This window comes from Centroberyx gerrardi, chromosome 5, assembly GCF_048128805.1.
Source record: "Centroberyx gerrardi isolate f3 chromosome 5, fCenGer3.hap1.cur.20231027, whole genome shotgun sequence".
NCBI lineage: Eukaryota > Metazoa > Chordata > Actinopteri > Beryciformes > Berycidae > Centroberyx > Centroberyx gerrardi.
The window spans coordinates 33188992-33298991 of NC_136001.1; the positions used below are offsets into that span (position 1 = coordinate 33188992).

At 41.8% G+C, this 110000-nt stretch overlaps 1 protein-coding gene and 1 long non-coding RNA gene across 2 annotated transcripts; one reads left to right on the top strand and one right to left on the bottom strand.

Annotated features, from left to right (window-relative positions):
- Nucleotides 1-19149: 19149 nt before the first annotated feature.
- On the bottom strand, nucleotides 19150-62831 carry LOC139911783 (sodium- and chloride-dependent taurine transporter-like). Its single transcript, XM_071899401.2, has 15 exons — nucleotides 62620-62831; nucleotides 44815-45044; nucleotides 44075-44209; nucleotides 38613-38701; nucleotides 36753-36898; nucleotides 35178-35310; nucleotides 32295-32429; nucleotides 31493-31596; nucleotides 31239-31363; nucleotides 27699-27811; nucleotides 27066-27203; nucleotides 24266-24368; nucleotides 23233-23333; nucleotides 22671-22841; nucleotides 19150-21918 (listed from the first exon to the last, which is right to left on the bottom strand). Exons 2-15 carry the CDS (start codon nucleotides 45041-45043, stop codon nucleotides 21760-21762), a joined length of 1881 nt encoding a protein of 626 aa, XP_071755502.1. The 5' UTR covers nucleotide 45044; nucleotides 62620-62831; the 3' UTR covers nucleotides 19150-21759.
- Nucleotides 62832-72511: 9680 nt separating this feature from the next.
- LOC144539340 (uncharacterized) lies at nucleotides 72512-81751 on the top strand. The gene is made up of 5 exons (XR_013504871.1): nucleotides 72512-72609; nucleotides 73118-73518; nucleotides 74673-74739; nucleotides 79670-80698; nucleotides 80804-81751. It is a non-coding gene; the product is annotated as an uncharacterized LOC144539340 (long non-coding RNA).
- The last annotated feature ends 28249 nt before the right edge of the window (nucleotides 81752-110000 follow it).

A 110000-nucleotide genomic window follows, 5' to 3' on the forward strand; every position in this document is an offset into this window, starting at 1 on the left:
TTTAAGAAAGGTTCAAATTTTTAGACTCAGTACAAGAGTAAACTACTGTGTTGATATGGAGACTCTTTTTTTTTTTAAGTTGTGTGTCTGCCAAGGTCTATACAGAGGTAGCCATTGTAAAATTCCCAATTTTTACTGCATGTTTGCTGAACTACTGCTGCACTTTGGCTCCATCCCCAAGAGGAATTTTCTGGAAAAATCAGGTTTAGCTCTTTTTCCAGCTGTGAGTGAAGGACCGGTCCGGTGAAAAGTCTTCTGAGAGACAAAACACGAAACTGTGTCACTGTGTTACAATGTACTGACTCGTTTAACTGTATATAATTGTCTGTAGTATCAATGCAGGATAAATGCATGAAGAGGGACTTCTACAATGGCTACCACTGTACATGATGAGGTCAGTGCTGTGATGTCATCGAAATGTAAATTCATCACGACGCCAAGACAATGATGTCATCGCAACTGCCGAACTGTTTTTGTTTTATCCAATCGTCAGAGGAAAAAGAAGAGAAAGAAAGAAAGACTGTTTTCTTGCGCTTACCTCCATCTTAAAGGAAGTGCAACACAAGAGCAACTTTTGTTGCAACACAAATGGGCAACTGTGCCTGCGGCGTTGCCCCAGAGACCGTTGCTCTAACCACAGAGGAACATGTTGCTGCCGGGACACTTTGTTAGATTTTTGACCCCTTTGTCTCACTTTGTTGCCAATTGCTGGGAGAGTTGCCCGTTCTAAATTGCCCAAACAATTGCCCAGTCTGTCACTCCCGCCCTCACAGAGCGCTGGTCTCACCTCAGCTCATTTCTGGCCTACAGAGTCAAAGAGCAACAACTGCTTTTTATGAAGTTATAAATTAGAAAAATCACTTCCAACATCCTCTTCAGGGAGGGGGAGGGGGAGCAGGAAGCAACCGGGCTGATGGGAATGTAGTCTTAATGTGGAGAAACACTAACAATACTACTGGTGTGAGATATAGAGCGCGACCGATCGTCTCCACCATGGTCTCATTTGTTCACCGTAATTATACCAAGGTTTCACTATTAATTTTATGATGTTTTAAAATGCTACACATCGCCCCTTTAAATGATCTGTGTGTTTGCAGTCAGATCGCTCTGTAGGTCAGACTGACCTCTGCAGCAGACGACCTTCAGCTAATGGCACCGGGAGATTTAATTTGTGGACGGACGGTCAGGACGCTGACGAAGAGGACGGGCAAACTGGACAGCTCTCTCACACACACTCACACACACCACACACACGCACACACAGAACAGGAGCAACACGCACAGAGGACAAAAGGACGCGGAAAGATGCTGTTTGTGTGTCTGTGTGTAGGTGTGTGTCTTTGTGTGTCGTGTTTATGATTTTGTGTGTGTGTGTGTGTGTGTGTGTGTGTGTGTGTATCCGTACATTTTTTGTTTTTGAGGTTGCATATGCAAGTCTTTGTGTGTGTGTGTGTGTGTGTGTGTGTGTGTGTGTGTGTGTGTGTGAACATGGAAGTGTGTGTGATTATAGAAGACTTGACAAACGGTTTTCAGTGTTTAATCACTCCTCTCTCATTTCCTCTCTTCCTCTTCCTTTCTTCTCCTCGCCTGTCTTTTCCTTTCCTCTCCTCTCATTTCCTCTCCTCTCTCCCTCCTTTCCTATCCTATCTTACTTTCCTTACCTTTCCTCCTTTCCTTTCCTCTCTTCTCCTCCTTTCTTCTCTGCTCTGCTCTCCTTTCCTTTCCTCTTTCCTTCCCTCTTACTTTCTTCCTCCTCTCCTCTCTCTCCTCTCCTCTCCTCTCCTCCTCTATTTTTAGTGTGTGTTGAGGAGCAGCAGAAATTCCTTCCACCTCCTTCACCTCCTGTTTTCACATGATTTCCTCTCTTTCCCTGCCAGAGTTTTTTATTCCTGCCAAAACCTTCTGTGCCCCCAATTATCTGTGGATTAACAGGAATGAGACTGGCCGTCGCTCCTCTCCCGTGTGTGTGTGTGTGTGTGTGTGTGTGTGTGTGTGTGTGAGTGTGTGTGTAAGAGTGTGTATATGTATGAGAGCGAGTCGATAAGAAAGAGCATGTGCGCATTTAGGTGTATGGGTGTGTTGTGTGTGTGAGAGAGAGAGAGAGATGGATGGAGCAGGTAAGTGTGTGTGAGTGTGCCTGATTATGTGTGTGTGTGTGTGTGTGAGAGAGAGAGACAGGGTACATATTACACACACAACATACACACACATACACACACACACACAGGAGCAATGCTTGGGAGGACACTGAAAGATACCAGTATGTGTGCGGGGGTGGCAAGTGTGCAAGCATATCTGTGTGTGTGTGTGTCGTGCACGTGTGTGTGTGTGTGTGTGTGTGTGTGTGAGCGAGAGAGAGGAAGGACAGAGAGCAGTCTTTGTTCACCGAAGGGATTGGAAAACATTTCGACAGGAACAATCACAACCTCTGTTCTCTCTCTCTCTCTCTCTCTCTCTCTCTCTCTCTCTCTCTCTCTCTCTCTCTCTCTCTCTCTCCTCCCCCCATCTCTCTCTCTCTCTCTCTTCTCTCTCTCTCTCTCTCTCTCTCTCTCTCTCTCCCCCCATCTCTCTCTCTCTCTCTCTCTCTCTCTCCCCCCCATCTCTCTCTCTCTCTCTCTCTCTCTCTCTCTCTCTCTCTCTCCCCCCCATCTCTCTCTCTCTCGCTCGCTCTCTCTCTCTCTCTCTCTCCCCCCATGTCTCTTGCTCTTTCCTCATGTTGTTACATAACACAGTCCGAGTCCAGCTACCCCCTTTGAGAACACCGGACTGCCATGAGTGTGTGTGTGTGTGTGTGTGTGTGTGTGTGTGTGTGTGTGTGTTAGTATGTTTGCAACGTTTTCCATGTGTAAACGTTTGTATGCCTGTGTGCTTGCCTCTCTATGGATGTTTCTTATTAGTTTGGGAGCATGTAGGCCTATGTCTGTTTTCGTGTGTGTGTGTGTGTGTGTGTGTGTGTGTGTGTGACATGGTGTACATTTCAATGTACAGTCGTGATATTTTTCCAGCGCTCTGGGCCGAACATTCTCCCCCGCAAAACCCCTCCGAGACCGAAAACAATAAACTCTGTTTTTCTGAGCGAGCCGGAGAAAGACATCTGTTTTCAAAAATACAAAAAAACCGGGACGCTCATTTCTCCCGAAGCACTTAACAAAAAAAACAAAAAAAGCACACTGTTGAATACCATGCACTGTAAGTATTTTCATGTACGTTGGAACAAACTTGTCTGAGTGTTTTCTACGCAATATCAAGAGGCCAAAAAAAGAGAAATGTTTTGTAAAGCAACAAAAAAAAAGACAAAATACTGATATAAGCCTTCCAAATCGTTCTGTTGGTTTGTATGTATGTATGTATGTATGTGTGTGTGGTCATCCATACCCCTATGCATTTCCGGGTCAAAGGTCAGTATAAAGCCCAATCCGGAACCGTGACAAAAGTCCCACGGTCGTGTGAAGGTGATGTGAAAATAGGAGAAAAACTGCATCCATGCCGTTAAGTCAAAATGTAACAAAATGTCCATTGAAGTGGTTGAAAATGTAATAAACAAACACTGGGTTAATGTAGGACTGATGCTGTAATAATTTTAAAAGAAAATGAATTACTACATATTCAATTAAGTAATGTGTTACATAAACGGGGAAAAAAATATTACAATACCAATCTGAAGATGTTAATATATTACACTGCAATTTGTTACACTGACATTTGATTACATTTTCGACCCATTTAGAGGGACATTTTATTATATGTTGACAAGTTAGTACATTATCTAACATTATCAGTTGCTACAAAGCACTTTCACAAGCCAATTTCATCTATCGAGGTGGGTGGGAACCTAAAGTTGGAAGGTTGCCGGTTCAAATCCCAAGCCCACCTGGGAAGATCAGGGTTGGGAATTGAATGAGTGACGCTCCGCAGAACTGTGAGATCGTGAAACAAGTGAATACAAAAGTGTATTCATATTCAGTCCACGTTCCCTGGATAATAAAAAGGTGAGAAAAATAATCTAGATCTCATCTAATCTAGAAATAATCTAGATCTCACTGCATTAGCTCTGTGTCTCTCTACCCGGTTCCTCTTGGGGGCGGAGCAACAGCAGCAGTGCAGCATGTTGAGAGTCAATCAGCCACTCTTATATTTAATTTTGGAGACACTCTTATGTCAATCAAATCCCATTTCCCATGTTTTCTTGTTTATAGATACAGTCAATAGAGACCTTTCATGTCACATTAGGTGGCGGCCACACTGATCCATCAGAAGACAGATAGAATTATTGACAGATGTATTTCTGTCCGTTGGACTGTTGGAGCGTCAACATGGCGGCGAGGCAGAAGAACAGGAAGGCTTTGCTCATAATGGTGCTACTTTATAGAAAACACAAATACAGTAAAAATTAAATAGGAAACTGACCTGCAAATAGGAAACCTACAAGCATCCCAATGTTAACCCAGCTTTCTCCGATTTATCTTTGTTGTGGTCTGACCATCGCCTCCGTGTTCGCCGCTATTTTTTCCTAAACAAACATAGGAATGTCTCTGATTGGCTGAACGGACGGTGACGAATCCGTACGCCAGAGAAAGTAAAACTGGGTTGAACGTTCTGTCCGTCAAAACAGATGGAAATCTGACAGACGGAGCGTCATCAGCGCTGTCCGGACAACAGGCAGCTCTCAGTGAATATGAAGTGAAATTAAGGACGGACAGACACAGCGGATCAGTGTGGCCGCCACCTAACACCCCGACTGGCGGCCATGTTGGAGGTCCACAGGGCAACAGTGGCTCTGAACAGCAGACTGCTTTTCTAAACGTACAAGTTGCCTGTCTCAACAAAGTTCAGTAGACATGGATCATTTCTGTAGAATACTCTTTTTGACTGGAAACTGATCATTTCGCCACATCTGATAAATTTTGTGTTCACATAATGTCGGCTTGTTAGCTAGCTAACCATATTACCCATCTGGTTGGCTAACCATCACTGTTGTAAACGCAACTGATTTGCACTCTGGCTAACGTATCTAGTAGAAGCTAGTGTTAGCAGTGGCTAGTAGTCACATGTTAGCATTAACATCAGTTAAATTAACCTGCTGGCTAGTTAGCTAGCTAACAGTTTGTTCAGGTTAACTGAGCTGACTCTTCTCAAGCTACAACTCAGAGTGTTTTGGAGTAGAGACTAGGGCTAAAGACAAGACAGTTTACTGTGTCACAGTAACCAAATCCACCTTATCACAAGGTTCACTTTTACTTAACCTTTACTTTAATCGTTATTTACGCACAGCTAATTCACCACTGGACGTCCATGATGGCAGCAGTTCTTGTTGTCAGCGAAGCCTCCTGTAGAAAACATAATTTGTTGTTGCAATCACGTACATTTGAGTGCAAACTAACGGATCATTTTTCAACAATTGACAGTTAAAGTTGCTAACAGCATGCTGCTGGTGTCCTTATCTGTAGCGAGTGTCTCCAGTTTTTGTTTAAATTTCAGAAAGTCACACAAGGACTTTCTTTGCGTTTGAGTCATATGTTGCAACATCTCTTTGAGAGTCTTCACCACTTTATTTTAACATGAAGCCATTTTAAAGGGTGGCATCGAGACTTTCCGATTCCGGATTGGGCCCTTAATAACATATGCGTTGATATCGTGTATTTTTTTCAGATTGTGTAAAGTTCTATTCTATGTAATATAGTATTTTTCTATGACAATATTTCTCTCCCAAAATACGGGATGGAAAAACACAAAACAGAAATTATAAAAGGGAAAATAAAATGTATAACTTTGTTGTTGTTGGTTGTTTTGTTTTTTTTTATGATTCAAAGAGTGTACTGCTATACTTCTCTTTTGGAGAAGAACAAGAGAAAAGATGAAAACATGAAAAATAAAAGCAAATGTCTAATTTTATGCCGGGTGGCTGGGTGTGTGGTTATTTGGGACGTCTTGGTGAACATTAATATGACCCAAAAACGTTTTAATCGATGCTAAGTCTGTGTGTATATATGTAGGTATCAGTGTCTTAGTGTGTGTGTGACTTTCTGCATGTGTGCTTGTGTGTGTATGCATGAGTTTGTGTGTGGATCTGTGTGTGTTTCAGTGTGTGTATGTGTCTGCCTGTGTATGCATATTTGTGTGTAAACGTGTGTGCACACGTGACTGAGATATTTTCCTGCCCTGTTGAATAAACGTGATACAGTCCCAAAAGGTTGGTGTGTGTGTGTGTATGTGTGTGTGTGTGTGCAGGGATTAGTCCTTAATATATACATGCTGTTGCCGCTGATTTCATTGTCCTCGAGAGTCTGGGCACTTACATAATACCTCAGATGCACACACACACACACGCAAACACACACACACACACACAAACACACACACAAACTGTACAAAAATGCCACAACAGCATTACTGTATGTGCAGCTTGAAGACACACACCTACACATCTACACATCAGTTAGCATGGCATACACAAAGGCACGTAGTTTAACACACACACACACACACACACACACACAACTACACGTCAGTTAGCATAACATTAACACACAGGCAGGTGATATGATATGATATGATATGATATGATATGATATGATATGATGTGATGTGATATGATATGATCATAAGACAGGTTTAACACACACAGGAAAACACACACACACACACACACACAGAGGAGAACCTTGGCATAATAAATCCTGGCTTCACATTATCATGGGTCTCTGAGCTGATTATCCATCATGGCTTTCTGAACAGTCTGAACAAGTCTTACAAGTCTGAACAAGTCTTACCAGTTTGAACAAATCTTAGCAGTCTGAACTAGTCTTAACAGTCTGAACAAGTCTTAGCAGTCTGAACTAGTCTTATAAGTCTGAACAAGTCTTACCAGTCTGCACCAGTCTCACCAGTCTGAACCAGTCTTAACAGTCTGAACCAGTCTTACCAGTTTGAACAAATCTTAGCAGTCTGAACTAGTCTTACCAGTCTGAACAAATCTTAGCAGTCTGAACTAGTCTTATAAGTTTGAACAAGTCTTATGGGTCTAAACCAGTCTTACCAGTCTGAACAAGTCTTACAGCTCTGAACCAGTCTGAACTAGTTGAACAAGTTTGAACCAGTCTTAACAGTCTGAACAAGTCTTACAATTCTGAACTAGTGTTGCCAGTCTGAAACAGTCTTACCAGTCTGAATCAGTTTTACAATTCTGAACTATTGTTACCAGTCTGAACAAGTCTTATAGGTCTGATCCAGTCTGAACTAGTCTTAACAAGTCTGAAACAGAACAGTCTTACAAGTCTAAACCAGTCTTACCAGTCTGAACAAGTCTTAGCAGTCTGAACTAGTCTTATAAGTCTGAACAAGTCTTACCAGTCTGCACCAGTCTCACCAGTCTGAACCAGTCTTAACAGTCTGAACCAGTCTTACCAGTTTGAACAAATCTTAGCAGTCTGAACTAGTCTTACCAGTCTGAACAAATCTTAGCAGTCTGAACTAGTCTTATAAGTTTGAACAAGTCTTATGGGTCTAAACCAGTCTTACCAGTCTGAACAAGTCTTACAATTCTGAACTAGTGTTGCCAGTCTGAAACAGTCTTACCAGTCTGAATCAGTTTTACAATTCTGAACTATTGTTACCAGTCTGAACAAGTCTTATAGGTCTGATCCAGTCTGAACTAGTCTTAACAAGTCTGAAACAGAACAGTCTTACAAGTCTAAACCAGTCTTACCAGTCTGAACAAGTCTTACAGCTCTGAACCAGTCTGAACTAGTCGCACAAGTCTGAACCAGTCTTAGCAGTCTGAACAAGTCTTACCTTTCTGAAAACTGTTTGATAACCAACTTGATTCTACATTCCTCTATCTCAGGTCAAAGGGGAAACACACAACCTCAACAATTACTGCCGAGATGCCTTTGAGCAAGGCACACAGCCAACTCCATTGCTCTAGTGTAGATACTCAGAGGCCAGTGGTGGAAAACTGTGTTTTTACTGGGAGTGAATGTGTGTAACTGTGTGAATGTTGCTGAAAAAAACAGCTGAAGTGTGTTCAGTCAACTTTCCCTGGATAAATAAAGGTAAAGAACACACACTAAACAGCCAAATTGGTGATAAATAATTTCATAATGATGGTTTTTTGATAGATACATTCAAAATTGCTTATATCAGGAGTAGTGAGTTTAATTTCACACAACATTGCAATCTGCAGATTGTAATGGTTGCATGGTAAGGTAAGGTGTAACAACAGACGCTGCATCCCATAACCAGACACAGGTTACAGGTCACAGGTTCAATCCCTGCAGCAGTCCATCGATAGCCATGTAACCTGCTGAAATGTCTTTGAGCAAGGCACTGATCCCCCACTCGCTCTCCTAATACAAGTCACTCTGGATAAGAGTGTCGATTGAATGCATAACATGTAAATGTACAGGTTGTGTGTAGCCATAGCATTCTCCGAGACAAGAAAACCTCAAAGTAACACAGGCACAACTGATTATGTGAGCTGCAAGCAGCGAAGAACAAAAAGAACACAAACACACACATCTGTTTTTGCTTTCTGCTCTGTACGGATCGTACATGCCAAAAAACTGTCTTGGAAATGAAATGGAAAAAGAGAAATTCTCGGTAGTGAAGTCTATTCTTGGAGAGGAGCTGGCAGGCGGAGAATGGGAATGTCAAGTGTTGTCTTTGTTTCTCTGGAGCGCCGGCTATTTAAAGCTCAGCTGGATGAGCTCCCCGCGGACTGCAGAGAAACAACAAGCAACATTAAGATTCATCTCATTCATCAGCAGCAGGTTTTAGCCACCGACATCGTCTCCGTTACTGCTGAACAAGTTTTTAAGTCACATGAGAGCAACAATGATAATAAATACAGCTAAAAACAGACATTAGCAAGGCCCAAGCCTATCGGGCAAATTATTTGACAGTGACAATATAAGCTTGATTCATCATTTTGAAAAAGTTCAACATCTCAAAGATAGAACGTTTTGGTGAAAGTCCTGCAACTGCAAGTGACATGGGGCCCCGTGCAATCAGGTAGGCCTATGTTAAGTTTAGCATTAAGCATTTTGGAAGAATCCCGTCCTTCCTGTTTGTGCATCTTTGCTGTCAACTTCTTTTCTGCGTCAACACCAAACAGTTACAAGTGTCAAAAATCTGTGATCCAAACATGATGAAGGCAGTTGAAATATTCTGTGAGTAAAATTTGGTGGCGATTACGGCAACTTTGCTGGAGAAATGTAAAAAAAACAGTTGCTATTGCAACATTGCATTATGAAACGCAAACCAAATGTGGGCGGTCACACTTTGGGGTCTGGCCCAAATATGTATCTGATGTTTGGTTGTTCTAGCATGAAACTTTGAGTAGATATGCCTTAATTATTTGTGAGTCTTTGCTGTCAACTTCACTTGTGCAACATAAAAAATCTGATCTATGAAGTCTATATGCTGTGTGCAAGATTGGATGAACTTGAGAAATAACAAAAAAATTGGGGGAAAAAAAAACAACTCTTACAGTTTAAGAGTTATTGGCCAAAATGCAAAGTTGCTTGTTATAGCGCCACCGTTTGGCCGATTGGTGTAATTTTTGTTGCCTGAGTAGTGGGAGAGATTTGAAACTTATCCACCAAATTTGGCCGCTCTAGGACTTACTGCAGTCTCTGAGGTACAGATTGTTGAATGTCTGCGAGTAGATTTTCATGTCAACGTTGGGACATTTATTACATGAACAAACAGCACTGAGTCTGGTAATCCTCACTGGAAGCCTCACAGGAAGAGATGAATATGCGGCTTGTCCATCTGAACAGAGCAAATGGCAGTTCTCAAATGTTTTGGCTAAAACAAGAGGATTAAAAATATTCGCCAACCCACTCTTCTCTGTGTGATGTAATGTGTTTACAGGCTCAGTCAGAGTCTGGGAAAGTTCAGTGTCCTCTCAGACTCTCTCTATTAATCACCAGCCAGACCGAGGCATCGTGTTCACTGTCCTGTTTGCAAGTGTTTCACAACAGAGGCCCGTCTCAGAGCAGAAGGTATGTGGTTACCAACGGTTACGAGGGACATGCCACCATGTTGGAGGAGTGACACCGAGCAAAGACTGTAACATTATCCACTTTGATAGGGTTAGTGTTTGGAAACGTTGTATCCAACTGTTCTGGAGAACTGAGCCTTTGTTGAGGAGAGATATTATAAATATTATTATTAGTTGTAGTAGTAACATTAGTAGTATTAACAGTAGCAGTAGTAGTAGTATTAGCAGTAGTAGTTGTAGTAGTAGCTTCAGTAGAAGTAGCAGTAGCAGTAGTAGTAGCACTAGTAGCATTAATAGTAGTAGTAGCAGCAGCAGTAAGTTTATTGTTTATTGATAAGGATCTCCATTAGCTGTACACACAGGTGCCAGCTATTCTTCCTGGGGTCCTAAAGTAGTAACAGTAGTAGTAGCAGAAGTAGTAGTAGCAGTAATAGTAGTAGCAGTAGCAGTAGTAGTAGTAGTAGTAGTAGTAGTAGTGGTAGTAGTAGTAGTAGTAGTGGTAGTAGTAGTAGTAGTAGTAGTGGTAGTAGTAGTAGTGGTAGTAGCAGCAGCAGCAGCAGCAGTAGTAAGTAGTAACAATAGTAGCAGTAGTAGTAGTATCAGTAGTAGTAGTAGTAGTAGTAGTAGTAGTATCAGTAGTAGTAGTAGTAGCAGAAGTAGTAGTATCAGTAGTAGTAGTAGCAGAAGTAGTAGTATCAGTAGTAGTAGTAGTATCAGTAGTAGTAGTAGCAGCAGAAGTAGTAGTATCAGTAGTAGTAGTAGTAGTAGTAGTAGTAGTAGTAGTAGTAGCAGAAGTAGTAGTAGCATTAGTAGTGGTAGTAGCAGCAGCAGCAGTAGTAAGTAGTAACAACAGTAGCAGTAGTAAGTAGTAACAACAGTAGCAGTAGTAGTAGTATCAGTAGTAGTAGTAGTAGTATCAGTAGTAGTAGTAGTAGTAGTAGTAGTAGTAGTATCAGTAGTAGTAGTATCAGTAGTAGTAGTAGTAGCAGAAGTAGTAGTATCAGTAGTAGTAGTAGTAGTAGTAGTAGTAGTAGTATTAGTAGTGGTAGTAGCAGCAGCAGCAGTAGTAAGTAGTAACAACAGTAGCAGTAGTAGTAGTAGCAGTAGTAGTAGTAGCAGCAGCAGCAGCAGTAGTAAGTAGTAACAACAGTAGCAGTAGTAGTAGTAGTAGTAGTAGTAGTAGTAGTTGTAGTAGTAGTATCAGTAGTAGTAGTAGTAGTAGTAGTATCAGTAGTAGTAATATTAGTATTCATCATACACATGCACACACATAATACTTTTATTTATGTCCACATATCAACAATGCATCACAGGACATAAACAATAAGGACACAAAACAATGATGACTTGGTTTGATCACAGACTCTAGTGATGTTAACACGGCCCACAACACTTTCTCCACATGACGACTGCCTGTAATTGCTGACATGGAGAAATAGCTTGTTTACAACTCAACAGAGGGATCCTGAGGCAGGAGAGAGAAACGTTAACAGCTATGAGTAGAATGAAGGACACGGTTTGGAAACCTGCCGAGGGTGGTGGCCTAGTTCTTATTAATAAAAAGTGCTATGATGACGAGATACATTCTCAACTTTCGGATGCCTCTTACTATACCAAATTGGATAGGGATCCTACAGTGACATTTAAACAAGAAATTGATTCTTTTCTTTCTGATTCCTTCACAGAGGGCTACATCTCTCAGTCTGAGCTTAAGTTCTTGACTAAGGACTATCCCGCTACATCCATCCATCATGTATGCTCTCCCAAAGGTACACAAGTCCTTGGAAAAACCTCCTGGTCGCCCCATACTAGCCTGTAATGATAGCTTGTTAGAACCTTTATCTATCTATCTTGACAGATGCTTGCGCCCCCTTGTGGTGCAACTTCCATCTTATTTGAAAGACACAGGGGATTTTATTAAGTGTTTAACCAACACTAATATTCAAGCCACTTCATCTGAAGTATATCTTGTCACTATGGATGTCGTCTCACCAATATACCCCATGTAGAGGTCCTTGAGGCCCTTAGGCGCTTCTTAGATCTTAGGCCTTCCCATGACCCACCTACAGAATTTCTGGTATCCATGGCTGATCTTGTCCTGACTAAAAACTTTTTTCTTTTTGGTGAACAGTTCTATCTGCAGTCTCATGGCGTCTCTATGGGTTCTAGTTTTGGTGCTGATTTTGCTAATTTGGAACATCATTTTGTTCGACACAATAACCCTTTTTCTGTAGCCTGGTAAGACCATCCTGATCACGTGACCTCACATTCTGTTTCGCTCCACGGATCAGTCTGGACTTTCGGCCGCCCACATCGATTTCCTGAAATTAAAATGTAACCGGGCCAATCAGGGACCGCGTCGTAGTTGATGACGTGAAATACAGGCCGCCGCTGGCAAAACAGTAACGGCGTCTCCCGAAGCAACGAGCGTTAACGTTAACGTTAATGTTAATGTTAGTAGAGTAAACACAGCCATAAGTGCAGTTATTGCAGAAATAGACTCAATAACAACAATTAAACAAGAACAAGAGTACGCACTAGCGGAGTTTCTCTGCGGAAAAGACGTTTTCGCCGTTCTTCCGTGTGGATTTCAATTTGGATTCGCTGATTGGCTGAAGGAGTTTGTCTGTCAAGGCGAGTACTCCCGCCCACTGAAATCGATGTGGGCGGCTGGAAGTCCAGACTGATCCGTGGATCCGCCATGATGGTCTGAGGACTGAAACGTTCACCTTTTTTCTCACTTAGTCACTTTTTTTCACTATGTAAATAAATCATCTATTTTTGCATCCAATGAGCCTCAGTAGTTTTTGTCAGTGTTTTGGGCTTTTTCTGATTACAATGGAGAAATACGTTGCCAGCTCCTCCGCCCGTCTCTTTGGTTTTCCTGCCTGTTGCCGGCCTGTGAACGCTGTCTGAGATACCAAATACAAACACCAGCAGCCGACATGTTCAGCTGAGCTGTGAGATCGCTGCCACCAGGGGTTGGTACATAAACATCTTTGTAAAGAACGACATCCAAAACATCGAAAACATCCAAATCTCTTTTTTTCTGAAGCAGCAGTGAAGTAGCAGTTGAATATGAGAATATGTTTGCATCATTATTGCAAAGGTGGAACATGGTGGGTGTGACACGGGAATGTTTGTGTTATATTTCTATGGTTTGTACATTCTCACAGATGATGGTAAAAATGGTAACATGTCCTTAACTCACCCACACACACACACACGCACACACACACACACACACACACACACACGTAACATTGAGAGAAAAGTACAATCCAGTCTGGGAAAATTAGCTGAGTTCACTGCCCTCTCAGCCTCTATTAATCACCGGCATTTCTGAGGGATTTGCCTTTTCCTCCCTATTTTGAAACTAATGTTTGGGTTATTGCTAGGAAAATATTCCATAAACTGAAGCTGAATCCAGCAGCTTCACAGAGCTCTGCCTTTATTTCAACTGTTTCAGAGCAAGCAGCTGAAGCTCAGTAATGTGTCCATGGTTTATTATGAGTGTCCTTACACTGATACTCACACATTAATTCATATAAGGTAGGACACTTGCATGTACTGGAGCATGTGTTTATGAATAATTGGTTTATTCAAAGCTTAACCCTGCAGTTGAGGACATTCCTAATGTCTTCGACCTTAATTTCCTAATGAAATGATGAAGCATCAAAAGAACTCGTGTTTCAAATAAAACAAATTAGATTTAGACTGAGATTTAAAAAGAGTGAAAAAATGCAACTGGTCTTGAACTTAGAGGAAGGCCGTCCTGAGTCTGTCTGCCATGGCAGCAAAAGGCTGGGAGCACTCTAAAAGGTAGAAGGACCTCAAGCGGACTCTTCATATTGAAACCACAGGGGAACCCCAGAAGGTTCCTTGAAGAACCCCCGTCACAAAAGGTCATAAACCCTTGCGGCACTTCCACAAACGTCACAAACTATTGATTCAATTCAGGGATACTTTTCCTCATGTGGAACCCCATAGTACTCATTGGTTAGAACTTAGATGTCCATCTTAAGTCATTTAGTCTCATACTCAACCTTCAGATTTTATTTTTCTTAAACCAAGAGAAACATTCTGCAGTGAGGAGAGATAACTCCACTTGTTTCCAACGCAGTTTCACTTGTTTCAGGAATCTTTCTAGAAATGAGTGTCAGTCTGTTGAAACCAGTCAGAATAAAGATCACTGCACTCTATCAAAAAAATGACACTTGATTCTGCAAAAGTCTTGAAACAAGTTGATTTGCATTGGAAACAAGTGAAATTATCTAACAACATTGGGAGATTTTTTCACTTATTTTAAGAAAATTACGATTTTAAGACGCAATAAATGACTAAATAACTTGTTAAGATGGAGATTTCTTGCAGGGTGGACTATGGAACAGTCAATGTTTCTCAGTTGGAGGATTATGGATTATGCTAAACACACAGCAACAGCAACATAAGCTGTGCTAGACAATATAAATCCTTATATTACAGATAGGATGTAGTTACATTGTCATAGTTATGCTATAGGTGCTGGTTGGAGCGGTTTTTAAACCCGTTCCATTACTTTCTTATCTTTACTTTCTATTCAAAGCAGGAGCAAATACACCGGAGCGCAGTATGCAGTGTTTACTTGAATACTTGAAACCTTGTATTACAAGCTTTGTAGGATTAGAGTTTGTTATGTCGTTGTGGGGGTTGAGATAAGTCCCAGGAGTTGGGAAATAAGTTGAATGGAATGTTCTGTGTGTGTGTGTGTGTGTGTGTGTGTGTGTGTGTGTGTGTGTGTGTGTGTGTGTGTGTGTGTGTGTGTGTGTGTCCAGAGGGTGCTGTGGCAGTAGTGTGGGTCCACGTATTATTTTAACATCCGCTGACAATGCTGAACCAGAGAAGAAACAGAGACTTCATCTTCCGAAGACAAATTTTTTATTAAGAAATAAAAAAAGTTTTACATCTTTGTAAAACCTGTTTAAATACACATCATCATTTTTTTTTTGTAGCTTACAGGTTAGCCATAGAAATAAAAAATAAAACCTTTCAAATTCTTTTAAAAATGTTTTTTTTCTTCTCCAAGAATTAAAAACATTTCCCCTTGTACATTCTCAAAAAGGAAGGGCTGGTATGCGGTATAATGCAGGACAGAGAGATGCGTTGTCATTGGAGACCATGATTAGAATGAGTCTATCAACATGAGGATGGGGAGGATGAGCAGGATTCCGATTCCCAGAAGCCTTAGCGCTGAGATCATCAATCGGTTGTGGGCGCAGATTAACTGGAAGCAATGATTCATTCAATTACTGATCATCGCTGCGTTTCCCAAGGAAGGATGGAGCCAAAATGTTCTTAGTTTCAAGATGCCTTTGGGCTACTGACCTGTTTAATTTGGATGTTTAAAACGGCACAATAGCATATAACTGTATATCACAATTTTAGTTTTCACAATTAATAATCGGAAAACTTGATAATATTGAGACATTTAATTTCGTTTAATTTCTTTGGTAACGCCTGCTGTCGTTGAAACTAGTCAAGATGCTGATAAAACATGGGAAAAGTGCAATAAAATCTAAAATTTTGAGGCTATTTCTCCAAAACCCCACTATGAAAACTGCTAGCCGCGGGTTAGCAGGCTAGCGAAACGTTAGGTTACGGTGTAACGCCGGTTCTCTGAGTGAGGAGAACTCAAAACGGAGATGATCTTTGCGCTAAGGAAGTTTTTGGGCAACGGGAGTCCCGGTTCTCTGCCTTCACAGCCAGGCTAACGGCGACTTCAGTGATAAAACCCATGTTGCGTCACCTCTGTGTAGCCTGTAAGTCACATCTGAGTGCTCTAATGTCGCCTCTAGAGCTGCACTTACATAGGAACAGACAGTCCGAGTCTGAATCACGCAGATATATGATGGTTTCTACATGTCAAACAGCCATGAAAAGAAGTTATAAATCAGGGTTTCTGTTCCTGTGCAGATGCAGTTTGTCATTTGGTTTTCAGTTTCTTTGATAAAGCACTAGGATTACAAACTTAAGGTTGCAGGGTTGGGCGGGGCGGGGTCATAGTTCCCATACACAGAAATGCCTGAATACGTGGAGCATAGAAATTGCATACAAGATTTCAAAAGAAGGCCCACATTTGATATGGTGTAATCTGGTAGATTATAATTCTACTGCTTCTGTTGTTCAGGGGGAGGCTTCCCAAAAGCAGCCTGGATTATTGCGAGGTGTTTGCTCCATCACAAGCGAATGGAGAAAGGTGAATTCAGTCTCGTCTTAAGACTTAAAAAGCCTTATTGATTAGACACCGCAGATTTTATTTATGGGTTGGAAATTGCAAATCGATAACTCTGGTGGTGACGTGCTTTTGGAAAACTGGCCCCCGGCTGATTTTAGCAACACAGCAGTAGACAGATAGGTAGTTAGGGGCGGATAGGTAGACAGATGGTGGGCGTAGTGGCAGTGTTACTATGTCCCAAACCCCTCACAAACTAACAACTTAGCAGTCTATCACAAAAAAAAAAAACATCTATTTACTTAGCAATGAAATTCAGTAAGTTTTATGACAATGTTCAATCATTGTTTTATTCTCAGTGCATTTCAAATCACAAGCTCTTCGATGGAATAGCGGTGTCTGAACAGAATAGCTCGGTCCGGTTTGGTTTGGTTTGGAACTGCAGAGCGTTTTGCGGCGGGTTTTAATTGAATTGGCCCCTGAAATATTCAAATTTTCTTTTTCAAGAATTCACAGGCTATTCTCTTACTTCCGAAGTTAGTACCACCTCTTGGAAAAACAGCATGAAAAAAATACTTATCTTTCTACAAAGTATTGCACGTTACAAATCGCAGCTTTTTTTGATTGACAGTTGTACATGATACTCCAATGACAGAGGTTCAAATACACTATATTTGGAATACAAAAGGCAAATGTGATTGACAAACAATCAAAAATAAAATAAAACAGGAAACTGTTGAATTTAATAAAACATCAAGAACAATAAAAATAAAAAGAGACTAATTCTGTTTTTTTCCACTAAAAAATAAATCTTCAGAAACTTTTGCATTCACCCTCGGGCGACTTTCACATTTTCGACATTCCGTGGTAAAAACTCGCGTTGTGCATTGTTAATGCTCCGATTTACTCGCAAATTCATCGTCTCTGAGAAAAAACTTCTACGTTTTCTTAAAAAGCTCAGGCTAACGGATTTGAACAGGAAGCTTTAAGTAGGCTGACTTGATGGGGAGTGTGAGAAGGCAGAGGGAGTGGATCACCGATACATAGATATACATAGATAGGAAGAATAAATCAACACACGACTGAATCAGTTATTATCTCTGGCCGGCGTTTCCCCACCGAAAAAACAAAAGCATCTTTGCGAGAAGGAAGAATTTTTATTTCCGCTGCGAGCGAATGGAATCTGTGTTTCATCCCGTTGTGACGGAGATTTAACTTTACGTGGCTGCTAACAGTTTTTCCTCCTGGGGTTCACATTAAAACACTTTACAGTCACTAATCAGAAGCAACACATTATTCCCCCAAGCACCTAAATAATGTGGTTTCCGAAAAACCTGTGCAAACAGAACGCCAAAATAAAAGTTGAGAAGACGTCCGTAGTCGTCCATAAATACTATCTGCATCGTTTTTTAAAATAGGGACCTATATATCTTTTTGATATCAGATCAAAACAAAATCGAATTTTTACCTTGCCATAATATCATATTTTTCAAATTTGTGCTTGTTAGATTTTTGTACGTTGAACTTGGCTAACGTCCGCCAAAGTCCGATCTTTCCTGCCGGTCCGAGGTTTTTTCCTTCGCGCAAAGATGCTTCCGGGGAGTCGAGGGTCAGATCTGTACAAAAGTTAAAGAACGAATGAAGCGGTATATTCGTATTAAAATGGGGAGAGTGTGCGACGGGAGCTTAGCTGTACGAAGACTAGTTACCTATGAATAGTTTGTTACTGTATGAAAATATATGTCTGGTCTGGATCCGGTTTTTCCCGAACCCATTTTACTGATATGATCATCTTTATTCTACTGGAAGCAATGCAATGAACTGGAAAAATATAGACGCTAGATAAAGATAATTCAAAACATGAGGCCCTGGTCTGATGAGGATTTTTTTTGTAAACATGAATTTGCAATGTAGTATATACGTAATGACTTCATGAAAACCGGAAATTGTGTGTTAACATAATATGAGTGGACAAATTCCTGCATTATACGTGTTTATAGTTTGGGTGACGACTTGCATGTATGGCTTGATGACGCCGCGATCGATTTTAATATGTCTGCTGTCGGGGAGAATAGATGCACTTAAGAGTTGAAACCCTTAGTGTGTTTTCACAGGGTTTACTATGGAGGCCAGTGAAGACCCAGAATCAAAAGCTGGCAGTGTTTTTGTTTTTTTTGCCTGATCTATTGATGTGAAGTGAGTCAAGTGCAAAAAAAAAGACTCACAAACTCACTCTCTCTATACTTATGCTTTTGACTGGGGATAAAACAGGCAGAAGAGGTGCGATTTTCACTCTCTGTGGCGAAGATCTGATCACTAACGGCTGAAAACGCATCAATTTTGATTTTTTTCCCCGTCCAGACAGCCTTTAAAGATCAGCTCTTTGTCACGCAGGGTTAAAAATCAGATGTTTTGTGTGCTGTGGTAATGCAGCTTTAGATAAAACCGCGATAGAGAAGGTCCTGAGTGGATGGTCGCTGGTGACACACACATGAGAAAACCCTAGTTACACAGACATATTAAAATGATTGTAGTAAGTTAGCGTTATAATCGTCATAACTCGGAAAAAAAAACGTCTGATGCTTTTAGTCGTTATTGGTTTACGTCGTCGTTATTCTGGCCCTTTGTTACCGTGAAGAATGTAAAGTAGTTGTGTTTTTTGTGTTTGCTTGTTAAAGGCCCGTCCGAGTCGAAGGGACCGAGGCCTTCCGTGTGCTGTGGGGCGAGTTTCAGATCGGATTCGACGAGCCGGTGATTGAAAGAGTTTGGACCTGGATGTTTTTCAGTGGCAGCCATGTTAGCATCTCACCATTCAGAGTTTTATTCCAAAACAATATATATATATATATTGATTTGGGGGAACAAATCTTTAACTGAAGTTTCGTATTCAGTTAAGTCTAAAAAAAAACGAGATCCAGCATGCAAAAGGACTTATTTTACTTAATTTGATTTCAGGGCTTCTGCAGGTCATTAAAAGTCTGGAAAAACTCCAGTTAGCTATATTAAAGGCCTTAAAACGTATAAAAATGTCATAAATACAGGTATTAGTGGTCTAGAGTTTCACAACTTTTGTTAGCTATGTTCACTCAGAAATAAGCTGGTTTGTGGTTTTTAGTTGAGGCCTAAATTCAATTCCATGCAGCTTTAATAAAGTCTTAAAAAGTCTTAAACATGGCTGAAATGTCTGGATCCAAAGCTGAAACCTGCAGATTCCCCGGATTTAAAAAAACACTGTAATTTGTTTTAATTTTGTGCTATGAGTCATTTTTTTTAGGAAAGAAGGGGCCACTTGTTTTAAAAAGTTGGACATGTAATTTTTTGGAATGAAACTCTTCAGTTCTGGTGAAGCAACACGGAGCCGAACTCTTTCCACCAGCGGCTCTGGTTTTCTCTGCGGCCGGCTGCCAGACTTCACAGTGCCCGGAGAGGAGTTTGACCCTGAGGCCAATCGATTGTACGATCTATCGGTCTGACGTCCGGCCGCTCGGCTGACTGAAGTGTCGCCCGACCGTCGGTCTCCTGAGCCCCGGGTGACGAGGTGTCACTCAACCGTTGGCCGCGCCGCCCCGCCCGGCTGCGTGTTCTGCCAATCAGAATACGGTCCCCGCGGTATTTACAGAGGAGGAGAAGCTAAAAACCCAGACACCTACGAACCTACAGATGAAACCATTGTAGAAGTCCCACTTTTTTTTACTTTTAGCACGCTTGCTGAAATGCTGCTGCACTTTTGCTCCATAACCAAGAGGAAATATTTGAAAAAAATCAAGTTGCACCCTCTTTTTTAGCTGTTTTCAGTTACATGGAATGGACTAGTTTGTTGAGAGACAATTTACTACTTTGGCTCTCCTGTATGATGGTAAAGAAAGAATTGTCGGCAGTACTGATGCTGGATAATTGCATGATGAAGGACTTCTACAATGGCCGCCGCTGTAAATATATGATTTCATGAATGTATAACAGCCTAGTATTTTCACCAGATGAAAAAAGTCGTTTTTCTTCTATGTAAAACTACAGCAATTATCGTCAATAGTGAATACCAATAACAATATAGTCTTAATAAAAAACATTATAAACATTGACAGAGAAAAAAAAAACAATAATAACAATGTAACTTCCTCTGTAGAAAATAAAACAAATCAAATCCAAAACGGTAAGCCAAGAGCGCCTAGTGCAGTCACTAATGTACTGTAAACTGGTCTAGGACAGAGAAAGATAGATAGATAGAGAGATAGATAGACTGATTAGCTACTACTGTACAGTACGCCACAGACGACAGACCTCAAGGGTTCAACTCCACACTTCAAATCCTTTCAGGAACATCTCTCTCTCTCTCTGAGCAGGGACGGGTTTCCCCACTGCAGCCCCAGTGCTAGTATTGTCTTTGTCCCATAGTTAGTCTATAGAGGACGGTGTTATTTGTGCTAAGGTGCTTTTAAGAAGCTGGATCCTGGTTTGATGAGGGTCGAGGGGTAGTGGCCACTTACTGAATGTTTTATTTAAAGCTTCACTAGGCAATTTCGCGCAGTAGCGGCCCCAAATGGCAGCGAGAGGTCATTGTTTTCAAATTTTGAGGACATCATTACCCAGAAATCCTGTCAGGTGACGTCAGTAAATTGACTGCGATGCTTTATGCCAAAGGAAACCAAAGAGACGAGAGAGGAGAAGATCTAACGTTGGTGAGTCCCAGCTTTATCTGCTGCTGTTTAGGAGACAGTCTGGATTTTGCTCTTTCATACCCAACATCACAGTTTAATTTGGGTAAACGGGACGAATCTACAGCGTCTCAATTAGTGGGGATGGGACGGTCTTCTTTGTTGCAGCCATATTTCTCAATTTAGGCTGACAAGACGGGCGTTTTTTTTACCTAAACCTCTTGCCTAGTGCAGCTTTAATAACATGCAGATGCGTTTCAGATCTCCTGCTGGCCACGCCCCCCCCCCCCCCCCATGGTTTAAGGTTACTAAAGCTGTGGCTCGGTCGTCCAGGTCTTCTACTGAACGCAGTGGAACAGAGTCACAGAGCCACATTAAGGAAGTGTTTGTTGTCATCCATGATCGGCGTAGGAAACTTAGGCTGATTGATTCCAAGATTCAACACCCACTTTTATTATTTTACCAGTGTTTTTCAGAATAGGACGATGGCTGGTTACCTGCCAAAGTGGCTGGTGGGGCAGACAAACTCACTTTAAATAAAATCTACCAGCATTTTGGCCAGCGGCAAGTGCTAATTTCCCACTTCGTCTTGAATCAAGACATCGGTGGGACATGTAGAATATTACAAACAGGCAGAAACAGATCTGAAACGTGACTGCTAACCTCGTCAGAAAACTACCACCGACTAACAACTTCCTTCCAAAGTATTCCTAAAAGATTTGAAATGGGAACTTTTTTTTTTTTTTCTTCTCTAAAACCCTTATCGGTCCACCAGACAGACAGATAAACAGATAGACAGAAAGCTAGCTAGCTTGTAGAAGCGTTTTGTGAGGAGAGCGGAGGAGAGGAGAGGAGAGGAAAGCGATCTCACGGAGAGCCTCCACCTCCTTCCTTTACATCATGGTTTCTACGATGGTGTGGGTGGGGCCCTTCATCAGCAGGCCCTTGTTCCCGTTGGGGTCCAGAGGGTAGGCGAGCTCCTTGGGGCCGCGGTGGTCCGCCGGCCGGGAGCTGGCGCCGCCGCGGACCGGGGCCGCCACCGCCTTGATCCTCTGGAGGAGAGGAAGGAAGGAAGGAAGGAAGGAGAGAGAGGAGGGGAAGAGGGAGGCAGGTTGAAAGAGGTGATGGGGAAAAGAGAGAGCAGGGAAGAGATATACGGAACAAAGGAGAGAATGAGAGAACAAGAGGGAAGAGGGAGGAGAGAGAGAAGAGAAGGGAGGTGGAAAGAGAGATGAGAGAGGGATCAAAGAAGAGAAAGGGAAGAAAGGGCGAGGTAACGAGAGAGAGAAGAAATAATTTAAATGAATTGAGAGAGGAGAAAATAGGGATGAAAGAGGGAGCAAGGAAGAGAGGAAGGGAACGAGGAAGAAAGAGACAGGGAGAAAGGGAAGAGGGAGGGAACAAGGTTAGATTCATGATTTAAAAAATGGGCAAAAATCAAAAACAATTCCATAAAAACAAGCCTATAGAAATACGTTCTACAAATTCATTTAAAAGATGACACTGGATTAGCTAACCTAAATTCCTCAGCAACTTTACCACCAACTAAGAGTAAGCAGCAAAAACTTAAGTAATAAATATTCCTGTGTCTCTAGAATATGTATTTTAGAGAAGTAATTGGTTAGAGAGCCAGTCTTAATGTATTTACAAGATGAGTAACTACAAGATAGCTACTTTATATGTAGCTAGGCTAAACCTGCATTCAAGTGGTGTTGGATTTACGGTCTAAAGCACGTGAACATGAACTACTCGCACGGCCGAGTTGTGATGAAAAGTACGACCCGACATCGCCGGCCCCACCCACCTCAATGAGCGGTCCGTCGGATTGGATGATCTTGATGACGACCACCATGGGGATGCAGATCATGGAGGTCAGGGCCAGGGTCCAGCCCACTCCGATGGACCAATCAGGATACTCGTAGACCTTGTTGTACGTCAACGGCTTGTATTTGACCAACGAGAAAATAAAGCAGCCCTGGACAGAGGAAGACATGCGTGGGTGTGAGTTCCCATCAACCATTGCTTTGATATACTTTTGATATACTTGGGATACTTTGATATTGGCATCTGTTGTACGTTTTGTTTTTACAGCTGTTAAATATTAAATTTTACCCATAATATGACAAGTAAAAAGACCAAAACAATTCAGAATGCTAGAATATCCCTTTAACAGACATGTGAAGGGCACTGAGAGATTTTCACAACGCTACTGTAAGTTTCAGGAAGCAGAAGAACAGCTCAAAAAGAAAAAGAGGAAGTAGAGGCCCGGCTCTAATCTCAGTCCGTCATCTGCGGACATTTTGCTGGTGGAAAACAAAAGCAGTTGCTGATGGGTTTATATCCACACTGTACAAGTGAGTTCTTACCATGCACAGAAAAGGAGTGATAATAGTCCAGCTCCATTTCATCCAGGGGTTTGGTCTGTAGCCGATCATGTCCTCAATCGCATCATAGAAATTATCAGCGCCTGCAAGGACGGTAAAATACCTTCTGATTACCTGCTGTTACACAGTAAAAACATCACTCTGCTGTACAATGCACCACCACTGATTGTTTCACAGTCATATATTAACCACTGATCAAAAATGTTATCCGATCTTGGTGATCCTGGGTCATAAAAAGCTCATATAAAAAAAATATGTTTAAGCTTGAATACCCTGAACGGCTGGGGACTTCTAAACTAGTTACTCTACTTCTGAAATCCATTCAAATTGTACTGTTATTTCCACTTGCCATATGTCTCTACTTATTGTATCTTACCTATTTAATCAATGTTTAGACTGAGGGAATAAATGTCTTAGGACCATTTAGTTTAGTACTTTTTAGGGTCTTAGGTGAGTCTTAGGTGAAAAGTAAATTAAAGAAAAACATATGGGTTCACTCACAATGTGCATCTAAAAGTGGGAGTATTTGTTGTGTTCTTCTATCTTTCTATTTTACTTGATTTGATTCTTTTAATGCAATACATCTTGCTTGTTCTTTTATATGAATTTTATCTTTTTATCTGTCTTTTATCTGCCTTTTATTGATGTAAAGCACTTTGAGCTGCATGTTGTGTATGAAAGGTGCTATACAAATAAAGGTTATTATTATTATTATTATTTTGTAGGTTGTAAGTGTTACTGTATAATACATGCACTTTTTCAAATCTAGACGTGTTAGTAAACATATATTTTAAATACTATCTGCTTAGTGTCTGGGCCCCTATTCTCAAGCTTTAGATAGCTTATCAGGGTGTCCCATTTCACATATCTCCATTATGTCTCATATATGATTGTACTTGTATTTTAACTGATTTGTGAATAAAACTGAACTGAACATATTGCGGTGCCTATCGACTCGCTGCTTTTTAACTGTCTATCCTACAGGCAGCATCTTGTGTTTCCGGCTGGTACTCACCATAAACCCAGGCTACAGCTATACATTCAAAGAATGCCACCCACAGAAGGCACACACCGCTGGCTGCATAGTAATCAAACAGCTGGAAAACATACATGCCACCCTGCAGAGAGAGAGAGAGAGAGAGAGGGAGAGAGAGATAAGTATGAATGTATAATCCACGAAAAGCTCTGTTTTTAATGGATAATATATTTTGCCGATTTGTTTTTCCTCACAAACAAGAGTTACATAAACGCAAAAATACACAGCTACACATACACACATTGATACATGGGAGGGGATAGGATTCATTTTCTGAAATGTTGGTTTATTGATTATTAATTTCTTGTTGAACTGAATTGAGAGAGCGATAGAGAGAGAGAGAGAGAGAGAGAGAGAGAGAGATACAAAGAGAGATACAGAGAGAGAGGGACAGACAGACAGAGAGAGGGAGGGAGAGAGAGAGAAAGACAGACAGACAGACAGAGAGAGAGAGAAAGACAGACAGAAAGACAGACAGAGAGAGAGAGAGAGAGAGAGAGAGAGAGAGAGAGAAAGAGAGAGAGAGAGAGAGAGAGAGGCTTAGAATAGATCACAGTCTTCTTTCAGTGAGATTTCAGGCAATACTTCCATTTTTCATCATACTTTAGACAGTTTTTTTTATCTAAACATTAGGCTGAACTTCCCCTATGGTAGAGGGAGAGAGGGTATTTTAAGACTGAATATTACCATATGTGAACGGCGGATGTGTTTGCACGTGAGCATGCCATTGTGTGTTCATGTATGCATGTGCCTCTGTGTGTGTGTGTGTGTGTGTGTGTGTGTGTGTGTGTGTGTGTGTGCGCGCGCACGTCCAGTGTGAGAACCCTTTAAGATCTCTGGGAATCCTAAACTCGAACCAGGCCACCGCAGCCATAAAAAGGTGTTGTCATGGGAACAACGGAGGAAGAGAGAGGAGGAGACGAGGGGGAGAGAAAAATAGAATGACAGTGAGAAGGACGAATGTTAAAATTAAAGGTGGAGTAGAGGAACAGGGAGGGAACGGTGTGAGAACGGAAAGAGAGGAGGAGGAGGAGGAGGAGGAGGAGGGGAGCGAGTTAGTGATTTGAGAGGAAGGAGAGGAGCAAGAGAATGAGGATGGAGGAAGAAAAGAGTGAGAATGACAGCAGAGAAAAGAGAAACTCAAACTGCATCAACAGAAAATCCAAGCTCCGCCCACACTGTTTGATTGACAGGTGGGAAGTGCAGTGCAGAAACACCACAGTGAGGCTGAGGGACAAGGATGGAGACTGAATGATTTGTGGAGGACGACACGTTTCACTTTTAGGACAATTAGGACAACACAATTTAGGAGATGGAGAGAAGAGGGAGGAAGACGTAGGGAGGAGGAAGGGATGAGAAACAGAGAGAGAGACAGGAGAAAGAAGAAAGGAGGAAGAAGAGGGTAAAAAGGAAAGATACCAGAAAGAGACAGGAGAAAGACAGAGGAGGGAGACGAGCAACATAGGAGCAAGTGAATGAAAGGGATGGGAGGAGGGAGGAGAGGAGAGAATCAGGGGAACGAATAGACAAGAAGAAAAAAAGAGAGGAAGAAGAGGAGTGGGATTTGGCGAAGCTAAGTCAGTCTTTCTATTAATACGAGCGGAGGGAAGGGAAGTTCTCATGACTTGACAGTATAAATAGACCCTTCATTTCCCCAGGGAATGACACTAATAGCTATCTGCAAACTGTCTGAACCGCACGCTGCTGCTGTGTTACACTGGGGGCCAGGGCTCCAAATCAGGCCAGAGGCTCACCATGTACACATACAGTGTAATTATCAGTATGTATTGTGTGTGTATATTGGATATATTATCATGAAAAGCAGTCTGTTGAAGTGCTATCATCTTGTCAAGCAAGGAAAAGAACCATAATTCTTCTATTTTGTGCTTTCAGCTGAAGTTTATCATTCTATTTTTCTAAAATATAGAGAGTGCAATCTGTGAATGTGTTAGTATTTTGTAAATTGAGGACTAAAGCGAGTCTATTATCCTTTAAAAACTACAACATGTGCTCCAAATCTTTTTGAACTCTACCCTTGCTGACCAAAAAAAAATCATCAAACAAAATCATCCATAAAATGTTCCTTCTCTGTGTTTTATGCTCTGTGTATCTATGTTATGTGAGGCCATCTTTATTAATGCTTCTTTCCAGCGCCAAGCAAGACATATACTGCTGTGGATGGAGTAATATATTTTACATGTGCCTGGTGGGTCCCTGCATAACAGGAGCAGTAATATAATTTAATGACTGGACAGTAAAAATGGAGTCTTGTCTTCCCTAATAGCCCCTTGGGTCCGACATGGATCCACTGTTTGTGTTCCTTTTTTTTTGCTTGTGTTCCTTTTTTTTCTCCATATTTAGCTATCAACGATGGGATAAGATCTAGGAAACATACAGCCGTGGTCAAAAATAAACCCTGCTTCATGTTTTCCTCCCACATGTATCCTGTATTAGTACTGTGTGCAGTGGTAGCTGCTGTAGACGCTCCTGTTTGTGCCTTTATCCTGCATTTACCCTACATTACTGCTGCTGACAGTTATTTCTTGAACGTTATACAGTAGTAAATCCATCAGATTCCAACTATTGGGGAATCCCAGCAAGGAACCCTTCAGGGATTTTTTTTTGCTAGTGAGGAACCGAAAGGCTCCCTGTAGATCGCAGAAGAACCCTTGATGCACCCCTAGTTTTAAGAGTTTATTGATGTTGCGTGTTCCTACCGATGATGTGGTCATTATTATCGCCGTTGTCATTTTTACTTCAGTGTTTATGGTGTCGTTACCTTGGTAACCATGGTGAGGCCCAGCAGGTAGCTGATGCAGCAGACGACAGCGATGAAGACCTCCCTGCGGTAACCCTTCCTTAGGAAGGACGGATACAGATCCACCAGCGACGTGATCTGCCCTTCCACCTCCACAAACTGCACAGGGAGAGAGAGACCCAGGCTTCACTAAGTATATTTATGAATACTAATATCACAATATTCTAAATACAATAAAATAAGAACAATAGCAGCAACATCAATCAAACATTAAAAAAAAGAATGGGAGGGGGAGACTGTCGTATCCTTAAATGGTGGTAAATACATGGCAAGTCCACATTAACTGGACACTAGGGTTTGTAAATTATTTAAATAAATTATAAAGGGTTGCCACTTTTCAGAGAACCCATCTGCTGAGCCTCTGAGAGAACATTTAATGTCATGAAAGTTTATGAAAAAATTAAAAAAATCTTTGAGCCATAATGAAACAGAAGATTTCCAAGTCAACAGGATACTACGACCTGCTATAAGAGATGTCAAAGCTACTAATTCTGGCTTCATGTTAGGAGAAAGAGGTTATTTGGGACAACACAAGTTGCTGTTCTCATGCACTTTCTAGCAGCTGAACATGTGCGGACGTTCAGCTTCACCGACCTGACTGTCGAGGCCAAGCAGCAGCAGCATAATGAAGAAGAGGACTGCCCAGAAGGTAGGAAGAGGCATCATGCTCACAGCCTTGGGGTAGGCAATGAACGCCAGGCCTGGACCTATAGGAGGGGGGCGGGTGGGGGGGGTGGAGGGGTGAGAGCAGAGAGAGAGGTGGAGGGGGGAGAGAGACATTAGTATCGTACAGTTGGTTCATCTGATCTGCATCCCTGCGGGAAAAACAAAGGCCCCAACCACTGGAGACGCAGAAGCAGATTTGAATGCATGAACAAACCTGAGCTGCTCTACTAGGAATGGATGTGTGTGTGTGTGTGTGTGTGTGTGTGTGTGTGTGTGTGTGTGTGTGTGTGTGTGTGTGTGTGTGTGATTGTTGTGTGTTTGTACAAAGCTAGATGTTGTCCTCCTCTAGAATTCAGATGCAGTACGTCTAATATACATCATTACTTACTCGTTATTTCCTCACAGCTAGTTGTCTAACACATTACTTACTCATGTCTAACTGTAAACATTTATAAATGCTACTATGGCATACTACTATTTTCATAAACAGGTATGTATATGAAGTGGATCCTAACTAGTGAATGTGTTGTTCTGAGATAAGTTACCGTGAGACAGTTGGACCACGGTGAACATTAAAGCCCTGGGCAAAAATACATTTGGAAATTATTTCAAACATTTAACCTGCTTAAGGTGCGCTTGATTCACTTTGCCAGGCAGCTGAAAAGCCTCAAACATGGGGACAATCAACTGCAAGGTAAGGTAAATCAAGCGCATCTTGGTTTTTCAAATGAATTCAAATATGTCAATATCTATTTTGCTTTCACTCAAGCCATTTTGCATCCCTGATTGAATTAAACATGGTCCGCACTAAGAAGGGATGCAAAATGACCACTGCAAAACAGCAGCAGGTGCAAACCGGGAGTTCAAGTAAAAGCAAAGGATTTTTTCCAAGATCCAATTTGACGTTACTGCTAGATTGTAACCTGTACAACAGAAGTCAAGGAACAAGGAAACAGTCAAAACAGCAAAACAGCATTGCGGCTGATAGCTAGATAGATAGATTCAGTTTATGTTGTGAATTATGACAAGGCATCCAACCAAACACCGCGTTGACTCGGAAAATAAACCTGGGAAAATACAATCTCCCATTCCCTGAGAGGAGAGATGCTAGCAAAAAGTTAAATGCTAACTGGACTCAAACAACAAGTCTAACTCAACTTATTAAACAAAACCCACATGATATGATATTCCAGGTGCACAATTTGATTTTTTGTGACCTGTCTGTACAAAACATAAAATATTACATTGCATACACTTCAGTTTTCATAGCAAATTGTTGACTCATTAGAAGCCATAGCATTGCTACTTACTGTGAAGAACGCACAATACGCTTTCTGAGAATCCACTTAAGAGTAAACTCTCATGCAGAATACATTCATTTATCTGTTGGGTAAATTAGAATCAAGCAGTTGCAGTTAAGGCAGACTAACTTGCGTTTTCTTCCTTAAAGTTTTCTTAACTTGCATCTCCTCTCCGCTCACCTGGCAGGACTTTGACTGACCAGGTGCGTAAAAATGGTCCAAAGCTTGATGACCTAGGTGGAGCATGAACATCTATCCTGCTCTGTTCTTCAGGTCATGACACATGGGCACACCTTTTGAAGATTGGCAAATGCCTCTTTATCAGGCTCAGGAAATAGTAAATAGGACAAAATCAATATGCATGGGAACAAAAGCAGGAAGTGAAGTGCTTTTAGCGACTGTGTCGGCCATCTTCACTACCTCAAAAAGTTGTCCATGTGTCTCTGAGGCTCAGTCTGGCTCCACTCAAGCATTCTTCCGATCTACACTTCTCTTCTGTGATAACCTGAGCAGCTTGGACAGTAGCCTACCTGAAGCTAGTTTAGCTAACTTTACTTCCCTGAATCTGTCTGATCCTGGGGCGTAAGATGAAGCCTGGGTTTCACAAAAGCATGTAATGCTAAGAGCATCTTTGTTCCATTGTAAGCAAAAGGGACATCTAAAGTTTCTGTCCCATTTGATTTCAGACCAGATGCACTGTGACTGCATCTACACAGGGCTATGAGCTTCATTTATATACAGGCAGAAATATTTCCCAGAAAGAGGATAATCTAATTTTCCAAACTCCACCTACAGGTAGCTCTGGAAAATCAGCTTTCAGTTGTCAGTTGGTGTTTTAACACCTTTGTTTGAATGTAACTCGGAGCCCAATATAGAAACAGTCTGGATTCATCTTTCATCTGCCGTGGGATTTGAATAACAGGCATAAATGAAATCCTTTTGGGAAACCAGGCATGACATCAACCTGAACTTGTTCTGACTGGGTCTCCTCACAAAGAACAACATTGATTCTGCTGCCTCACAGAATGACTGTACACTGTAGCAAAGAGCCAATGATATACATTAAATCACATTATAAAATACAGTAAATCAATTTGGAGTGCCACATTAAGGCACTCTCATGAGCATGAAGGATTTTGTCAAAACACATCAGCCTGATGTGGCCATCAATAAAAAAAATATAAAACTGAGGTTAAGTCTTGCCTTGCTTTTTCAACATTTTTGGGAGTGCCACCATTCCCATGTTTTCCATGGAGTTTTGTGATTTAGTTACAGTTTCTTGGCTGTGTACCCTGCCAGATAACAAAGGGGTACACCTGCCAAATAGTCTTCACCAATATAATATACATCTCTGAGGTGACAAGAAACAAAATGCTCCAATTATATCATAACTAATATGTGCCAGAACTGAGAAAAAAATCTCTTCTAGAGACGACCAATGACCCAAAACAAAACATGTGCATCACCTGGAACTGTGTTTAATATACAGTTTCAATATGTCACTGCTGTACAAATAGATAGGAACCACAACAACGGTGGAGGTCTACACGAGTAGATAAGACCTCATGTTGACACAACTCAGGACCGAAGCACTGACAGCTTTTACATCATGCACCTTGTGTTTGTTTTTGAGCTGGCACAAGATGTCCTGCTCAACTGATGTATAGCTCCACAAGTTCAGCTAAACTCTTACATAACTAGCTCTGGCTGTAAATTCTGGCTTGACTTTCCAACTCTCGATCTCTCTAATCCTTGTTCTTCAAAGAAAAAAATCATTTTCTCCAACGTCTCTTGCTGTGCAATCTCTTAATCTTGATCAATCCATCCTGCCTTGCTCGTAAAATGCGCTAGCAAACTGAGCAAATGCGTTCTCTCTGAATGGTCTCACTTCATATTCTACTTTTGTCAAGGAGTGTTTGATTGCGGAAACTTCCATATTTCGATGCCATCTTTTTATGAATTAATCAGGGAATCCGTTTAGTTGCAAATCAGAATTCAATTCCAAAATCAATTGGCCAATTGTCTTTTGGATTTCGTTGCTTTACTCATTCCATACAATTATTGCTCATTCAAACTCTTGCTGTTTTTCTTTGCAGTTACTGTTGTTTAATTTGTTAACCAGGAAGCAGCGCCCACCATCGCTGCCGCCTTTTCAGAACCCTCGTACCTGACTCTGCCACATCGGCAATGTCCACCCCTTGCTCTTGTGCCATGAAGCCCAGGACGGAAAATATTGCGAAGCCAGACACAAAACTGGTACCACTGTTGAGGGCTCCCAGCAGCATACAGTCCCTATGTCACACATACGTCATGAGGAGGATTTGTTAATGAACACACAAGGATCCCGTCATCCCCCTCCCCGTTACAACCCACCCCGCTCTCCCCTACCGCTAACCCCCTCCCCGAAAACTGACGCCTCACCTGTAGCAGTTGTATTTGTACTTGTTGTAGCTCCCCAAGGACGTCATGGCGCCCAGGCAGATGGCGTAGGAGAAGAAGATCTGGGTGCCGGCATCGATCCACACCTGCCGAGTAGGGGGAGAGAGCGGGGACAAAGAGGCTGAGGCCTACTGGTGAGGGGAAGCACGGGGAAATGTGCAACACATAGGGGAGGATGGGGTCGTGTGTGACAGAGAGATAAACTAGGGAAGTCAGGGTTTGTGTAACAAAGACAAACTAGGGGAGAATAGGGTTTGTGTACCAAACAAATAAACTAGGGGAGAATGGGGTTTGTCTAGCAGAGATAAACTAGGGGAGAATGGGGTTTGTGTACCAAACAAACTAGGGGAAGACGGGGTCTGTATAACACAGAGAGGACTTCCTGTAGGGGTGTTGGGGTAACTTGAGAGGGTGAAACCACCAACTGGACTGTCATACGGTCTTATGATATTATATGCCCAATGTTATATTGTCAGAATCCCTTGCTGCACTGCTGCATATTAGGAGAACACGGGAGTATATGAAGAGTTTATTTACAAAATGCATGTATCTAATTTGGGGAAAAAGATTATCTAAGTTCATTAATCAATATCTCTAAAATATAGAAGACCCAGTGCAATCATTTTGTCATGACTAAATGGCTCATTTGTTTTAATTTTATGCTACCAATAAATTGTTGGAGTAGGTGTCACCGTCTTCAAAATGGTGGAGATCTAATTGTGAAACAAACTCTTCATATGCAGCCAGATGACAGACTTTCCCAGGCAGTACCAGGGTCACCTACCTCAGGGTCCTTGAGGCGTGCCAAGTCGGGGTACAGGTAGAACTTGATTCCCTCAGAGGCGCCCGGCAGCGTCACGCCACGAACCAACAGAACGATGAGCATGATGAAGGGGAACGTGGCTGTGATGTAAACCACCTGAGGGGGGGGGAAACAGAGAGAGAGGAGAACTGTCAGAGATCAACATTCAGGTTTAATTTGCAGTAACTAGCATGTATACAGTATGCAAGCCTACATGTACGTTCAATGTCAGGGGAAAGTAAGTGTGAGGCGAGGAATCTATAAAAATAACAAAAGTCAGATATATCGAGAGCGTTAATTGGAGACAAACTTTAAATTCTGTAGCATAATTTGTATTGTAGCGGATGGAAAGTCCATATCTTAGTTTTTGAAGCCTGAGTTTCAATTACGTTCTAGTTTGGCAATAACACCGACATTAAGTTGTTATTTGCTTTGCTAGCTATTGTTTCAGGTGTTTTCAAAGAGAATTTTGTTTGATAAATGTGTCAACTCGTAAAGACCCCATGCATGAAATGGCATCTTTACTCACTAGAGCTAATTCTGTCGAGTAGCTGCAGGCTTTAGAGTCTTCGATGCATCTGACTTTTCCTTCTTTATATCCCTTGGTTTGAGGTAAGAATATAGAAAGGGGAGGAGCTGGTAAACCAGAATTTACTGTTGAGACTTCTGGAAGAGTTGTGGGTCTCATAACCCCCGTCTCACTCTCTCTGTCTCTGTTTATCTCTGTCTCACTCTCTTTCTTTCTCAGGTTGAGGTGCTTGACTAGTGTTCAACAGTCTCCCAGACAGACCCATGTAAAGACCCACAGAAAGAGTTCTGTTGTTGATTTAGTATTGAATTGTTTATTGGCCTACACTGTCCATAACAGTGGTGAGAGTGAATCCTATGATTACAACAGTCATTCTTGTACCATCTCTAGTATACTAGAGGACTGGATAATTTTCTAGTGAATTATAGTGAAATTAAACTGAACCTTATTTTCCTATAGGGACCTTTGTATCTCTTCCAAAGATGCCTGGGGATCCCCAGACCCCAGTTTGAGAAACTCTAGTTTAGGGTAATGTGCCATATTCGTAGAAAATGCTTGCAATATTATGGGAACACTAAAGATAGAATGACCTGAGGAGCAAATTGTGAGATTTGTGTAGCTGTGAAGTACACAACCTGTGGACAGAGAGACTCATGGAAAATGTTCACATCCAATTAAGCTGAAAATTGAATGATCCCACGGGGAAACTGGGTAATTATGTGGTGTAAAATAAATATAATGCCTCGTAGCGTAAAGCGAGAACAAAATGTTTTGCATGCATAGCTCCCATGGGTCCTGAGTGTGGATCTAGGCTGTTTGACAGGATTTTACTCACACGCACTCACACACACATTCGGTACACACACACATAAACAGTCAGAGGTCAGTAGTCAATATCAGCATTTGGAGAGCAGCGACCACACTTGGCCTTGTAGGAGCGACTTTATTCCCAGAGTTACAGCCTGGAGCAGCCAGAAAGCATAAATCAAGCCAAAGCAATCGATGAACAGAGTTCAGGCTATAAAAAGAGGCGTCTGGGATTGATTGAGCCGCCTGTGGTCTCGGGGAGCTGTTGTTGCCGTTGTTGTTGTTGTTGTCGGACACGGTCTGGCTGCTGAGCCCAGACACTGGGCTTTTATGGCCGTAGCTACTGTGGAAGTCCCCCTCATGCATTTACCCCTCATCCGTCCTGCATTACGTTCCCCTTCATGCATTCATCCTGTATTTGTCATTCATTAGTAAAGCAGATATTTGTTTCTTGAATGCTATACAGCCAAACCAAGAGAGTATACTGTAACACAAAACTCTAATGTTTCTTAAACCCATAACTTCCTTGTAGATTTTGACAGGTGGAAATAGATCTAAACTTTTCTCTAACAGTTCCTGTCTGGGCTGGAGCCAAAGTGCAGCAGCAGCTCAGCAGACCTGCAGTAAAAAGTGAGCTGTATACAGATGTATATTGATTGTTACTGCAGTTGGGATTTACAACACCGTCAAACCAAAGAACAGAAAGAAGTTGAGGCTTTATAACGTTCCAGATGTTTCTATTCATCCAGCATACATAAAACATGAACAGTGCAGATGTTGAGGATTTTGTTTTCATTCACTCATGATTTAAAGTTTTAGTTTTGCGCGCCCCTACACTCTTGAAAAACAAGTTCAACCCATCCATGAGTCTATTGTTTAACTTCTTTGGCTCCGCCCACTGAGGTTTAACTCAACCAATCAGATTATTTCTGCCTCCAGAGCAGCTCTGCCTCTGAGAAATGTTTGTAGAACTAAAACTCCAATCCAATGCTATAGCTGCAACAACCATAATATACTGTATAATAATGTTTATTTTTTTTGTCTGGCTGGCTTTTTGCTTGTTTGGAGACATACAACTGCAGATGACAGAAATCTAAACTCAAGAAAGGAATATTTTCTGTTATTTCTGCTTTATTAAACTGTGTTGTTTGGCAAGAAAATGACTAGAAGAATGTGTGTGTAGGTCTGTGAGCGACGGATAAATAAATGTGCGACTCAGACCCGCAACGCTGCAACCAAACATCTCGTGCCGCTGAGAAAGCCCCAGATTTTCACGGCACTCAGTGTGAACATAGCCTGCTATTCTTCCCCCGGTCGGAGCTCAGCGGAAACATCATATGAGGATCACACTGCAGGAGGGAGACGCTTGATTCTCTCACGCAGCATGAAAACAGTCTGATGCGGGATGCTTCTGTCACGGTCTGAAGCTCTCATTATGATTGTGGCTATGATTAAAGCGGACAAATCAATTCTTGAACATTACACTAATACACTAATACACACACAAACAGAGACACACACGTATTTACCTTGCCGGTGGACTTGACTCCCTTCCAGATGCAGAAGAAGCAGATGACCCAGACGGCCAGCAGACACAGAGCCAGGTCCCATTTAATAGGACCGATATCCTCGATACCGCTAGAGATACCCAGCACATTATGTCTGCAACGGGAAGGACAGAGGCTGTTAGTGTGTGTGTGTGTGTGTGTGTGTGTGTGTGTGTGTGTGTGTGTGTGTAAGTAAGGGACCAAACTTGTGACATTTAAGTACTACCTGTGTGCTTTTGAGGATTGAACAGGTTGTGGATAAATCAATAACAGTCACCCGCCACACTTTTTGAGACGATTAATTGTAACATTTGAAAGCCTCAGTTCTGTGCAATCTTTGATCTTTGTCCCTGCTGGCCACCGTACACGCTCTCTGACCGTGAGCCAATCAAATCAAAGCAAAACAATGGCTCTGTATCCAACAGGCTGAACTTCTAATTTTAAACCTAAGCTTAACCAAAATTGTTTTACTTGCCTTAACTTGCCTTTCACCTGACAAACAGGTGAAAATGTTGTGTCCAATTCATTTCTATCGTCATACTCTACCAGTCAAAAGTCTGGACCCACCTGACTGAATGTTCTGTGTTTCTCATTCTCCTAAAAGCCATTTTGATCTAAAGGCTTCTGCTTGAATGCTCGAAATTAGTTTCTTAGACAAATATAAATACCGTATTTCCTCTAATATTGGCCCGGGCCTTTATTTACCTCAACTGCAGAGGGTACCAGGCCTTTATTGGAAGCAGGCTTATATTAGAGACAGGCCTTTATTTCTAATTCCCTCTGTTTGATAAGTATATTTGCTCATATTTTAGTACGAAGCCTCCTTGTTTTCTGATCTGCTTCTGTTGGGGTTCGTTAGGTAGACGTTTTTTTGTTACTGCAATGCATTACGATAATTACGGTAATCGGCGACGGCACGCTCCAGAGACTTCCGCCGGCCGAGCCATCTTGTGGCACTTGTACGTTACTACAAACTACAGTTACATTATATAACAGGCAGCAGGAGGTTACCGGTATCCACCGTTGTTTTTTCCTTTGTTTTTTTTCCCGGCCTGTATTTGAGGCCGGCCTTTATTTGTTCGTGTCGACCACGGCCCCGGCCATTATCGGAGACCTGGCTTTTAATTGACTACCGGCCACTATTAGAGGAAATACGGTAGTGAAGTTGATCCTATGTATGAATTTTTTTCCAAAGCCTTTGCCTTTCCATCAAGGCAAAGGGCGGCTACTTTAAAGAATTGAAATATAAGATCGTTTTGATTTGTTTAACACTGTTTTGGTCACTGCATAATTCCATTTGTGTTATTTCATAGTCTTTACTATCATTCTAATTTCTGTGGAAAATAGTAAAAATAAAGAAAAATGTGGTGTGTCCAAACTTTTGACTGGTAGTGTTTAAGCCTTTCATGGTGGAAGGATGTAATCTTCACATTACATTTCAGAGTTCGTGCTCATTTGGAATTAGCTGGAATTAATTGTACCTTGTCTACCGGTACAATCTTACCCTCTGTGTTTATGCATGCATGTATATAATATATGTATTTCTGTACGACTCACTCCCAGAACTCGGTGACGGGGGAGGTGAAGTTGGTGACGTTGGCGGCCAGCCACAGGGTTTTGTTCTTGCGGACGGTGTCCTCCACGCAGCGAGCGGTGTTCCAGGGCTGGTTGCACTTGGCCCAGGGCAGCTCCGGCTGGAAACACTGACACACACACACACACAGAGACACAGTTATCCTATGTTCAGACCGGAGGGATGTTTCACCTCGCTTTACTCGCACGAGTTTCATCACTTGACTTGGAAAATAAGCGGCGAAATTGGCGTGATGTCATGCAAGCAGGTTTGATGACACAAGCAGAAAGCGGCAGGACAGAGCAGCCACTCGGATTACTGGTCCTGGATGACATCTTTCTTTTAATTGCTTGAGACTTGACTTGATGCATGAAGAGAAGACTTGAGACTCGACTTGACTTGGGTTCTGGTGACTTGGGACTTGACTCTGACTTGTACTTTGATGACTTGAAAAGGTTTCTAAAGTCTTGACTTGAGATCTTGTGTTTGTGTAAATGACTCAGATTGAAAGTGATGAGATTTGTTCCAGCAGACGACTGAAATTAATCAATTAAATTCTGTTTTCTGAATTTGTATGGAATGATTGAATTTATTGAAGTTGAAACTCATGATGCTCTTACCAAGTTGTTATTAAAACCATATTGCATTGAAAAGTCCTAGATATTTAGTTTTCTAAAGTTTGTGTTGATAATTTAAACACATCATAACGCTAAAGTTTTTTTTTTTCATCCTTTTTTTTTTCTTTACTGTAACCGATTATGATTTGTTTGATTTGATCCCACAGAGATCATTAAAGTTTAATGTGAACTTAATTTATATTCACCACACACACACACACACAAGACCATGGTAGTATCGATCTGCATTCTACTGTACGCAGGATGTAGGACACTGGGGAGAAAAACTTTGACCCAATACACACATCCACCCACCCACCCACCCACCCACACACCCACCCACACACACACCCACACACCTCATTTGAGTGAGGTGGGAAGATAAACTGTTATATTATTGATTTGTATCCTACAAACTTTGACCTGATACACACTTACACACACACACACACACACACACACACACACACACACACACACACACACACACACACACACACACACACACACACACACACACACACACACACCCCAACTCCCTCGTTCAAGTGAGTGAGGCAGGTCATGATGGTATTGATCTGTATACTGTATGTTGGATTTGAGACACTGGAGAGACAAACTTTGACCTGATACTCTGCTGAACTAAACTATCTGCCTTCACAGAGAACTGTACACTGGATTTATATATTGAGTTGAGTCAGTCAGCCATTCATTCAATGATTCATTTGTTCTTTCATTCATTATTACGTCTGCCAACAAAACTGAGGGAGGTTATGTTTACATCCCTGTCGTTCTGTCTGTCTGTCAGCAAGATTTTTCAAAAAGTTACAAACAGAATTGGCTGAAACTTGGTGGACAGATCGCTCTTGACCCAAAGATCAGCTGATTAGATTTTGATGGTGATCCGGATCTGGGATTTCCACCATTAGGCGATTATTGTTTTTTAGTCAGAACTATTATGCTGCGTTCATGTGCTGCCGGGAAAATCTGACTAAAATTAGAATTACACTTTACTTTCTATTCATTTGGCTGATGCGGTAATACAGAGCGTTTTACAGTAAGTAAAACAGTAGAATAAGCGTCAATTCCCAAATCAGCAACAATACAAGCAGCCAATAGTAGGAAGGTCAAAGGTCACAGGTCACACTGCCCTGATAATGTTCCTGTGATCCCAGAATGATCATGTGAGAAAGAAGAAACGAGCTTCCCAAAGTGTCCCAAACGTACCTGGAACAGGTAGTACAGGCCCCAGGCCAGGATGACGATGTAGTAGATATTCAGCAGGGACACGATCACTATGGAGGCATAACCAATACCTGGAGAGAGAGAGAGAGGGGGGTTATTTTTGATTAGATACAAAAATAACCCAATACAGTCTCACAGAAATTAGTGAAATGGGCATGTTGTCGGCACAAATTACGTGAAGATTACGTTTCTCCACCAGGAAAGGACCATGTGACAACAGCATGAATTGGACTCGCCATTTTCACCTGGTCATCACATTACAAGGTTAAGGTAAAGGTTAAGGTAAAGGTTAAGGTTAAGGTAAAGGTAAAGGTTAAGGTAAAGGGTTGAGGTTATGGTTATGGTTAGGCAACTAAAGCAATTTGGTTAAGATTTTGGTCATGGTTAAATTAGAAAATCTTTCACTGAAAATGTAAACTTCTGTTCCAGCAGAAAACATGTTGACATGAGTTAACTATAGATAGATAGATAGATAGATAGATTCTTATTATAATGTCATGCTTGTGTCCTCTGCTCATATTAGATGTGTTTAGGCGAGTGATGTTTTGACTTCCATTGCGTCGATACTGGCCTCGAGACAGAGCTGTCGGTAAACAGAGATACAAGGGTGTGTTTGTGTGTGTGTGTGTGTGTGTGTGTGTGTGTGGGTGTTCTTGTATTCCTGTACTTGTATGGGCCAAATGTCCTCACAAGGACAGAAACATGAGAAAATCCTCCAAAGTGAGGACAGTTTGACACTCCTCACTTCTTTAAAGTGTTAGTTCAGGGTTAGGACTTGGATTTAGGGTTAAAATGAGAATTAGGATTAGGTTCAGGTTCAGGTTCAGGTTTGGGATTAAGGAATGACTGCAGCAAATGAAGGTCCTCACAAGTATAGTAATACAAACGTGTGTGTATCTGTCAATCACTCAGCAGACACAGCCAACAGAAGCCACTCATCCAAATTAATGTTCTTCAACGTCATTGGCCATCTGTGTGTGTGTGTGTGTGTGTGTGCGTGCGTGTGTGTGTTGGAAGTGGTTTGTGTGTCAACCGTCCGCATGGATATGAGTGAAAGTTGCTCAGCCTCATTCGCCATCTGTGTGTTTGTGTGAGTGTGTGAATGTGTGTGTGTGTGTGTGTGTGTATGTATGTCAACGTGTTTCACCCAACCGTTTCACCCTCCTATCATCCCCTTTTATTCACTCAGCTAATTAACAGCTGGAAAGCGTCTACCCCTCTACACACACACACACACACACACCTCTCCAGGTCACACAAAACACATACATCAATGCGCACGTACACACACACACACACACACACACACTTGCTCAGATCATACGGAACAGTGCTGATCAAACAAACAGATGCGTCCTCCTCCATGATGTCATTTCCGGTGCTGATCCGGTGACCTCGGCTGACCTCGCCCGCTCTGTTTACATTTACATTTACATTTTAGCCGTTTACACACAAAGCCACTGGGAAAGACACACAGTTTTTACTGCATGCTCACTTCAACAGGAATGAATTTAGAAGGAACGGTCTGTAACTGGATGGGTGAGAGACAGTAGAGTTTTGTGTTACAGTATATTGATTTGTCTCTACTGTATAACATTCAAAAAAGAATTGTCTGCAGTGTTGTTTAGGGTAAGACTGATTTATTTGTTTATTGCAGAAATTGATCGATACTACACTGGTTGTTTATGCGAAACCCTTAATCTGAATTGATTCTAATGCAACATTCTGATCAGATTCCACACAAGTACGCTTGAACATGTTGTAGTATTATTCTTTGTCTGATTATCCTGAGTTTCAGTGGAGAGTGTTAGTGTCCCATGATGGTCTAAATGCTGTTTCAGAGGCTTTACTGACTGCTTACAATTTTTTTGGCCATGAAACCATGACATGAAATGAGACTTGATTCCACATCCTAAGGGGATGTTTACAGGGTCATGAAATCAATTTCACTTAAACTTTAAGTGATAGGAATGATGTTTTGGGGTGTAACAGCAATTTGATAAATTGTTCAGCTTCGGCGGACGTTTGTGTTCTGCGAGTGCCTTCTAGTTTTTAATCATAACAATCACTAACAACTTTTTATCATTAAAAGGTCAGTCTTTTTACATTGGATAATTCTAGCGGCCTACTATTACTCAACATAGTGTATGCTAAAGTGTTAGCATGGAGCTACTATCACTCAACAAAGTGTATGCTAAAGTGTTAGCATGGAGCCTTTAACTCAACATAATGTATGCTAAAGTGTTAGCTTGGAGCCTACTATCACTCAACATACTGTATGCTAAAGTGTTAGCATGGAGCTACTATCACTCAACATAGTGTATGCTAAAGTGTTAGCATGGAGCCTACTATCACTCAACATAGTGTATGCTAAAGTGTTAGCATGGAGCCTTTAACTCAACATAATGTATGCTAAAGTGTTAGCTTGGAGCCTACTATCACTCAACATAGTGTATGCTAAAGTGTTAGCATGGAGCCTGCTATCACTCAACATAGTGTATGCTAAAGTGTTAGCATGCAGCCTTTAACTCAACATAGTGTATGCTAAAGTGTTAGCATGCAGCCTTTAACTCAACATAGTGTATGCTAAAGTGTTAGCATGGAGCTGCTATCACTCAACATAGTGTATGCCTATGCTAAAGTGTTAGCATGGAGCTACTATCACAACATAGTGTATTCTTCAGTGTTAGCATGGAGCTACTATCACTCAACATAGTGTATGCTAAAGTGTTAGCATGGAGCTGCTATCACTCAACATAGTGTATGCCTATGCTAAAGTGTTAGCATGGAGCTACTATCACAACATAGTGTATTCCTCAGTGTTAGCATGGAGCTGCTATCACTCAACATAGTGTATTGGAGCCAATGATCTACCGGGGACACATGGATGATTGCAGTGTCTATTTTCTCATCACTTAACAGGTAAATTGATCAAAGGACCAATCTCCCTGAATCTTGGATTGCACTTTACACTGTGAGCTGATGAGAACGTTGCCACCCACTCACTCACTCACTCACACACTCACTCACCCACTCACTCACACACACTCACACACACCTCCCACCCTCTTCATGTACTCCATCATGATTGTCTCCTATAGGCTCAGTTAACTACATAATGACTCAGTAATCCCCCAGATGAGCTTTAATCCCATTTAAGTTAGTGGATCAGGGAAATCACATGTCTCCCTCCTCTTCCTCTCATCCCTCTTCTTCTCCCTCCCTTCCCCCTTGTCCTTTCATCTCCCTCCTTTCTTTTGTCTCTCTCATTTTCTTTGTTCCATTTTCTCCCTTCCTTTCCTCTCCTTCTTATCTCCATCCCTCCTTTTACTTCCTCCTTGGTCTCTCTCATCTCTCCCTCATCTTCTCCTATTCTCTCCCTCTTTCCTCTACTTCCTCTCTTTTCTTTCTTCCTTTGTTACCTCTTTTGTTGTTCCCACACTCCCTCCTTGTTTCCTCCTCCCTTCACTCCCTCTCTCTCTATCCTTTTCCTCTCATCTTCCTCTATTCTCTCCCTCTCTTCCTTTCTTTATCCCTCAATCATCCCTCCATCCCTCCCCTCCTCAGATCTCGTCGCTCGGCCTCTTTTCTTTCTCTCTCTCTCTCTCTCTGATGTGTTGCCGTGCCGTTGCCATAGCAACATGTAATTCGGCACACTCTGTACCACCGGCAGGGCTTCGTCTCAGGGGTGTGTGTGTGTGTGAGAGAGAGAAAGAGAGAGAGAGAGAGAGAGAGAGGGTGTATGTGTGTGTGTGTGTAAGTGAGAATAATGAAAGAAATAATTGAATATGCTTTGAATGTATAAACTGTGTTGCATTTTAAAAATTAGCATTTTGCATACTGCTTCGGCAAAACTGTTTCTGCTAAACAGTCATGCCAATAAAGTTATTAAATTGAATTTAGAGAGGGAGAAGAAAAAGAGAGGATGAGAAAATTTGAGAGAGAGAGAGAGAAAGAGAGAGAGAGAGAGAGAGAGAGAGAGAGAGAGAGAAAGAGAGAGAGGAGGCATTATGTCTGTCTGCTGCTAATCCTCAATATGAATATTAAGGTGTTGGAGGCGAGAAGAGAAAAATCCCACTCAGAACAGATGCAGACACACCGATGAATACATTAGTCTTGTTCTGCTGGCAGCTAACAGGAGGAGAGGGGGAGGTGAGAGGAGGAGAGGAGAGGAGAGGAGAGGAGACGAGGAGAGGAGAGGAGAAGAGGAGAGGAGGAGAGGAGAGGAGAGGAGAGGAGAGGAGAGGAGACGAGGAGAGGAGACAAGGAGAGGAGAGGAGGAGAGGAGAGGAGAGGAGAGGAGACGAGGAGAGGAGAGGAGACGAGGAGAGGAGGAGAGGAGAGGAGAGGAGAGGAGAAATGAAGAGAGAGGAGAAGTGGGGGAACACAGGTTGAAAAAAAAGGGAGGGAGAGGCGAAAAGAAAGAGGAGGAAAGAGGAAGAGAGTGTAAGAGAGGAGAGGAGGGGAGCGAAAGGTAAAGGAAGCAAGAGGAGGAAAGAATCAGCGTCGGGAGAATAGATGAGGAGAAGAGGGACGGAAAAAGGAGAGAAGGAGAGGATAGAAGAGGAGAGGAGATGAGATTAAAGGAGAGGATAGTAGATTAAAGGAGAGAAGAGTAAAAGAGAAGAAAGGAGAGGAGGAAAGAATCGCCTGCATGAGACGATAACAGATAATGAGGAGAGAAAAGCAAGGAAAGGAAAGGAAAGGAAAGGAAAGGAAAGGAAAAGAAAGGAAAGGAGGAGACTAGATCAGACAGGCCTCAGTGTGTTGGTGTACCAGTGCAGGCCTGGTTGCCTGGTTGCCTGGTTGCCTGGTAACCGGTGGCAGAATAAGGTCTCAGAGAGTCTAGTCTGACTCAGCCAGCGTTTCACTGGGAATCACACCTCCAACACATCAGCACACCAGTTGTGTGTGTGTGTGTGTGTGTGTGTGTGTGTGTGTGTGTGTGTGTGTGTGAGAGAGAGAGAGAGAGAGAGAGAGCTTGGCTACGACACAGTCTCACAAAATGCCATGTACACACACTCTGAAGAGCAGATCGTGTGTTGTGGACAGGAATAATGTGAAGATTACGTTATGTCTCCACTCTCTTTTCAATCCAATAATCACGGTATCAGATCACAGGACTTGTTCCTTTTAAATGCTCATAAATATTAGAAATATGCATAATTTCTTAACTTGATAAGACTGGCTTCTGCTACAATACACCTTACAAATGGAACAGACTGCAAAGCTCTTTTGAAATTACAATTTATTGTCCCCGTTATTTTAAAGCAATTATTATTATTATTTTTTTAAGTTTTTTTGCCCTCAGGTCTCTCTTGAAAACGAGAACTCACTCACAATGACATTACCTGATTAAAAAAAGGATAAATTCAAAAATTCATAAGACAGGTGATTGATGCTTGGGTTAGGTGAGGGTGTGGGGGGGGGGGGGGGGTACATACCGGTAAAGATGGGGCAGAGCTTCTCCCAGCAGGTGATGCCGCCCTCGGAGGTAAACTGACCCAGGGCGACTTCCAGGAAGAAGACCGGCAGACCACCGCCAAACAGGAAGATGAAGTAGGGGATGAGGAACGCACCTGGAGGGAGGGATGGAGGGACAGGAGGAGGGTTTGATGGAGAGAGGAAGAGATTGAGGAATGAGGGAGGAAAAGACGGAGCGAGGGGATGAGAGATGTGGAAGTGGAAAGAAAGGTGATGAAGGAGGTAGGGAGAGATGGAGGGATAGAAGGAGAGAAAAGGATGATTAGCAACGGTCTGAAGCTTACTAAAGTGTAAATCAGGTTCTAGTCAGTGTTTTTAAAGCTACAATCAGGAATTTATTTGACTAAATACATTGTGTGTACATTGATGTTTGATCTTGTTGAGTTTCACTTTCCAGGAAGCTCAATGTCTCAAAAATGTTATAATAAAACTTTATAATACTCTGAAATATGATTCAGCATCGGAAACAAATGTTCAGCATTGAAGGCAGAACATAAAACCATCCAATTTCTCTTTATAGGATTATTATGACTAGAGGGTTGCAAATGGCCAAAATTCTCCAATGGAGCTGTGGTTGTATGAATGTGTGTGTGGATCTGTATGAATGTGAAGCACAGCTCTGCTTAAAAGAACATACATGCTAAGCAAACCCTCCCCATGCAAATAAATCAAACACAATATGAGTGTTTTAAAGGCTTACCTCCACCATTCTTATAGCAGAGGTATGGGAAACGCCAGACGTTCCCTAAACCGACGAAGCCGCCAGCCACAGACAGAACAAAGTCCAGCTTGCTGGCCCACTTCTCCCTCTGGGGGTGTTTGCCCTCCGCCTCGTCTTCAGGCCGGGTGCCGGGGCTCTTACCGGGAGACGGCTTCAGAGTGTCCTTATGGAAATCCTTCAGGCACTGAAGTTTCTCTTTTTGAGCCATGCTGTAGAGGAAAGACAGAGACAATATCTGTTGAGAGGTGGTTTTAAATCAAGGTATTACATGTAACGTTTTGTGTTTCACAAAATCAAGACCACATTTCCCATAAACCCCGTCGCTTCCCGTCACAAAGAGGATGTTGCTACTTAGCCCTTCCTCCTCTCTGAAGAGGAAGAAGTTGAAGAGTTGGTAGCCAGTATGCATTCAGATCAGGGAAGATAACGTCAAGTTCAAACTAGTGAAACTGAAAAAAATTGTGGATTACTAGATTCTGAATGATCAACTTTAGTCTTTTTTTCCAAAGTGGATATAGAGCTATTTTGGAAATTAACTCTTCAGGTTTTCCTGAACTCTTGCTGACCCTCTTGTGGAAACATTTGCCTGCTGCAGCCTCCAGCTGTCTGATAGGTCTGAGTTGAACTGATTATTCAGAATATGATGATTTCTCTGCTCTGATCCATTCCCACTGAGCTTATTAAAGCAAACTGCCCTGGGTCACACTTTCCAGAAAACGGTAATGGTGCAGAATGCAGAGATATTTAACTGCGATGGAGCTGCGCTGGCATTGAAATGTGTGTTATTTGTGCTTAATAAAAGGTAGAAAGTCATCTGCAAGCTGCAGTGATCTTCTCCTGAATGCTCAAATTATTTTTGCTCCATGGTAAGCACATAAGTAAAGACCGTTCTGGTGCTAAAATGCAATTTTTTGTGTCTTTTTGACAGGGAAGTTTCCACATATTAAACCTAGAGAATCTTCTGAAGCCTGAGAATTGCAGAGGATTTTTAGAGTGCTTAAATTACGAGGTTTTCACATGACAACAGCAATTTGTTATTTTGTGTAAACTCAACAGGACATTTAGTGTTATTGCCCTTTTAAAATTAGTATTTCTTTACATTTTAGTCATTTAGCTGACACCCTTATCCAGGGCAATTTACAATGAATGCAAGAGTAGAATGAGCTTCGATTCCTAGATCAACCTACATTATAAGGAGAGAAAAAAACAGTAAGGAATCCAAGGGACAGACCCATGGTGTCCTGGTTATATTCCTGTGACCATAGATGACCAGGTAAGAGAGAAGTGCAATGAAAATAAATACAATAGAACTAAAGAGAGAGATAGAAGGGTTTCTGGAGTAATTGTGTTAGTAGAGGGGAAGGTAGATGTTTCAGTGGGGAGAAAGTGATGTGAGATACATTTTGAAGAGATGAGTTTATGAAGGAAGACGTAATTCTGCTGTTCATCTCCTATCTCTTGATATCTCTTGAGTCCTGGTCCTGTTAGCATGACAGACTAACATCACTCCTAATTCCTACGCGTGCGTCTGAATCAGCCAAAAGGGCTTGTATTTCTGCCAGCGGGTTAAGTTTAACCAACTTCTTCAACTCTATTACACATGCGGTTCAAATTCTTGCTCGACTGCGGCTTCAAAGCATGTTGTTTTCACGTTTTACAACCCGCTCTTTAAGCTGTCCATTACCAAGTAGCCTGGAGGGCTTTGGGTTCAGGCTGAGCCTTGTGGCTTGGCTCCCCCGAGGCTCTTATTTTCATGCCAATGAGGTTTGAGTGTGCAATGCAGTAACACGCAGAGGGATAAACTGGCTTCCCTCAATCATGTAAACTGTTTTCGCACGCCGTCGCAACATCATTACTTAGACCACAAAAAACACTCTGCTCCTCCTCCGCCTCCCTCTCTGTCTCTCTTCAACTCGATCCAATCAACAAAGCCAATTTAATTGAGTTGGCTTCATTGGTAAAACGTATTGCCAAAACAAGTTAATACAGTTTCTAATGATATGCAGTTGAAACCTGTCTCAGTGTTATTTGATTATGTCAACATCCTTACGGCCAACACAGAATAACCTATGAAACCACTGAGGTAACTGTTTATCTTACAATAAGCTCTTCTAATTACAAGCCAACCAGGACTTGTAAACAAAAGTCGCATGACTCACAAGTAGCTTGTTTATTGGACAGAGTTTTGAATCAGACTTGACCTGTCAAATTTGACTCCAGTCCCTGCAACTTTAGATCAGCACGATGGACTTGTCTACACTCTTCTTCTGTGGTGTTCATACCAGTTAAGAACACATGAAGAAATAGCTGAATATGAGCATCAGTCCAGACTTAATTTTGTTGTGCTAGGCTTTCCAAGCATGAGGAACCTGCATCTGTCTCCTTCTACCCATAATCCCTTGTGTTTTGGGGTCCTTTACTGTAGTTGGTTAGATTACTCCTAATGAACCACACAGTTAACACCACAGTTATCTTGTTAGAGAACTGAGACATTTTCAGGAGGCTTGGTGCCGTTATTTGGTGACATCCGAGTTCAAATGTCATTGTTCTCACCTGGACAAACGAACGAAACGAAGGCTACAATTTGATTATCAGCCCTGTCTACACTGACACAGCAGTCAAAAAATGGCACTGGATGAACTGTTCATGTTCATCAGAAATCCACAATCACGTTTAAAGGGGAAATCACATTCTTGTGGCCATTTTCGACGCCTCTTAGTTAGGGTTTGAGTTCAGTTTGGAGACTCAAAATCACGTAAGCGAAAGCAGCCGGCTGGAGGGAGTGTTCAGCAACGCAGAGAGAGATAACCGACTTTTCCTCAGACGTTTTCATCATCCTCTCAGTCACAATATGCTTATGTACCTTCCACCGTCCCGCCTCTTTTAAGCCGCCAAGGTCATAGCTTCCATCTTCTGCTGATGTCACCGTCCGGTTAAAGACAGTCAAAGAGATTTGAGCTTCGTGAAGAGGGTCACCTGAAGCGGGGCGGGCCGTTATAAGCCGCCTGACCTTTGTGTCTCGACAAATGCAGACTTACAGAGGTGAAGGGTTGAAGATTTGTTGCAGTGATGACTTGGACAAACCATCTTGCTTGGCTGGCACTAACTGTTGTGTGAAAGACAATGACAAAATCCTCCAGACTAGGAATAGTAAAACTAAACCAGATAACTTAAAGTGATGCTGAACTTAGTATCTTGGGTTGTGTATGTTCCTCCATGATAAAACCCCAAAATCAGTGATTCTCTGTTATCTGTTGCTCCGGATTGGAGAATTGTGTTTTTTTTTCTCTCTCCATTCACTGCCATTGTATGGAGGAACAGTCTGAAAATCACTTCTAGCACATAAACGAACGCCAACAAAGCAGATTCTGACTATATATAAAAAAAAAACTAGTCATGTTGCTGGAATGTGGTTAAGATCGCTTTCTTTATGATTATTACACCTTTCATTTTCAGTATATATTGGCAGAATATGCTTTATCAAAGTCCTGTCTCCCACCTTTTTTCGCCTATTTACAAGTGTTGCAAAGATTTAGAACATTAGTGAGTTAGAAACAAATTCTAACCCGCTACCAAGCTAATGCTAACACAAGGCTAAGGGCTAACGTTACCTACCTGCTAGTTAGGCTATCTAACACACTAATGTTCAAGCATCAAGCATGCTACCAAGCTAATGCTATCACAAGGCTAACCCAGTTGGGCTACCTACCTGCCAGTTAGGCTATCTAACACACTCATGTTCAAGCATCAAGCATGCTACCAAGCTAATGCTAACACAAGGCTAAGCCAAGCATGATGCAAAGCTAATGCTAACACAAGGCTAACCCAGCTAAGTTATCTACCTAGGCTAACGTTACTTTGTGCCCCAGTTAGCATGTTTCTTCCTCATCCATGACCACTCACTAGTCTTCACTGCCTGCTTTAAATTCTGTCCACGGATGCCGAATTCACCAAGAAGTGCTAACATTGATTTGCCTACAAATCTTCTGCAGCCGACTTCCAAAGGTCACAATCTTACCTTCCAGCCTCGCTGCTCCACTCAGCTTCTACATTTTCTGCTGCTAGCATTTCTTCATCTACTGTAGGATATATATATTCCCATGACACTGCATGACAATGTATTTATCTCTAATTGTTTACTCTCAATTGCTGCTGCAAGTAGCGTTGCCACCCGTCCCGTATAATACGGGATCGTCCCGTATTGAAAAATAAAATGCACCGTCCCTTACTGAATCAACACGGGACGCGATTTGTCCCGTATTTTCGCGCACACCCTACTCTAATGCACACACTACGTTTTCACATGCTTGGAATGACATGAGAACTAATAAAACCAAAAGAGTTTCACGAGACATAGCGGAGAAGTATTAAATCAGAATGACAGGCACGTTGTCTGTCACTGTCACTCAACGTCATCGTTGCCCTGGTTACGGAGACTCAGGCGCGCGGTTTTTAAAAATGTCGGCGGATAACGTTACCTCCAGCCATAAAAGAAAGAGGCTGTCCAAATACAGAAGTGAGTGGCAGGCGGAGCACGAGCGGGTCAGTCCTGTCAGTGGAAACGAGTACAAGGCAAATTATTAAATTATTTTGTTTCTCCACATTTCCCTCACTCTGGAATAGGTTGATCTTTATTTCAATGCCTACATCCAGGAGAGTTGTTCTGATCAGTTTGACAGTAAAAAAAGATTGTTAATTTATTTTCACAAATAATGGTCTACCAGGTCATTTGCTATTTCCGAGTTTATCAACGGGTACTTGCTTCTTCCAAATATACCAAATAGTGTATTTTGACAGACCAAACATTTTGCCCATGTCTATGATCTGATGTTTTAATCCTTAATATAATTGATGCAACTGTGCTTTACTCTTATTGACTCTTTATTTCCTTTACATTCATGTTGAGAGTAGCAGAGGACTTTGAAATTGATGCATAAAAAGCACAAATTGGTGCATAAAAATTCACCAGAATGCAGGAAATGAAGTGTCTGACACTCAAAATATCATGGTGGACCCTTCGCTTGATTTGTGTCCCCCGGGCATGGGGCCGCTGGCAAGGTGTCCCTTATTTTTCCACACTGAAGGTGGCAACCCTGGCTGCAAGGCACCTAAGCACTTGGTTATGTCTTCAGGGTATAGCATCTTCCGTGAGAAGAAACTTGTTTACACCCTGACAGTATAGCCAAGCAGCCGCCGGTGAATTTTGAAGCCAATACTGAAGTGTAGCAGCAGCAGTTCCTCTTACATCTGCTAGAGCCTCCAAAAAGACTCCAAAACCACCCAACTAACCCTATGAAGTCAATGGGACCACAACCCAACTTTGCACTAAAAAATAAAATTTTCTCGACAAGAGCTTATGGCGTCATGTAGCTAATTTCACTTCTTCTTATGTGTGTCCTTATGGTGACTTTCAAAATAATTGTGTCATTGGGCTTCAAAATGGCCTTTCAGAAACCTATGGGTGCCGTCACACTCACTACTCCATCTTTGTTTACAGTCTATCGTCTAAGCTTAGTGCCTAAGATTTTGGGGACAAGGTAAATCTAATGTGGTTTGTCCATAGTTCTCTCTTCCCCTCTCCTCACTTCATCCACTACAACCAGTTTTCTCTTCCCTGATGAAGTTGCCTTACTCCATAAAGGTTGCCCTATTCCCAGGACCAATGCCAAGGTTATTTCTTAGAAGTTTTTCCTTGTATGCATTGAAGGTCTAAGGCTATTCTATGGTTGATTGTTGATCAGTTAGATCTAGTTAGGCTCTTTCTCTGTACAGTCCTCTGAGACATGCATGTGATAAAGGGCTGTAGAAATAAACAAACTTGACTTAACTTGCGAACCAGCTTCCCCTTAACAACGGATATGCTCCTTGACTTACTCGGTTTAACTTTCATCCTAGCTCAGTTTAGGTTATCATTCAATTTATTCAGCAACCTTTTTGTACAAGGAGTTGTAGTTGTTGATGCTCTAATAATTCTGTGCATCGTGATAGTGAAAGCTAAGGAGGAAATGTGCACCCTGCCATGAATCCTGTCTCAAGATGCTGCCAGGCTGTAGTAAACTCTGTTGTTGTGAAACTCATCTGAATATCTTAAAAGTATCTTTCTAGATTCTTAATGCTATCTGGAACCCTAAAGAAATCAAAAGCCTCCCACAATAGATTATGTGGTCAAATTACATTATGTCATTTACATTACATTATGTCATTTAGCCGACGCTTTTGTCCAAGGCGACTTACAATAAGTACATTTTGTCAACAGTAGTCAAACCGACCGTATATCACAGTGTTCATCAGCTACGCCTTCAATAGGAATAAGTGCATTAATGCATTAGCAATGTCCAGAAATATCACTGTATCTTAACGGCACTAAAACAAACAGAAATTTGTAAACTGCTCAAATTTCAACAGTACTTTTTTTTTCTTTTTTTTTTTATAAATTATGGTGTATTTACTGTTGATCAAACTGTGTAATGCAATTCAAATAGAAAGGCGAAGTCAGATTGAGAAAAAAATGTAATCTAAAGTCAGCCCTCAAGGACTGTTTCACTCCTCCTCCTCCTCCTCCCTTCCTCATTAAGACTATTAAATGGGACTCAGCGATTGGCCAGGCGTCTAAGCAGAGAGATCAAGGCGACTGGGGCCGCGGTGACACAACCAGAGCTGTAAATTTCCACCCGGCAACGGCCGTGAGAGAGAGAGAGAGAGAGAGAGAGAGAGAGAGAGAGAGAGAGAGAGAGAGAGAGATACTTAGTAGTCAGCGGATGTCTGTCACACTGTGGAAAATGTCATCTCTTTATCTCTTTCCATCTGTCTGGCTGCTGTTCTCTGTTTCTCTCTGAAATTCTCTCCCTCTCTTTGCCTTTGCCTCTCTCTCTCTCTCTCTCTCTCTCTCTCTCTATCTCTCTCTCTCTCTCTCTCTCTCTCCCCGTCTTGCTCCCTCGCCCCTGGCACAAGATATTTACACATGGCAGAATCGAGGACATGACTAAATTTTGGATAAAGCCCTACGTCTTTCTTTGTTACTGCCCACACACACACACACACACACACACACACACACTTTGTTTTCCATTCATTGTGCCCTCGGAGTGAGTTCATCTCAAGACGCTGTCATTAAGGTCATTAAAGACCCTCTCTCTCTCTGGCCCCTCCAGCAGCCCAAACAGGAACTACTAGCTTTCATATTCTTGCTTTCACATTTCATATTTGTCGTCTCCGTGTCGTTGCAGGTCAGCGCGCTGCGAGGCGGAGGCACGACTCTCGGGGTGAACAAGGCATCACTTCATTTTCTTCAGTTTCACTCCGTCTGTGTTCAGGTTTTCCTTCCTGCTCAGCAAACAAGAGCCAAGGCTGCTGCCATTTGCTTAAAGCTGCACATAGGCACCAATTTTATCACTTTAAATCACAAAGAGACACTGTAGAGTCGCCCTATTTGCCCAAATTAAATTCTAGTCAGGCTTGTCAGGTATGGACACCCAGAGGAGGTGACAAATCAAAACTTAAGAGCAAAATACAAACGTTAATTATACAAAAAACAGAAGTAACTAGTTCCATTACAAAACTCTATTAAAAGTAACTTGTTAGAGGGCTTTTGCGTTCCCCTCTTCTAAAACCAGCTGCAGCAGTGAGACTTGTGCTGCCGAGTGAATCGATCCTTGTGTTAAAGCGCCGTGCGAGGCTGCTGCTCTCTTTCTAAAACAGGAAGCCAATCTCATTTAGATTAGTTAGAATGCATTTTTCAATCAGCAGCATGTTGTCTGTCCCACAGCACCAGATGCTGTGGGATTTCTTCTACTACTTCTACTTTTTTTTTTATTTCTCCTAATACAAATTAAACAATGTGAAAGAAAAAGTAAAAACATTATACTTTAAAAAAAACTCAAAAATCACGTTTTTTTTTTTTTTTATTCCACTTCTGAAGCGTCGACTTATTGGGAGAAATGAGTCATCAGCCAGTTCACAAAAGGGTCAAAGGTCATGGGTTTGATCCCCGGCTCTGACTCAACAGCACAGTCACTATGAAACTTCAGAATGTGTGTGTGTGTGTGTGTGTGTGTGGTCTGTGTGTGTAGGTATTTCCTGCTCGGGGAGAGAGTGGACTCCATTAAGTCTGTGATAAACTGCGGCAGCAATGGACGGAAATGGCTGTGAGTGATATTACTTCCAGTATGGAAGCTGATTGACAAATGAATGGGAATAACAAAGCAGGCTGCAAGGTCCAAGAGACTAAAGGAAATCAGCCAACATTTCTCAACACAGCACTATGCAAGGGAAAGGTTGGTGTCAAGATAGTGTTTAACTGAACACTGATATCCAGTGATGTTGTGGTAATTAAACAGTTGGGTAAACCATCACTTTCAAAACCAAAAATCTATTATATTTTCGGAAAAGCTTTAATTTCATGCTTGTTTTCTCTGAAGACCTTACCATGATGTGACTTAGAGCAGTTTGGTAGTATGATGTATAATCTGAATTTCATGTTAAAAGGTGCATGAACTCTATTCCACTAATAAAACGGTGAGTAATCAGAGTTTAGGCTGGTTTACATCCCTGTTTATATCATGACAAATGGGCAAACTGCACTGTAACCTCCTTGTTTTGGTTCAGTTTGATAGAGCTAAAAGTCTCAGTGACCTACTTGCGTTATCTTTATGTTTTTACAGCCGTTGTTGTTGTGTGGTAACCTTGGAGTTGTATAGTGGCTACCACTGGAATTATGGGTAAAATATCCCATAGCGGGGCGTCGCACAGGCTCAACTGGCTACTCGCTCTATCGTAAACTATCAAATGCCCCCAAAAATATTTTTAAAAATGATTCCACACTGCTTTGTATCTTTCAAATACTTGAGGGAAAAAAGCTTTACTTTCCGATGGAGGCTGGTGCAGTTTTGAACTCACACCATGTGTTCAGAGCGGGCTTCATGCACCTTGGAGTCATGAACCCTGCGCTAAACTGCAAAGCATGATGGGAACCTTCAGTCTTGGGGGGGGGGGGGCAGCAGCATAGAGAGATAAAGAGAGAAACGGGCTTGTGATCGGACAGTTTCCAGGTTGAATTCCTGACTTGACTGGAAAACTCTGGGTGGGGAAAGTGGAAACAGAGTCTTCTAGTGTCGAGGTGTGGAGGGCTGCTGGAGGTCAAGTGTCTTACTCAGTGACGGATGGGAGGAGAAAGAGGAGGAGAAAGAGGTGAAGGATGAGAAACACTTAAAATAGGAATAGCTAGTAATAATCTGTGACATTTTCATATAAATAAATGTCCGTTTTGCTACTCTTTATCACTGATTAATATAACACAACAGTGATTCAACCTGTATCCAGTTAAAGCTTTCCCATTGTCTGGCAGCTCTTTACTGGGAAAACTCCACAGGAAGTGATGCACTTTACATTTCCTGGTTTGTTTGGACTCAACAGAAGAAGAAGAACTGGGTAGTTAGCATGAGCAGTGATAGCCAAGAGAAACTCAAACTGCATCGACAGGAAATCCAAGCTCCGCCCACACTGTTTGATTGACAGGTGATCTGTGGGAAGTGCAGGATTGCCGCTTTAAATAAAGATAAGAAGAAGAATCGCTGTGTGTCCAGAGAGAGCAGGAACAGAGCGAAGCAGCGATATTTCAGCAGGAAATGTTGTTCTTTCTATTCCTCCAGAGAGCAGCGCTGGCCGTGGGAACCGCAATGAACTCTGGGACGATTTAAGGCGCAGGCCAAAACCTCTGTGTAAAACATAGAGACCCATTGTTTGGTGTTTTTATATATATGTGTGTGTGTGTGATCACTGGACCAGACTCTGGGCTCGCTACGACTTCAAATCCCAGCCAGCACCACTCACATGCATGTACACACACACACACACACACACACACTCACTTAACTCCCTAACCACTTACATAACACGCTCTCCTATTTTAAGACCATGTACATTTCCACTGAGCCGCCCGCCCATTAAAATCCACTCCTCTCTCCCCTCCTCCCTTTCTCTACCTCCCCTCCTCCTCTTCCTCCCCTCCTCCTCTTCCTCCGCCTCCCTTTCTCCTCCAGTCCCTTCCACACTTCCTATTTCTTCACATTTCCTCTCTCTCCTCTCTGCGTCCTGTTCCCCCTCCCCCCTCCCTCCTTCTCTTCATCCTTTTTCTCCTCCTTTTCAAACCCGTTCCCCACTTCCTATTCCTCCTCACATGCCTCTTTTTTTCCCTCTTCCTGTTCCCCCTCCCCTCCATTTTTATCCTCCTCCTCCTCCTCCTTTTCCAGTCTCTCCCCCTCCTCCTGCTCCTCCTCATCTCTCTTCACATCTCCCTCGTCTTCCTCCGCTCCTTTCTCTCCTCCTCCTCCTCCTCCTCCTCCTTGCTCTCTCTTCTTTCTCCTCTTTCACCTCTCTCATCCTCTAAATTACCTCTCTTCTCTTTTACCCTCTCCTCCCTTCTTCCTTTTTCATCCTCATCTCTGTGCTCTTCCTCCTCTCCTTCCCCTTCCTCCTCTGTCTCTCCTCCTCCTTCTCCTCCTTTTCCCTCGTGTCTATTCCTCCCTTACACTCGCTCCTCCTCCTCCATTTTCCTCCTCCTTTCTTCTTTCCTTTCTCCCTCTCCTCCCTTTTCACCCTCTTCTCCCTCCCTCCACATCTGCCTACCTGTTCCCTTCCTTCTCCTTTCCTTCCTCCTTCTCCCCATTTCCTCTTCATCCTCTACACCCTCACCCCCAACACACACACACGCGCAAACACACACACACACACACACACACAGACCTCCTTCTCCTCCTCCTCCTCCTCCTCTATATAACAATGCATTCCTTTCTGCAGTGGACAGTACATAACTGGCCTTGGCCGCCTGAATTCAGTTACAGTTGCATTTGAGGGAAATAGAGAGAGACAGTAGTTACTGAGAGTGAACTGAGTGTGTGTGTGTGTGTGTGTGTGTGTGTGTGTGTGTGTGTGTGTGTGTGTGTGTGTGTGTGGGTGTGTGTGTGAGAGAGAGAGAGAGGGGGGGGGTAAAAGAGACAGAGATAAAGAATGATGGGAAGAGGGATATATTTCTTATCAAGAAAGAGAGACAGTAGTTGTGTGACCGAATGTGTGTGTGTGTGTGTGTGTGTGTGTGTGTCTGTGTAAGAGAGAGAGACAGAGAGAGAGAGACAGAGAGACAGAGAGAAAGAGAAGGAGGAAGAGGGCCAAAAAGGAGAGGGGGAGACAAAAAAAAGACAGAGAGGGGGGAGGAAGTCAGAGATAGAAACAGAAGTGACTAAAAATGAACTAAGTGTGTGACAGAGAGATAGAGAGAGAGAGGGGGGGTAGAGAGAGAAAGAGAGCAGAGTCACATGAAGAGAAAGACAAAAATAAATGCGAGCAGACAGATGCAGAGAAATGAAGACATAGAAACTGAGCGCGAATAGATACCTCCATGTAAAACGAACGAACGAAGGAAAGAAAGAAAGAGTGCAATAGAGAAAGTGTGAGTAATAACGAGAGAATGTGTGAGAGAGAAACTATCCAAAAGAGAGAGAGAGAGAGAGATAGGGAGGGAAGGGAGGGTGAAAGAATGAAAGTTAGAGAAAAACAAAGAGAGAGAAGCGCATACCTTTCAGCCTTATCTATATAAAGTCAACAGTCACTATTGATTCTGGGTGAGTTCTGGTTTGTGGCCTTCAGCCTCCGGCGCTCCTCCTCCTCCTCCTCCTCCTCCTCCTCCTCCTCCACCTCCAATATCATACCTGGATTACATTTCCACCTCAACATTTGCATTAACATTAACATCAAAGCTGCACTGGGCAAGATTTCTTTGGAAGAGTGCACCTGTGTTATCAGTCTAACTCTGCCTTCAGGTGCTATCGGATATATCGGAAAAACTAATTTCGTACTTGGAAATTTGTTTTTCCGATATATATATCCGACAGCACCTGGAAGCTATGATGCAACGATGAGCTTTAACAAATATCAAATCGTTTTTGCCGAGTGCAATTAACATATTAAATGCATAGTTAAGACCCCCCCCCCCCCCGGGTAAAATTGCATATAGCCTACTTCTTGGTGTAATCTGCGCTGTACTTTTTGCATTTTTTGAATTATGTGATAAGCTTTTTCTGTTATGTTTTCTTATGTTTTTATGTTTTTTTGTGCTTTCTACAATTGTCTAACTAACTAACTAATGTTTTCAACATGATGGAAAAATCAAGTCAACCAGTTTCGAGTTTGCCAGATTATTTGTTTCAATGAAGTTTGTTGAATTAGCTTGTTAATCTGCATCTAGAATTACATTTACACAACACATTAACCTGGTTATCTTATCCAAATATGATTTAGCCACACCACATTTATCATTTATGGTGTAGATACTGTGATAATTATTATTAATCACTCCCTGATTGGAGCAACAAATGTATTTTACTGCACTTTTTTTGCATCTCCTATCAACATCTCTCAGCTACAGCGGGCGTCTGAATGAAATTAAACGTTTCAGTGTTGTCAGTCTGCCAAGTTTCCACCATTATTAACCAGGGAAACTAATATCGCAACATGATTGTACAAAATGACACATGATTAATAGTGCAGCGTTAATTAGTGTGTGTGTGTTGTGTGTTAGTATGAGTGTGTGTGTGTGTGTGTGTGTGTGTGTAAGTGGGTTAGTGGTTCAGGCTGGTTAATATTGCAGCAGCGAGGGTCCAGTCAGAGCTAAAGTTAAGGACAGACAGCCATAAAAGTTTGATAGGAGCTCCTGAACTGGGTTATGTTTTTATACACTGTTAGGGTCTCTCTCTCTCTCTCTCTCTCTCTCTCCCTCTCTCTCTCTCTCTCTCTCTCTCTCTCTCTCTCTCTCTCTCTAAATCTTTGATGGGGGTTTTCACAGTATATCTGGGTTATGTTTTTACACTCCATGTCACTGTACTGGTGCTCTCTCTTTCTATCGCTTTCTCTTTCTCTCTCTCTCTCTCTCTTCTTCCCTCTCCGTCCCTCCTCCTCTCTTTCCCTTTCTGTCTCCCTCTCCTTTTCTATTTCACTTCTTTACTCTCTCTCTCTCTTTTCCTTCCCGTCGCTCTTCTTCCCTCCTTCTCTCTCCTCTCTCTTCCGACATCGCTCTATCCCTCTCTCTTCCTCTTCATCTCCCTCATCCTTCTCCTCCCTCTATTTTTCACCCTCTCTCTCTCTCTCCCTTGCCTTCCCCTCTCTTCCTCCCTCTATCTCCCTTCTTCTTTCCCTCTTCCTTCCTTCTCTCTCTCTCCCTTTCTGTCTGTTCTTTCTCTCCTCCGTCTTTCTCCCGCCGTTCTCTCTCCCTCTCCTCCTTCTTTGCCCTATTTCTGCCTCTCCTTCTCTCCCTCTTCTCCTTCTCTCTCTCTCTCTCTCTCTCTCTCTCCATTCATTCTTAGCGACTACTCTGGCATTCAAGACTCTTGCAATGCTGGCAGGCCTGTGGCTGAGATTTCACCAACACACACACACACACACACACACACACACACACACACACACACACACACACACGTTCCAGTATCCAGCCTCAGGTTACTGACTTAATAAATGATTCAACAGCAAACAAACACGATCCGTACAGTAACTTTCCTTCCTGGTCTGACAGACACGCGCTGCCAACACATCCATCCTGACAAGTCTGAACAGTATTTCTATCAAAATTATGTAATTATAATAAACCGCAACGTTTTCATTTACCTTTTATCTGTTTTACCTTTTACCGTTTATCTGTTCGTTTCCAGTTTGAGAGAGAGATAGAGAGAGAGAGACAGAGAGATAGAGAGAGGGAGAGAGAGGGAGAGAGAGAGACAGAGAGAGAGAGAGACAGAGAGATAGAGAGAGAGAGAGGGAGAGAGACAGAGAGAGAGACAGAGAGGGAGAGAGAGAGAGACAGAGAGATAGCGAGAGAGAGAGAGAGACAGAGAGATAGAGAGAGACAGAGAGAGAGAGAGAGAGAGAGAGAGACAGAGAGATAGAGAGAGAGAGAGAGAGAGAGAGACAGAGAGAGAGAGAGAGACAGAGAGATAGAGAGAGAGAGAGAGAGAGACAGAGAGATAGAGAGAGAGAGCGAGAGAGAGAGAGAGCAGGTTGTGTAATCCTAACCTTGCCGATCCCTGCACTCTGAGGATTACAGCTGTGTGTGTGTGTATGTGTGTGTGTGTGTGTGCGTGTGTGTACGTGTGTGTGTGTGGGGTAACATGTTAATGGATGTATCATGAGTGAGTGGGTGGTTCAAGGCGTAAACAGAACACAATGCAACAATGAATCCCAGATCAATCACTCTCTCCTGATCAATACCCGTCAGCCTGGTCAGGAGTGTGCAGTCAACACACACACACACACACACACACACACACACACACACACACCACACAGTAAATAAACTGTAGCCTATAGACTGTGTAATCTTATCAGTGGTGTGTGTGTGTGTGTGTGTGTGTGTGTGTGTGTTGCAGCTGTATCCCACAGCTTCACCTTGTAGCTCTATCTGCATTTCAAAATGTCTTCAGTGGCATGATGACACACACACACACACACACACACACACACACACACACACACACTCTCTCTCTCTGCTCTCCTCAAGGACGTTTCATTCCACATCCAACGTCATCACATCATGATGAAAAGCCTTTGTCGCCTCGCAGCACCAATTATATCTCTCACACACACACACACACACACACACACACACACACACTTGCTTCTTTTATCCCAACCAATAACCTCAATCCTCATTTGAAGTAAGGAGGGATGAGACAGATCAGGCTGAAAATAACATTCATATCCACAACAAGTCTGACACACACACACACACACACACACACACACACACATAAATAGTACTCAAGCTCTAGTACTACTACTACTATTACTGCTATTACAACTAAAACTGGTACTATTGCTACTACTACTAGAACTACTACTATACATATACTACTACTACTACTTATGACTACTGCTACAACTAGCTACTACTACAAATACTACTACTACTACTGCTACTAAAACTATTAGTACTACAACTACTTCATCCATTTGATTTGCATGTTCACTTTACAAATGCATGTACAGACACACACACACTCACACACACACTCACACACACACACACACACACAGACACACACACACACAGACAGAGGCAAACCCAAGCTTGCCATCCTCAGACGAACACACACGCAGAGACTCAACAATCACTGGTTCAATCGCTGACTCAAATCACACACACACACACACACACACACACACACACACACAGCAGTGTTGCTCAACAGTGGGGGGGGGGTTTATTGGAGTTTTATTGGATATCAGCATCAGTATCATCCTCCTCTAATCTGCTGCGGGTTCCTCCTCTGACCACAGCTACATAAACTTTGGATTTTTTGAGTTTCCCATACAGGATGTTGGCTATCAGCAGCAATAACTGCAAAAACATCAGTATCAGACTTCAAAACCTCATACTGGTCGAATCCCAGCAGCTTATATACTGTGACTGCAAACACAGACATCTTAGCTCCAATCGAAGCAGTTTTTGTTTAGCAGCTCATGCCGTCACCAAGGTTTAACTTGACTTAACACGTCTGAACTCGTCTCACACTACAGTACTTCTGTAACTATTACACTGATAGCCTACTATACAAGATAAAAAGAACAATAAAGCACTATAAGGTCACTTTAAACTCGCTATTGAGAACAACTAACACACTACAGGTCATTATAGAAGATAAAACTACTATAAAATATGATAAAGTCACTATAAACTCACTGTTGAGTACCAGAAACACACTATAAGTCACTATAGGAATATCATGATGTTACAATAGGGGATAAAAAATGCAATTACAAAGTGTTTACATTACTATAAACTCATTATTGAACACCATAGATGCACTATGAGCCCCTATAGGAACATGATAGGACTACTGTCGTCCCTAACTCTAACCCAGGAAGGGAGAGGGGGTGTGTATGGGGGGGGGGGGGGAGTGGGGGGTTAAAGTAGCACCAGCAGAGGATAATGTTGTGTCACACCATGGGCTTTAATCCCCTGCAAGCCTCCCAACACGGCTTAAACATGACGAAATGCAACGGCCGTGTTGGCGCCAGCGTCCGCCGGGCCGCTGTGGAGCGGGCCGGCCCGGCCCGGCCGGGACGCCGTCACACCGACTGCTGCTGCGTGTCATCACACTGACGAGTTACGGTGATGAGGTGATGACAGCAGCCGTAAATTAACCGATCTGACGCAAGGAACAAGCCCAGGAATGAATATCCAGTTGTGCTGCAACACAACATGCATCCACATGCATCTCACTACATATTTGGAGATATGGTTCAAACTAAACTAGACAAAAACTGCTGTGTGCATAATATAATAGACTTTGCAAATACATTCTCTTCCTATATGCACTGTTGACAACATATGCTGTATTAGCAAGTGCATCCAAAAAACACTGTGGCCACTCAAAATGCATTTTGCGAGAGTCTCATACATGCATGTGCAGATACATGTGTGGGCCAATTCTGTGTATTTTTTTGAAACATATCTATTTGCCTGTAGTCTGATATGCAGCGAGAAGAAAAGATGAAAATGAGGAGGAAGAAAGAAAACAACATCATGCAAAGGTAAAGAGCGAATAGTTTGGAAATAGGAAATGACTCTGAAGGGCGAGAGAATTGTGTGAACTGACAAAAAATAGATTATTCACCATATAAACATATAAACATCGATTGTTACACAGAGATGACAGATCCTGCACGGGAGAGAAGTGGATATGGGATTGTATAGAGAGAGAGAGAGAGAGAGAGAGAGAGAGAGAGAGAGAGAGAGGAGCGCGAGCGAGTGAGGGGGAGAGCGATACTGCCAGACAGGGGGAGAGAGAGAGAGAGAGAGAGAGAGAGAGAGAGAGAGAGAGAGAGAGAGAGAGAGAGAGAGCAGGCTCGTGGTTGCACGGACCGCACGGTGTGCAACGTGCGCCTCGCGAGCATCTCCGCCTTCTAGCCTACAGCTCGAGCGCTGCTCTACTTCCCCTTTCCGTTAGTTAATAACTAACGGAACAAATAAGACACAACAGAAAAATAATAAAACAAAATAAAACAAAACAAAATAACACAAACATCGCAAAGAAAAAAAGACCAAAAAAAAAATCAATAAATAAAAAAGGCAAAAGAAATAAATAGAAAATTGAAACAGACAGAAACTGCCTCTAGTCCTGATAATTGCAGGAAAAGACTGAACAGTAGATCTGAAACTAGACTGAAAAAACTAAAATTGATCCATTTAAAGCACTTGACGCACGCGCCCCTATTAGACATCACAATCAATGACAACTGAACATAGTGATAAAATACGCAATTCTCTCATTATGGGAATGAACGGGTGCGTTTAAAACACGAGAAGCTGCAGCCCGACGGACAACGATCCGCCGCCTGACGCACGGAGGCAAGAAGAACAGAGGAATCAAACGCACGGAAAGGAGAGAACACGCTGTTTCCACATAAATTCTGCATCGCAGCCTCCACACCGCCGCCAGGAAAATAAAACCTGAACGCCACGCACGTTTTCACCAAGGATACACATGCAAAAAAAAAAAACACTCCAAATTCTTATTTTTTCCTCCCGAAATCACGCAAACTGCCTGAACGCCCCACGGACACGCTTGTTCCTCCTGCCAGGCAAATAATTCATTCAAACACAGCAAGTGAGATGTGACATGAAAAATGATAAAAGATTCTAATAATAATGATGATAATAAAAATAAATGATTGCAATCCCTCCCAGCCCTGGTTAGGTGTGCATGTGGAGAATAAAGACGTCTTTTTTTCCGTTACCTGCGTGCTGATTGTAGATATCAATTTTGTATAGATATATATTTTTTGTCCTTTTATGTCCTTTTAGCGCTTGTCCGTCCCTTGTCTTGTGTTTTTTTTTCTTTTCTTGTCCGTGTCCTCCGGTGTCCGTGAGAGCGACTGAGGGCTGGACGCGTCGGTAGATTTTATTTATAAGCCTTTCTTTCTGACCTTTGTCTCTTAAAACGGGGGGACCGGAGACATCAGCGGCAGTGGAAAATCACCGGGCCTGCCTCCTCTCAGAGCAACAGGAGAGCCGTGTGACTTCACGTGCCGCAGGAAACATCGGAATTTTGACCGCCGGCCAAAAAGTGTAGCGGTGAATTCCTACGCCTGGAAAAGTGGGGGGTGGTTATGTCATAGCGAGTTGCCGATAATGCGACGTTGTGGTCGTATGGAAGGGAAATCAGTTACATATAAGTACTAGAAATAATAATAAAATAAAAAAATAAAATGCTAAATGCAAAAATTGTTGTATCTCTCTATACTCTTAACAAAAAGTTTTATAGCACTTAAAACAGTTCCTAATGCTTGCATTCTGTCCTACAAAGGTAAACAGCAGTAACTAGCCTACTTTTTTGTGTGTTTTAAAATAAAAAGGGCCATATCTTGGGTTTAAATTTGACATCAACATAAATTATACTCCATAAATGCTACTAAATGATACAGCCTTACTATTTACGATCCACTTGGGTGCCAACAACAGTTCTGTCAGGACAGAACATAAAGTTTGAAGCCATTTTTCTCAGTTCTTTGGCCTTGGAGGGCAGCAGAACCCTTTATGGTGCTTTAAAGAACCCGTAAGAATGCATGAAACATTCAAGATAATCAGTATTAAGAGACATTTTTTTAAGAACCACCTTTATTCTGAGTTGGCAGTTTTTTAATCTTTTTCTTAACAAATCAGAGGGTTCTTTGAGTCACCCTCCCTTTTCTGCGTGTATTTTCACTTTTAGGTGTCACACAATATTGTGCGTACCTTTGAGCTAATAGATTCATTTCAAACACCAATCACATGCCTGATTCACATGTTCTCCTCTTCATTCTGCAGCTCAGTTACTAAGCAGTTCTTTGCCACTTGATGGATAAAATAATAGGCACTTTTGTTACAGGGTCCATTTTATTACATATATACATATATATATATATATTTCCAGCTTGAGTGCACCCACAAGTCAGACTTACCACTTCCAAAGCAGAAAGGGGATTTTCCGAGCAGCATTTGAAGGCAGCGCAATAAAGCGGCAGGTCCCCCCCGGTTGGTTGGCATCTCACACGGCTCTCAGAGGCGCGCTCCCGATTCTCCCAAACCCCCCCCCACACACACACACACACACACACACACGCGCGCGCGCACTCGAGGGGTCGGTGGGAGGCAGGGAGGGGGGTGGCAGCAGTGCACGCGAGGCGGTGGATGTAAAAGAACACAGTGTGTAGTGACAGCAGCTCGCTCCTGCCTCCTCGCCGAAGAACACGAGCCTGTTTTCACGCCCACAGTAAACATGATGATGGTGATGGGACATCACTCAAATATGGCTGTAATGTTCCTGCTGCCACTCACAGTGTTTCTGTGTCACTCAGCTGTGAGTTAATAGTGAAATTATCATACTTGTTGGTAGCCTATTTTTTACCTCCTATAGTGGCCTACCACATTCCTATAATATTCCTATAGTGACCTATAGTGTGTCTGGTCTGGAGTTTATGGTACATTTTATATCTTTCATCCTCTATGGTATGGCTGCAATATTTCTACAACATTTCTATAGTGACTTATAGTGTGTCTGTGGTATTAAATAGTGAGTTTATAGTGACCTTATTTTTAGTATTATATTGTATAATATATTCTATAATCTATAATATTCCTATAGGGGCATATGGTGTGTGTATATGGTACTAAATTACAAGTTTATAGTAACTTTATCATATATATATATATATATACATATATATATATACTTTGTAATCTCTTATGGTATCACTGTAGTATTCCTATAGGGACTTACAGTGTGTTTGTGGTACTAAATAATGTATTTATAGTGACCGTATGGTACTTAGTGGTATTTGTATGGTGTGCCTATAGTATTATATTATATATATATATTGTATAATCTACTATTCCTGTAGGGGCTTACTGTGTTTATATGGTACTATAGTGACTTTATTGTGCTTCATGGTATTTTGTATTTCCTATGGTGCCACTATAATATATTCCTATAGGGATTTATAGAGTGTCTTCATTGAGTTTATGGTGACCTTATATGGTATTTTTTAATCTCCTATGGTATCACTATAAAATTCCTATAATTTTCCTGTACAGTTTTGCACAGAATCCCTCTAAAACTTATTATAGCAGTAGCTACTACAGATCTTTTTCAAAATGGTTGCCCAGTCAACCTCATGTTACCTGAGTGTGTTCCTGCTGCTGGCCTGCAGACAGCCTGCACACAGCTGGCATTGTCCAGCTCACAACAGCAGTGGGGTTTCTCTGCTGCTGAGGAATGAAGCCTTGTTTTTCTATTCTGTCACATAAGATACAACGGGTCGTTTCAGCCGAGCAATGCGATTGGTCAAAGACGCGTTCCGATCATGCTGATAACGGTTGCTATGCCAACTGTAGGTAACCAGGGAGCTAATTACAGATATTTCTTGTTTTCTCTCTTGTTTTTATTGTTGTGTGCGCACTACGTTTGAAGAAAACTGTTCAGGCAGCATGCATGCATGCATTGTTGACGACTGGATAAAAGGCTTAAAGGGGAATTCCACTTTCCATTTTAAAAACTGACATGTTCTTCCTCTTGCCCAGGACAGTTCAGTCAACATTTGTGAAGATGCATCACTCTTTCCTAAACCTACAAACTGGAACTGAACTACTTAAAAAAACATGGATATTCCTTGATAACTATAGTGCTACAACATTCAATTTCCTCTGGTGTTTATATTCATAATCCCCTGAAAAAGCCTAAGATCGCTTGCTAGCTAGGCTATCGCTAGCTCGGTTGCTAATGTTAGCCTAGACGCCTGGCAATGTGTGTAAACAGTTGAGGAAACGTTCTCCTATCTTCCGACTAACTACTTGCACGGCTGAGTTATGACGTATTCCTGACTTGGAGAAAAGTACGACTTCACATCAGTTGAATGCTGGGTAACCCCTGAATTCGTGTGTCACTGCGATGTAAAATCAGGCTCTGCTCCATTGATAATGAATGGGGCTCTGACTTTACTGACCCGTAAGATTTCTGTGAGTTCTTGCACCCAAATGAGGTTTCAATTCTGGTTCATACCTGCTAGCAGTGCTAGAATAGGCTATATAGTTTATTTTGGTGTGACTCAACTTGGCATCACATCAATCAATCAATCAGTGATGTGTATTTGTATAGCACGTGTTCGTACATCATAGTTCAATGCAACGTGTTTTTGTATGGCTCCACAAAGTCAACACCCCATTCATTGTTGACGGCGCAAGAGTGGTGCAAGTTCCCAAACACTGAAACTGACTGAAGTGTCCCGGGGCACGGAGATAACAGGAATAACATGAATTCTTAAAATAGGTCGCATTTTCCTTTAATACCCTTGTGCGTGTTAAAAAAAAAAAAAAAAAATTCTTGCACACAAACAGTTTAAGTTGTCACTGGGCCAACAAAGACCCATCAATGGAAAAAAATAAACATTTAAAAAGAAGGCTTGTAGCCCGAAATGTTTGTGTCATTTCTTCCAAAGCTGCTGCCTTTTTGCAATAAATGCATTAAGATGAATTTTTGCGTGTGCTCCTCTGAGTTTTCCATTGATGGTATTAAAAAAATACCCTTGGGTATTTTTGCTAAAGCAAACGCATGTTTACCCATGCACAGGAGCTGAGGTCGGTATCTCTCAGGCACCAATTTAGAAACCTGGCATCAGGGTTATCAGCAGCTCATAGCTTTTGGCTGAATTATATCCACAACACCTCCAGAAGACTCGTCACTATTATGTGAAAGAGTCAATTTGAATGGAGCAGAGCGTCCCATCCCCACCGACTGAGATGCTGTAGATTTTTTCCTATTTATTTGCACCAATCAAACTCTGGTCGATGAACTGGAGGAACGTAAAGCTCTACAGTGAAGTAAGTGACAAAACACACACAATCAATCGTCATGATGGCAAAAACTAGGAAAATAAGGCCCAGGTTTGAAAATAACCGGAATTATCCTTTAAGAGTGAAATCCAAAGTGTCTCCTCAACAGCAGCAGAGAAAGCTGGACTCTCCAGCGTTAGATCTTCTCCTCTCTCGTCTCTTTGGTTTCCTTTGGTATAAAGCATCACAGAGCGGCCGGGTTGGGAAACATGAGTGTGCTGTGAGGAGTTTAGTGACATCATCTGACAGGATCTATGGGTAGTGAATTGTAGAGTTTTCTCTGTGTGTTTGGTTGTTTGTCATGTAAGACTCAGCAGCATCAGGACCAAAACTTCCAGGTTCCAAAATACACTTAACTCTTCTACTGAGGCACTACAGACAGTTTGTCAGATTTAAGTGAGTGTGCAATATGGCATGTATAGCGGTTGTTTTAATCCCTATGGTACATATGCTTCAGTTCATGGTATTGCGGTATTCTGTTTTCTTTTATGGTATTTTATTCGCTTCTATCCTCCATCTTTGAATGTTTTACGTCTTGCGGTTCACTTCAATCATTCCTTTGTCCCTCTCTGTCTGTTTTAAGTGAGCTTGCCATCAATCAACCATGATGAGATGACAATGAAGTATTGAACTAGAGTTTGAAATACCGACCATCATGCCTGACAGGACTGACTGGATGACAGGGTGACTGGATGGCAGGTTAAAGGGCTGGTTAGATGACTGATGGTTGCCTAACTGGCTGGCTGAGTGGCCGGTTGACAGCATCTGCATGTGTGATCACAACACACACTCCATCATAAATCATGAGGACGGGAGGTTTCTTATGCAACATATGTGTCTGTCATATCTTGTCATGTCAGTCTGTCAAGCTCTTGAAGTTCGCGGATGACACCACCCTCATTGGGCTCATCTCTGGCGGGGATGAGTCAGCCTACAGGCGGGAGATCGACCGCCTGGTGTCCTGGTGCGGACTGAACAACCTAGAGCTCAACGCTGTAGACAGTGGAGATGGTTGTGGACTTCAGGAAGAACCCGGCCCCACTCACCCGCATCACCCTGAGAGACTCCCCAGTCGACACTGCGGAGTCCGTCCGCTTCCTGGGCTCCATCATCAACCAGGACCTCAAGTGGGAGCCGAACATCAGCTCCCTCACCAAAAAAGCACAACAGAGGATGTACTTCCTGCGGCAGCTGAGGAAGTTCAACCTGCCAAAGACGATGATGGCGCACTTCTACACCTCCATCGTCGAGTCCATCCTCACCTCCTCCATCACCATCTGGCACGCTGCTGCTACTGCCGAGGACAAGGGCAGACGGCAACGTATCATTCGCTCTGCTGAGAAGGTGATTGGCTGCGATCTGCCTTCTCTCCAGGACCTGTACGCCTCCAGGACCCTGAGGCGAGCAGGAAAGATTGTGGACGACCCCTCCCACCCTGGACGCAAACTTTTTGAAACACTCCCCTCTGGCAGGAGGCTGAGGTCCATCAGGACCAAAACCTCACGCCACAAGAACAGTTTCTTCCCGTCTACAGCTGGCCTCATCAACAAGGACAATTAACGCACATCTTTTTGGTCATCTTTTGATCTCTGCAATATGAAGGAAAACAAAGGGGAAGGAAAAAAGCAGAAGTGAAAGGCCCAGGTCAGGGATTTCCTCCTACTCCTCCTCCCAACCCAAACAACACTGCACACATACACAAACACTCACTCACACACACACACACACACACACACACACACACAAATGCACTGTTGTTCCTGCAACACCAACATCTCCTACCTCACCATACAATTAACATGTGCAATACAACATATATATTTTGTTAATATATTGCTTATATTGTAAATTTCTTTGCTTATCGTGTCGCCTTATGTACCTTATGCACCAACCACACCAAGTCACTTTCCTTGTAAGTGCAAAAATACTTGGCATAATAAAGAATTCTGATTCTGATTCTGATACTGTCCAGAAAGTGGAACGCAGCACAGTGCAGTGAACGGCCTGAGGTGGACCGTGCTCAGTGTTCCCAGCGGCAGATCCGGCTCAGGAGAGTAGTTGAACTCATTTGAATACTTGGACTGACATGCCCGTCGCCGAGGCTGTAATGTCTGACAACATCAGGCTGTATTCAAATGACTGGCCCAGCAGTTACGATCCGGTCGGTGATACAGTATGTTTTATACCCACTGACACACACAGAGGACACAGCTGGAGCTGAACCTTGGCTCACTCTGTGGGTTTAATATCAAAAGTGTGTTAAAGATCAAACCGGCTCGCCTCGCTGTCCTGTAACCCGCCGCCTGATGTGTGTATCAGGAAGTAGATGCAGCTGCTGATGCTCATTCCTCGAGCGCAGCAGCCTGAAGCTAATTTTCATCAGCACTGCCACTTCCTGGCAGCCATTTTACTGCGGGCTGTTGCTGCCATGGCAACATTTTGGATATGCAAATCAAGAGCCTGGAGTTAGTAATGTAACACTAGCCTGCAGTCAGCTCAGCCAACCATAGGTTATGAACTGACATGAGAGTCAGTCAGGTGTGGTCCAACATGACGGGTCAGCAGTTCATTTTGAACCATTAGATTATTCAATTGATGCAATGAACCGTAAAATGTATCAATTCAGTTAATAAAAAAGCATAGTTTTATCAGTTGAATGTCAGGTATTTATCCTGCCATGTTGTTGTTGTCTTTGTCTTGTTGTCCTTCATGTGTCAATGTGTGTTTTTAAAACAGTCTGCAAACGCAATTTCCCTTGTGGGACAATAAAGTATTGAATTGAACTGAAAAGTTTAATTGAATTGAAAACCCCGGACAAGATGAAATCAATATATTATACCCAAATTTCCAACATTACAACCAAGATGATTATCTCACTAATTTGCACTTTGCATTAGTGTGTGTTGATAGGAAGGTTTGTGTGTCTGCAGGATTCAGAAAACCAATAAGACTGTTGTAATGCTACCTGGAATTGAATTTAAGACCAATTTCAAAACCTAAATCTAAACCAGCCTATTTCTAATTGAACATAATTAGTAAAATAACTATAAATGAGCAGAATAAGAAAAAGGACACCAAGAAATGAATTAAGGGACATGAAGCCCAACTGTGTTGAGTAAAGCAGACAGGAAGGACATTTTAATACTTTTTAAGGCCTTACATTTATATAAGTTAGATAGTTATTGCGTTGGCTTCAGACTCTGCAGTTTTAACCAGCTGAACTAGTCGAATTCGTCACACACCGGCCTCCACCGGTAAGCGTCTGCAGTCGGTCTAAAATATCATGTGATCGTTTGTGTTGCTTCGTCGTCGTTTCCATCTCCCTGCTGACATCTGGTCTCGTCAAAATGAACGGTTTGGAGGATTTCTGCACCTTTAAAACAGATCAAACAGCTTCCAAATGTGTCGCTCTTTCATCACTGCCATCGTTGTTGTTGTTGAGTTTTAGTCACCGTTTCCCTAGGTTACGGTTACCTCTTTAATCTTTGGTGTGAAGTGTAAATAAATGAATATGAATCCGGAGCGAGTGTATCGTGTTGGACTGTGTTTCTAGGTCCACTTCCTTGTCAGTTCACTCCTTCACTCCTTCAGCTCCACCTTTCTGCCTGAAGGCCTTTTGCTAAGTTTGTCAGCTGATTTGTAGGATGCATCTCACAAGGCCTCGTTCCAAATTTGCAGCCGACACTTCTTACTTGGCCAAACTCTCGCCATGTACGGCTCCTGGTGTTGACGGCCGGCTGTGACCTCTGCCCCACAAACCGCTCTTACCCACTTCTTATCTGGAGCCCTTGGCTGCCAGTGAATGTCACCCCTCCGCTGCTCTGTGGTCGGTTGCCTACTGCCAGTGGCCAGTAATCAGGGGCGGGACTATATGGCTCTCATTGATTGCCAAAACATAAACGATAATACAAACTACTACTACGTATTAGTCTAAATTATGAATTCACTCTTAGTTTAATATAGCGAAATTAAGTCATATTTCCTAATTGGCGATTTAATTATTATAGGAAAACATATATTTTAAATAAATGATGGAGGCAATAAAATCAATGGAAGCACATATCCACAGGTGCGAGTGCCAAACCAAGGGCTGGGCAGACAGTGTACTTTTTACAAAATGAAAAAAAGACAGTCCACAACCTGTCGCCTTGGCCATCAGCAGAGGAACGGAAACAAAATGCTGCATTCTGAATGGAGCAGCCACACATGATTAGTTAGTAACAGGATTTGTAAACAAGCTCGTCTGCTGCCCTGCACACTTTAACAGTAGGTCAAGTTGTTACCGTGGGTCTGTACAGGATCTGTGCTTGTTTTCATAACCGCTTCTGCAGAATACTCTGGTGTCTCTCCCTCTGTCTGTCACCAGAGCGCTGTTTGTTTCATGCTGATATCGGGTCTGTCCGGGCCAAGCTGCTTGGTATGAAGCTTTTCCTGTAGTTTTATTAATGGCGGGTGTGAACATGAAAGAAAGCGTCGAGAATTGTCCAATCACATTAGATCAAAAAACATAAAAACGATACCAATTCGCTGCCAATAAAAGTGGGAGTGTCTGGGGTCCCGTGGAAAATCTGAAGCAACCAATTAGAGAGCAGCCTCAGGTCACCTGCTTGCCAAAAGTTGAAGGACTTACATACACACTCATTTGGCCGGCGACCTTCACCCAGGAAGTACAGCCTATGTATTCACACAGATACATTTTGGAACCAATTTTTAATGAATGCTGACAGGCGCTGACAGTCTACCAGGCGCATTGTACGAGTAAACAATTTTTATTTTATAATTATTCCGCATTATCTAATTAATTTATGTTTAACATGTTTAAGTGGACTTTCTTGGAGGGTTTCATTAATGAACCGCCACTGCCTGCTACTGTATAGTGGTGTTATGTAACATCTGGCTTCAACCTGACAGATCTGTGACACTCAAAAAATACAGGATATTTTGGTTCTGAGAGGCTCAAAACGATGTTGATGTAGCCACAAATATAACATCAATATGCATCTGAAGAGTTTTGTTCGAAAATAAAATGTCCACCATGTGAAAAAAAGTTATACTATCATAAACTGATTGATAGCACAACATTAAAAACAAAAGATAGTACTTTTCCATCAGATGGTAAGTAACTAAAGTCCTTGGTTGACAGTATAATCCTTCAATATACCCTGTATTAACATTTTAAACACTGAATGCTGAACGTCAGATAATGATTTGGACATGTGTTTTAGGAATTAACTTTTTATCAGAAAAGCTACAAATAAGTCCCACGTCATGTCGAGCGCAGCCCCATGCAGCGATGAAAGCTTCATTCCTGACAGTGTTAGCTAAGGGAGGGAATTGGGCCTACGGGGTTTCAGGCACTGAATTGACATGTTAAACATTATCTGAATCCACACGGTCCTTTCTCACGGTTTGCTGACAAGAAAGAGACAAAAACAACTGAATCCTTCCATTCCAAAATGAGTTATAAAATGCCACCTACTCTTATTGAGGATAAGGTTTCATCTGGTGATTATCTCTCATAATTATCTACAGTATATCTTGTATACTCTTATATTACCACTCATATTCTCTAAAGTCTGTAAGTTTGGTAAGACTAAAGTGGTAAAAACAGTCGTATGAAAAATGAGAGCTCCTTTAAGAAAAAGAGAAATGAAATCACATGACCTGAGCTGACCCGACCATGCAGGCATGAGTCAGCCAGGCCTGGAGCTGGAAACGGTTCAAAGACAGACAGAACGAAAGAAAGAAAGAAAGAAAGAAAGAAACTCAATTCAACTCAACTTTATTATGCCCATAGGGTTCAAACAGTCAGATAGTGATAGTGATAGTGAGTCTCATGTTTTGGATGGTACAATTACCTGGTATGTCCAAAAAAAAAATATATATATATACACATGTGACCTTTAGCAGCCAATAGAGGTTTAACAAATATGTAAATGTAGAATTCGTTGTTCAGTATTTGGAGAAAAAGCACCTGTGAGAAGTTGGACAACTGCATCCACTGGAGTTTTCATTGCTCTTTGTGTGTATGTGTGTGTGTGTGTGTGTGTGTGTGTGTGTGTGTGTGTGTGTTTGTTTGTTTGTGTGTGTGGGTGGATAGGTGGGTGGTTGCCCTCTATTCATATGTATATGTTTTTTATTATTCTTTTCTTTGGGAGAGACGTTTTTATTGCTCTACTGCATTGTGATTGTTATTCTGTGGTGTCTGATATTTTTCTCTCAATGAAAATAAAATTAAAAAAAAAAATCCAATATAAGTTAATTAAACACAAATACACAATTTGAGGAACTGGAAATTGTTTAAAATCATTTTTGAATAGATGTTTTTGCTACTGTTACAGTTGCCGATTCCTGTTTTTTTTGGCACAGCATGCAAACCTGCAGAGCCAAAGCTTTATCAGTTCAGAGCAACTGGGCGATGTCCATGTGCTGCCGGAGTTAACCACAGACCGAGTCAACTGACGTGACCTCAGACTCACAGACTCACAGACTCACAGCTGGCCAGATAACACACGGCTTCTCTCTGACCGCAGGGTGGAGGAGGTCGAGTCCTCTGTGGAGAAAGTGTTCATTAGAAACAGTTAACACCAGCTTGTGGTGTAATTCTGATCAGGTTTATTGATCAGACAGACGGGACACTCGGGGTCTGGATCGCTGGTTTCCACTGAGACTTAAAGGGGAAGAAGAGTGAGTCTGCAGCATGTGACCTCACTGACCTCACAGCTGCTCTGTTACAACACTCCCAGTTATACTTTACTGTCTATTACCAGGTGCTGTTTGTTTTGCTTATTTTTATTTTATCTCCTTTTATTTTTATTAAAAGCACAAAATACAGTATATTATTATTAGTAGTATTATTATTTATTTTATTAGTAGGAGTATAATATTCATTAATATTATTAACATAATATCAGCACTATAATAATAAAATCATCATCATCATCATCATAATAAACTTTATCTATGTAGCACTTAACAAAACAAAGTTACAAAGCAAACATAAATTAGCCTACAAAAAATTACAAAAAGAGTAATATCAATATCATAGCAAATGCCCACAAATACTACTGCTACTCATAATAATAATAATAATAATGATATACTTTGTGCCTTCCATAAATAAAATAAAATAAAATAATATAAAAAATAAAGTAAAATAAAATAAAATAAAGATAAATAAAATAATATAAAATAATATAAAAAATAAAATAAGGTAAAATAAAATAAAATAAAATAAAGAAAAATAAAATAATATAAAATAATATAAAAAATAAAATAAAGTAAAATAAAATAAAATAAAATAAAGAAAAATAAAATAAAATAATATAAAAAATAAAGTAAAATAAAATAAAATAAAGATAAATGAAATAATATAAAATAATATAAAAAATAAAATAAAGTAAAATAAAATAAAATAAAGAAAAATAAAATAATATAAAATAATAAAGAAAAATATAGTCGCAAGCGGCAACGGACGGGGTCGAAGCACAATATGGTAATTTGTCCAAAAGTGAGAAACTTAAGACACTTAGTTATCACAAGCTTAGCAGTGTGAGGAGACAGAGTTACCCACGGGATTTGAACCCACAATCTTTTGCATTGTAACCATTAGGCTGCTGAGACTATATCTCGAGCCTTAGAAAGAGTTTTTTAACTGTATCAGTGCACTACATTAATCAATTTAAACATGGCTTTGCAGATATGATCTTGAGAGTCCAGACATCATGTCTTTAGTTTGATAAAGATTGATCAGACTATCTTGAACATATCACATTATCAATTTATCAAACTATTTGCAGCTAGACATTGCGATTTACCATACGCTCAGTTTTCAAGATATCATTACAAATTTTTATCTCTTTATTAATTAAGGTATGCTGATTTCAAAAATCTTGTTGTTTTTTTTCTGTAACGTACGGTTTAGGAGGACAACGCTGTGGGATCACAGTCAGTTTTTGCTAAAACAGAGGGGGGAGACGTCAGAATCGGGGGTAGGTACCATGTATGAAAGATTTATCTCACTTCAGCCGACATGTCCTGAAAATTTCAGCTCTCTACGACATACGGCTGTTATTTATGAATTGTTTAAAGTTTTAATTTTAAAGTCTATGGAAATTTGGTTATTACGTAATAAGCCACGCCCACTTTAATCAATCACAACCAAATTTCATAAGTCGACTTGGACATGATCCTAGAATATGTGTACAAACCTTCATAAAAATTCATTCAGTCAATTACGAGATATAAACTTTTTGCATTTGTAGCGCCAACTAGTGATGGAACTCCAAATGCTTTTGTGGGCGTGCTCAAGCAACACTCCTCAACTTGTGTTATGAATTTTAGCTTGATTAGATGAATGGTCAAGGACTTATGGGCAATTTTGTGTAAGGGCATGTTTCGTTAAAAGTTTATCGGTTGTTAAAAGCCAATCCATTGGGGCAATCAATTATGCAAATAGAGATTTGAAAGAGCACGGTCCCAAGATGCTCCACACCAAGTTTCCTAGGAGGAGTAGTGAAAAAACAGATTTGGCAACAATTCAAAATGGCGGAAAATCTAGTCAGACAGAAATGGGCGTGGCCTATACGGATAGACGCAGAATGACCCAAGGAATCCAGTGGAAAATAATTTTGATTCTACGACGTACGGATCAGAAGTTGTAGGCCAAAACGTAAAGTTGCTTGCTATAGCGCCACCATGAGGCCAATTGACATGGATTTCGTAACCTGAGCAGCGGCTGAGACTTTGGACCTATCTGCCAAGTTTGGTTGCTCTAGCTCTTACGGTTTCTGAGATCCAGATACTTTTAGGGCAGAAGAAGAAGAAGAAGAAGAAAAAGAAGAAGAAGAAGCATAATAATCCTAACAAAAACAATAGGGTTCCAGCACCTCTTTTCAGTATAAAACCATAAAGGCAGCCTTGATGTTATCTAGTTGGCATCTGCATCTGTGGATCGTTCATTATAAGGTAATTAATTATGAGCTTATTATCATGTGGGTTATGAGTCTGTGCCAAACAAAGCATCCAGCCCACTGTGCAGGTATGGAATATTTCCAATCAGGACCACTATGCAAATTTCCTGGACCCAGATCAATAACTTGACCGTATAAGCCTTAATTTATGACTTTAAATTAGTTTAGTTGCACAGTAATAAAACATCAAAGCAAAGTTAAAAAAAAAAAAAACTTTCAAAAGTGATACAATATGATGATGAAAAACACAGGTAAGAAGAGATGCAAATTATTGATTTTACTTTATGAGACAACAAAAGTTTAATTTGACAATAAAATTCTGGTTGAAACACTGAATATTTTGCAATGTTTTGGGCACACTGGGCACGAAAATATTGGTATCGGTATCGGCCTTGAAAAACGCATATCGGTCAAACTGTTGCACAATCCACAGTGTGATGAAATTGACTTCACAGCGACGATGTTTGTATGTATAGTTGTTATATAACCAGGTTGTATAACCAGGCTAAAGGAATAGACGAGTTTGCCCAACTTCCTGCTGACAATCACTTCAGAAGACAGAAATCTTCACATCACACTGACTGCTGTGTATCAGAGAACAACAGTGGGTTAAAGTGACACTAGCTGTGTTTTAATCCACGAATAATCAGAATAAAGACGATCTGAATGAAGATATCTCATGTAGCCACCTGAATCAGAATAAACCCATTCCCAATTAAATTTCATCCCATTTGAAAGAGGTGATATAAACCTTTTATAATCTGTTCAATGGATGAAAATGTGTCATGTATTCTGATCTTTGGTTGGAATATCTCTACTCTTTGTGCGCACACTCGCCCATTTTAGGTAAGTGATGTCAGCGATGTTTACTGGTTTCTGGGAGAATCTGAATCAGGCGGGCGCCAAACAAAGTGGGATACTAGCAGAGGTGGTAGAAGTACACAAATCCCTTACTCAAGTAAAAGTGCAAATACTCATCTAAAAATATACTCTGGTAGAAGTTGAAGTACCATTTCAAATCACTTACTCAAGTCAAAGTATAAAAGTACATGGTCTTAAATTTACTTAAAGTATAAAAGTAAAAGTCGTTCTCCAAAAGTCATTTCTAATGTTCTAAACTGGTTCTCTGTTGAGCGTTCCTCTGGATCACAGATAAGAAAGAGTCTGCAGCTTAAATCACAAACGTTAATTCTATTAGCTGAATTCACTAACGTTAATTCTCTCTCTTGTTACTTCTCTCTTCTTCGTGTTACTTCTCTCTCTCTCTGTCCCTTTCCTTCCTTTTTGGTGTTGCTTTTCTGAACAAGCAGCCAATCACATTTGGCTCTTGATCAGCTGCGTCCGGGATGGAAGCCGTCTGATGCGGAAAATAAAAAAAATTGTTGAAAATCAGTTGATGATTTCCCAAGAGTAACGAGTCTGTTTTGAAAATGTAGTGAGTAGAAAGTACAGATTTTTTTTCTTTTGAAATGTAGTGAGTAAAAGTAAAAAGTCTTCAGTGAAAGAAAAACTTGAGTAAAGTACAGATACTTGAAAATCCTACTTAAAGACGAGATGAAATGAAAAATGCCTTTTTAACCCTTTTAGATCACATCCCCGGTCATACTGTGCACCTATTTAACAATATATGCCAAAAAAAATACCAAAAATCAATTTCATTGTATTCTTATATCAAAATTCAATCATGTTTTCTTCCTGTAAAACAAAATATGCCATGTGCTTACATAAGCATGCCCATAACTAATTTCAACCAATAATATCATGACATCCACCCATCAATCAATCTTCAACTTTTAGCGCACAGAGCTAAGAGGCTAAGATTCATTAGTTAGCTAGCTAGCAACAGCACGGTACTTCGGTGTGTCTTCGGGTGTTAGGACACGCCCACTTTTCAACGTTCAAATCAAATTCCTCCCAACGTTACGTCCCGCCTGTCTTTCCTGTTTCACTCGGAAATACGTCACGATACGGAAGTTAGATACTCTCGAAATGCCGTTTCATCTCGTACAGTAATGAAATATTTTTACTTTGTTGCATCCCACCTCTGGATACTAGTCCCACTATACACACTACATACAACATGTAACTCTGTGGCACATGTAGTATGTTTAGTCTGGTAGAATCCCATTCCCAACACTCCCAACATTCGTTACTGACACGACTTTATTGTTCGAAACATTGCGTTTAATAACTGTCGGAGTCATATGTTGTGATCAAACTGTTGCTTCAGCAGAAAACAACAGCAGTAAAGCCATAATGGTACCAAGCATTATTTTGTCAGTAACTTTTGTTCTGATTTGATATTTTGCAGCATGTAAACACTCACCTTATGCGATCATTTTATTTAGCGCTCATGTAAATACTTCAATCTTCAACTGGAATGATTTGAGTCAGAATTTAAACAACATGGCTCTTGTAAGCGCAGGGTGGAATATGGTGCTGAGATTTACACAACAAACTGAGTGAATCAGGATTAGATGCAGACAGCTTTAGCCTGTTAACTACAAGAAGCATCACAAGCTCAATGTTTTACTATGTAAATGTGTAAATTATAATAATAATAATAATAAACTTTATTTGTATAGCACCTTTCATACAAGAAATGCAGCTCAAAGTGCTTTACAACAGAGAAATTACATGCACCAAGTGCTTCACATAAAACCTGATAATGATAGTGAGAATAAGATAAAGAGGAGAATAGAATACATAAAATGCATCTTCACATGAAAATAGACATAGAATGAGCATAACATAAGATGGAAAATAAAACCCACTGAATAACAATAGTAAAAATATGAGGAATGCATAACATAAGATGGAAAATAAAATCCACTGTAAAATAATAATAAAAATAAAGTTAAAAAATAGTACATAGGAGTACATAGGATGCATAAAATCAAGTAAAATACAAGGATCTACAGTATTCACATACTTCCTACATCCTTGAAGACTTTGACTTTGCATCTGGGATATTTTGTTTTAATTCCCTTGTCATTTGCATTTTGTTGCTCTTCCACCATTTTCCTCTTTTGCTGAGTTTTGTTGTCATTCAGTCTCTCTTATGTAATTCTGTATTATCTTTGCTTGTCATCTTGATTAATTGGTTTGTTTATTTGTTTCTTTTCAAGGTGATTTGTTTTGCTTATGAAACATCTTGCTGTATGTGCACCGCTTCTGTTCCCAAAACCACAATTCATGCATCAACAACCACAACATATATTTGGCATCAGTGATGGAAACTTGTTTGTTTACCAGCCAAATTTCAATTAAAAGCAACAAGATACAATTTTGGGGTTTGGATGATGGCCTCAGCTGTAGCATAAATGTATTTAGGAATCACTACTGTCACACCCATATAGGTAACATCTATCCTCAGATATATCTAGCATCTGTCAAATTTAAAGTAAACAGATTTTGTGTTGTTTTTCTCTTCAGGACAGCTTCTCTGTTCGTGATGATTCAGACTGTCAGAACATACAGTGCTAATCCACTCTCTTCCTTCCTCATGTGTTTAGTTCCTTCCACAGAGTTTGCACCATCACAGATGTTTGAAAACTGTCTATCGCATGTTAATATCCCAGTTCTCTCTTGTTTTGCATTGTGGACCTGTTTGTTTGAGTTTGTGCCCCGTCATAAAGTCCGGGCTCCCTTCTTCCCTTCTCTTCTGTCTTGAGGCTATCTTGTAAATCACTAAATTCACCTGACACGACTTTTTTTGTCACGTTAGCCAACTGGATTGTTATAATTTAATAGGATCCCAATTTGGCTGGTGACTGCTAGTCATTTCCAAATTTGGTTTGCATCTCACATTTGTTTAATCAGTCAAAAAAATCGACAATAAATTCAAAAAAATCTACATGTGTGTGTCCCCTGCAAACATAACTTCCTGTTTCTTTTGTCTGTCAGCATGGCTCTGTCTCTTTTTTCATTCTTGTGTCCTCCATGACAGATTGATGTAATATCATAACAGCAGAGGTACGACTGCAATGTAAAAGAAGGTGCATCAGATGGAGACTTGGCCCAAGAGGACGAATGGGACGTCCCAAGATTCATCGCAAGAGCCACGCGTCACATCCAGACAACACTACAATCTATAGTACAGTTGGTTTAAAAACAGATGGAAAAATGTACTGCTGTGCATCTTAACTGATCGCGCAATGAAATGTCAAGCACAGTCCGTCTTAAACTGTAAGGACGCTTCTCTGTGCTCAGTCTCATGAGATGTTTCTTCTCTCCAAGACGACTTCAGAAGAACTTTCTCCACAAGTTCTTGGACTTGATATTCAGCCCATCTCTACCTACAGTCACAGCCACTGTAGAAGTGCTCCTTCACGCATTTATCCTGCATCTAAACTGCATTAGTACTGCAATTTTAGTCTTGAATCTCATACAACAGAACCAAATTAGTGTAGCCTGGCCTCAGACTTCTAGACAGCCTCTGTTTATATTTGTCATTTCTCGGCTTGTTGAAATTTTTTGGCGCTTCATCGTTCTGGTGGAATCGTCCATGTAGGGGCTTTCTCTGACGTCAAAAACCATCAGAAACTATCATAACAATCAGCCAAATTAGGCTTTTACTGAAGCCTGTTGGCAAGACGCCGAATGCATCTTGCAACAAATGCTTTTAAAAGCGTATATATTTCTCCAGTTTGACTGCAGGTAAGCTGTATTCAGTTTCTTGATAGCTGCTTCATTGCAAGGTCAGTGCTTACATTTTCATCTGCCATCGCTTCCTCTGCTTCCTAACTGATTACGGCATCATCCAAGACCCCGCCCACAAATTGAATAACCCAATCAAAATGCCAGAACGTCCCAGTGATCAGACCGCCCCATCGACCGCTTCATCAAGGAGGTGACCAGACCATACGAAGCATCAGAAAATTCCAACAAAGTAGGCTTGGCTAACATGTGGAAACCAGCAAACGAATCCAAGGACAACCGGATGTAAACACAGGAGCGTCGGAGGGTTAGGGCCAGGGTAAAATTTGCATAGTGTAACGCAAAACTTTAACCTGTTACTAGAGCATTCTTTGTGACTTCTGAAGACTTAAACTTAAACTAAACTAAGCTCCCTCCTCAATAGGAAGACGAGTGCCTTCAGGTCTGGGGACAGAGAGGAGGTTCGGTCCGGTCCAGAGGGAGCTGAGGAGGAGGATTTAGGAGAGGAGCTGGAACACCTACTGGGAGAGGACTGAGATCAATCGACAACAGAACATTGCGTCAGACCCAAAGCCGCCTCCCCCCCACCTTCCAGCTTGGCAGGCCCGGCAGTTTGCATACCTTCGTTCACCTGCTCCACAGAGCGGATTCCCACCTGGAGGCCTGGAGGCACGATGACAATCAGGCCTCTCCAGGTGGGAATGAGAGGCCTGGAGAGGCATGGACGCATGGTGGGAATCACAGAGTTTGATTTCTCCATTCATCAATTTGCTGGAGGACCCCCTGGAGCCCCCTCAAGGACCCTTGGTGGTCCCCGGCCCCCACGTTGAGAACCACTGCTGTAGAGTAGCATGGAGGTTTAGCATTAAGCACATTTTATACTTTAATGAAAATAAAATACTCTGCATGCAAACTGACTCTATTTGACGTGTATTTGGGGTTGAAATGTAGGTGTTGCGTACCTGCCGAAAAATCTCAACTTTGCGCTGAGTTTATGCACGAGTCGCGCACTCTGATTGGTCGATCATAGGCTTGTGACCCCATAAAACGAAGCGATGGCTACCGGCGCCGCCCCGTCACAGGTGTACATTATGCAGAATAGTTAACAATTCAACCAAAGAATGATTTTCGCTTTTCAGGCTGTTTCATGGATAGTTCATATGATTATCAGAGGAGACCTGAAAACTTCAGTATTTCACTAGAAAAAAATAAAAACTGAGAATAATCAGAAAAAATAGACATGATAAAAAATGTGTTTGGCAGAAATATGTTTTTTTTTCGCATCCCATAAATCAACTCACAACCCCCCGAGGATTTCTAACCCCAGGTTGAAATCCACTGCTGTAAGGTGATTTGAATAAAACATTCAACAGATGTCATGTGTTATGTTGCTAATTTGAAAGCGAAGGCCTTTTGTCATCTAATACTTCAAACTCTGCTTGGAGATCTGCCTGTACTCAATTTGGATTTTTGTCAACATTAACAGTAATAATAAGCTGACTTGACATATTTCCTCTGAATCAGAACCAAGACAAACAACTTCCTTGTTTTGAAATTGCTTCATTCTGTCGGTTTAACTGGAGCTGGTGGAAAGGTGTTTGGCAGATGATGTTTGGAGGGTTTTATCTTGGTAACAGATCCAGCCTGGCGGCCCGCCGACCTGTCTGTCACCCAGAGACCCACGGGACAGACAGAGCTGCCTGTCTGTCGCTCTGCTTCTGTCTGTCATGAGAGCTGAACTCTTTCTTTCTTTCTTTCTTTCTTTCTTTCTTTCTTTCTTTCTTTCTTTCTTTCCACAAGTGTTTGACTGGATTTGGAAGCTGATACGATATTTTTGGTTGAAAGTGCCCGATAGCCAATATTTTGTACCAATGGTAAATATCTTAAAATTTGACTATTTGTGTGTCAAAAACACCCCGCAATTTTCAGTGTATCCCCCAGAATTTTATTCTTGTCAGGATGGAAAAGCCTCTGAGACATAATTTAGACCAAAAGGACTCTAAAACTCTCCTTTGAAAGGAGGATAATAGGATAATAGCCTAATTATAATAATAAAACATATTCATACATACTTGTATGGAATCCGATCAAAATGTCGCATTAAAATCATTTCAGGTGAAGGGCTTCCCAATTATGGTTAAATATGTAACCAAAGAAAATGATCTCTGTCTACCAGTTATTTGTCTAAAAAGGTAAAATTAATAATTTATCAGCATACTGAGATTACAGTTAAAATTAACAACGATTATGCCATAAAAAATTCAGTGCTAATTCCCAGTGAGCTGTCAAAATACCAACAGCATGAGCGTTTAGACAAAATTTGATGTATTTACTTAACAATTCTGATTAAGTCATGTGTCACTACCTCAACCTCAACGTCTTTTTCCAAATCTGCCATATTGCACCAACCCTACAGTCATTTTACTAGATTTCATCTTTGCAAAATTTGCAAACGACTGCGTTGATAAAGGATATAAGAGTGAATAAGCGACGGAAAATAGTCGATTATTGTTCATAACATACTTATTTACCTTATTTACCTGAATTTTTACCAGTATTGCTACATTCCAAGGGATTCTCACATTCTCCCCACAGCGCCCATTCAATTTCCACTCATGCCTAATGTCTGCCTTTCTATTGGTCAGAGCGAGCGTCCTGTAACACACAGGTCACAGATCTGATCCCCGCAGCAGCCGTGAAGCTGAACAGACGGAAAGAGAGACGGACACACAAACAAATGAAATGAAGACACAGACAGGCAGGCAGATCGTTTCCATGCTGCGGCGTCTTTTCTCTGGCTCTTATGTAAGCTCTAATCCACCCTGAGGGCCGAGGGACGGATTTGTTTAGGATCTCCATAAACACACACACACACACACACACACACACACACAAACACACACACACATTCAGAAACACGACTCGCACTGCCTTCTCTGCACTGAGAGAAATGCATCACTAAAACAACAACACAAGCACACACACATACGCCGCCTGCCCTTCCCGCATCCAGGGACATGCATCACTAAACTTACTAATCAAACCACACACACACACACACACACACACACACCACACACACACCTCATACACACCACAGTCATTTCTAAGGACAACTTTGCATCATCCAAATCATGCAGCTGGCCTCAGTTGGACCACAGCAATCTGTCACTGAAGCAAAATCCCTGCTCACTCCTCCATCACATACAAACACACTGGTCAGGTCTGGATGACAGAGTAGAGTAGAGTAGAGTAGAGTAGAGTAGAATGCAGAGTCAGATCGTGTCGTGAGACCATGAGACCATCGTCATGAGCGGCGGACTGTCAGAAAAGCAGAATGCATTATGGGCCTGGAAGAAGACTTAAGTCCCTTCCTTTCAAAACCAGGAGAGCCATTATCAGTTTAGTGCCAACATCTGTTAGACTATTAAAGACCCCACGAAACAGCATCTTTACTTCCTGGATTTGATGTATTTCCTGTTGAAACAGGAAGTTGGGGGCGGGACATAACACAGGGAGGGATCATTCAAAAAGTCTAAACCAATGGAATATGAGTCAGGGAGAGAAAGGCAGCTTTATTTGATGGGAGGGGTGGAGGGGCGGGACTGTTAAAAAATCTGATGGTTTTATTGGTTAGAAATTTAGATTTATGCGTCCTGGTGCAGCATGATGTCACCATGTCAACCAGGAAGTAAAAGTTGTTTCATGGGGACTTGAAATGACAAAGCACATCTTGAGACTGAAACAGCATTGGCAGATGAAGAGCTGTTATATTTACTTCATTTTTCTTGGCTTTATTCAGATTGAATATTGTGTAATTTATTGTGTATTGATCCGTCACTACTGAAGTTACCCTCCAGGAAAATACAGTTCTTCTATTCTATTCTATTCTATTCTATTCTATTCTATGAGTGCCAGTATAGATCTACTCACTACAACCTGTTTGCAGCTGCACTGGAGTCGTTTCGTTTCGTTTCGTTTCATTTTGTTTTGTTTTGTTTTGTTTCATTTCATTTTGGTTCGGTTCATTGCAGTTTCGTTTTGTTTCTCTGCACAGTGATGACACGTGGCAGTGACCTGATTAAAGGTGCTGCAGTTCACATGTTTACTCCTCAACATATCATTATGACTTGAATTATTTGAAAAATGCTGCAGCACTGATAGGCATGTGCTACAGGGTGATAATAACAGAGACGGTTTAGAAACGAGACGGTGCAACTGACGGTCATTTCCTGTATCTGTGTCACGTGGGTTTCTCCACTGCCCCGCCCCCTTTAGGAGACTAGCGGCAGGTCCTGAGTCTGTTCACTCCAACGGGAGAAGTGAACGTGAGCACAGATTATGACCGATTCTTTCGCCCCCATAGTCACCGAAGTAAATATTGGACCCAATTTTCACAAGCCACATATCTTCCGAACATTCTGACACTAAAATGGCATTTTTCAGACAGACAAATCAGGAGAAAATTAACTTTGTTCGAGACCCGTCTCTGTCTCAGCAACACACTCTCGCGAGATCTGGGGCCTTATACTACGAAGCGGGATTTGGGGTTAGCGAGCTAGCTTTGGGTTTAACCCTGGCTTTTCGGTCTCACGAAGGTGGTTCACTTTTAACCGGGGTAGATCACCATGGTAACTGATGCTGCACGGCGAACCTGCTCCGGAGCAGGTTAAATTCAGGGTATCGGATCAAAACGTATGAAAGGCCCGCCTTCTGACCAATCAGCTCTCTGGAAACAGGGAGTCACCATTCCTACAGGATCAGAAACTGAAAAGTGTTATTTTTGAATGAACAGACAGTAAGAAGTGTTTACAGACCAGTAGAATCACGTTGTTTTCCATGATAACTTATTATATTGGAGATATAGCAGGTAGGCTACTTAATTGACCATATTATTAATGGATTAAAGTTACTGTTGCATATATTAATTGCGCTGACTTTATTTAATTGGATTCCCAACAGTGTTTGGTTCAATGTCGGCTATTCATATTCCATCACCGCAGCCCTGAAGAACAAGAGACCGACTTTATGAATAGAAAATCTTTTTACAGCCTCAATGTGTCCACAAACTATTTTATCAGTGAAAAATATGCCCACTGTGTCCTAATGACGGGGCAGTTCCTCCAGTAATCCTCTCTAGCCTTGGAAGCAGAAACAACTTTTACTTTTCGCGGTTATGTTTTGTAATGCTGACAGTTATTCATTATAAGAATTTGTTCTTCTTGAGAGGAGAACCCAATGTTAGTAGCTATCCATTTCTTTCCGATACCCATGTTGAAAATGTCAGCAGGAAATATTAGGGCTTATATCATCCTATAATTAGGTCTATTGTGTATGTCTTTAATGTTTGATTAGCCTATTTTATTATTTTCGCCTATTTTTAAGCTATTACTTATTTTTATAGTTTTGCGCTTATATTCTATGTCCTTTTCCCCGCTGAATCATATTACTTTTGCTGCACAACTATCTAATTTCCACACGGGGATCAGTAGTTTCATCTTATCTTATCCGAATTGTTTGATCTGGATCTGTCCATGTTGCATGTGATTGGCTATTTGTTACAAACCCCGCCTCTTTCATGTGAACGCGCTCATAGCTGGATAGGTAAATCCTGGGTTGACAGAGCCAGTTGATAACCAGCTACGTGAGACCGGTTATCTGGATCGCCAATGTTAGGTTTAGTGAAGCCGGCTAACTCAAACATACCCTGACTTTGTTGAGCTTGCTTCGTGGTACAGGCCCCAGGCAACATCATCATATATCCTGTCGGTCTGGTTTCACTGCAGTGCTGCCGACGGCGCTTTCCAACTGGATAAACAGAAATTTAAAGGGACTCTAAACCATGAATTAAAAGTTAAAGCTGAAATAAAACTTGTGTTTCTTTCTTCACACGACGTTCACAAGACTTCCAAACGAGGTGGGGGGATGGGGGGGGGGGGAGGCGACCACGCAGACAGGAAGTGTATACCATTTCATACCATTGGCGCAGCTTGTAATGCGTCATCTTGTGTGTATAGAGCATCTTTGATAATAATAATAATAATAATAATAATAATAACTTTATTTGTATAGCACTTTTCTAAAAACAATGTTTACAAAGTGCTTTACATACAATAAAACCCAAAAGCAGTGAAGTGAAACTACCACAATGAATGATAGAAAAATAAAAATAAATTAAAAATATATATATATAATAGAAAATAGGAATAAAATATAATATATGAGGTTGCAACAGTCTAGACCAGTGGTTCTCAACGTGGGGTCCGGGGACCACCAGGGATCCTTGAGGGGGTTCCAGGGGGTCCCCAGCAAACTGATGAATTGTTAAACCTCAGCATTATTTAATTCAAAAGAAGTTAGCACAATTAGAGAATGTAGAAGAATGACTGTTTTGATCATAGTTTCTCTGTTATCTCTCTACCTACAATACAGACAGTCCTGGAATTCTGGATCAAAATCATATCTAACAATAATATTATCAGATTTACATCCGAGAGACAAAATTTCATCAAATGTGGGTCCGTGGTTGTAATATGTACTAAATTAGGGTCCTTGATATGAAAAAGGTTGAGAATCACTGGTCTAGACGAGATGAAATAAAAGCATGAATTACCTTCTCTAAATCAGCATGAGATAAAAATGACTTGATTTTTGATACATTTCTTAGTTGAAGGAAGCAGGACTGCACGACTCTCTTTACCTGCTCCTCGAAAGTCAGGACACTGTCAAAAATCACTCCTAAGTTTCTGGCCACAGGCTTTATGTTAGATGATAAGTCACCTAGAATCTAGATCATGTAGAAATGATGCAGGGTGATGCAGGGTGATGCAGGGTGATGCAGGGTGGGGACACTTGTACAATGCCAACCATTCCATAACAGGTGGTGATGATGACTTTAATTGCTTTTCGAATACATTATTAAACTGACAGCTGTTATTTTACATCTGTGGGTGGAGTGTATGGAGTTCATAGTTGTTTCTCTGGATAGACCTGAAGACACTGGCAGTAGCTTTTAACAATGAGACAAAACAAAAAATCAGATATTCAAATGTTATTTATCTGTAAAGTCTGAGAGAAGCATGCAGCACACTTTCTTAGTGTGATACCTGAGTGTGTTTAGGCATGTTGGTTGTACTGAAATAGTTTTGTAAGCTCAAGTTTTTGTGACTCACAGTGCCACAGTGAAACAGTCGATCAATCAGCCAACTCATGGTTGTGAAACCTGGAAGTGGAGATTTCTAGTGTTTTCTAAGTGGAAATCTCCACTACGATCTCCTTTCTGGTTGAAGTCTAATCCACATCAGTAAAACCGGTCTCATATGTTTTTATTGGCTGATAAGACAGTGAGTCTTTGGTTTTAAAAACCTTCACAACAACTGCTGTAAAAGTCTTTGATTATGAGAGTTTGTGCAATTGATAGACCAATGAAATATTAGATCAATGAAAATCATAGAACCCACCTAAACTCAGTTTACCCACTGCTTTATAGAATAGAGTTTACTCACCTTTTTAGGCCTGATATAAAACTTTATCACCTAAATTCATAGTACACATCATAGTAACTAGGCATTTGTTGGCATGTTAAAGTTGCTAACACAGCATGGCTGATAAAAGTGCAAAATAGAGGTTTAGACTTGATTCTGGATGGGAATGTGTGTGTGGTGTGGAGGAGTGTGTTTGCCTCTCCGGTGTCTCTGTGTCTCTGCAGAACTACAACCAGGCCAACTGTCTTTATCAAGGCTCTCGTAAAAAAAAAAAACATCAACCGACAGTGAGGCAATTGCTCTGCTGTGAACTTTGCTCTCACATTTTATAGTGGCACGGTAAAAGGTTGTAACATCATTTATAGTATAGTATAGCTTTTTGCTGCAAACATCATGTGCACTGTAAAAAAATACAGAAAAATCCATAAAATGTGTAGTAGTTTGAACAATTAAACAACAACTTGCATAATGCAGCAGGTTGCCTATAGAGCAAATACTGAGAAAAGCTGCTAGCAAAAATGTTGAAAGAATTCAATATTGAGTGAGGCTGTTCTGTTATTGAAAGTAGAGTTAGACTGATATATCAGGCCAATATTACTTTTTTTTATTAAAGCTTTATGAACTGGATATAGGTTGGATCACTAATGTACAGAACATGTAATTACAGTAACACTGTCGGGGTTAAGGGTCACACATACTAACATGCATTCATGGTATTGTAGGATGCTTTGGTTCAATGCTTCGTGTTTTTGTGTGTAAATAGTTAATGCATCAGTTTGTGGCCTCACTGTTTGCTCTGTGAAACTGACTTCAGACCTGTGGGTTAGCAGCAGAGCTGTCAGCCGTCTGCGACTGGCTGAGGGCTCAGTAATTTTCCACAGGCGAACTACTGGCTGGCTGGCTGACTGTAAGGCTGCAGGGAGTCGCAGCTGAAAGGGGAAGTCATCAGTCCACTCCTTCTCACAGACTCACTGTTATTCTCCTAATCCTCCCAGAGAGAGAGAGAGAGAGAGAGAGAGAGAGAGAGACAGTACTAGAAGGGAAACACTCCTTTACTGAACAACACATTTCTGTGGTTTTTGGTGACAAGGTGTTACAGTAGTATAGTTATGAGGGACTCAAACAAGTAGTTTTGGAAACAGTGCATGGTGGTATCGCACCTTTTCTGCTTTCATCTGTTGTTTTTGAGTCAGCGAACTCTCTTCACACCCCGCTGCAGCCCAAGGCTAACTGCACTCTGGAGGATTTAGAGCACCAGTTTTGGAAAGAAACCCAGGATAAGCTATACACACCATTTGAAAAAAGTGACAGCTAGTCTCATAAGATGATTTATAGCACAGAATTAGAAGAAATCATGGTGTTGTTTAAAGGATATTATGTAACTTAAGCTGACAAAATGATGTGTCAATTTCCTCTTCAAAGTGGATGCAGAGTGTAGTGTTAACCCTTCACTTACTGAGTATGCTCACTGTTTTTCAGCTCTGCTCTGCTTCACATTCATAGAGTTTCACACAGAGGAGTCAGCTTTGCTCGAGTCCCAAGTCAAGTCTCAAGTCTAAATGTAGATTACCAAGTCAAGTCCAAGTCATTAATGTCAACTCTCAAGTCTAAATGTAGAACAGCAAGTCAAGTCAGAACAAATCAAGAGTCCAGAATCAATTTAATATCTTAAAGAAAACTAAATATCTAGGACTTTTCAATGCAATATGGTTTTAATAGGATAAAAACTTGGTAAGAGCATCATGAGTTTGATTTCTATAATCAGTTTCAACTTCAATAAATTCAATCATTCCATACAAATTCAGAAAACAGAATTTAAATTCAGTCGTCTGCTGGAACAAATCTCATCACTTTCAATCTAAGTCATTTACACAAACACAAGATCTCAAGTCAAGACTTTAGAAACCTTTTCAAGTCATCAAAGTACAAGTCAGAGTCAAGTCCCAAGTCACCAGAACCCAAGTCAAGTCCAGTCTCAAGTCTTCTCTTCATGCAGCAAGTCGAGTCTCAAGCAATTCAAACTGTGACTCAAGTCCCCACCTCTGGTTTCACATGTTCACACTGGGAGCTGCCCAGTACAACCACAGTCTTCCACTGCTGGACATTGAGCAGCTCTGTTACAGCAGCTGGGGGTTCAGTGCCTTGCTCAAGGGCAGCTAGACAGTAGTTGTTGAGGGAGGAGAGAGCTCTAAACCCAGAGTGACCAGATCTCTCTGTTTGTTGGGGACAGTCCTCTCAGATTTGTCCCCAGTTGGCATTATCCCTGGAAATGTCCCTGATTCTCCCTCTCTGGATGGTTTAGGTTTTTACCAGATGAATGTCTGGTGATGAAGCCTCATGGTGCGTGCCGTGTGGCTGCAATGTCCTGGGTTTGAGTCCGGCCTGGGATACAGGCTTATTCTAAAGTGGACTAAACCTGTCTTTAAGCTCAGGCCTTAGCTAGTTCTGCTCTAGGTTAGTCCTGATTTTGCAGGGTTAACAAGAGTATTGTGCAGATCGTAGCTCTGGGCTAACTGGTTAAAACATATTAACTTAGCCTTGGTCTAACTTTAACTCTTTGGCTAAGGATAACCCTGGAATATAGATGTGTACTGAGAATAGCACTAATACTGATTACCTGTTTACCTTTTATGTAAATGGAAAATAAACATGAACCTACTGTGAAACCTACCTATCACTGAGCAGTTGAAACCTACCTCCACTGCTCAATAAGACTATAGCCTACACCACAATTTGCAAGCTATTAGCTAGATTTTAAAAAGCTTCCACTCGCTGTCCCAGTAATTACCCATAATGCAACTATGCATGGCAGGAAAATATTCATCCAAACAATGCAATTTCATTATCATTCTGACTTCCAGTGCGATAAGGTGTATCAGTAGCAAGCCAGCTGCAATTGAATAAAAGGGAGGACAGGGAAAATAAATAAAATATTTTTCATTTATTTATTGTGTTTTGTTTTATTCTCTGTCTCTGTCTCTCGTATCCATGCAGCCAGAAGGAGGCTGGCTGGACTGCAGGCTCTCTGTAGAAAAACAAAAAAAAAAACAAAAAAAAAATTGAAGGGTGTTATGTTTGGACGGCTGCGCTGTTAGTGTCGTTGGACGGGAGAACATGTGACAGGAAACGTGACAAACATCTAGACGAGAAGCTTCCTGAAATAGAGAGGAGAGAGAGAGAGAGAGAGAGAGAGACAGAGAGAGACAGAGAGAGACAGAGAGAGACAGAGAGAGAGAGAGAGACAGAGAGAGACAGAGAGAGAGAGAGAGAGAGAGAGAGAGAGAGACAGAGAGAGACAGAGAGAGACAGAGAGAGACAGAGAGAGAGAGAGAGAGAGAGAGAGACAGAGAGAGACAGAGAGAGAGAGAGAGAGAGAGAAAGAGAGGATCTGCCATGTCTGATATGCCATGAAGTGCCTTTGGAGTTATTTGTATTTTTGTATTAACTCTTCTCAATTTGGGAATTTTTATAGGTTATTACATATTGATGGTTTTGTACATGTTTTTCAAACCAAAACAATTTATCATCTCACTGTGGTTTCATGTATAAACTGTTTGCTGGTGTTTGAAAATGTACTTTTTGTATGCCGCTTTGGCAATATGGCCTCCGATATCAGGCCAATAAAGTAAGTGAAATGAATTTAATTGAGAGATAGAATGAGAAAGAGAATGTGTTTATCCCCAAGGGAGAGAGAGAGAGATTGCGACAGATTGAAAAAAATAAAGAGCGATGGAGTGAGAAAGAGGAAGACAGAGGCACATCTTAAAAACACTAGAAACGAGAGAGAGAGACACGAGTTTATAACTCAATTTCCCCATGGGGATCATTACAGTTTCATCTAATCTAAACTAACCTAATAAATCTAAATGTTGAATTTGCTTCTAAGAAACAACAGACTTGACCCAGCTGGGTTGTGTTTGAACATTTGACAAAACTTAATATATCTCAATTAAATTCAATTCACTTACTTTATTGGCCTGATATCAGAGGCCATATTGCCAAAGCGGTATACTAAAAGTACATTTTCAAACACCAGCAAACAGTTTATACATGAAACCACAGTGAGATGATAAATTGTTTGGTTTGAAAACATGTACAAAACCATGATGTCTCACTTCTGAGTCTGCTGAACTGTCTGGCCAGATGAATCTAAATAAAACTGCTGTCCTCCAGTTGTGCTATCCAACTCTTCCTCTCTCAAATCAGAAGTGTAGCCTAATCCTGTTCTGAGACATGTAGGCCAGTAACGCCTCTGTAGCCTACCTGACTGCTGCTGCTGAATTATGCTAAATATGCAGCATGCTAACATCAGTATGTCCAATTCCAGAGATTGTTTGACCAAAATTTCACAATCAATGACAAATAAATACTGTTTTCATAGCGGTTTCTCATAAATTAAGCATGCTCTGTTTGTCTTTTTCAAAGTTAAATGTTGAGTATGCTAGAAACTCTCTAAATAGATTGTGCTAAATGTTGAGGTTGCTATCATGCTAGTTCTCTGAATAGAGTGCGCTAAATGTTGAGGATGCTATCATGCTAGTTCTCTGAATAGAGTGCGCTAAATGTTGAGGTTGCTATCATGCTAGTTCTCTGAATAGAGTGCGCTAAATGTTGAGGTTGCTATCATGCTAGTTCTCTGAATAGAGTGCGCTAAATGTTGAGGATGCTATCATGCTAGTTCTCTGAATAGAGTGCGCTAAATGTTGAGGTTGCTATCATGCTAGTTCTCTGAATAGAGTGCGCTAAATGTTGAGGATGCTAGCATGATAACTGAATAGATTTTACTACATGTTCAGGGTGCTAGTTCTCTGATTAAAGTGTCCTAAATGTTGAAGATGCTAGCAACTCTGAATAGATTGTGCTGCATGTTAAGGATGCTAGCTTCTCTGAATAGATTGTGCTGCATGTTAAGGATGCTAGCTTCTCTGAATAGATTGCGCTAAATTTTGAGGATGCTAGCTTCTCTGAATAGATTGTGTTAAGGTAAATGTTAAGGCAACAGAAAATATGTTATCCCCCATAAATGATGCCGCCCCCTCTGGGCTAATAAATAAACTACAAGTGTGAAAAAGGTCAAAATTTTAAGTCTCTAATATAACAATGCAAGTTATTTTCTTGGCATTTGTGGATTTACAAATGTCCCAGTCGCCGCTTGGGCCAAATAAACGAAAAAACCTTTGGGGGGAAACTGTTTTCCAGGAAACTCAAAATGGTAGAAAATTCAATTTAATGTACACAGGTTGCTCTGCAGGAAAGTTTGTAGAGCAAGGAAAATCTGGATATGTGCACCACTTTCATGTCATTTCATTCAAACATGAAGATATTACTGTTTTGTTTTTGTTTTTGTTTTTTTTGGACCTGTAATTGGTGAGATGCAAGTTTCGGTAAAACCTGATAAGCGGTGTCCGAGATATCGTGTACAGACGAGCAAATGAACGTAGACCGATCTATAGTCCTCACCCCGAAATCAATGAGAGGGAGGAATGACAGAAAAGAGAAAACAGGAAAACATGCAGTGAGAAGGGTGAAGACAGAGAGAACGAGGAGGCAGAGGGAGAACGACAGAGAAACAGGGAGAAATGTCACAGTTCTTCCTCCTCTTCATCATCATCATCATCATTTCCACCCGCCCCTCTCGTTGGGGACCCGGGCCTCCTACTTGAGGGAGGCGTGCCAGGTTTTAATCCCATATTACTGAGCAGGCAGTCAGTCAGGCAGGCCAGAGATTAGCGCCTGTCATCTGACCGCCCCGGCCGGCCAGGGAGAGGGATTAAACCGAAATAAACGCACCATTTCCTAGTAAACACCAGAATGGCAGGCCAGCACAGGGAGGGGGGGAGGAGGGGGGGTTAGGTTGTTTCCAAGCAAGGCAGAAAAATGTTTTATAATTAGATGAGTGTTCAGGGATAACAGAGATGTTAATTTCTTGGGGAATGAATGCACATTCATAAAGCCACAGACAACAAAACAGCGAACGAGATAAAAGATTTCTGCAAACCGGATTGATATCCAGAGGATTGACACATCGATGACATAAAAACTAGAATAAGAGATATCTTAACCTAAATAAAGGTCACAGATTTGGTGAAGCAATATGGTCATACATGGATTACTGGTGTAAAGCAGGTGAAATTAGTCTGGTTTAGAGTAAACTCAAGAGCCAAAGGACCCGGGACTGCTAACAACTTTGTCCTGTACCGATGAGCGATTCTTTCATTCCAGTATATCGAGTTATTGCCTCCTTGTCTGGTCTTATCATTTGATGTTGGTCTGTGTGGGTGTATGTTGAGGAGATTTCTTATGTGTTTTAATGTGCTTTTATATAATGTGTCACTGTTTTTATGATGTTTTTATTGTGTATTTTTACTGTAAAACTAATGAATAATTAATTAATAATAGTAATACTGTGTATAGATAGATAGATACACTGCAAACAATCCCCATCAAGTCATTTAGTCTATTATTGAGTCCTAAAATGTAATTTTTTAAAAATAAGTTAAAAAATCTGCCAATGCTGTTAAATAATTAAATAATTTCACCCTATAGGTGCGGCGGGGGAGGGGTTGGGGCCTATAGGTGCGGAGGGGGAGGGGGTGGGGCCTATAGGTGCGGATGGAGGCGGGGCCTATAGGTGCGGCGGGGGAGGGGGCGGGGCCTATAGGTGCAGAGGGGGCGGGGCGGGGGCGGGGCCTATAGGTGCGGATGGAGGTGGGGCCTATAGGTGCAGGGGGGGGGGGCTACAGGTGTGGAGGGGGCGGGGGCAGGGCCTATAGGTGCAGGGGGGGGGGGGATGGGGGGGGGGCTACAGGTGTGGAGGGGCGGGGGCGAGGCCTATAGGTGCAGGGGCGGGGTTAGAAACAGTAGCTGGAGTTCTGCTCCCAGACCGTGTGACATTGTGTAAAGGTTACAGCCCTTATCCCCTGTGGGCTAAACCATCTCTCCCCACCACTTAGCTCACAAGCTCATTAGTCCAACTGTCTCTCCCTCTCCATTCATGCATGCTGCAGGCAGCTCCGGGACAGCTGCACAGACAGACAGGCAGACAGACAGGCAGACAGACAGGCAGACAGAGAGACAGAGAGACAGAGAGACAGAGAGACAGACAGACAGAGAGACAGAGAGACAGAGAGACAGACAGACAGACAGGCAGACAGACAGGCAGACAGACAGACAGAGAGAGAGACAGACAGGCAGGCAGACAGAGAGACAGACAGACAGACAGACAGAGAGACAGACAGGCAGACAGGCAGAGAGAGACAGGCAGACAGACAGGCAGACAGGGGGAAACTGGCTCATCACCAGCATTACTTAACTGTTCACTCTGACTCTGCTCTCTCTGTTCATGTGGTTTGGGTTGGGTTAGGTGTTCTTGCCTGGCGGTGCTGCCTGGAGTTGTTTGTCTCGATGCCGCTCTCTCCACCAGGTCATGTTTACACTGAGGCCTGGTGGTTAGAGAGGCCGTCACAGGTTCGATCCCCTTCACCGTACGTCCACACTGTGAGAAACACAGTCAGCAAATCCAGTCGTTTTATACAGCTGAGCGACCGGGGAAACTCGCTTGTTGGTCGACAAAGGTTTGGGGTTTTTTTAGATTATTTTGGGGGCTTTTTGCCTTTATTATGATAGTTTTACAGTTGAGACAGACAGGAAAGATTAGGAGAGAGAGAGAGAGAGAGAGAGGGATGACATGTGACAAAGGTCCTGTGCTGGACTCAAACCCAGGACATCACGGTCACATGACCACAGATGAGCTGTTTCCGGTCATCAGCCAATACGATTTCTACCTTTCCTACCAATGTGATTTTGTGTCATGAACAATAGTTCTGTCTGGCAAGTGCAAAATGGACGAGAAGATGATTGCAGCCATTCAAAGCTTCCCGGTTCTCTACAATTTTTTTCTCTTCCCAGTTCTCTACAACTTCGAAAGACGACAGGAATAAAGTCTCAGAAACGATCCTTAGAGAACAGCTGCAGAAGAGCTTGAAAACCAAGTCGTGTCCTGTCAAAGGAGCGTCTGGAGCGTTTTCTCCTTCAGTTCTGTTTGTTTGACCAGGTGAGAACGATAGAAATCAACTTTGGGTGTCACCAAATAACGTCACTGAGACGCCTGAAAACGAGTCTCAGTCCACAAACGAGAGAACTGCGGTGCGGTTCGTTAGGAGTGAGAACGTAATCCAACCAGCTACAGGAAACCACAACAAAATGCAATGGATTATGGGTAGAAGGAGACAGATGTTGACATCTGACAGCCAGCGGTTCCTCATGCTTGGAAAGCCTAGCAGAACAAAATGAAGTCTGGACTGATGCTCATATTCAGCTGTTTCTTCATGTGTTCTTACCTGGTATGAACACCAGAGAGGGAAAATTGTTTTCATAATGTGGGAGTTTGAAGCCCTGTGAGACAGACTGTAAAAGTGATTAAGGGCTATATGAAAAAACTTGACTTTACTTGACTTGACAAGTCCATCATGCTTAGCTAAAGTTACAGGGACTGGAATCAGATTTGTTTTGACTCTCCTCACTGCCAAACTATCTAACCTGGCAGGATGACAGCTTACCAAACCCCCGTGTCAATGTGAACCGAAAGCAAACTTTTCCACTATGGTTTGGACCAAAGACAACAAACTGTAGGCGTGGTGCGGTCACGCCTACAGTTTGTTGTGTTTGGTCTTTTCTTTGGTTTTGTCTCCTTGACAGAAACACAGAACCCTTACCTGTTCAGACGCTTTGACCCGCTCCGGATAAGAGGGACCGCTAAATGCTTGAAAATGGGAAAGTCTTTTGGAAGTTACTATACATTTGAGAGTAAAATCCAGAGCTAATTTTTGGACATAAAGGCATAACATGTTTGGGAAGAAATGAAGATTTTGCTAATATTCAAAAGGGATATCGTGTTTGCTTAAAGCCCAGAAGGTTTGTTAGTATACCAGATGAAGTTTGGTTCCAGTTTACAACTTTTAAAGGTAACTTAAGTCAGTGGATGACAAAATCCTAAGATCTTAAGATATTGTGCGCTATAACCTTCAGGAGGAAGACTTGTTTTTATTTTTCCAACATTTATACGCAGTGTTTTGTAGATGAACTCTTCAGTTGCAGCCGTATGAACACAGAATTATTGAGAAAGACGACTTACAGGTGGGAACTAAAATGAAACTGTGGAGAGAAGTGTAGTTGGCAGACTGTTTAATGGCTGATCAAACACAAAGGGACAGGATGTCTTGTCATCATATTGGTGTTACACTGTGTTTTATGGCCTAAATTCAACACTACAGAGTTGAACGTGCAAAGTGCAGCAGTAAACCTGTCACAGGACATTCTGCCAAGGCGTCTTTATGCTTTATTGGAGAGTTGGTCTGTATTTTCTGAGCATGAATGTACAGAGAAAAATATGGATTCATTCTGGGCGACAATATCTCTCTCTCTCTCTCTTTCTCTCTCTCTGTTCTGTTACTCACTTACAAACAAATGAATCAGTCAAGCTTTTATGGTACATTTTCATAGCAGCTTGCAGTAAAATCAGCTTTGCCATAACAATAAAGCCATAAAGAAGCAATAAAAGAAAAGGATATAGGACATGGCGTATCAAACGGTGGCGTAATTATTCCCTCAGCACAGAACGAGAATGACAGAAAAAAGCATTGCTGTTCGACTCTGGCTGGCACGCGTACGATCGTCGCCATGCAACTTTTGATAATGTTGCCATGGAAATAATCACTGCTGCAGAAAGTCGATCTGTTACCATGGCAGAGGCTTTGTTTTCCAGAGCGTTCTGGGAGGGAGTTGTGTTCCCCCGAGTCTCACACGGCGTCCACGCATGAAACGATGCTCATCTCCCCGACAGCGTTACAGCGAGGTGTTTAAATTACAAGGTTCAACGCAGTTCAGTTCAAGTCTGTATTTGGTTTACAGGCCCGGCTTGCAATAAACACACAACCAATCAGCACAGAGGGACAAACAGCAGAGCAGAGAGCTCAGCAGGTCGATACAGTGCAAACAGGAAGCGATCATTAGTGCAGAATACAGAGTTCTGACTAAAACAGGCTACACCATTACATGTGGAAAGCTACAATATGTAACTATTTTGAAAATAATAATAAATCATATTCTGCATAATCAGTCTGTCTGTCTGTCTGTCTGTCTGTCTGTGTCCCTGTGTGTTCATGCCTAATATCCCCTGTTTGCCTGAAATTAGCTTTTCAATTATGTTTTGGGGCGTAAACCATTTCCTGTGGGCGTGTCTTGTGGACGACCTTTCAATGAGCTTCAGCGTGACGTTAGCAGACGAGATAGAGATGGAAGAGAAACTGATTTTACGCGCCATTTTTGTTCCAAACTACGATACATCACGATAACAAACTGTTCTAGCGGTACGGCAATGTTGCTGTCTTTATTAAAGGTCCCATACTCTCCACTTCCCAGTGTTTTATTTTGTGTCTTGAGGTCCATTCAAAGCTGTGTGTGTGGTGTCATGAACCAAAAACACTCTCAATCCATTTCTCCACGTTCATTTTCCAGCATCTCTCTGAGCCTTACCAAGAACAGGCCGTTTCTGTCGCCGTGTCTTTAAGGCTCATTAATATTAACGACCCCTCTGTTCCGATTGGCTAACCGTTTCGAGAGTGAAACGTGAGACGCCGCGGCCCGGCGGCTACAGGTAGGGAAAACTCTCCGGTAATAAACAATGACGACCGCTCGACCGCTTTGAAAAAAACACTTTGTTAGTCTATTATTATTATTAGACCATGCGTTTTGATACTTTCACCATGTTTAGATCCTGTTTTTCACCATATGGGACCTTTAAATCTCCTGCCCTCTACTGCCGCTCTGCACGTTTCTCTGATGACGTATCGATAGATTTGCTTGTTGTGTAGAAAAACGTTAGGTAGCATGCTAGGAAGTTTGATATATTTTCTATGTAGCTAGCAGTACTAAATTATCTCATCATCAGTTCATCAGACAGCTCATCGACATCAGTGACAGGAGTTGGGGTGCGAACTTGCCCAGCTGAGGTGAAGGAGGGCGGGACTAACAATACACTTCATTACGTCAAGGCAAAAAGTTGCATATTGTAAATCACACAGTGAGGCTGTAACAGAGAAGAGTCCCATCTCACTTAATTGAAACCCAGTAGATTCGCCCTTTTTGCCCGAATTAAACTCATGTAATTTCTCCTCCCACTGAAAGAATCCAAACTTCAGACTGAAATCCAGACTGTCTCCTAACAGCAGCAGAGAAAGCTGGACTCACCTTTAGATCTTCTCCTCTCGTCTCTTTGGTATCTTAAGCATCACAGACCGGCCGGTTAGTAAACAGTTTACTGACGTCATCTTTCAGGGTTTCTGGGTAATGAAGTATTGAAGAAATCTTTCAAACAGTTACCTCTTGCTGCTATTTGGAGCCACCAACATGCAAAGTTGCCTGCTGTCGCTTTAACATCACTGAACTCAAGATAATTCATGGAAAAGGTTGTACTGAAACAAAAATAACTCCCCATATCACCATTTTTTTTGGCTTATTTTACGAAAAAGATATTAAGACTTCATTTGAGACTTCATCATAAATAACCTTGATGATAAAATTACTTTTTTCATTTTTGCAGTGCAGGAAGAGTCGGCTCTATGTGTTTTACTTCTGTGACTCCTTGCTACTGAACAAAGAGCCTCATTATGGCGGTGTGGCCGGCGGGGGATTTAGCCGCTAGTCCAATCAGCGTCTCCTTAACGAAGCATTAGCCGCCCGGCTGAGCCTCGCTCAGCTATTCGCTCATTAAACGCCCTAAGTCACTGATTTTTTTCTCCTTAGAAACCGACGGCAAATCTCTCTTTCGCTCGATTTAAGGGATAAACGCATTCTCAAACACATTCCCTCTCTCTCTCTCTGTCTGCCTGTCTCTCTCTCTCTGTCTGTCTCTCTCTCTGTCTGCCTGTCTCTCTCTCTCTGTCTCTCTCTCTCTTTCTGTCTGTCTCTCTCTGTCTGCCTGTCTCTCTCTGTCTGCCTGTCTCTCTCTCTGTCTGCCTGTCTCTCTCTCTGTCTCTCTCTCTCTCTGTCTGCCTCTCTCTCTCTGTCTGTCTCTCTCTGTCTGTCTGTCTCTCTCTGTCTGCCTGTCTCTCTCTGTCTCTCTCTCTCTCTGTCTGCCTCTCTCTCTCTGTCTGTCTCTCTCTCTCTGTCTGTCTCTCTCTGTCTGTTTGTCTCTCTCTGTCTGCCTGTCTCTCTCTGTCTGTCTCTCTCTGTCTGTCTGTCTCTCTTTCTCTGTCTGTCTCTCTCTGTCTGCCTGTCTCTCTTTCTCTGTCTGTCTCTCTCTGTCTGTCTCTCTCTGTCTGCCTGTCTCTCTCTCTCTCTCTCTCTCTCTCTCTCTCTCTCTCTCTCAAACAAATACACTCATTCTCTCTCTCTCACACAGTCTTTACCTCTCTCACTCAGGGCCAAACTTCAGTCTCTCTCCCTAAAGTATAATATTCAAATTTTTTGTCCATTCTTTATGCTTTTCTTTCTCTCTATCCCTCTTTTTTTCTGTATCTCGCAATCTCATATTTCTCTTTTTCTAGCTTCTCTCTCTCTCTCTCTCTCTCTCGCTCTCTTTCTCTTGGATAAAAACATTTCCTTTCTCCATTATATGTCGCTTCCTTTCTCTGTATCCCTCTGTCTCTCCATCTGTCTCTCTCTCTCTCTCGATCTCTCTCTCACTCACTCTCTCTCTCTCTCTCTCTCTCTCTCTCTACCTCTCTCTCTCTCTGGGATAAACACATTCCAGAGGAATCGTGGCTCCAGTCCACCTACTGATTGCTGGGTCACACCGCTTGACCGCTCTCCTCCTCCCCCTCCTCCTCTCCTCCTCCTCTCCTCCTCCTCCTCCTCTCATCCTCCTCTCATCCTCCTCTCTCTCCCTCCCTCCCTCCCTCCACTCCTCCTCCCTCCCTCCCTCCACTCCTTCTCCTCCTCCTTGACCACACCTCCTCTTTTCATTCCTCTTCTCCCTCAACCATCCATCTCCACTTTTCCTCCTCTTCCTCCCCCTCCTTTCCCTCCCTCATCCTTCTCTTAACTCCTTCTCCTGCCATCTCCATCTCACTCATGTTCCCCTTCACTCTCTCCTCCTCCTCCTTGCCTCCTCCTTCCTCCAATTTCTCCTCACTCTCCCCTTTTCTTCTTCTCCACCCTGTTCTCTACCTCCTCCTTTCCTTCCTTTCCCTCTCTCCTCCCTTTTCTACTCCTCTCTCCACTTTCTCCTCCTCATCCTCCCCTTTTCCTCCATATCCTCCTCTCTCCCTCCTCTTCTTCTCTTTTTTCCCCTCCATATCCATCTTTTCCCTCCTATTCTCCTCCTCCTTCGTCTCCACCTCCTCCTCCTCCTTTCCTTCCTTTCCCTCTCTCCTCCCTTTTCTACTCCTCTCTCCACTTTCTCCTCCTCATCCTCCCCTTTTCCTCCATATCCTCCTCTCTCCCTCCTCTTCTTCTCTTTTTTCCCACTCCATATCCATCTTTTCCCTCCTATTCTCCTCCTCCTTCGTCTCCACCTCCTCCTCCTCCTTTCCTTCCTTTCCCTCCTCACGCCTCCCTCTCTGGCTCCTTCACCTGCCATCTTCATCTCACGTCTTCTCTTCCTCCACCTCCTCCTGGTTTCCTCATTTTCTCATCTCCCTTTATCCCTCTCTCCTTCTCCTTCTTTCCTCATCCTCTTTTCACCTCCTCACTTTTTTCTCTCCCTCCTCCCCCTCTCTCTGCTTCCATTCCTTTTCCTTCTCGCTCTCTCCTATCGTTTTGCTTCATCTCCTCCTTCACCTCCTTTATCCTTGTCCTCTCCTTTCCTCTCTCCTTCCACCTCCTCCTTTCTCTCCACCCATCCCCTCTTCTCTCCATCCTTCTCCCTTCCTCTTTTCCTCCCTAACCCTAACTTCCTCCTTAACCTCTTTTCCTCCTCCTCCTCCTTTCTCTCTCTCCTCCCACATGTCTTCCATCTATACCTCCTTCTCCTAACTCCTTTGTCCCGTCCTTCCCTCCCTACTACACTTTCCTTTCTTTCTTTCGGCTACACCTCCTCTTCCCCATCGCTCCCTCTCTCCTCTCATCCATTTCCCTTCTTTTTGTCTCTCCTTCCTCCTCCTCTTCCTCCTCCTTTTTTCTCTCCCTCCATCCCTCCCCCTCCTTTCTCCTCCGCCTCGCCGCGAGCCTCGCCGCAGGCAGGCGGGAAACAGCCGATTAAAGGTTTATTTCTTAATTAAACCTGGCAGCTAAAGCCACTGGTTCTCAGTCATGAGTTGCTGAAGGGGGGGTCACGACCTCTTTGAACCTCACAAGGGGGAGCAACTGGCGCCACTAGTGCATTATGGGTATTTTCCAAGAGGGGCATGAGAGGGCAGCCGGGTAAAACTTAATGAATGAACTGATTCCAGTGTGTTAGCCCATGTGGGGAAGTGTGAAGTGCACAGTGATGCTGTGAGGATTTAAGGAAATTGTAAAAAAAAAAAAAAAAAAAGGGTTCTATAGCAGCAGATGATGGTTCTTTAGGCTAGAACAAGGTAGAAAAAGGTTCTCTATGGTGCTGTAAAGCAGTGGTTCTCAACCTGGGGGTTGGGACCACCCAGGGGGCCACAAGATCATTTTGGGGGGTCGCAAGATGATTCATGGTACAGGAAAAAAACATAATTATTCTATACACATTCATTATCATGTCTAGTTTTTCATTTTTTTCTGGAATTTTTGCTTTTTTTCTTGTGAAATACTGAGTAGATTTCAGCCTCTCTGTCTCCTCTGCTAATCAAATGAAACAATCTGAAAAGGGAAAATCATTCTTTGGTTGCTGCAATCAGCTGCAATGCTACATATCAACTTATTAAAACCATACTTGGTTCTTTATTCTGATTTGGCAGCTTTTCATTTTAACAAATCAGATGGTTTATCGAGTCATTACAGTTCAATATAGAACCATTAACCAAAGAACCTTTGGAGAACCTTTGAAGAACCCTTCTCTTTCTGTGTGGACACACACAGTATTGTGTACTTACACCTTTTCATAGGTGAGCACACTGCAGTAAGGCCACTGTAAGGTTAAGTGTCAGCATCTATCACACTGTGTCAAAGTCCATGTCAAGTTCATTCTCTTTGCTCATAATAAACCAATTATAAAACAATAACGGGCATGGCCCTTTTCTAAATAAAGTTATAAATGGCTTTACAGACAATAAAACAATAAAAAAATGAAAGCCATTAAGATGAATAATATAAAAGCCAGAGATGAATTAACAGAGGCTACATGCAGAGGAACCTGACTGTTGGCCAAACTCTGGGTAAAGGACAAAGTCATGTACAGTTACAGTCTATTTACTTCTGTCTAGTTTACATTTCCCACAATCATTTTGCAATGCATGCTGTACCACCAAATAACGGCACCGACACGCCTGAAAATGCGAGTCTCAGTGCTGCTGCGGTGCGGTTCGTTAGGAGCGAGACCGTAATCCAACCAACTACTGGAAACCACCCCAAAACACAAAGGATTATGGGTAGAAGGAGATGGGTGTGGTTCCTCATGCTTGGAAAGCCTAGCAGAACAAAATGAACTGACTGATGCTCATATTCAGCTGTTTATTCATGTGTTCTTAACTGGTATGAACACCACAGAAGAAGAGACAGACAAGTCCATCATGTTAGATAAAGTTACAGGAAGTGGAATCAGATTTGTTTTGACCAAGATCTCTAACCTGCGGGATGACAGGTGACCAAAACTCTGTCCAATAAACAAGCTCCTTGTGAGTCATGTGACTTTTGTTTACAAGCCCTGGTTCACTGACCAGTGTGTGGTCAGAGTGAATCTAAATGAACCAAATACAGATTTCCAACAAAGTGGAAAGAAAATGAACTGCAGGTGTGATCGCACCTTTAAACAATGAGACTGAGAGTTTAAGGTAACACTTTACAATAAGGGTCGCTAAGTTAAGGGTTAGTTAATGCTTAATAAGGGTTAGTAAATGCTTATTAAGCATGAACTAATTAACAGCTAACTAATGTGTAATTTACTAATGGTGTTCATGCTAACTAATGTATTCATTTATACATTATTTAATAGTTTATAAAGATGACTATTAAATAATGTATAAATTAGTTAACTGTTAATTAAGGGTTAGTTAATGCTTATTAAGCATTAAGTAAACCTTAACTTAGTGACCCTTATTGTAAAGTGTTACCGAGTTTAAAGACCCCATGAAATGAAAAATTGTGTTTTTTACCTTTTTGCTGATGTTGTGTTCACCTGTTCACCAACACAGGCCAATAAATTTTATGTCAAAATGAATAGAGCGTCTCTTTCTGGTAAACAGCACATTTCTGCTGATGACTCATCCTGCACGGAGACAACGATCATCCAATGAAATTTTGATAAACGTTGGAATTATTGGGACGAAGGTGAGTTTTTGGCTAAACTGTTGAGTGTTTAAGCTCCTCGGTCGGGGGTCGGGGCGTTTGGGAGGCCAAGGCCCCGCTCACCTTCAGCCTTCACTGTAAAACAGCGACGACACACAGGAAGCAGCAGATGAGCATCAGGGAGCGCTGGATGCTGGAGCAGGGCGTAAACAAACTGAGAGAGCTGTAATGTCAAGTATGTGGAGGAGGGGAGCGGATCAGGCTGACTGCTGAAATGTGGTTATCTCTGAGAAACAGAGGGAGAGAGAGAGGGAGAGAGAGAGAGAGAGGGAGAGAGTACATTACTACTCGTCTTTTACAGCGGAGAGAGAGACAAACAGAGAGATACAGACAGAAAGATAACGGGAATGCGAGAGCTCATTGTGATTCAAATTCAACAGCGGAGGGAGAGAAAGCAGAGAAACAGAGATGGAGATGAGAAACAGCGGTGAACGGAGCGATAGAGATAGATATTAAAACTGATTAAACGGAGTAAGAGCACTCTTCTTCTGAGGCAGATAGACAGGTAGATAAGTGAAGAGATATATTAAAGAGTGATGGATGAAAACAGGAAAGAGGTGGACAGGCAGACAGATAGAGAGAAACAGGAAGGTAAAACACATTACCTCACATTACCTTGTATTATTCTCTGCAGAAAGAGATAGAAGCTCGGTTTCCATCCAACTGTTTTGATTTATTTATTTGCGCAACTACCAGATTAGAAAAGCTGAATAGAAGTGGCAATTTTTTAATAAAATTTCATCAGTATCACAAAAAAGTAATCTTTGCACAACCGTGTGTGTGTGCCAGGTGCGTCAGAAGAGGAGGAGGACAAAGCAGGAATGTGTAGACTCCCGCACACTGTCTTCACTAACAAGATTTTTATTAAATGAGACAATGTTTCGGTCCAAGTGACCTTCATCAGGAAGCTGAATAAACAATACAACGGGGCCTGTATACTGTATATGGGAACAGGGAATAAGATGGTCCAATCATAAGGCCAAGGTCATCAAGTAACGTCACGGAAGAATACCAATAATATATATATATATCAATAATCAATACCTAGTGAGGTAAAAAGACAACAATCACAAAAAGGTTTTCCATACATTGTATCCAACATCAAAACAATATAGGAGTAAACACCACAAAACTGTAGGTTATACAAAAGTAGAACAAATCACACCTAGAAATGTCACTCCAGCCATAATAGTCTCTGGGTAACACTTTACAATAAGGGTCACTAAGTTAAGGGTTAGTTAATGCTTAATAAGGGTTAGTTAATGCTTAATAAGCATTAACTAACCCTTAATTAACAGTTAACTAATGTGTAATTTATTAATGGTGTTAGGGTTAGGACACATTACAGCTGCAATGCTACTGCTGGTTACATTATTTAGTCATTTATAAAGATGACTATTAAATAATGTATAAATTAATACCTTAGTTAACATGAACACCATTAGTAAATGATTACCAGACACATTAGTTAACTGTTAATTAAGGGTTATTTAATGCTTATTAAGCATTAACTAACCCTTAATTATTGTACCCTTATTGTAAAGTGTTACCAGTCTCTGTAATGACAAGTAAGTTGTCTTAATTTAGGCCACTTCACTAATGACAACAGGAATAAGATCCCAGTGGAATAGAGACAAATCCAAGACAAGTAGTAGACTAAGTTGATCCATAGTGAAGTTGATCATGTGAGGACATTGGTAGATGGTCACATAATTCTAAAAAATACATAATAGCAAATTAAGTGCCAAAATCGTAGAATAAGTATAAGCAAGATCGCCCTAATAAAAAACAAGGGGTTCCATAATATATCATCGATATCACACGGTTTTTACTTGAAGTGAAAAATGCATTTGTTGATAAAGAAATTCTGTTACGCTCTAATTAGTGATGGAAATGCACATGTCTGTTAAATATCTGTCCACCACGACTTCACACAGGAATATCACACATGTTGTTTCTAACATGTTTAGGGCTCCATCATGGGCGTGTGAGCCTTAGTTGGTGCATCACAATATTTTCAAGCGCATTTCTTTTGTTTTTGTCTTGGAATTAAAGCGTGAAATATGGCAAACATTAGCTGAAACTAAACAACAATAACAATTTGACATTCAGGAAGTCCATTTATTTGCTTCCACCCAGCTGTGGAAATGCACCTCATTTATTTTTTGCAACATTTAAAAATGCAGCATATAGTTTGTCTGACAGTTGGATGGAAACATAACTAGAGAGAGAAAATGAGAGAGTGATCGTTGACCAGAGAGAGACGGGTTGAAAAGGAGTGAGAGGACATTACCACTTCTCTTATGTAGCAGACAAAGAGAGAGAGATTAACACAATAAGTGAATGGACACACACACACACACACACACACACACACACAACTACACACTAATAACACAAAAGAGCAAGAGCACATTAACAGTCTTCAGGTTGCAGCAGGAAAGAGAAGAGAGAGTGAGAAAGATCAACACAGCGAGAGGAAGATGTGCATGCATACACACACACACACACACACACACGCATGCACACACACACACACACACCTACACAAAACAAAGTGAGAATGCATTTCTACTCTTCTGATGTAGCAGATGGATAGAGACAAAGAGAAGAGACAGTGAGAAAGATGAACACAGCAAGAGCAGCGAGAGGTGGATTTGCACACACACACACACACACACATGCACACACACATATGAGCTGATAAAACAGTGAGAGCACATTACCAGTCTTCCTGTTGGGTATTGAACAGAGACGTCATGCCCAGCCTGGTATTGACGGCAGCTAACTGGTAATGCTGTCTGTTCCTGGAAGCTGCTGCAGCCTCTTAAAGGAGCATTTAGAAAACACACTGATGGTGAACCATTTGGTGAACGCTTTTATCCAAACGGCCCGGCCACGCCTTGAGTGCAGGCAGGTTCCAGTACTGAGTGGACCGGGTGGGAACCGAACCCCTGACCCCGGAGGTGTCGGTGCCTCGCTCTGTCCATTGAGATACAGGGCAGAAAAAAACCTGCGTCAATTAAAAACAATCAAGAGAATGAAAAGACAGACGCTTTGCAGTTCTGAATCCCATAGTAACCGCCTGACGCCATGTTGGAAGACCACTGACAAGCGAGTGGAAGATCAGCACCTCGTCATTACCTGGAAAACCAGATGCAACATCTCCAGGGGCCCGTCCTGCTAAATACACATTTCAGATTACTGAGGACGGACGATTCCACATTTTTTGGAGTTGATTCAGACTCCGACTCTTTGTAATGGAATTGATGGAATCGATTCTTAATAGATTCCGATTCCAAATCAACACAAAATGTAAGTTTTGCACCGTTTGGCATTCAACCAATGAGCCTTGAATTTCTCCCTCCCCCCTCCCCTCTAGTGAAATGGATCAGACCGAGGAAATCGAACACAGATAACTATAGAAAGACCTAAATCAGAATGAATTAATGGAATTGAGGGTTGCTTCTTTTGGAGTCGACTCTCCATCCCTTGTCATTACAGAGACCTGCTGCTGAACCTGCATGAACACATGAACAACTTTGAAGTTCATGATAATTTTATGACACTCATTTCAGTTTGTCTTTCATACTTTTTAAAATCAGAAATAGTCTGAATAGTGTTAAGATAAAATAGCAATTGTAGTTAAAGTTTAGGAAGTAAAGTTATAGTCAAACGAATGCCTTCGACTTAGTTAGCAATCTTGCTAGCTAGCTAGCTAGGCTAGATAACGCTAGCTAAATCAACAGCTGTGTAAACAAATCCATGACACTTCTTTCTGCTTTTTCACTCCTCCCCCGCCGCAAAAATCTGTAACCTGCAGGATGACAGGTGACCAAAACTCTGTCCAATAAACAAGCTGCTTGTGAGTCATGTGGCTTTTGTTTACAAGCCCTGGTCAGCTTGTAATTGGTCAGTCTGAACCTAAACGAACCAAATACAAAAATGCAACAAAGTCGACTTTTCCTCTATGGTTCAGACTAAAGAAAACAAACTGTGGGTGTGATCGCACCCTAAAGCTAAACTTAAATGACATTAAATCTAAACTAAACGTATTTTTATGGCACTTCTGTTTCATTAGACGATATCCTGGAGAGAGTGACAGTGATGATAGAAGATAAAAGGCTGCAGAGAACATGAACTGGACTCAAACTGGATTCAAACCAGTGACATCACACGGCGTGTCATCGCTCTGAGTCACCGGGACGACGGCGTCTTCCTCACAGCTGACTGACAGCGACGTCTCCGTCGTCGGATCACATGTGACTTCCAGAGAAGAGGAGTGCGAGGACCGGCTGGGGGGTGGGGGGGTGGGGGGGGATGTGAGCTACCAGATGGTTGGCATGGAAACAAGGCGTCTCCTCGTCCTGATAAGACGGCGACAGACAGCCTGGACGATGCTGACAGGCAGATGGGATGAAAGGCAGAGCGCGCCGTTAGTGTTGACAGAGCGCTGCTTTGTGATTGGCTCGCTTTCATTAGCACGCTTTGTGTGTGTGATCATCGCTGTGAAAGAGTTTCTTCCAAAATGTGTAAACAAAACAAACTGGCACTTACTCACACTGGCACGTGAGAGAGTGATAGTAAAGAACACAATCAAGTTGAGTCCAGTTTTGGTGGCTTTAGTCTAGAAATCAGAGAAGCTTGTGGCTGGAAGGTTGCCGGTTTGAATCCCGGACTGATTGGGAAAATCTGGGCAGGGAATCAGCTGCTTTCCCTCCATCAGCAGCTGCTGTGGAAGCTGCAATTAATCAATGAAGTTTAACCCCCATTCTATTTGTGGAATAGAGTTCACCCACCTTTATAGATTGACATACATCTTCATGACACAAGGACTTTTCACAGGGAGCTGGTTGATATTTCGATGGCTCTGGCTACTTCAGCTGGATATGATAGAGGAGTTGTTGCTGTAGCTGCTACTCAGAGCGCTTTTATTTTGAAAGAGGAGGGGAAAACATTGGGACCAGATTCATCAATATGTCGTTTTTGCTATGAAACAAACTACAGCCAGACAGGATAAAATGATGTGTTTGTGGACTTTTTTTTAATTCAACATCAAAGCTTATGTGGATTTCATTTTATGATTTTTACGCAAGATAACACAACAGAAAACAACAAATGTCAACTTTATTTGTCATTATTTCAGTGTACTATATAATAATAATACCTAAACTTAAACTTGCTAACACTTTAGATTAGGGAACACATATAAACTATTAACTATGGGTTTTCCCCTCAATACTTTTATAATTTCCCTCAATAATATGTAAGCAACTTTCAGCTTCCTTACTGACTGCTTACAGTTAATGGGCTACTTGTAGAATACAATAGTGCAGAATAAGGTGCTAATAAGTGGTTTGTAATGACTAATAATGAACCAATATGCTACTAATATGCATGTTAATAAGCATTTCTTAATAGTTAATATGCGTTCCCTAATCTAAAGTGTTACCAAACTTTATTAAGGTATATGAGGTTGAGCTCACACGATGCAGCGGCATCATGACGCAGCAGTGGAGCCGCGGTCGCTGACGAAGGCGGCGCCCCCTCCTGTGAGTGGAGCCCGGGGGTCACCGCCGCTGCCTGTGACCTTATACAGTAACACTGGGGACTTCAGCCAGTTGTCAGCCGGGCCGGCTTCGCCCCGCGGCTCTGTGTGATATATTACAGTGGAGTTTATCAAGGGCGTGCAGATATAAATGTGCACATCTGATGTAAGCGAGG

Excerpts from the sequence above, each read along its gene's own strand:
- LOC139911783 (XM_071899401.2), bottom strand. The coding sequence starts at position 45,043 with ATGGCTCAAAAAGAGAAACTTCAGTGCCTGAAGGATTTCCATAAGGAC. Across the intron at positions 32,430-35,177 it reads GAGTCAAGTCCACCGGCAAG|GTGGTTTACATCACAGCCAC; the intron begins GTAAATACGTGT and ends CCCCCCCCTCAG. Across the intron at positions 24,369-27,065 it reads GCCTCACCATGGTTACCAAG|GGTGGCATGTATGTTTTCCA; the intron begins GTAACGACACCA and ends CTCTCTCTGCAG.